Source organism: Anopheles moucheti, chromosome 2 (assembly GCF_943734755.1).
Source record: "Anopheles moucheti chromosome 2, idAnoMoucSN_F20_07, whole genome shotgun sequence".
In the NCBI taxonomy this organism is placed as follows: Eukaryota; Metazoa; Arthropoda; class Insecta; order Diptera; family Culicidae; genus Anopheles; species Anopheles moucheti.
Genome location: NC_069140.1, coordinates 84,100,396 through 84,243,447, shown reverse-complemented (window position 1 = coordinate 84,243,447; position 143,052 = coordinate 84,100,396). Strand labels below are relative to the sequence as shown.

At 44.4% G+C, this 143,052-nt stretch overlaps 9 protein-coding genes across 12 annotated transcripts; 3 read left to right on the top strand and 6 right to left on the bottom strand.

Moving 5' to 3' along the window:
- The first annotated feature begins 24,233 nt into the window (after positions 1-24,233).
- On the top strand, positions 24,234-27,892 carry LOC128298265 (neuroglobin-like). Its single transcript, XM_053034010.1, has 3 exons — positions 24,234-24,436; positions 27,083-27,314; positions 27,505-27,892. The coding sequence occupies exons 1-3, from the start codon at positions 24,234-24,236 to the stop codon at positions 27,727-27,729; spliced, it is 660 nt and encodes a 219-aa protein (XP_052889970.1). The 3' UTR covers positions 27,730-27,892.
- A 6,529-nt stretch (positions 27,893-34,421) lies between these two features.
- LOC128301605 (lysophospholipid acyltransferase 5) lies at positions 34,422-38,163 on the top strand. The gene is made up of 5 exons (XM_053038177.1): positions 34,422-34,859; positions 35,367-35,591; positions 35,663-36,157; positions 36,231-36,535; positions 36,705-38,163. Exons 1-5 carry the CDS (start codon positions 34,778-34,780, stop codon positions 37,053-37,055), a joined length of 1,458 nt encoding a protein of 485 aa, XP_052894137.1. The 5' UTR covers positions 34,422-34,777; the 3' UTR covers positions 37,056-38,163.
- Positions 38,164-38,439: 276 nt separating this feature from the next.
- On the bottom strand, positions 38,440-51,425 carry LOC128304555 (midnolin homolog). 4 transcript variants are annotated; one of them, XM_053041750.1, is made up of 11 exons: positions 51,122-51,425; positions 48,179-49,556; positions 46,461-48,118; positions 45,640-46,397; positions 42,389-42,600; positions 41,621-41,717; positions 40,785-41,128; positions 40,574-40,714; positions 40,226-40,508; positions 39,238-39,719; positions 38,440-39,152 (listed from the first exon to the last, which is right to left on the bottom strand). In XM_053041750.1, exons 2-11 carry the CDS (start codon positions 49,379-49,381, stop codon positions 39,072-39,074), a joined length of 5,259 nt encoding a protein of 1,752 aa, XP_052897710.1. In that variant the 5' UTR covers positions 49,382-49,556; positions 51,122-51,425; the 3' UTR covers positions 38,440-39,071. The 4 variants fall into 4 exon arrangements, with proteins under 4 accessions (XP_052897710.1, XP_052897735.1, XP_052897727.1 ...); XM_053041775.1 differs by lacking the exon at positions 46,461-48,118 and having other exon boundaries at positions 45,640-46,146; positions 48,265-49,556; XM_053041767.1 differs by lacking the exon at positions 51,122-51,425 and having other exon boundaries at positions 45,640-45,733; positions 45,803-48,256.
- A 1,712-nt stretch (positions 51,426-53,137) lies between these two features.
- Positions 53,138-55,071, bottom strand: LOC128310493 (UDP-glucose 4-epimerase). Its single transcript, XM_053047143.1, has 4 exons — positions 54,540-55,071; positions 54,347-54,472; positions 53,736-54,274; positions 53,138-53,588 (listed from the first exon to the last, which is right to left on the bottom strand). Exons 1-4 carry the CDS (start codon positions 54,780-54,782, stop codon positions 53,444-53,446), a joined length of 1,053 nt encoding a protein of 350 aa, XP_052903103.1. The 5' UTR covers positions 54,783-55,071; the 3' UTR covers positions 53,138-53,443.
- A 525-nt stretch (positions 55,072-55,596) lies between these two features.
- Positions 55,597-57,317, bottom strand: LOC128298303 (uncharacterized). The gene is made up of 3 exons (XM_053034047.1): positions 56,824-57,317; positions 56,120-56,763; positions 55,597-56,016 (listed from the first exon to the last, which is right to left on the bottom strand). Exons 1-3 carry the CDS (start codon positions 57,278-57,280, stop codon positions 55,729-55,731), a joined length of 1,389 nt encoding a protein of 462 aa, XP_052890007.1. The 5' UTR covers positions 57,281-57,317; the 3' UTR covers positions 55,597-55,728.
- A 628-nt stretch (positions 57,318-57,945) lies between these two features.
- Positions 57,946-60,013, bottom strand: LOC128298358 (glucose dehydrogenase [FAD, quinone]-like). The gene is made up of 4 exons (XM_053034108.1): positions 59,400-60,013; positions 59,102-59,322; positions 58,216-59,033; positions 57,946-58,146 (listed from the first exon to the last, which is right to left on the bottom strand). Exons 1-4 carry the CDS (start codon positions 60,011-60,013, stop codon positions 57,946-57,948), a joined length of 1,854 nt encoding a protein of 617 aa, XP_052890068.1.
- Positions 60,014-62,110: 2,097 nt separating this feature from the next.
- On the bottom strand, positions 62,111-66,195 carry LOC128299560 (glucose dehydrogenase [FAD, quinone]-like). The gene is made up of 3 exons (XM_053035566.1): positions 65,567-66,195; positions 63,275-63,495; positions 62,111-63,207 (listed from the first exon to the last, which is right to left on the bottom strand). Exons 1-3 carry the CDS (start codon positions 66,193-66,195, stop codon positions 62,111-62,113), a joined length of 1,947 nt encoding a protein of 648 aa, XP_052891526.1.
- Positions 66,196-68,400: 2,205 nt separating this feature from the next.
- Positions 68,401-106,429, bottom strand: LOC128310448 (calpain-11-like). Its single transcript, XM_053047090.1, has 10 exons — positions 106,279-106,429; positions 74,861-74,893; positions 74,311-74,549; positions 74,040-74,242; positions 70,750-70,890; positions 70,532-70,685; positions 69,592-70,473; positions 69,007-69,469; positions 68,884-68,939; positions 68,401-68,815 (listed from the first exon to the last, which is right to left on the bottom strand). The coding sequence occupies exons 1-10, from the start codon at positions 106,334-106,336 to the stop codon at positions 68,789-68,791; spliced, it is 2,256 nt and encodes a 751-aa protein (XP_052903050.1). The 5' UTR covers positions 106,337-106,429; the 3' UTR covers positions 68,401-68,788.
- Positions 72,423-73,700, top strand: LOC128298698 (glycoprotein-N-acetylgalactosamine 3-beta-galactosyltransferase 1-like). Its single transcript, XM_053034469.1, has 3 exons — positions 72,423-72,447; positions 72,529-73,197; positions 73,273-73,700. The coding sequence occupies exons 1-3, from the start codon at positions 72,423-72,425 to the stop codon at positions 73,698-73,700; spliced, it is 1,122 nt and encodes a 373-aa protein (XP_052890429.1).
- Positions 106,430-143,052: the final 36,623 nt, after the last annotated feature.

Sequence of the window (143,052 nt, the reverse complement as noted above, 5' to 3'; positions counted from 1 at the left end):
AAAATCGTGAGCTTTTGCAAAAGATATATATATTCTGTGAACTATTTTGTCTATTCTGGTTCTAAACGTTTTATAACTTGGCAAGGATGTAACATCTTCGTCAGAAGGACTTGTGTTTCTTGGAGCTATTTGTGGATTATTTTCCAGTTTAACTGAAATATAAAGAAGTTGTTAAATCGTGAGCTTTTGCGCAGCAACATCTATTTTTTGTAAAGCTTCTTCATTTAACACACTTGTAAAGACTTGTAAAGATGTATGAAAGATCCAGAAATTGGGAAAGATTCAACATCTTCGTCTATATATTCCATTCCATCCAGATATAGTTCCAACCTCACCACACCACATCTAATGCCATCTCATACATTTGCCGGAAAAACGAAGACAATTCAAAGAATTGCGAAGAATTCGCAACTAAACGTCTTCAAACCGGTGCCTACTTCTTCTTTCGAGCAGCCCATCGAAAAACATTTCTGCAAAACAACCGATATCGAAACATCGTGAACAAACAAACATCGAACCTTGAACGATTTAACATAAGAGGCACATGCACCATCGCGCGGGTTAACCTCTTTTCGAAGAGATTTATCTCAAGCAAACAACATGGCTCACTGATGGCCTACACGACGTGGAGTGCTATCAACACGACGTGGAGAGCCTTCGCTTGTTCCGATTCGAAAAAACATTTATCTAATTTTCGCAAATCGGAACACGACGGGGAAAACACGGCAAAACAGCTTATCCAGCACAGCACAGGGTGACCTGCTATGTCTCTGCAGATTTCACTCTTGCCACGAACTTATCAACGCGTGTACACCACCACCGTACCTTGCGGCCGCAGTAACGATCGATTCTGCTGATCAAACTGTTGGCGCAATCGACACCTCATCTCGCACCCCGTTCTCGATTTACACAGTTGGCCTTTTCCGAGGGCTTCTTCAACCGCTGTTACGTTGGCATTCAAAAGGATGCTCCCTTTGCGCCGTTGCGAAACTATTCAGCGATCCGGTATTGTGCGGCCCGCGATCTGAATTTCGTGAGGTGTGATCGCACGACACGGATGTGGGCGAAGTGGTTCTGTCTCACTAAAAAAAACCAACCTCTCCTTCAGTAGAAGAATCTGTTTACACAGATGGTTTAAAATGGGCCAAGAAATGGCACCTTCAGAGTAGCTTTCCAGCGTTTCTGCTAAATAAATAATGATGTACTCAATAATTTTAAGAGGAGCTATTCAATTCAACTTTTCTTGAGAGAATGTTTGTCTAAAAAATTCAATATCCAACCCAAACTGCCAACTGCCAGCATGCATTATTGCAACAGTATTTGCATTCCAACCGAGAGTGCATGACTGCCAACCGCATGCCACATCTATTCTCTTTCAACTACTCATCTCATCGCTGCATGGGAACATATGACTCGTATCGCGAAACACCCAACCCATCGCCGATGGCCGCCGGATAGGCAACGAGACGACAAGACCTCCCAACGTGCAAAGCAAACAAAAGCTCCACCAGCCTCATGCCACAAAACGCTCGATGTTTTAAGCCGTTGATTACGTGACATCCAAAACCATCACTTAAGAAGCAGCTTAAAGGGCCTGCTGCTGTGGTGTGGTGTGGTTATTATATTCGAGAACTCGTCGTCTTCTGTTCACATTTCTCACCTCATTTACTAGCCAGTCATTTCCTTCAGCGGCGCGTACATCGATCTTCATTACGGGCGCCTCTAACCGTCTTCTAGTCTGTTTAACCAAGTGATCATTGCTTTGCGTCGTACACTGAAGCGCTTCTGATTTTCACACTCGTGTGCCCGTGTTATGGTGTCCTACATTCCTACGCCACCCCCTGGCTTTGCTCGGTTCATTGTTCCCCACGCTCTAGCGCCCCATGCCGCACGCCAGTTCTGGCACCATCGTGGCATCTCGCATCCGATTACAACATAGATCGATTCTCTATGTACCGCTGCGCTTGCCTTTAATACAATTGAATCGCCCACGGAAAACCCTTTCGAAACCGAAACCGATTGTTCAGTTCTGGATTATTCTGCTCGTTTTTTTGTTTTCACCTTCTTGGGGTCCCCTGCAGCCATGTCAGTTGGCTTCCGGTTGCCGGTTGGTTCAATTCAACCTACCTACCCTACCCTACCTTTCAATCAACTGTACATACCGAGGCCAAGATGATCCCCGATCCGCAGGGTGAGCACCTCTTCGAGCTGGGTATTTTTGCACATCTCTTTAGCGTACCCATGGCCTTACCATCCACTGTACTGCCAAAAGCCAAACGGCAAAGGGAAATTTGCGCAACCGCGTAATCAATGAAAGTGAAAGGAACGACCGTACCAAAACGAACGCGGGATGAGCCGTACGATCGGCACCGGCTTCTGGCATTGTTAGTTGGTTGGCAAATTATAGGTCTTAGTTGTTTTTTTTTTTTCAAAAGTCCTAATGAATTGCGAAGCTTCTGCAATGACGAGTCAATTGGTGCATGAAGATGATTTCATCAGATGCAAATCTGGTGCAGTTTGGTTTTCAACGGTCTATGTGGTCTATGTGTCACAACGAGCGGATGGAGCTTAATGTGTACATGATAAAATAAACGAGGAATATTATTTATTGCATAACTGAGATGTACAGATGTTGCATAATATTCGTTGATATTTTGATCTTTTTTTTGGTGATTAGTAAAACCTTTCGCGTGGTGTTCATTCGTAAGTCCAAAAAGTTCATGCTGAATTCATCTGCTATAAATGTAATCGTTCTGTTTATAATGTCTGCTTCAGGTGTTGTCCATTATGAATTTCACTCTAATTTCGACCTAAATTTCAACTCTGATAAAAATTCTTCCACTCTAAATGAGTTCTCGTTGATTTCAACATGTTTTCTCTCCCAAAAATCCCAAACTTTCCAATCAACTATTGGGTCCGATTAAAGAACTTAATTAAAAACTTGTTAAATTCATCTCCAGTCGAAATATATTTAATACATGCTGGACCCAATGTAACAAATTAATTAAAAAGTAGAAACAACCTAAAATCTCCATTTTAACCAAGTTCACTAACAACCATCCTCAACGCAAACGCACCCCACGAACAGTCCTCCTAATGTCCAAAACATTACATTTTCCGAGAAATATCTATTATCGACCATATTGCTTTGGTGCTCCACACCTACACCGCACATTACGAAGGCGTCCACATGCTGATCAGATTCACCGTAACGAAAAAGGGCGAAAAGTTTCACATCGAACGCAACCACACACACATGTATGCCGCCATTGGAGGAGCAAATCAACCGGAGTCCTTTAAGCGAAACTCCCATCAAGTTGCAAGCTCCGCATCAGAAATGTCCCCGGGGACGCCAACCCAATCCCCCCCACCCGGTGGGCAAACGGGAACTATTTAAAATCAGTTCCTTCCCCGTTTCAACCAGGGTGTTCTAATTAACTACTGCCGAAAGTTGTGCCTCTCGACGACCACGACCAAACTCCGCGCGACAATGTGCTCTCCCAAGGCACCCGGCAGCGGTGTTGTTGTTAGAAGATGGTCGCCAGTGTTCGCTTCCTTGGAGTAGTCCCACTGCAATACCATTACGTAATGCGTGAAGTTCCGAAGTACGGTAGTTCTCACCTCACCAACGTATGGTACATGCGAGTGTCATAAATTTTCAGAACCATAAAAGTGGCAACTTTCCTTTGCAAGCTGCACCAGCGATGGCTCACTGCCAGTCCCGCGGGAGTTCATCATTATATTAGAGCGGTGGTAAAATTTTCCAAAAAGTTTCCCTTTCACCGCCACGTTGGAGTGCGCGGATCACAACAACAGCAGATGATGATAATGGGAAGCAGATAATGCACCTTAAGGAAAATGTACTTCAGGGTTGTACACTGGGTCGCTCATTGCTTCGGAAAATGTACCCACTTAATGGGCTTTACTCGTCTGCCGTGTTACCGACCATTGAAGTCGCCGAAACGAAGCTCGAAGAAGAGAGCTTTTGGTCCCAAAAACAAAAGACAACTCCAATATGGTAGAGTCGAGAATAGGGCTCTATCGGAAGCATACGTTTTCTATATTTTATTTCTGCTCTTATCTTGCGCCTAGTATCTCTCAGACACGTGGTAAACAACCGTCTAGCCTTCAACTAAATACGATACGATTGTTGATGTAGTGTTTTCCTTTTGCATTGCTCTGTCCAACAGTCGAATTAAATAATCTTCTACTTCCCAACGGTAGCAAACACCGGGTGTAAGGGAAAGTCGTCAAAACCAAAAACACTGCTGCGTGGAGCTGAAGCAGGTGCGAGCGGTTCTCCAAAAACATAACACGTATGAGGAGAATAAACAACACAACGTTTTCCTGCCCGTTTCAATTGGATCACGAATGCACCCAAATGATCATCCATTTTCCAACGAGTAAAAGTAATCGTTTAAATCACCACTGTGTACTAAATTTTATGACGTCAATAATGTCAAATTGCTAAGTATTTTTTTATTGAGTTGCTTTCGTCTGTTAAATACAATTGCAGATTTGCAATTACCTTGTTTTTATTACCAACAGAAATTGCACCACCTAACCTCAACAATTTACATTTGACATTGCATGGTGAAAATTGATTCTAATTGCACAAAAAAATTAACTTTTGTTTTACCATTCAAAAGCTAAAGTTTGAGGATTAAAAGTATATTTCGAGCCTATTGAATGCCTTGAAGTTGGGACAGCCAGTTGGTGTATTGACAGCGGCGCTGGCGTTCACACGACAAACCCGGTCCAAAATCCCATCAGGACCAATCCTTCGTTCGCAAGACTTTGACTGTACAGTCACTTGTAAATAAAGGCAAAGAAAGTCAAAAATGACAATAGAGAAGAAGACGCAGAATAAAGCTTTAAAGTGCCTATCAATGTTTCCTCATGAAAGCTCTCGGAAAAGGGTACGTTTAAAAATCTGCTCATAAATCCACACCATCCTCTCCGAGCCCATGTATAAATGAGCGTTGAGTAAAACACAGAAAAACACCACTTAGACAAGGAACTAACCTCTGGAATGCTGTACAGCAGCAGCAGCAGCAACGTGTACCGAAACAGATCGAACCACCGTCGTCGTCTCTGTTGCCTCTTCGTCATCAACCAATCGAGCGAAAATCAAACAATTTTCTGTGTGCCTATTCGCGCTCCCGTGTGTGTCTACAGACAGACAAGTAAGCTGCAGTTTGGTTGCAGTTTAGAAAGTGAACGTTTTCACGTTTCCGGTCCAACGGCAAAAAGCCGGTGGGCACAGCACACACCTTCGCACCTTCCAAAAACCACCTCCCGATCGAAAGCCCCCCGCGCGCGTACGATGTCGTGGAAACTCGTACTAACTGAAGCGGAAAAGAGGCAAATTCCCCTCATCGAATTCTTTTGCGATCGCCCTTCGCCACTACCTGTGTCCCTTGTTGGAAAACCGCATGGAAAATAAACACAAAAACGGGCTGTTGTTCGGTGATCGACTTTCGTTTGGTTTTTGTGCTCTTGTGCGCTCTAGCAAAAGCGCGGGAATAATTGATAATGCTTCTGGCAGTGCAAATTATGGTCCAAACGGTGGTTAGTTGGGTTTTATTGCAGTTTGTGATGAGCAAGAAAAAAAACTCAGCCAAAAGGCATGGAATTTCTGTGGCTTCGTCTTCTCCACACACATTGTTCGGTTGAAAGGAACTTTATCGATTCTGAAGGTATATGATCGCTCTTTTGGAGCTTTATAGCCCCGATCAAAACAGAGGAGTCTATCCAGGATGTAGTTCAGGAAGACAATGACGAGTCCCGGTGAGCTACATTTCTGAGAAGAACAGCAGACAACTTGTATGATAACATTAATCAAAGTGTTCCTTACGCTATAAAAAAGTCAATAAAACAGGCACACAGTGCAATGCGGCTGTTTGAAAGTTTGGTTTCATTTTGACACCGCAATAAAACGTGTCTTTTCCTGTCGAGGGGAAAACTCAGTGCTCTCTCTCAATGCTAGCGCTGTATGCGGTTAGCCATGGCCACCAATTAAGATGACAACGGTGACAAGTGTTCCCCCTTGCCTCCCCACTTCTTCCAAACTCCACACCCCGTAATGGGTTTCTTTCGTTCGATAAACATCAATACATTGCATCCGGCCAATACGTCCTTCGGTGTGCGATTCAATTCGCAAACCATTCGCACCTTTTCGTTACGAGCAAAGGGAAAGATTTCCCTCCCGCGTGAGCCAAACAAAACCACAGACGCACAGAAGAGAGAGAAAACACTGAAACCTGTCATCTGTCAACCACAGGCCAGAATCATTAAGCAGCGTCTAACGAACCAATAAAATCCTCCAACTCCTCCTGTGGGTCTTATTGAATTGTGGTTTTGTTGTAGCACGTTTGGCCCACGAAGAGAGAGTCTTTGAAGGCTGTACTCTAGAGGCTCTTATCGATCACAACGTTCCGTATCCGTTGATAACCGGTACAACATTACACACCTTGCCCAATTACGCACCATTACGCGGACGATGAGGCAGTGTTGCTTGTAAAAACAACAATGCTTTTAGCATCCTCCCGCCAAGCTTCTACTGCTCCAAAAGCAGATAACGTGGATCAGTTAGACGGAACCGCCAGGGTCGGGGTGACATTGGATGTGGAGTCACCCGGGGACGTGCCAGACGCGATGGAAACCATATGTCAATCTTATCTGGAAATACATCACCACAAAACACGCTCAGCGCTACATTCGGAACAAGCGATAAATAGGGAAACATTGTCAGAAAGATATTTTCGATGGCCAAATATGTTGTTGGGTATCTCAAGGTGAAAAAAATAACATGACTTGAACCGAACACGATCACCACAGTGTAAGAAGTAATGGATACATTATGATCGATTGAAATGTGCTAAAGTTGTAAAAGTTACAATGTCTAACGGCAAAAAAAAACGGACCAGAATTAATTATCATTACTCGCACGTATGTCGGCTGTAAATATAGACGGTCGTTTGTGTAGAACCCGGTACCGGGAGCTTCTCAAACTTCTCAAGTTCAACTCACTTGCGTCATTTCGAAAACTTTTGGGATGTTGCAAGGTGTGTCCACACAATAGACAAAGCATTCATTTGCCATCAATGAGGAAGATTATGTTGGTATCAATTTGGAAATTCTAATTAGGATGACCTCGCTTAAATGCCTCGAATTTCTAGAGAAACTTTGAGATATTTTCGACTATAGATTAGGGTTGGGTGAATATGATTCAGGTTCACGCATCTGACTTTGACACGAACCATTGAAGATTTGGAGGTCAACTCCAAGAAGTTCATTCAAGGATTTCCATCCTCCACCGTCATCAATTGCCAAGAACTGATCCTAACTGTCATTTCGTTAACGGGCTCTGAGGATTCATGAATCTTTTGCAAGTAGATTCCTCATTTGAATGACTCCTCACTAAAGAAGTACAACACTACTGTTAATGTGTTCCATTTTGGATATTAAGAAGTTTCCCTCGACGATCTTCACCGAAAGAGCTCAAATATTCACAAGTTCTCTGGCGTAATATGTGTATGACAGAGGCGCCTCACGGCGTGGCAAAAAAAAGAAGAAAAATACCGCTTTTCAGAATACCTAATTGATGGTGCCTCGACGTCGCATAATGGACCAGGTTTTGCGCCACCAAATGACGCCATCGATAACTCTCCTACACACCCAAACCTCACACGGTTGGACGTTGGTAGATAAATGAACTAATTAATACTAGTAAAACATACCCGCTGGTGAAGTGTTTGTGTACTCGCTACTGTTTTCGCTGTTATCACGCCGTTCTAGAATGTGGCTATCCACCAGCACATACACGCCAGTACCAGTACGTACGTGCAACGCGTCAACCAGTGTTGCCAGCGTAGCGAATTCCTTGATTCCAACTTGGCAGAACGCGTTTCCACGCGTTACACCAGCTGTTATCTCAGCCTGCGAGTACGAAGATCCTCTGACGCTATCATTCGCCGTTCGAAGAAGTTAAAATGGGTACACGTTTGTTGTGTACAGCAAGCTGTTCCACGTCGACGATGCTTTGCGTCGCAACTCGTCACAGCTTGTCTGTATCTTCAACCACCCCACAACTGCCTACTACTTAAATTGAGGAACCGGTACTGATAACGATAACCCCCACCCCAAACACACACACACAAACTCAACTCAAGCTGCCGACGAGACAAATGCGTTTTTATTGTTCAGAAACCGCCACTGCCACTAGCAATGCAACGAGCACTGGGCCCCCCTTTCAAGACATTCCAAGGAGTTACTGTCGGGAGAAATGATGATGGTCTGTCGTGATACATTTGAAATGCCATAAAACACTGTCGACGTGTTTCGGACATCGCGCGGTAGAATTTCTACCCTTCCACCCCCATAACCTTGCGCACTCGGAGCCGACGGGAACAATTACATCTTATCACGCACACGCGGGTGTTGGTGCCGCGATAGAAACACACACTGTGGCCAGCCAACCAAGTGTTTTATCGTCACGGACATTTTCGGGTCTGGTTTTTTGGTCGACCAGTGTCACTGGGGATTACGGGATCTCCGGCTGATTGATGTGACTCCATAACTACCTATGCGTTTACTCATCGTCTTGTACATAGACAACGCGGGTTCTTGAGGTAGAAGTGAACTCCATCTGACATCAACCATTCGTCACAATCCGAACCCTCCCCAGCGGTAGGATTAGACAGTAAGAAATGAGCTCATATCCGGCAAGGATCAATCGTTATGCATCAGTTAAGGAGCTGACGTGATACAACTGTAGACACGCGACGCGAAATGGGAAGTATTGCCATTCCGGGTTCCGGAGTCAACTCCGGGCTCTCGAAGTGAAACGATTCGTAACAGGCGATATCCGATACTGTGGCAATATTGAGGCCACCCATCATTACTGGGCTCTAGGATCTAAAGAAGATGGAGATAAAATTCCAACATGTCACAGCCACTGATTACACTTCGTTCACTTCGCGTTTCTTTCGCTCGTGCGGTAAAGTAGAGACGACAACAAGAAAGCAAAGAAAAAAACACTCCCATCCTCACGGGGTAAGGCACCTACACCTAACGAGATGCGATGGGTTTCCTTGCCCTTCGCTTCCCGCGCGGCCGGATGCGTGAAGGGGAAAATCAAATCATAGCGACCTTCCCGCGGCGGAAGGTTCGGATCACGGCGGTCGTGATTGACGAAATTATCAGCGATTGCTGCTTTTTTACCTTCGTCCCGAGTGCCGCCTTCTCGTCGCCGTTCGCCGGGAATGATGAAGCGTTTAGCATCTTGCATCTTGCGCTCAGTGCCCCGGGAGGCTTCGATCAGGACTCTTGATTACCCTTCATAAATCGCGTGGCGATTGGAAAATTATGCAAACAATTTAGCGAAATTATGTCAATCCCCGGGACGGGACCGGGGGCGTTCCCGGAAGCAGGATGGAGCTGTATTTTGGGCCTGTTTTGTATTTACGCTCGGCAGAATTTGTAGACCGTTCACAGAATGGGCAGAATGGTTTTAATATGTATGCTCTGCCTGTTTCCAATCTCGTCCAGCGAGGAAGTTGGGGTTCGGTTTTTGGAAATAGCAAATGATAGACGTTGACTTGGCCGTTATCCGTTCCATAAGGCGTGAAAATGGAATAACCTGTTCCGGAACAGCCGGAGCTCACTCTTAGCCTTAACTGCCCAGATTATGGTGTCAATATTGACCCTAATAAAACATTAGCTATAGCAAGAGCACAACAATGGCGAGATGGATGGAACCTGTCCGGCAGATATCGATAAGATAACGTCTCATTTCTGACACGTTTCTATTTGCCTCGGATATTATAAGGTTCTGACCGGCAAATAAAGATTAGGAATAGAATTTATATTTACTTCCAAACCGTTTGCGACACGGGATATATCACGGGGTCGTTATCATCGACATGATGGCCATCGTTATATGGGGACGCAAAATACAATATAAGCAGAATGGCGAACTGAACTGTGTGAAGAAGATACCGCTGCAGATATCCGGCTGCCGGAATTTAAATCTCTTGGGAAAAATCTAGTTTCCTGTGTTGTATGTCCATATCCGTACAGGTAGTTCCTAGCACACCCATTCCAATACCTTTCCCAAAAAGAAATCCCTCTAGGGTGGGGGACCCTTTTACAACTTTGGGTTCTTCTGGTTCAACAGTATTCTTTCACCTTGTCGCACAAATCGCTGCAGAGGATTAAATAAATCGTGTAGCGTTCGTTTAATCGGATATGAGAAATGGAACGAATCGATGACGAAAGCACGGCAATAAAGCTAAACTGTAGGGCGTTTGTCGCATCATCGTATCCGTTCGATGGGTAGTGATTGCGAGCATAGGAGCCCCACACAGCCCGATATCACTGTCATCTATCAGTTCGATTTTTTATTCCTCGTCTCATCGGCATTCCGTCTTCTCATCTGTGACGCGTTTTTTTTTGCCTCTCTCTCTCAAAAGCAACATAAATCGTAAAGATTAGAAACAAGACTCCGCAGCGACAGTTAAGGGAAAAGCTTTCCGGGCCGGTTTATTTGCTCACTCCACCGATAATACCCTTCGAGTCATTGAAATTTTATTTGCGCTTCATCACCAACGTTAATCCTATCCTCCATCCTGCTTCCTTCGAAATGCTACTTGCGATAAATAAATTACACCCAAAATTCCTTGTTCCATCATCCCGCAGGCATCTAATCTCGATGAGTGCACGGGTAAAATGGATTATATTGAAAAACTTTTCAATATTTCGGCTACGATCGCTACCGACGGTCTGGATGAAACAAAAAAAAAGGATGAACAGTGTGTTAAGGGCATGCGGCAACAGAAGGGCAACAAAGTAGGAATTGTGAAATAAATTTCAATTGGCGCTTTAGAAATTTCGCCATCATACACCTTTTGCCTGCCGGGTGTGGGATGTGGTGGGTCACACGTCAAATTAATGTCGCCCCGTTTCCCAACCAGCTTATCGGTGTTTGAAAATCACTTTAACCTTCGTTCGGGAAAACAAGCTTTCGCGTCGTGTGCAAAACAAAATGAAACAACTCATCTCACCATGAGGGCTCCTCTCGCCTCCAAAAAAAAAACAAAGCTCCCAAATCGATCGATTCAGCCCGGAAGAGGAGTTGTTTGCGAAGCACAAGAACGATATTTCATCCGATTCTGGGAAAACCTGCTCTACTGGAACATAAAATGAACATTTCCTTACGGTGTGTGTGTGTTTTTTTTTTTGCCCCCTCAATGTATCCCATTTAATGCCGTGAAAAGGTAGGCAGAGAGTAGCCAATAAAATGATAAGATAGCACAGCGAAACAACATTAGCAACTTTTCACCCAGAGTTTTCACAATTTTCCTGGCGGCATGATAAGGTTGTTGTTAAGTTAGGGTTTCGGGTAGATCTAATACCTTTATTCTTGCTGTGATTAATACTAGAACTCCCGCGCCAACCATTTTAACTGGAACGCTTCACTCTAATCACATTAATTTTTGAGGTTATACAACTCTACCACTCAAGCGTGACTTTACATATTTCTTTTACACTAACTTCAAGAATTATTTAAAAATAATCCAGATCTTGAAGATGGTTTATTAAATGACCATAAACGCTTAAAACGCTTGACAGTTCTAGTGTTCCACTCTTGAAAGTAATGCAATTTTGAACTTTTGAACGTTGGTTTGATATTTTTTTTATTGATTCACCTAGGTCATGGATCGAGAAAGGTATCTTAAAAAAGAAAATTAAATCAATTGAACAGAAAGAGTGGTACTACAACCTCAAAAGGTTTAACCTTGCCATTTTTGGCTTTCTTTGACTATATTTACTCTCAACTAGATAATCAGCACTGCGAAAACAGAAGATTTGTCCGGTTGGGATTTAGTACCGATCCTGTTGTGTTGAACCAGCACTCATTTCACTGATCTAAAGCTAAAATTTCTTTTCATTAATTCAATTTTAAAACAACAAAAACGTGTGTCAATGAGTCGCCCACAGTAGTATTTCTGGAGTAATTTTATCAGAAGCATCAATCATTCAATAGCTATCTATTTATAGGACTAGTAATTTCCATACATGCGCAGAGTTTGTCCGACTATGATGAATAATAGCTAACAAGGCTGCTGAGCTCACTATCGTCAATATTCGGTAGAATAAGTCGACAAAGAATTGAGACACGTGCGCAACGTATCAGGGCATTATGGCACTCATCAAATGTAAACATTTATGTAACCCAAAGTCTAAACCCTAAGGTTTGACCTGTTATAGTAAAGATTATGAAATGATAGACGATTCTTTAAATTCCTGATAACGTAACGTAACTTAATATATATATACTAGAGATCCTAGAGATCCTAGAGATCCTAAAGAACCTAGAGATCCTAGAAATCCTAAAGATCCTAGAGATCCTAGAGATCCTAGAGATCCAAGAGATCCTAGAGAGTTCCTTTCAAGCCATTGTCGGGATTAAAGATGGGAACCGTCATAATCATCAATCAAAAATGGAGTGGACCCTCGCTTCTTTGGTATTCGAAAGATTCTTAAAGATTCTAATACAATACATAAAAGAACTTGAGAAGTGTAGAACCTCAGAAGCGTGCATATTTGTCGATAACCTCCTGGAAATTGGAAGCCACATCAAATGAATAAAAGAACTCTTCATTCGATGGCAACGATCGAGTTTTTTTAAAGCAAATTCTATTTTACACCAACTTCTTTCATCGACCTTCGGCGACAGCCATGTACAGCGAAAGTGTTGTGCGTCATAAAAAGTGTCGAACGAATAACGAAGAAATTGCAGCAGCAAAACAAAAAAAAACCACTCCCAAACAAGCGTCTATTACATATCCCCTGCACTCCATCCGGATCACCTCACTCCAAGCACATGTCAGTTGGCAAATTCCCTCCAGCAATGGTCCCAAATTGTCCTCAGTTCGCGACACGCTTACTTCTCCCCAAAAAAAACTCTCAACCCCGTGAGCCATTTTGACGCCCAAACAAGGAGATGGACACCCACCGGAACGCACTCTCTCCTCCGGGTTTTGGGGTCGCGGGGGGTAATGGGTTTTGGTGTATTTTTCTCCGAGGGCTGTGGGCTCCAATTGCCTCCCAAAAATTCGTTTCCACCTTGCGATAACCGGTGTCGCACACCGGTGAACTCGCAATAAAACTTGACAGCTGTCAGCCCAGCCCGCCGCGTAGGCCGAATCCATCCCTAAAGCTCCTCGGGAGGAGGCAATGGGCCCTGGGTGTGATGAGTCGCTCTTGGTAAACAAATCACGTACACGAGAAATGGAAAGGACGATGAAGACGACATCGACCAACAACAACAACAACAACAGCAACAGAAAAGTCAAGAAAAAGCAAGTAAAAATTTCACATTTGCACAACGGCTGTGCAGAAGATGCGTTGAATTTTATATTCGTTTACATTTTATTTCCATTCCCGGCAGCCATTTAGTTTCACGCTCTCTCTCTCTCTCTCCACGGTTGTAAGACTTCAAGGAAGTCGAAGATTTGCATACCAAGACCAAGTTTTACGAGAGTAGCAAGTACAACACACAAAAAACTGAAAGCTTTATTTGTGTCCCATATTTTGCTGTGTTGTGCCACACTCATCCGGGTGTGTGTCGTGCAACCAGGAATTAAAGCCCTTGAACCTTGAAGGCCCGAAACACGAAAGGGCGCTTCAGGTGTAATGTCTCCAATGCTGCATCCAACGGGGAAAAAAAGGCACGTCAGGAAATTATGTCACATTTGCACCGACAATGTGAGATCCTTCGAAGGTCTCCGTACGCCAAACAAACTACATGACCAACACACACCTCCCTCCCTACCCCTACACTCCAAATGTGTGTTGGTAATGGATCCTTCTCCAGGTTGGTATGGAGATGTTTTAGCACCGGCAATTCACTAGCTTCTTCGTCCCCCGGTATACGTCTATAGTACGCCATAGACCACAAAAGTATTCGATGGTACGGTCTAATAGCTGCTGCTGCTGCTAGAGAGCATGTGCTTGAGTTCGAGGGTAAGTTTTATGCCGTACAGGAAATTTTCTCGCTGCTCAATAATTCAGCGTCTCCATTCTTTGCTTGCCAGTGTCCCTCGAACGGCGTTCCTGGGCGCTGAAGTTACATCCTTCAGGTAGTAGCTGCCCAAAAGCTGGCACGGTAGTTGCGAAGCAGCAGGGCTCCTCGAATGCTTTTGTGATTGCTTGTTTAAAACCTTTTCCAGACGCATTCGCCACCATTGGACGGAAGCCCTCGCACACAAGATTCTACTTGAGCATGGGGCAACTCCAAAACGTTCCAAACACAGCGAATTCGGGGAATGCCTTGCGCTACTCGAAAAATCGATGACCAACTCGTCTTCCACCTCGTCACCAAGCTCAGCTTCCGAGGGAGAAAGGGAAAAACTTTTCGCCTCAACTGCTGCTTGTCTATTCATAACCGATCACACACCCAAGCGGAATTCCTAACGAGGCCCAACTCGCATCAACAATGAAAAGTTTTCACGAGTGTGTTGTCGGTTCAGTGAGAATCGAACAGCTGGGCATGCTGCTGCTGTTGGAGTACGTTCCATATGATGGAGTACAGTTTCTGGTCAGCGAGTCATAGTTGTGCAATTATAAATCATGAGAGCACCTGTGAATGGGGGGGTGAACAAAACACGTCCTTGAGGAAGCTTTTTTCTTCGCCGAGCCTAGAGCAGCCCACAAGAGCTTTACCCCTTATCAGTTCGCTGAACGGAAGCTTTCTTTTGGCGAGTTTTTCCTTTTGCGCAACAGCAAAACAGCGCAACATTCATTACCCCAAACGTGCCCACAATCGAGAATCAGAAGTCGCGTCTCGCGTTGATAACGTGTGCAGTCGAGTTTGGTCTGCTACAGCAGTGAAGGAACTCCAACAAAACCTGAAGTAGTGCACTACGTGCCGCAAAACGGAAGGGCCAGCAGCAGCAGCAGCAGTTTGCCTCGAGGTCATAGCCGAAAGTGTCGATCGAAGGATTGGAAAGAAAGAAAGAAAAAAAGACCCCGCGACCGACCGGGTTCGACACCGAATGGTGTATGGACGACTTAACTCGCACCCCGGTCAGGTTCTCGATCGAAGAGCCGATAAGTCACGTCCGGACCCACGGAGAGCGGCCCAGGTCCGGGCACGTATCACCTTTGATAGATAGACGGCAGAACTGGGGAGGGACGTGGGGCTATTTTCACTCCCAAGTGCTACCAAATCTTCCACCAGACCCGCGGCGGACGACGGGTGCACGGAAATCGGACTACAAAGCGCATGACATTCATATTTCGCTAGTTTGTGCACGTTTCTCCTAAGGTCGATGTATATTTTTCGTCGATGACCCCCAATCGGCCCCCTGTTTCCTTTTGCCATTTTCATCGAAGCCATTTTTTCGTGGCCTGTGGGTGAGAGCAACACACCGATTTGCTCGATGTGTGGAGGAAGCACACGGTACCAATGATGGATAAATATGATTCCTGCACGTTCTCCAAGCCCTTTGGGCGAACACGCAAAATATAGCTGCCCGGGTAGGCAAACTATGCCCCCCGAACAACACTGGGGTTATGGAAGTCGATGGTGGGGTCGCGAGTGGTGGCCGAAACACGGCGAAAATACATGCCCGACAAGAGATTTGGCCACTTTTCTCGACGGCCACCACCACGGCCCCGGTGATATACGTGCCCCCGTACAGTACGCTTTGCCAGCACGAGCGGGAACATCTTGTCTTTAACCGGTGGGGGTGCAAATTTGTACGCCTACGAAAAAAAAAGTCCAAGAACATACTCCATCACCTTGGAGCAATCATGTGCTTGTCGTGAGACTCGGGACTGGGGTTTTGTTTCTCCAGTTCGCTCAAGAGCTGTAACTGACGTCGCGTCCAGCAATCATCCAGCATGAAATTGCTTAACATAATCTCGCTACTACCGGGCCGGGGGAGGACACGACCCCCAGCGGCGAAGATGATACACGTAGGAAAGTGTGATTGACAAGCAGCAAGATTGTGCGGGCTTTACGGCATCGGGTCTTTATCGAGGTACAGAACGTACGTCCACAATCTTCCCAAAACCCGCACGCATTTCGATTCCGCAAGTGTTTCGACAAGTGCTTCACCTACAAAGCCCAACGTAACCAGTTTGCAAAACCATCGGGTTACAATCTGCAAACGAAAGTAGGCCCTACCCTAAGGCGGGAAGGTCGGTGTAATATCTTCAAGAATGGCGAAATTCTCGCAACCTGCGAAACCACCTTTCACAACGGTACAATCCGGGTGGTTCTGATGTGTCGCGTACCCTTTTCGGAGGACTTTCTAAAAGCCATCTTTATATGTGACCCGGTCCCGATTAACTGTTCTGAGTACCTTTCACTTAACGGTTCCATCATCACATCACACATATCGGCATATGATATGATGGAAGCTTACTTTGATCGACTATACCCTACTTGACGCTTTAAATCTGATAATATTATAGACCTGAATGATGAGATAAAGTCCGCAATTAAAGTGCGCGAAAGTCACATCACTGACTTACCTTCACACAGCTTCGCAGGATTCCTTCCGTACCCGGAACTCATTCGCCGGATCTACTACTCACTTGTCACAAGCTATCATCCACCATCACCGTTACCCGAGGCTGTGTTTGCTTCCTATATCACCTGATATGACCGTTGGGTTTAAATATGATATGACGTTACTTCCATCCACTGCCTACTTTGATTGGGAGCGCTTCTTCGCAATCGACTTCCTACCATCCAACCACTAAGTAGCGACCTTTCTGAGGTTATGTCAAGCTTTGCCCACCGATTCACACATACACGCACGCACGGACTAACACACACACACACACTTACACACACGTACACGATCGTTGGTTTTTGCTTTGCCAATTCCTCAAACAACCGGTTTCTCTTTCACTTTACACTTTGCACACAAATCGTCGATAGTCGCCGGTGTCGTGGTGGTTGCAGCAACCTTTTGACATTTTTGCCATCATAGCGAAAACGGAACCACACAACCGACCGACCCGGTATGATGGAGATCTCCTTCAACTTTGAATAAACTACGACGTGGGAAGGTTTGCTAGCGGCTGTTTGGGGGGGAAAAAAGGGAAAGCAAGAAGAAGTATTCAGATGGTGGTGTTGTACTACGTCGTGTCAGACTCGTCGTCTTCATCTTTCTTTCCGAGATTCATTATTGACGAGGAGGGGTTCGGTATCTGACACCGAGAATGTCCTAGAGCGAAGGTGGTTAACCTGTGCCACAGGATATTGCCACCTGTGAAACGGTTCGAAAGGTGGCCCTGGAAGCGGCTACATTATTTATTCTATTGTGCAATTGAGATCCTTTCTCGGTGTGGCTCGAATGGGGAAGTCACCGGCTGTAGACGACTTTCCGCATATATCTTTGATTGTATCGAATTCTTCTCGAAAGTGTGCCTTCTATTTCTGCAAATCAACCATCTGACAAATTCTCAGAATATCCAATTTCATCAGTATGCATGCAGATAAATATTTTGTTTACGAACTCCCCAGACATCACCTCGGAGGTGCTGCGAACAGCAGAGAGGGAATACTTTGAAGACATCTCTACCGGTACGATTGGGATATGGTTCGTGAAGCATCAGAAAGATGCAGAAAACATCCTACCACTAGACAGTACCGCTTCTTTGAAAGTCTTCTACAAGGGTCTTCTCGGTACGCAAATTGTTCGGTTCTCAAGAACAAACCTTTCACCGAACAGTGACGCAACTTTCCACGAAATTACCGTGTACGGTGTACTGGCTTGGGAAAAGGAAAACATGAACGTAACATCATGTACCAGCGAAACATAAACGAAACATCTGCCCAACTTCACCAAAACATCCCGATACCAGTGTACGATCTCTCACCTGCTCCAGAATACAGGCTAATTTAGGAGACCCGCACACACACGGTGTTGTGATTTTTGCCGCACCGTTATATGGGTCTTGTGCCTGGGATAGAACTGGGAACCCTCCCTCCTCCACAGGGAGTCCCCCCCTCCCACAAACACGTGCGCGCGTAAAGAAGGTCATACGCAAACAACGGCAATAGTACGATGCCGTACCCAAACCGAACCAGGCAACGGCCGAACAAGAAAACCGTCCAAAAATTATCGATTACTTCCCGCACATCCACACCGTGGAATATGCCCGGCCGTCGGGTCCGTTACCTTCCTTTCGCTGGCTTCACGTGTTTGAGCAAGAATTATGTGTGGCAACGCGTTACGTTGCGTGGTTTCAACTTCACCGCACGCGGGACAGCAGAACAACCTGCAAAAGCAAAAGCCAATAAATTGGGAATAGATAACGGGTTGCCCGGCAGTTGTGAAGACCGGCCAATGGGGCAAAAAACCACATCGCCGCAGGTTCTTCGTTGACCGTGAATCGGGCGCGTTCGGTGTGCCCCATCATGAGCATGGGAGCACACCGAAATTATCAAGCGCTGGAACAGTAGGTCGAGGCAACACCATTTTGCGGGACTTCAGCGGGGTACCCCCTTATTGGTTGAAGAATTTCCGGACTACCGGAAAGCTTTTGATGGTTCAATGGCTACTGACGTTCTTCAAACTTTCCGTATTCCTTCCTGCATAAGTATCCTTGGAGACATCTCCACAGTTGGAGAGTCCGTGTGCAGTGCAGTGGGCCTTTCTCTTGGCGCCTCCGGTTTTGTGCAACCTACTTTGATGTCCGCGAACAGAAATATGGTTTTACAGGCCTGGAGTCAGTCAGCAGCCACTCGCCGACAGCTTTCCATTCCGATAACCTATCTTTTAAGCATCACTCAAGGAATGCTGCAGAGAAAGCAAGGCCACCTTGCCATTCTCGCCAGTCGGACAGTCGAAGTTTAGCCTTCGCGTGGAAGATTTTTGCTCCTGGCGAACGCTCATTCACCTGCAATCACACCTGACGCATTATTGCTCTCACTCTCTCGCTCACTTACTATCTCGCACACATCAAGCACTCTTCCTTCCATTGTCCGTACATGTTTGTTCTCTTGTGCAGGGTTACACACGCACATAATCACGGCCGGTGTTCGCAATCACCCGCACACAACAAAAGCAACGCATAAAACTGGTTCCTTTGGTTGGAATGTTTGTATTGCTTGCTTTTCACGGATGAGATTAGGATTGCGTTCACGGTGGGAAGGCACACCATTACCGTTGCTCTTTGCTCTTGCAATAAGCAACGGGAGAGATATCAACAAAGAATGCTGGAGAGCAGATCCTGGTAAACAGAAACACAAACAAGACACGGTACGGACAATCGCACAAACACACGCGTACAGGAGGGTCAAACAACTGGGGGCAGGATTTGCTGCATAACGCTGAATCCATTCCCGATTTTGGGCACGTGAATCACAGGATCCAAAAAAAAGCCAGCGTGGAGTTTTTGTACGCTTTGTTTCCGGGACGGCCACCATCCGGAAGCACGCCTGACACGCCTCCACACACTAGCGGGCCAGAAGCACACACACTTTGTTTTGAAATTCACTAACGCGACTCGAAAAATGCACGCTACGCGCTACACTGTTGCACGAAAACCATGTGTCAGAAAGGGGAATAAAATAGCAAAACCTACGCTTAAACCACTTTTGCTGCTCGGTTTGTAGTTTAGTGATTAACCGGGTTTGTTACATTAGCTAGGAAGAAGTTTGCGTAACGTAGAATTTAACACAAAACCACTTGTGCCAAGCGCGGACGCAAAACACGCAGCACGTCCGTTCGCTTCGAGTGCTGGGAGAGAACTTCGGGCACAATGAAGCAGAGCAGAGCAACTCTACCTTCTCCGGTTTATGCGTCCATTTCATTTTTTTCTTCTGTTTCTATGCTGCGCTATGCTACACGCACAGTGGGCTAAAATCACACCGGGTTCTGTATATTTACCGGATTACTTATCCATATAGGGTCTTTTTTTATCGTTTTATTGCTTAATTTAACATGTTGTGCTATTTTAGAAGCATAAAACGCACTCCAGCGCCTTAGTTAACTACTTTTTGATTCAAATATGCTCCAAAAATCGTTTAATTTACTGTGCGAGGGAAGATAAAACGTTCGTATTTTATTTGACGAATGTAAATGTCAAAACCGTCACTTGACTTAACGAAGCCATGTTGCAGGGGTTTTCGACGATGCTATCGGAAAGGTCTCGATAATTTAAAAACAATGTGACCGGATAACTGGATAACACGGATAATAAGTACAGCTCCCTCTTCTTATAAATATTAGAACATTGTTTAATGGGTATGGATTTTCTTTGTGTGTATTTTATGAATTTCTAAGACGGGTTAAGATAATGGATTGGTTTTTGACGCCACTAAACCCGTGAGCGGTTCAGAGAACTCCTGCAAGTAAGTAGATTCACGTCTCTTCACGAGTAGATCTTCACGTTTTATTTCATTTGTCAACGGTGTTGCAGAGGTTATGTCAAATTTCCTATTTGGAACTGTAATTTCCGAGCTGCACGGATGATCAGACATCTGGTAAAATTGAACCAGGATAATCGGTTCTACTGTAAATGAAATTTCATTTACTCAATAACAAATGTTATCGGGCAGCAAGGATAACTTCAGTTTTTCGCCAAGAAGGAGTACCAATACTTCTATGAGATAGGCATAATGAAGCTACCTTCAAGCTAACAACAAAGCATTTGAAGCAAATCTGACAATATATATTTAAAATAATATCTAGAGTTTCACGAAACAAAAACCTCGATTTTCTTTTCTCCAACTTAACATAATACAGTATACGTTAGTATCTTTTCACAGTCCAATGAAGGACGAGAGAAACATGGAAAAGAATTCACCAAATTTCCATCAGTGGGAAATGTCCACAAGTTTCCCACCATTCAACTGCTCGAACGAATATCTCCGCAGCCTACTCGAATTTTCAACTGTTTAAATTATGCCATGAACGTTATCTTATTTTATATTTTTACACCTAAATAAATTTATACACTTAATTAAAGTCCAAAAATATAAGACTCTTAAATGGATGTAAAAATTCAATATAACTAATAGGCGATTTGATAATTCCGCATTTAATTTCAAACGATGGTTGTGAATTACATGGCTTACTTATTTCCTTCCATCGCACACGTTAACCCTTATTTTCACTTGTTTATTTTAGATCGTGTTTAATAAACGACTGTGCGTGTGTGTGTGGGTGATTCTCCACGCTCGAAGATGACCACCATATCATGTGTGCGTGACCGTCACTGTATGTGCGGTGAGAAAAGCTTCAAAAATCAATACTCCCAGTTTTCCACCTAGCGGGAAAAACTCCGCTCGTGAATGAATCGCTACGCGTGGGGAGCAAGGGCCACCCCGCGGCGTTGGGCGGAAGAAGGGCGGGCACGCACACGGTAGCAAAAAGGTAAACGCACGTTCACGGGAGAGCGTGCAGTGAGCGAATCGCGCGAACATGCGCCCTCAGCGTTCGCCTAGGATTTTTCCTCCACCAAAACACATTGAATAACACAAATAAAAAAGTCGCCCCGTGTGTGCGCTGGTTCTGTGGCGTGCTTCTCGTCTGTTCGGCTTTGCTTTGCGGGGTGGTACGTTCGATAAGCGCTGTGTCTGTGTTTCCTTTTCGGAAGAACGATTCGGGGTTGTTTTTTTTTTGTCTTCTGTGTTGCCTTCGGTGTTGTTCCTGCCAGGAACACAAGAGGCACACACATACAAACGGGACGACGACAACGACGCAACGGACGCAGCCAGTAGTGGGTGGTGGTGGTGGTGTTGTGCAAACCGAACCTGCAAGTCAAACCTGGCAGGCAGCAGCCAGCAGCCAGCAGAAGCAAACACACCGCGGTGGCCAATAGAGGCCGTTGTGCCCCCCCCACACACACAACGCACACACACAAACACACAGAGTGGTTGTTGTGCTGCACAGTGAATTGATTTCTGTCCACTGCGATCCATGCCATTGTTGCCTTCCCGAGAAGGTGTTCGAATCGGTTGGTTGGTAAAAAAAAAAACACGAACCCACCTTTGCCTCTCCAGGAGACCCCCAAAGGGCCGTTTTCCGCTAGGGGTGGAAAACAGTTTCGGGTTCCCGATTTTCGGATCAAGAATTCATCAGCAGCATTTTCCAGCGGTGCCGAAGAAAAGCGAAAGCGAAAAGTGTCAGTGTCGTGTGGTTCAGGTGGGTGGAAATTAACAGTGGAGGAGGAAGTAGGTTTCGTAAGGAGTCCCCCCAGGTACCGTTAGTACCTCGGATGCCCGGGACTGGTGGGAAGTTTCAGTGTGAAGTTCTAGTCCCCAGACCCCAGTGTCAATTGCGCCATACTTTTACGTGTTTAGAACAAGAGCATGTATCCCCCGGTATGAAGTTACTGGTCAAGATATCCTACTGAAGAAGGTGACTCCCCACCCCTGTAGTATCAGAGCTAGTCGTCCAACCGAGAACCAGCGAAAAAAAACCGGAGCTACCTCCTTAATCCAGGGCGAGAGCTTTAAGAACGAGTGGGTACACACACGCGGAAAAAGAATCCCTCCAGGATACGACATCAGCTTAAGGTGCTCGCTCGATTGGACGAGTAGAATTACTACCCCCAGGGTAGTACGGGCTCTCTCCCAGGGCTTATCGGGCCGGGGTTTCGGATTCGGAAAGGGATATACAATAGAAGGTTTAACACAGAAAAAAAAACAACAAGGCGGAGAACAAGGCAACCAAGATAAGACCCTCAAGAATGAGCACACCCAGGAGTCCCAGGGAGTCGTGGGGGTTTTGCTGGTGTAGTGTCCTAGAAGAAAAAGAAGAAGCAGAAAAGAAGCAAACGTGTCACTCACTTATGGTCCCGAAGCGAAACGCGTATGTGTGTATGTGTGCGCATAATTATGTGAAGGTGGATGGGGCAGGCAATCAGATAAAGGTAGCCTGTAAGTGTATTACATCAAAACTCGTGCTCCACAAGCGTTTGAAGAGCTTGTCCAAGCCGGAGCCACTCAAGTGGCCGGGGATGTAGTGTTGCATGTTGGTTGTGTGCGTTTCCACATCGGACCTGGTGTTTTTGTGCCGAAGCGAAGTGCGGTGCCCCCCCCTCCCCTTTTCGTTACTGGTCGTGTCCTACAATTTGTTGGTTTTTGCTGTTGTTATTGTAGTGTGTACTCTTTGTACAGTGTATATTGTCTTTTCGAGCAGTTCACCACCAAGGATAATAGTGCTGTAAATATCGGGCACTTTGCTCACCTGCTAAACAGCACCAGCATTTTCATCACGTTAGGCAAACGGTGCCCTAACGTCAACGTGGGGAAGTTGAGAATCGAAGTTGGCCACCTTTTTTTTTTTTTGTTGCCGTCTGTATTAGTGCTTCGCTAGCAAAGTGTTGGCAAACAAGAGAGAGAGAGAAAAAAACGGAAATTCTGCAATGTGCGAGAGCGAGAGAGAGGGAGAGAAAGAACAAGCGAGGATGAGAAGAGTGTAGAGCAAATCTCGGGCTACTGTGCATCCGTTTTTATTCAAGGAGCAAAAGGAAAATTGAAAGGAAAAACCGAACCCAACCGGAAGATGGAATGCGCTCCCGGCTGGCAAGTGTGCAAAACAACGTGGTTAAAACAATAGTGTTGTGTTGTTGTATGTATAGCACCGTTTGTCCCGGGGGCAGGAGGCCACCATTGCAACTAGTGGGAGCCAGCAACTACCCAGATGTAGCTGGTTCCGTTTCCACTGTGGTGTTGCGTTTTTATTACCTTTTCTCTCTCTTTCTCTCTCTCGCTCGCTGAAAACGCAGGAAAAGCCGGCTAAAAAAGTGAAAAAAACAAATCGCTTATAATATCAACAAAAACAGGAAAAAAAGGGTTTTGCAATAAGAGTGGAAGAGAAAACCCTGCAAATTAAAATTTAATTTATAGTTTTTTTTTCACAGGCGCAAGTATAAATCAAAACAAAGGAAAAGGAAAAGTTACTACAAAAAAGAAAGCAAAGTGAAACAAACAAAATAGTGAAACATAAGAGCAAGTGAACTTTAAGGAGTGCTGAAAGTGTAACGATGGTGTCGAGAAGGCGATAGAACTTAACCCCCTGGCAAACGAGTGGTGAAGATCCTTGCAAAACAGTGTGCAAAAGTGAGCTTTTTGGTTTTTGTAGAAACGAGACGAAACAGCAACAAAATCCCCGAGTAGCTTAAAAGCAGGGGGAAGGGGCCCACAACATTAGCACACACACAAAAAACACACACACACACACAGGGCAGCAAACATGGGTTGTGAATTAACGAAGCTGGCCAGCAGTAGCAATGGGGGCAATTCCAAGTCCAACAATATGCCGAGCCTGGACGGTTGTGGGCCACCGCCAGTGGACAGCCGGTTACCGCTGACGGCGAAACAGAAATACACGATGGTGGCCTCGTGGAAGGGCATCAGCCGTGCGATGGAGACGACCGGGATCACCATGTTTATCAAGTAGGTATTGACCGTACTAATTCCCGCACCACACAGCACCATCTCATCTTCCACCAGACAGCATCCCCCCCGTCCGCCCGGGTGTTATTTTCCCCATCTTCGTATCGAAATAGTGCGATCGATTTCTTTTTATCTCCCCCCCGTTTTCCTCCCTGGACATCCCCTTCCCCACTTCCTACTTTCATCATCTTCATCGCTTGTGTAATAAGAGCCACCAATGTCGGGTTTGCGAGCGGAAGCGGACATTCGCCACAAAAAGACCAAGGATCACTAGCGAAGGGGAAAAAGGAGAAGGGAAAAGGGTAGCGGGAAGGGAAAACTCTCGACTCGGCCACTCGCGCGCCATATTAGTTCCGGCCAGCACCTTCTTCTGTGTATCCATCCACATCCATCCGGTACGGTTTCGATGATGTTTTATTTCATCGGTTTTATGTTTCCGTTCGATCCTCGCTTAGTCCCTGCGCCCCATAAACAAGATGGATACTACCGTTGCCACCCACCACCTGTTCCATTGCAAACCCCATGCCCACAGTAGCTCGAGGCCCAATAAATCAAGCTCCGTTTCTAAACGGAACGAACCGCACAGACAGCGGTATTGTTGGCCCGGTGAAAAATTAGCATGTAATCAATAAGCCTGCACAAAGGCAAAGGCAACGAGGGAGGTAGGGAAGGTCCGTTTGAGTCTGGCTGTTGGTAGCGCATCGTTTTATTTATACCGGTACCTACTTACCAACAACAACATCTAGAAAACCCCCGGGGCCCCACTCCAACGTGGGGCCAAAAGGTGTACCCACCGTTACGAGATATGGGGTGCACGGGGGGAGAGTCGGCTAAAAGATTCTCCGAGGACCGACGTCATCGGGTCACCCGTCGCCGGGTGTCATAAACAAAATTGATTTACTATAATTCGACTACCGGGCCATATCCCCATCCCCGCCGTGTGGCCGGAAGGAAAAGCCAGCAGAAAAACCGGACCGTGACCGTTCTTTTTTGTTTTTTGCTGCTGGTCCCCTTTCTTCTTTTCACTCCCATTATATGGTCGGTTTCTGCCTTGTTTTATCTGTATTTTTTATTTCGCCTTTTTTCCGGTCTCTCCTTTTGCATCAGGATTTTTGCCGCTGGCTTTCCGTTCCTAGCTTTCCCGCACTGCCACCGTGGGGTGGCGGTGGCGAAGCGCAGGGCGAACGGACTCTTGTTCGTGCAATTTGTCCCCGATTGGGCGAGTGGGTAGTTAGAGGATGTCTATTTTTACCACTGTAAGGCTCGAAGCCTTGCGGCATGCCGACCGGAAAGATGACGTATGAGAAAACCCAATATTCCCATCCCCCTATCTCACGTTGGGTGACCACCCGTGCCTTGACGATCGTATGCGCGAAGAGGGAGGATTGTTTTTAACGCTTACTTCATACTTTCACAACCGTTTGTTCACAGATCAAATGACCATGAAGAAGAGAAGGTGAGAGAAAAATGAGAGAGAACTTGAGAAAAAAACTTGAAACAGAAAGGAAAAGGTCCTTCGCAAAAAAAAAATCATAACCTCTTTAATTTGGTGCATTTTTTGTTTGCACCAGTTAACACGGGTACAGTTAATGAATGAAGCATCAAAGCAAGAAGGAATGTTTTAAGTATTGTGTCCTCTTTTTGCTGGGAAAAATTGTCGAGATTTATCGATGAGGTGTTTTAAGTATCGGTTGGCGAATGAAACCTTTTCGGCAAACCGGTAGCAAGCGTTCGTGCAGCTGATTGCATACATTTAGGCGTACGAATTGTGCTAAGGGTCAACTCGCTGTTTGATCCGTAACTGAAACCGATCGTTATACCTTTAATTACTTTTAAACGATGGAAATATGTAAATGAAAAATAAAACTAGCATAGGTTCAAATTTAAATTAATTTAATGAATTACATTTAGTTAAAAGTAGTTAAATTTTGTTGCAGATTTTTTAACTTTAGAATTAGTGATCAATCGTAATAAGAGTTGGTTAATAACGTTTTTTTGATTATTCACTCTGCAATGTATTTTTTAAACGATACTGTAAAGGGTTTTACACTTTTCTATTTTTGTTTTTATTTATAATTAAATAATTTAATAATGCATTTAATTTTCCTTTTAATTAAGTTTATACTTATCTGTTTTAATTGTTTACTTTGTTAAGAAGATACTAAGTTATGTTATACACACTGTCCTGTCTACAAGTCTGTTCTAGTATGCATAATTTTCAAATTCTAATCATTTTGAACATTTTTACGCCTAAATGTATGCAACTGGTTTCACAATCTCGTTTAGTGTTTTATTTCCCTTTTTTATAAGGCCCATTACTATGAGCACATGGCAACACGCCTACAGTTATGCAATTCGCAAGACATGCTCGATTTATCTAGAGCATGCTAGCCATTTTACAAAGAATCGGATCGGTTTTTGCGCAAGTTAATTTCCACATTAGGCAACTACCGTCTTTTGGAAGACTTTTTATCATTTTTTTTTTGTTTTTGCTGTCTCACCAAAAACCTTTCAACCTCCGGATATACACGAGGTGGTACGATACGCAACCGAAGCTGATAAAATATTCACAAATCCCGTTTGGCACTTACATTCTCACCGCCGAAAGCTCACACACCACTTCCCCCCATTCTCGTCTGCTTGCAGATTGTTCGAGGAGCATGCGGACCTGTTGAATATGTTCACCAAATTCAAGGAGCTCAAGACGAAAGAGGAGCAAGCAACCTCGGAGGAGCTGCAGGAGCACGCGAACAAGGTGATGAACACGCTGGACGAAGGCATCCGGGGGCTGGACGATTTGGATACGTTCTTCGAGTTCATCCACCAGGTCGGTGCGTCCCATCGGCGCATACCCGGCTTCAAGCAGGAGTATTTTTGGGTAATTGCATTACACAGCACTCACGGGTTCGGCCGAACCCCGTACGGGATGTTAACCGGGTTTCGGATCGATCGCTAATTGAATCGATCGAGCGTTGCCTTTCGTCCCCCATCTAATTTCCGGCGCCCATTAATTTCGTTACCTAATTGTTGACCGACCGGTTTTCGTTTCGTTTCATGCCCCGCCGCAGCGCATCGAGGAACCGTTCCTGTCGGCCGTCTCGACCACGCTGGGTGATCGGTACACGCAGAACGTGGAAGGAATTTACAAGCTCACCATCAAGTTCATCATCGAAACGCTGGTAGCGGGCTATGAAGCAAGTGCCAACAATAATGTCGACAACAACACTACGACCTCCACCAGCAGCAGTACGCCCGCCACGAAGCAACCGGACGAACCGAACCGGGCATCCTGAGCGCCCTGAGCGGCAGGACAACCCGCAGATGCGAAACCATCGCACACATCGCCATCGTCTGTACTAGCAGTAGGAGAAGGAGGCCCGGCATCCGATTGAGTTTCCATTCCTCAATTCCGCAATGTGTGTAGGTCCTTGGTAGAGGACATACGGGCCTGTTACATCTCCCAGCCTACGCGAGAACAACTCCGGGCATTAGGGCGATACCGATGGTAGATCGAGTTTGTGCGCGGTATATGCATTATCGAAATCGTCGTCGTCGTCGTCGTCGTCGTTGTCATCATCATCGTTCTAGGGACAGTGAGCCATTTGTAGACTTATCGTGTCGTGGTAGATACACTCGCGCTGGATAGCAGACCCCCTCCGGATTAGTAAAGCACGTCTCCACGTCCAGATGGGGACAGATTGCGGGGAGTAGGGGCATTTGCGAAGCAGTATTAGTAGGCTGGAGCAAAAATATCATTTTATAGTGAGAATTACCAAAAAACACTCGGAGGACAACAACCGTTGCCTCTTCCTCAGCAAAACGCCCTCTGCCCTCTCAAACCGTTCAAAGACCGGAGCCAGGAGTTTGAGGTATTTACATCCGTTCGAACGGTGGACAAACCGGGAGGGCGAGGGATTGAACACAAACTATTGATGATGCTTGGCGGCAGGTGGGTTTAGCAACCGAGCGGAGAGTATATGAAAATTGCGATAAATTATTCAACCGGAAAGATGAACCGCAGTAGAGTTCAAAACAAGCGAGACGCACCGGTGCAAAACAATCGGTGGGAACTGAGCATCGTTCGTGTTCGAACGTTAGGATGAGTATGAATAATGGAATCATCGTTGGGCATTTCCTAAGAATTGATCGTTTGACCATCAGCCTTAAAGTGAACACAAAAAAACATGTAAAACAAAGAAGAAGAGAGTCACATAATAATGCGTATGATTATTAGTAAAACTAGTATTATAGTGATGCAGTTACACGTGCGTGTCGTGGTGGAGCGATTTGAGAAGCGGATATTTAAGAAAACACTCCCCCCAAAGCACCAAATGTATCGCAAACGGTGTGATACAAATCGTGAGCAAAATCAGTCGTACTCAATAGCGAGATAGTGAAGACTTCTTACAAACAAATCAGTTTGTCAAGTGGATTGCATACTGTCAGGCGTGTATTACTGCCTTCCAAGATTAATAGCAATTTGTTTAGCACATCTCTTGTGGAATTCTGTTAATCGTTATCACACCATCACTTGGTTAGTTTTTGTTTCAAAGAAAGGAAAAACAATCGTAAGTATCGTGCGCTAGAATAGGTTAAACATTGAAAACCACCTATCAAGTAATAGTGTAATCGGTTGCATACATACAGGCGTACTAATAACGCCCAAGGGTCCAATTGAAGTTTGAGTCAGTTTTGTTAAATGTTTCAACAGACAAAATTACACATCTTAAACCAATCTTTTCTTGTAAGTTGGTGAAATGTTGTATTACGAAATGGATCGATTTCGATCAAATTTCCTATTGTCAAGTTAACAATTTAGAAAGAGGTTTAATTTTTTTTTGTTTTGGTTTTTTAATCGTAATTAAATTTCGTCTCTAATGATTACGTATTATATAAATTAAATTGATTCAAACATATTGATGGAATTAATTAAAAGCAGCTGTTTAAACAGTGATTTGACCCTAGCACAACTTATGCGCCTGCATGTATGCAACCAAATGCAAATGTGGTGAGCGTTTGCCTAACGTTTTATCGGAAATCGTTGAGCAAACAGGCTTATAGAAGATTGATTGTGATTCAGTAATTATGACGCTTTAGTTTTGTACATTGCTTTAACAAATTAGCAACATAAGAAACGCTAAACGCTTTTATTTTATTTTTTTTTATCGTTTTTATCAACGCATGATAACAATCGTTAAAAAAGCGGACCGAATGCCGAACAAACGGCTTGCAGATACTTGCTTTCAACTTCCTTCGCTTCACTTTGAGGCGGGTAGTAGGAGGTTCCGGTTTCAATGCAATTTGTTAAAGCACAAAATCCGGTGCAGTGGGGAATATTCCAATCGTTTGTTGAGGTGTTAGTAGCCGTCATTTGCAGTCGGGAAGTAACCAAAACAACAAAACATCCCGTAGTGGGTTTATGAGTGAGTGTAGTTAAATCTTTTGGTTTACATTTACGCCGCGCCTATGTCCAAATTTTGAGCGCTTCAACTAAGATTAATCACCCAGAATCGATCTCTTAGCAAAGAAACCAAAAAATCCCCCCGGGTAAAGCGTACTAGTGTCATACATGTATATGGAATGGCTCGAGCGATAGAAAATTAGTGAAAACAATAATCCCCCGCTCTTCAAGGACGAAACCTTTGTGGCAAAAGCGACAAGCAATCCGTTCGCTAGTAGTCAAATCAATGGAAAAGACATTTTTGTCACGCAAATTGCATACATTTGAGCGAGCTGATTGCGCATCCTATGCGTCGTTAGCGTGATCGCCTTCCAGTGTGCAATGTGCATCGCACAGCTATTAGTTTTCTTAAACAAGTTATGGCGAACAGTTTGTTTATTCGTTTTTTTTTTTATCAAAAAGCGTAAAACCCCTTTGGGGGGTTTTCATCCATCATCAACCATCAACCCTCCTCCCGATCATGCTGTAGGCGGCCACGTAAGTAGTTAAATCGATCAAACCGAAACGGACAAGTAATAGATGTAACTAAAAGAAAAGAAAACAAACAAAAAACATTGGAAAACGATAGAGGCAAAGATATTCATCTGACGCACGTGTCAGCTTTAGTGTGCAGGGAAAGTGAAACATCACGTCGTCCCAACATCAAACAAAATGGTAGGGTTATTCGTTACCCGTAGTGCAAAACAAATAAGAAGAAAAAAAGTACATGATTGTGTTCGAAACCAGTGGCGCTAACTAAAAAAACAGAGGTACGATGTAATAGCAAACAAAAAAAAAAACAACCCGCGATCAAATCAGTAAAAATCGTGCGTAGATCAGTAGCAGAAAGAACAAACAAAGACAGATAAATCAAGCAACACTCACACACACACACACAAGAAATATTGTTCCATTAGCTCCCTTGAAGGCAGAGGAAGCTAGCAGTAGTATAAAGTAACGAATCAAAACAAGAAAATATTATACATAGAAGAAAAAACAAACAAACAGGTAGACACAGTGCTGTAAACTGTAGTGAGAACAATTGCGGGAGGGCGAAAATGTTGAACCATTTTTATACAAAAAAAAGAAACAAACAAACAAAGAAACAAACAAAATCCAATCCAGGCGGATCGACGATCGACGTTTCGTTGGCGCGATCGCGCGTAGAAAAATGGCGGTAAATCATAACGCACACAAGCGCAGGCGAGAGCTGAGGAGGTGGATTGGCGCGCAATGTTTTGCCTGCGGGGCGGTATTGAATGTGAAGATTTCGATGGTTATCATTAATCTCGATCGCGTCCGGTACCGGATTTTGGCTATTGATCGATGATGATGTATGTACAATAAGCAAGAGCACAAACGGCCGGTAACAAAAAATAATAATACAAAATGGCAACAAACGTTCGCGATCGCGCGTATAGCGCGCGTGAACGTCGAAATGGTGGGGACGCACAGTGAGGAGCAAAATTAAAATTGCAAAAGTTTTCCATTTTTATAGCGTGACGAGCTTTGAGACGAGTAACACAAATTGGCAATAATATGAAATCACCACTGTTTGTTTGTTCTTTTCGGTTTTCGTTTCCCGGTTGGTGGATTTTCCATTGGGAATGAAATGATGAACGCGTAAAGCAAAAGAAAAAAAATGGTTCGGGATCGTGAGACGATTACGCATTGTGCGTCATATTAAGCAGAAGAAAACAGAACGAGAGAGAAAGAGAGAGAAATCACACAGACACGAACAAAAAGAAAAAATGAAAAAGTATTGTGTAAAGCAACAGTAGCGTAACTAGCAACAAGCCCTTTTCTGATGACTTTTTCTATCATTTTCAATACCTATACACAATCACTTGCTTTACCAGGAAAATAAATATATGAATGAAACCGAAACTCCCAGACAAATCACACCACCCAATCCACGCACAAACTGGTGAGATCGTCATCGTCGGACCGATAGGATCAACAACAAAAACAAACACACACACACAAACCATATTAAGGCTGAAGTTCACTATCCTTTGCATTGTTTTTTGGGTGCAGGAAGTGATCAACTGCAAACTGGAACCTCAATGTTTTTCAAACGTTTCGATTCATTTTCTACCGAACCCGCACATTGTCGCGAAGGCGTGGCAGTAGGCGATGCGTTCTCTATCGACAGTGTGGCACAAAGAGTGGACAGCGGACAGTGTGTGTTATGTTATATTTTTCTGGACCGTTTTCTGTTTTGGCACTTTTTTACAAAAAAAAACGCTTCGTGAAACCCAACATATAATAATAAGGTCAATTAGATGGCAACAGCCCCGGTATGAAGACGAGCAAACGATCATTCCTTCCCCGATGTGAGCCGTGTGGACTGGCACAACCAAACCAATAACCGTTTTTCCTCGTCTATCCTGCTGTACACGGTACATCACCCTCTCTTTACGTATTTAACTCTCCCGAACTAGAGCTACACGTACAAAAACCTTCCCCACACACATACACACACAAACGATTATCAAGGGAGGGACTTAAACCGATATCGGTGCAGGAGAAGATAGACAACGGGCAACCTTTGGACCACCAACAAAAACAGTATTCCATGGTTTCCTGGCGGCAGCAAAAGCTGACGAAAGAGAGAGAGAGAGAGAGAGAGAGAGAGAGAGAGAGAGAGAGAGAGAGAGAGAGAGAGAGAGAGAGAGAGAGAGCGGTTGCACATTATCCGACGCAAACACGTGGCCGAAACCGATCGCGCAAACCGGTTTTTTGTTTGGTTTTGGTCGCAAAAAACCAACACTTTGACATGAAATATTGGTACCGATTAAAAACACATACACACACACACAAAAGGAAAAATGATATTGTATTGTACAAGAGTATAGTAATAAAAATATTTCGTAAATGTGCTTTAACACCGGGCGTCCGCTTTCTGTTTTTCGTTCGTTTTTTTTTACCTTATCATGCTGAAGGTTTGCATGATTCCTGAAAGATTGAGAAATCTTCACTATTTTAGGATAAATGGCAGGTTAAGATATCTCATTTATCTCAATATACCTGGAAGTTTGAGAATTTTTCAGTGAACAGTAGAGGCGTCATACGTCCTAATTGAGATGGAGTGATGACATTGATGTATCCGCCGTAAAACCCGGAATGTTGGATTGGCTGACAAGTACTCTCGGCTGTGTATGGTTTAAAGACATCCGCCGTACGCCGAGACCGCGAAGCAGTTTTGGCGCCATATAATAGTAATAAGACCATCCAAATTGTGTGCAAAGTATATCCCATAAGTAATAAGCTTCATTGTTTTCGTACATGAGTGTTCATTCACGCTTCTCCACATGAAACAGATAGTGGCATGCAGTACGTTTTGATGCGCGCCCGGGCTTTAGTTGGTTCTGAGCTTTTCAGATCGATTGCAAAGGACTCTCCGTGATTCTCTGTTTGGAGCCTCCAACATAACGCAATGGAGACGCCCAGTCACTCCACGTTCCGCGTGACCTGTCGAAACATAAGCAATCTTTTTGTTTACTTTTAGTTTAGTTTAGGTTTTTTTTTAGTTTTACGGTCTTTAATATTTAATTTTACATCCTTTTACCATAGTAGGAATGAGAACAGTTTTTGAAACACCACATGGTTTGCCTTTTTCATCATAAACATTATTAAACACGTGCCCACCACTGTAGCATCAGCTGTCAACAACGTCAAAATCCACATGGAGTTTGACAGCGTCAAGCCAAGGCCACAGCTTCAAAGTTGTTAATTTACCAGCAAATATGTTGTTTCCTCTCTCCTATCGTTCAAGCGCATTTACAATTTCCTAAAATATACCCAAATAATATTAGCTTTCTTGAATGAATAGTCACGTATGGTTAGTAACAATAAAACGCGGTTTTTCGCGCGAAATAAATTCCCCCTTTGTGCACTGTTTACTTTGTTCGTGACACATCGCTGCGCTACGCGGAAAGTACGCCCATCTGGCCACGGCCTACATTGTTTCGTTTTGAAACATTTCCTGCTGTTTATCACACTACGGACGAGCGCGTTTTATTCGTAAGTTTCTGTTCATCCTTCGTCCGTTTGGTGGCCAATTATTGTCGGTGAGCGGTTCTGCAATTTGCAAAGCTTATTCGTCTCCCGTGGCGACGGAATAAAATTTGCATCGTTAAAAGGCCCCCGCAAAACTACCTGTCGTGAAGGGGACCTGTAGTAATTCGATTAGTTGGTGTGTTTCGTTTTGTACATTTCGGTGCTGCATTCTATGCAATGTATAAAGTTCGAAAAGTTTGCAGTTTGCGTGCATAAAAGAGGTCCACCTTTGAGAGAAGACTAGTGTTTGCTGTGTCGGAGGGAGTTGCTAAGCGTGGCACATAAGGGCACCGATCACAAACAAGGAGGAGGCTTGCTTGTTTTGCATCAGTTACATCCGCCAAACCCATTTCGTCCACGAGCTGGGTTTACACGCTTTACGCGATTGCAGCAGTTGCGTCTTTATGCGGTTGCTCGCACAGCATCATTCGCACACAGCATCTTGTGTGTTTGCGGTGCGATAGCGCGCGTGTGAGCGATCGGTAAACCGGCAGCAGTGTAACCTTTTTCCTGGTGGAAATTGTGTCAGCCAGAACAGGAGGAAGAAGCAGAAAAAGGCAAATAATACACCACGTCGCAATAATCGCACACAAGAAACGGCATTGAAGGCCAACACGGACCGGGGGGATTAGTGAAAAGTTTAATCCAAGGCCTTAAAGGAGCCTTCAGTGATAAAAACGCACGTAAATTATATAATTTTAATGCTTTTGGTGTTTAAACTAGGTGCACATATAGGGCAAGCGTGAACGTGGCATTATAATTCGGCCGAAAAAGCAGCAGCGGTTGCAACCGGGAGCAACGACGACGACGACAACGACGCCATCCGCCTGCGGTCAGCAATGTTCAACCCCGTGGAAGCCCTTGCCAGTGTGAGCGGTGCATCGGTACCCGCAATCCGGCTCATTCTTTCCGTCCTGCTCGGTAAGTGCCGCTCCATGCGTGTATCGAATCGGAGCGCATAACACAACATTGCTGTCCCCCCCCCCCACCTGTGCAAATCATTCGGCTGTTACAAATGCCGCCGGTTACGAAAACCGATTTCGATCAGCAATGATATAACCGTGGTGGATGCAGAAGGCGCGTGCATGCGGGCCCGTTCCGGGGCATTGCAACGTACCCGAATCAAATTCACATGTGCATGCAGAAAGGGTCCTCCTATCTGGCATTTCGCTAAGCCCATTGGGGTATCGATTGAATAATGGGATGCGAGGAGACCCCACGCGGCATAAGCAGGAGGGGGGCGCGGCCAGTTATATTTTTAGCCGTTTTATATTTAACGTCTGCTAACATTTCTTTTTCATTTCTTTCTCTCGTTGTTTTTTTTCTGCGCCTGCACCTCCACTTTCGCACCTTATTCGCTCTCACGCGGGAACGAACGACGGTGGCCTGCGAATCCCTACAATCATGGCCGTGTGTGAACGCCCGCAGCCTACCCGATCGGAACGCTCTATCGACAGCTCAAGGGTGGTTCGACGGTGCGAAATCTCTACATTGCCCTGACCGGTCTATCGATCGTGGTGTTTAACTATGGCACCGACATCTACCACAGCTTACTGGCCGTTGCGGTTAGCTTCCTGTGCAATACCTTCCTCGGCCGGAGCACACTGCTGGTACCGGTGAGCTTCTCCTATCACATGGGATATTTGCTAATTGGTAAGGCAGTGCGAAGGAAAACCCCCCGGGCACACGATCCTCTTCTAAAAGTTTTATGTTTTTCCTTCCAGGTTACTATTACACGACAAGCGATACGTACGACATTAAATGGACCATGCCACACTGTGTGCTGGTGCTGCGTTTGATCGGTCTTGCATTCGATCTGTCCGACAGCAGAACGAAGGAACGGAATGGCAAACCGGACGCGAAATGCATCCCGGCACCGACACTGCTGGAGCTGATTGCATTTACCTACTTTCCCGCCACCGTGCTCGTGGGGCCCCAGTTTAGCTTCCTGCGCTACCAGCGCTTCATCGCCGGTGCGTACGAACCGCACACGCAGAATGCACCCGCGTACGCGATGAAGAAATTTCTCCAGGGTGTGTTCTATCTCGTGGTGAACCAGGTCGGCACCCAGTACGTCTCCGATGCGTACCTCCTGTCGGAGGAGTACGAGCAGGAATCGCTCTTCATGAAGCACATCTATCTGGGCGCCTGGGGACGGATAACGCTGTACAAATACATCTCGATCTGGCTGCTCGCGGAAGGTGCTGCCGTTATTTACGGTGCGTTCGGATAAAGCAGCAAAAGCTTTATTAGCAACCGTATGTTAATCGAGGCGCTTTTTCTTTACCGCAGGTCTTACGTACATTGACGCGAAACCGGGCGAACGGGAGTACTGTTCGGATGAGCTGTCGGGCTGTAGCAACATTAAGGTGGGCGTTTTCGAAAATACCAGCAAGTACGGCCACTACGTCGAATCGTTCAACGTGCAAACCAACACGTGGGTCGCGAATTATGTGTACAAGCGTTTGCGCTTCCTCAACAATCGCATGCTGTCGCATCTCGGTGCGTTGTTCTTCCTTGCGGTCTGGCACGGTTTCCACAGCGGCTACTACATTACATTCCTGCTAGAGTTTATGGTTATCCGGATGGAGAAGGAGGTAAGTCCGAAAAATAAGGAACATTTATCAATTTCTCGAAGATTCATGAGTCATTCCTGGAATTCATTCAATTTTAAGAGCCAACTAATGATTCGTATGACTCTCCAATGGAGAGTCAGAGTACGAATTGCTCTGCCCAAGAGATTCATTAAGCATTACTCCATTGTAGGTTGAGCCGATATTTGCCAAAAGCGATAAGCTGCAGCAACTGCTCCAACAGCAACCTCTCCTGCGGGCACTCGTGTTCGTCGGGCTCAAGTATTACACTATCGTGTGGGCCGGCTGGTGTCTCGTTCCGTTCGTATTTCTGAGCTTCCACAAATGGTGGCACATCTACACGGTAGTGCGCTTCTCCGGCTTTATCCTGTTCATCGGTGGCAACATCTTCCTCGCTCCGCTGTTGCGTGCCGTGCTGCCTCGATCCGCCACGGCAAAGCCAACGACCGTGACTGGTTCCTCTGCATCAACGACTCAAACCGCCGGTGCCGGTGGCCCATCGGAAGCAAAGAAAGACAATTAAACGATTCTCCTCGTCGAACATCGAACGAACATCGATTCGGGGATGAATTCAGACACGCCTAAAACACGTTTGCCTAGCACTAACGTACTTCTACAGCGCGCGCTTCTGTTTGCGCGATCGACGTGAGATCTCGTTTTTAACACGGTGCTGCGTGTGTGTGTGTGTTTTGCGCGTTTGGGTCGCCGGCCCGCTTCCTCCAAGTACTTTAATTCATTCAATTTTTACTACACACAAATGCAATTACGGCGGAACGAAAAGTGTGCTAGACGAAGCGACAACCAAATAACAAAGTATATTCGAAGCCATCCTCTATTGCACGTTACAAAATGCGTAGTAAAACACATTCGCGAGTTATTCGCGACACAGAGATACACACACACACACACACACACTTGCTCTTATTTGGGTGTAACGGCCTTACTGCTAAACTTTATGTGTACCTCGTAGCCGTATAGGGATCACTCCTCGACATACACACACACACACTAGCCTAATATATATATATACGATCATACTGTTGCTCTACCAGATAAAACTAGGTTAATCTCCCGATAAGGCACATTATACTTGATGGCGAACGTTTGTTATGTCGCGAGTAAATTATGACCCGGCAACCGTCGGAGATACTGCTTGAAAGCTCCTCTTACACACACACACGCAAATACTACTATTCCTCTATCCTTACGCTATACACCCCGATTTGCCTCGTTATTATCATCTTCCAGAGTGTGTCGGAGTCAAAGACAAGGGACGTACCAAAACGAAAACGTTTAAAAGCAAATATTTACCCATTTTTCTCCAGAGCGAACTATTTGACCACTTTTCCGGTTTGTTCGCAAACAGAACAGCTCAAGTACTACTACGGTTACAGGATAGTGAGACATGTAGCCACCCCCGAATTGATTTTTGTAGTAGTTGGTGAGGTTAGGTTTTTTTTTTTAAACAGCGATTAAAATACCGTACCGAGATTAGGGGAAGGATAGGCAGGTGTGGAGGTATTTAGTGAAAGGAGTTATTTTTAGATGCGGATACCCTAGAATAAAGCAGTACTAGTCATATTCTTCGTTTCGAGAGACAAGTTGAAACAGAAAATACAAAACATTTAAAAAACGTACAACCGATTCCTGATTTGTGTCTGATGACTAATGACCCCTAGCTAAAGATGCCTCTATATGAATGACTCTTCTCCAAAACTGCATCATTAAGCACAGCACTAGTTCTGTATCATTCTACTATTGTGAATATCCGAAACTCAATTAGAAACTAGAGATCAAAGTAAAGTTTACCTATCCAGGTGTTGAACATGTCACGCGAATGACACCGGACTACCTTGTAAAGGTCCTTAACGGATCGGTTGAAATTATCTTGGTGATTTTACGGTAATTTTCGGATACTGATACCCCTGTCCCGCGCGCAAGGTGAATTATGTTAAAAATGTTATCTTTATATTTAAAGTATGCCATACACTTTACAAGAGTTTGTCGATAATTGTACATAGCGCGACTTGCCACTTTTTAAAGCACAGTTAATTAAAACTACGCTTGAAAATGATAATAAAAAAGGTAATAGAAAATAAGAAAGAATATAACAGCTAAATGAAGCGAAAGAAAATAAACGAACCAAAATGGAAACGTAAAATGCCTGAAATGCCTTTCGGCACGAAAAAAAAGTGCATGAAAAACCATTGTTCAACCATTGTTGGACGCTGTCGGTATGAAGTTGCTAACAGTCGCTACACACACACACTGTATTTATAAGCACACTATTAGACACTAAGCCGTCCGCTGTTGTCTTAATCCTTTAAGGACATTTACAGCAACGGACGCAAGCTTGAAGTATCGTGACGGGTGGCGTAAATGCACGTTCGGCAGAGAGCCAAACACTCGTGGAACTTATGGCGCTTACGATAGGCCGTAAGGTAAATAGAAATTTTGAACTTGATGTCTTTCTCCCGTACAACTTAAAACAACACTCACCAACCAAGCGCCCACAACACAACGGATTGGAGCGCACCTTTTACTGAGTGCCAACCGGGTTCCGATATTGCCTCTCCAAATGTTCTATCTCCGCCCAAATACTGCGCACTTCTTTAAAAAGCTGTTAGGAGAAGAAAAAAACGATCATCAATTACGCGTTTTTTCCCCTTATTCTCTGTCTGCTTAACAGTGCCACCCCATCTTACCATCGAAAGCCAATGTTCGTCTGCGAGCAGTTCGTTCAGGATGACGGTAGCCGCCTTGTTCGAGTCGTTCGTGATCTGCTGATTGACGCGTTTGGCACACTCGACAAACATCATGTACTTTTGGTGGAAGATTTTGTGCAACAGTTCGAACCGGGCGGAACATCCACGGCACAGCTGGAAGCTTTTGTCGTACTGCTGGGATGCCGCCGGCGAGCCGGTCGTCGAGGCGAGTGTCGCCGCGTTGTACATTTGACCCTGCAGCACGATACGCACGGCTATGCCGGGCTGGTGGCAGGCGACACAGCAGTGCTGCTGGTGCACGGTATGCGACGTGTGGCCCAGCTCGGTCACGACGTCGTATGCGGGGAAAACCGCTAACGAGTTAAGAATGTTGCGCGGCCACGGCGTAATCTGGACGAGCCGACGTCGTCGATCTTCTGTTAGACTATCGATCGATTTTACTCGCGACAAAAAGTAGTCATCTGTAAGAAAAGAAAGGGAACCACATTAAGCACTCTAACCTTGGGGTGTAACGCATGGTCTTGACTAGTGTTGAGGGAATCTGATTCAGATTCATAAATCTGAATGAAGGAATCTTTGAAATATTCAAGAATCTCTCCGAAACATGATTTAAAGATGATTTTTATTCCTTTGCATTCTGAAATAAGAATGTTTATACAGATTTGAATTCGGTTGAAATTTTACAACTTATTTCATCTGTACGAAAATTCCTATTTCAGAAACAAAAAACCATGCTTCCCGAGATACATGAATCGTGAGGATTCATATGAATCAGACGAATTATTCGAATCTTGCCGATTTATTCACATTGAATCCTTGAAGATTCACATCGAATCCTAGAGGACTCTTTGAGGATTTATAAATATTTTAAGAATCGACTCCTGATTAGAATGACTCCTCACTAATGATTCATATGAATGACTCTTCTGAATTGAATTAAGTACAACACTAATCTTCACGTTTTTACCTTGCTCCTGGAAAATTTCCTTCAAAAAGTTCGGATCGAGCGCCTGCGATATCAGCGTTTGTATGTACACTTCAAACACATCCTGGTACACCTTCGTTTCGTCCATGGATTTTTCCACCAGCTGATTCTGACCGGACGGCGTAATGCCATCCTCACGAAGCGCACTACTACCGGTCATCTCACTGCGCATAAACTCTACGATCGATTCCATCTGGTTGTGCACCCGGAACTGGACCGGTATGCGAACGTACTTCTTTTTCGACTCTTCATTCAACGCTGAATACTGCAAACAAAGATACATGTCAATCAATAGAAAAATGGTTCTCCTAGAGCGCGGTTAACCCATACCGTTGTTACAAGGCGGTAAAGAATTTTCCCACTCTGATCGTCAAATGGTTCATATTTCTGTAGTAACATTTTGCCATCTACCCGCCATATTGGTGGATAGTCCTGTGCTAGATCGCTTCGTTCTGCAACGAAATCTCCAACCTAAAAAAACATATAAAACATTAACAAGAATGCTTCTTTTCGGAAGTATAAAAACTGTCGAGGGACTAACCTGAAAATTCGAATTGTTGTTCGAGTGAATACTGGCCTGGGAGGTCGTATTGTTAACGATGTTGCTCCCGGTTGTGTTGTACGATTGTTGATGCATATTATACTGTGATGTTTGGGCTGGTTGTCGCTGCGAGTACATCGTCATTTGCGGTTGATGCTGCTCGCTTAAGGGTCTTTGTTGCGACATCGTTTGCGAATGCATTACAACCGTTTGAGGAATTTGTTGCAGCTGGGGCTGAGATTGGGTTGCGTTCTGTTGCTGCATACTATCGCCTGCTGTTGGTGTTGGGCCTTCCTCCTCACTGCCGTACTCGAAATCAGCTATTCCAGCACCTGCAGCCGCAACTAAAAGAAAGACAAACCCCATTTCATTACGCAACTTTACAAGCAAAAGATCTTCTTCCTTACATCATCCATCATAACACTATTCTACTGAGAGAGGTTCTTTTTTTTATCTCTTTTAAAAAAGCTAGTTCAAATTACCATCAACGACAGCGTACGAGTTTAGTTCCACAGCGACAGGACAACATTCGGTGATGGCGTTCAATGGATTAGGATGGTGGTGTTGGTGGTGGGGAAGGTAAGCAATAATGAACAGTACATGGAAAACAGTAGAGTGTGAATGAGAATCGTATTTGAATCGTACAACAACAAAAAGTACCGCGCTACACACACACACGCACACGCAAGCTGGGTTTTTTGTTTGGTCAGCTACTAAAAACAATCTGCGTGACAAAAAATGGCAATGATATTAACATCATACATCCCAACAACCACCGCACGGTTTTACCGGTACTTATATTAAGCGGGATTCGTCCTATCCGAAGGAATACGGACCTGAAAGAATGTTCGAACGTGCCTGCGGCTGATGTTTGTTTGCTGGCTTCTTCGATTTCCTTTTGCCGCTCAATCGCTCCTCGTAGTCTTCCTCGTCCTGCAAAGGTAGCAAAAAAAGGGATTTAGAAAATGGTGTTCAATTAATTTAATTTTATTCTATAAATAATGCTAGTGAGTGAGTTTGAATCTCTGGAAAAAAGAATTAGTGAGCTACTCTATACTGAGATAGAGACTGAGTGACTGAGGATATAATTCTACGCGATGATTAATAACTCACCCCTACTTGCCTATACTCCTATGAATCTTGCCAGTGAGTGAGTGAGTTTCAATCTCTCACAAAGAGTTTTAATGGTTCATTCCCGACTCATTCACAACGACCTACTCTATACTGAGATAAAGACTGAGTGACTGAGGATATAATTCTACGCGATGATTAATAACTCAAACCTACTTGCCTATACTCCTATAATTCTTGCCAGTGAGTTTCAAATTCTCACAAAGAGATTCAACTCATTCACAGTGAGCTACTCTATACTAAATCAAAGAGGGTGTGCGTGACAACTAACTCACTCCTCACTCACTCACTCGTTAAAATCCTTAGTTGAATAAAACTCGTGTGAGTGACTTAGATTGAGAATTAACTCTTCACGGTAACGAGCAAACTCACTCACGTATTATAACTCATAATAGAGAGAGTTAACAACTTTAAACTCACTCACTTAATTCACAATGCTCCGTTGCTACGCTCATCACCCCGCGCCAACATACCTTATTGCATTCCGGTGTCCACGCCGGATCAGAATCGGAATCATCCGCAAACTCTGCCGGTTCTTCTATATCATCCATCGCGCGTGGACCCGCCGCTTGTGTGCTGGTGCGACTGTTTTCCGCAATTATTTCCTGCTGCAGCTGTACTGCTTTCGCCTTTGCCTTCCGGTTGGACATTTCGCGCCGTTGTGGAACAATCAGTGGATCGTCGGCTTTATTTTTGTATCGTAATATATACACCAAACCAATGTTAAATTGTAGTAGAATGAAAGGTTGCAGTATTGATCCTTATTCACCCGCCGAGACACATTCTACGCTTCAGCAACAAACATCCACACGTGGAGATCCTTCATCAGCACAACAATATCGCGCTAACGCGTCATGGTGAACGTCGATTAGCCTCGGGACGACGCTTGTTCGGATCGAACGTAACAGAAGTAGCAACACGCGCAAGGATTGGAAAACTTCGGTTCGGGGAAAAAGGGATATTTACACGGATGGCCGTACCATTTGTTTTGTTTGCGGTTGGGAATGTGGGGGACTGCTGGTTTGGTCTGATGTCACACATCACACATTACTCATGCAGCTTTTACTCATTGGTTTCATGCAACGAATAAAATCAATCTACGCATTTGTTGTTTCTTTTTTTTCCAGTGGGGTTGGGGTTCGCCTCATAACCAAATCCATTCCATTCCTCCCCCGGGGTGCTACCTCTGTTACGCTGGGGGCTTTTACCCTACAATCACAACGCACAAACACACACGGAATGTTTTGTTTGTATCATAAAATCAAAGGCTTTTATATTCTCTTCATAACTTTGTCCGTTTTGACTATCTGCTCTCTCTCTCTCACATACGCCATCGAAACAAAAAAACCACTCTGATTATACTGCCGCAAGACAAGCTTCATTATTGTTTTCCTGTCCCGATATCCCGATTTACATTTCGCATTTATGTTCCAGTGGGAAGGTTGACCCGGAAAGCTGGGCCTTACCTCTGAATATACCAACGTGATTTGACTGATGTGAACTTTGAATGGAGATATAAATACAAAACTAAAACAGATGGGAGCATTTGCAGGGGGAAGAGAGGGAAAACATAACCCAACATTGAGTGCCCCCCTTGTGCCACACACGGTACACACTTTTGCCGGTTCTGGTTCATTAGCTTACTTATGGCTTTACACGTTACTATACTACACACTCAATCAAACATTCGTCCTTCCTGTTGTGATTGCGTCATATGGCCATATTATGGGGTTTAGTTTGCTGGGTTTTTTGTTGTTATTTGTTAGTTTTTGTTTCGCGTCCTGGGTCCGGGTGGTTTGCTTAAATGACACACATATTAGCCATCTGTTTTGGCTAGGCCAGACTAACGTGGTTCACCTTTAACCCAAACCGTATCCGGAGCTAGTAGAATGTACACGGCTAGTGACGAGTTTTCTTTTTTAACGTATTGTCCCTCATTTTGTCTCCCTTTTTCTTTTGTTGTTATTCCTCCTCTTTCTTAGCCTAGTCACCTGTGGCTTATTACTTCCATATTTGACTTCCCACCATCGATAAATAAATACTTTCATTTTCCTTCATGAACCTGGTTCAGTATTGTTGCCATCCTTTGTCACTGGCGGAAAGCAAAACAGACCTAATACAACACGCGCAGTCATTCACGTTTGAAGTACGCTTATGCGAAGCCACGTATCTACTATCACTAAAAACCCTCGCCACTGTGTTCATGTACTAGGCTGCGCTCTATATATGTATGTACAGTGAATGAGTGCTTCAATTCCATCCTTATTATCAAAACCGACCTGTTGTGATCGTGTTGTACAAAAGAACCTAACTGTGTGCAGCAGCAACGTACGAACCTAACGAGACTAGCAGGCAGTGTACCACTCTCCTTGTGTCACTCCATCAACTACCCAAGCAAACACTCACACACTGTCCCCTAAACCAGCTAGAGAGAACCAACAGCTGCACTGCAACAAGGCTTCCAAACGAAAGGTGTGGCCAAAATCGATCTTTCTTCATCCTACACATGTATATCACAGAGATCACGAATCCAATGTCTGAGAGTATTTCTTGTTTGCCAAACAATGTTTTCAATGTTTGCGTGAATCGACTACGATCGACAGCAATTCCACCACACACTCACGACAGGAGGCACTCACGCATCCTTTCCTCACTTAGCGAAAGAGTATTAATTTTTACAACAACCAAACAAAAAAGAACGGATTGTGTTTTTGTATTGTGTGACCCTACTGGTGGAGGATGATCGAGCGTAAAAGCTTTCCCGTGTTAAGTGTGGTGTGCAGCCATTTTAGCGACTTGCAACTCTGGTAGCACCCCGGAGGTTTGAGATGTTGGCGGAAGGATTAGTTGTTAAGCGCGTTGAAACATACCAGCGAGCAGAACGGGAACCGGTCTTCCATATTCCCCCCGTTTCGTTAGCCCTCTTTTACTTCCCCACCCGCAACAACAACAATGGCACAAGGACTCGCCGTGTAACGAAAGGAACAAAAGGATCAACGGAAGGAACAATGGGAACGGATACGTACATCATCATCAACATCCTTCAAATCAAGCCAGACCTTTGCACACCGGAAGGCTAGTGCGATTTACCATCGCTGCCTGCGCATATGGAAATCGTACAGATTGAAGGCAGCTGCCTCTTCTGACTGTTGATGCGGTTGGTGCAAATGTTGCTGCAGGTGTGCATTGTGGTGTTGCAGCTGCTGTTGCTGTTGCTGCTGCTGTTGCTGTTGCAGATGCTGCTGCTGCTGCTGCTGAGCTTGATGAGGATGGTGATGATAGTACGTTTGTTGCATCAGTGCGTGTTGCTGCTGCTGCTGTTGCAGCTGTTGTTGCTGCTGCGTGAGTGCCTGATGGCCAGATAATGATAAAACCCCCACACTCGGGGCGGGTAGAATATGTTGTTGCTGTTGCTGCTGTTGTGTGCCACCTGTAGGGGAGGAAAGCATTAGAGCGCTTTCCGTCGGTGCCGATGCCACAACAGCATGCCCGGAAGGATCTCCCGCGGGAGGAGCAACAATGTTCTGCTGCTGTTGATGTTGTTGCTGAAGGTAGCGCGCTTTCTTCGGTATACTAATGATTGTACTCGGCGGTGGTTCAGGTTGGACGCTGTTCGAGTGCTTTTTGTTTGCCTCGTTTGCGAATTCTTGCTGCCCAACAACACCGGTCTCTTGCAACGGGTGTTGCGTTGTGACCGGATCAAATGATGATACCGGTGCATTACCTTCGTGATTGGTACCGGCCGGTGAGGGTGCGTTGTACTTTCGCTTCCGATTTGCGTTCGACTGCTGCTGCTGCTGAGATGCCGGCTTAGGAGTCTGCAGAGCAGGAATACTGTAATTAGCGGATTGGGTCTCACATTCTACCTCTGGGATACCGTTACTGACATCGTGAGCTTTGCTGCCACCAGCAGCCGCACTGTTGCTCCTGGACGAAACCGAACTCGCTGCGTTCGTCGCTGTACTGTTCTTAACAGCCGCGGGTCCGGAAGGTGTTGTGACGGGTCGGGTCCAGGTCGCTTTCCGACCGGTGCGCATTACCGGCGGTGGTGAACCTTCCCTTTCACCCTGCAGAAACTTCAGATAGCTCGCCATAAAGCCTTTGTTCATGTTGTCCGGAACGTTTAACTTTTTCGGTGCCACCGGCTCCAGATCGTTGCCCGACTCCGTCTCACCGGACGCTTTATTCGATGCTTGGGCGGTGCGCGGACTGCTGCTGCTACCGTTATGCTCTGCAAGAAAGCCAAGTTCTTCCTCTATATTGGGCACGACTACCTTTTCCTGCGCTTGGGACTGTAACGTCGTCCACCGTCGGGACCGTTCGTCTTCGCTCCTTGTGGACCCACCGGCAGCAGCCGGCTCGTGTCCCACGGTCTGCGGTACGTTTAGCAGAGTGACATAAGAGGAGGGGGAAGAAGAAGACGCACTTCCCTCAGATTGCGAAATAACACCACCACCCGCTACTGCAGGACTGTGAGGGACACTGTGAACAGCACCGGGAGTGGTGAGTGGGGTCAACGATGTACTGCCGCTCTGCTGCTGGTGCAGATGGTGCAGCGAGGGATGATGATACGGGTAAGGATGAGGGTGGTGTAGGTGAGAATGGGGAGAGGCTGGAAAGAACGATGCGGAGGACGAGGAGGAAGGCGAACTGGTGGGAACCGAAAAACCGACCGAATGAGAACCCGCAACACCATTCGATACGCTGTAGTGCCATCGCTGTTCCAACGCTTCACCGGCGTCCTGTTCGGACTTGATCGTGACACGATCGTTTCGACTGCTTTCATCCTGCGATAATTCCGCTTCCCGACTGGAAGGTGCGTGCTGTTCCAGCCCATTCACTTTAGCATCTACTTTACCGGCCGTGGTACATCCTTCCATCTTTTTTCGCCGCGATTTCGTTGCCGTACTACTCCGACCAGCTTTCGACGCTTTAGCGGGTTCTTTTGCAGAACTGCCGGTTGTCTCCTCCAGCATTGGACGCTGCAGGCTTTTTACCATCACCATCGGGTCGTGTTTGCTTTCGGTCGGTGAGTCCCACTGACTTTCCGACAGCTGTGGCTGCTGCTGGCCCACGGTCTGGTGCGCCATTGGAAGGGGATGCTGCTGGGTGCGTGTAATTACCGAAGGATACGCTATTTGCTGCTGATGCTGGACATGAGGTTTCGAATGGTCAAGTGCAAAGGACGGTTGCTGATGCTGCTGGTACTGTTGCACGCTGGTCCCACTACTAGCGGGCACTACTGACGTACCGTAGATTGGATTGTAGCCTGGCTGTGTAGTAGAGGGAGACCCCTTACGGGGTGGATTGCTATTGCAAGACGAGGGTGAAGAGTAATCGGAAGAAATACCGGACGAGGTGGAGGATGTGGAACCGGCCACCGGTGAGGAGGATGGTACGCGCGAAAGCGACGACGAGCTGATGGTGGAGATGGTCGCGGCGTTTACGCTCGATGCTGCAGCGGCGGCAGCGGCAGCAGCAGCAGCAGCCATCGCCAGCATGTGATACGGTGCGTGATGATGCACGTGTGGATGGTGGTATGGTTGCTGTTGCTGTTGCTGCTGTGCACCATCTCCACTACCACCGGCCGATTCCCCTATTTGCAAGACTCCATAGCTACCTGAGGTGGAAGTCGAGGAGGAGGACCTATAGTTAAGTGAGGCACTGGTTCTGTTCTGCTGGTATTGTTGCTGCTGCTGAGACTGCGCGCTTGTATTGCTAGGGTTATTATTGCTACTGTTCGTACTACTATTATTGCTACTACTATTACTGCTAGACGAACCCGCCGTGCCATTGACGCGGGCTATTTTAGACTGTTGCTGCTGCTGTTGGAGATTGTTGTCCGTCATCGAGTAGCTGATCGGTGACGATTGGGGTTGCTGGCTAAGGATAACCTGTGAAGACGTTTTCCCCGCCCCGCTGTACGACGGCGAACCGACCGAGGGTGGACGCACTTTGTTCCCGCCAAATTGCAGTATCGTCGGTGGCGAGTGATCCGTCGTCGGTCGTGGCATTGTAAAATGGTTTAAAGAGTGATGCTGAAACAGTTGCTGTTGGTGGTGGTGGTGCTGCTGTTGGTGCTTGAGGCTAGCGTCAGTAATGGAGGTGGCACGAGATGAAGAATAAAGCACACTGGGCTCGGTTTCGCTCGCAAGGGTAGATGACGAAGACGAGGGCAAGGGAGAAGAGACAGCCGAAGCGAACTTGTTGTATTCCGCTAAAACGCCCACACCGCCAACAATGGTGGGCGTACGGGCAGACACTGCTGCCGAGCCTCCTGCTGAGGTTGCCAGGAGCGAAGACGAATCGCGACCAACGCCACCGTCGTTCGGTGGAGGGCATGACTTACTTGAAGCGGTACCGACGCCACCTGCTGCCTGATACGGCGTTGAACCACTTGACGGGTGCGGAGATTCGTACGTACTGTTGCTACTAGCGTGCGATGGGTAATATCCTCCGGTCGCACTGTTGGGTGGTGGTTGTCCGACCGGTTTCGTCACTGCGTTCACCACCGGCGAGGACGAACGTGCTGTCACTGGTGTTGTAGTAGCTGCCGCAATCTTCCCCACCAGCGTGGCTAACTGTTGCTGTTGCTGCAGCTGTTGTTGTGTCTGCTGTTGCGACTGCTGTTGCTGCTGCTGCTGCTGCGAGTGTTGCAGGGTATTGTTGTAGTGAGCGCCAAAGTTTTCGTACTTTACCGGTGCAGTGGTCACACTTATTGGATTACTGTTGGACGATGGACTCGAGGGTAGTACATTTTCGTGCGGCATTATACCGAACGGGCTCGGCAGCTGGTTGTTGTTGCTTTGCCACGTGTTGGCGGTGCTCGCGCCCGTACCGCTTGGTCCATTGTTCAGTGCACTGCTGTGCGAAGCAGCTGCCTGTTGGCCGATGAACGTTAGGAAGTTTTGCTGATGCTGTGCAGCTACTGCCGCTGCTGTTGCCGTCGTTGTTGCGTAGTTATCGCGGAGACTCTCGGTATGCTGCTTGCCAGCGGCCGCTGCCGATGCGGCTGCCGCAGCTGCTGCTATAGCAGCACCGGGTGTTTGTGCCTGTATGAGTACCTGTCGGTGTTGCGTATTTATTGCACTACCGTTTCCGGCCGCAACACTGCCGCTAGCTGTTGTGCTGTAGTGTGCGGGCTTGGGATTACCGGCTGTTGCGGCATGATGGAACAGTGGTGTGAAGACGGCATCGTATCCGGCTACACCGGCCGGCGATAGAAACCCGGATGGGTTAAATGGACCGCTCGTGGTACCGAGAGAGGTTGTGTGTGCGGTTTGAAGCAGGAGCTGCGGCGTGGTCGAAGGTATACCGACCGCGGTGCCGGCCGCATTATGATGCACGGTTAGTGCTGCCGTTCCGCTGGCAGCTGCTGCGGCCGATGCTAGATGATGATGGAACTCCCCACTCGCTGTGCCCGGTAATCGATTGTACGAGTACGACCACGGCCCGACGGGATCCATCGTTACGGGTTAGGGTTCGGTGTGTGTATCCGAAGCTGATACCTATTTGCGGATGGGGTTGCCTTGGGTACTTCGGTCGGTAAGTTTAGTGTTTCTGCTCTTCTTGGTAGGAAACACATCTATGCATCTTTCTTCATCGCGCACATAGTGCGTGTCCACCCGGTACATTCGAAATCTGGAACCAGAAAACCAAACGTAAGTAATGTGCAGGACAATATACGATTTGCAATTTGATAGAATGCCTTTTTTAATTATTATTTCTAGTAAGATAAAGAATATGCTTTTGAGGGCCCTTGATTTAAACTTCAGGGACCATCTTTCATAAGTCAATCCAGATCCTGGCATACGCTGAAGACGTAAAGAAGACAGCGTATAATCTCGGATTGGAGATTGACGAGGCAGGTGATCTCATCTCAGAAGTAATTCAAAATTTCACCTATGTTGGGTTATGGGTCAGCACCGAAAACCACACTGACGAAATCTACAGTCGAAACTCTACTCGAAACACCTGTCGCGACTAGCAAGGACTATGTAGAACTTCTATGTAAGGACTATGTGTATCCGACACCCACAAACGCATTTGAGACATGAACTTTGTCCACAGCTGTCGAAACCCCTTTTAGTAGCGTTTGAGAGGAAGTGGCACAGAAAGGGTTTTTGGTCCCGCTTTTTATTATTTGGCTCAGGGGATTTTATGTGGCAAAACAATGGAGCGGTCACTACGCAGACGAGCTGAACATTGAACTCGTGGTCGTGTCAACGGAATGACACCGGTCGATCCGGCCCTTAAAGTTCTTTAAGGTGCCCAAATAGGGGAAGTCCTAGGGCAAGACTGTGAAGCGGTTTTGGCGCCAGATGAATAAACATACAACCAAACTTCCTTTTGTGCGTGGACTGGTTAGCGTGTATGTTACGTATTCTACAGAATCCTTCCGATCGGGACGGTCCCTGAGGTCACGAAGGGTCTCCAAAAACTGCTCATCAAAGAGATACAATCATCATGTGTGTATTTTAGCTACTGCCGTCCGGTGCATTGGAAGTAGCATTGATTCGGACACACACGAACCAAGCAAGCGGTGACGGTGCAGCACGTACGTGCACATAAACGCACAAGTGGGTCTTCTTTTTGCCCATTCCGCACGCATGTATATCCATTGCATCCGCGAGAATGTTGTAACGCAACAACAAAAAAAAAACGCGCGTTAACACTGTAGCTGTGTGTGTGCGTGTGATTTTCCTTCTCTGTCTCTCTCTCTTGCTCGTCACACACCGAAGCAAAATGCACTAACCGCTGTCATTATCCCTCGATCCACCCTCACACCATCCATGTGGTCGCAGCGTCCCTTCGTGGAGCACGGGGTGGTTTTGACTTTTCGCACATGAAGCGTTCTCAATAGGCGAGAAGAAAAAAAAAACTCTCGTGCGTGACAGTTTTCTTCCTGCCGTTTCCCCCTATTGTTGGAGGACTAGTTGAAAAGCACTAACTTCTTTTAAATAACAGCACCCGTCTAACCTTGTTCGCGGTCACAATCACTGCTTCACAAACGATTAGAAGTAATCCTTGGCCGGAAGTTCCCCTATTGGAGTTGGCTCGGCAGCAGGCACGTACACCATTTGGTTGCAATTGCGTTCCCTTTTTCCCTCCTTCTAGCGAACACCCGCCACAATTACTTCAATTACCAAATGAAAATTGTATCCTTCTTGACGAATGACCACGTTAACACCTTTCCACACACACACCTGCTCCAATGCACCTTCCTTCACACTTTGTCGGGCAGACAGGACACACGGAACAGGACAAAAGCGCACCAGATTCTTCACACCACACTGCTTGCGTAGCGTACTGTTCAAGGAGATCCAGGCGTGAGCGATGGCTTGGATGGGCCCTTTCTTTCCGTGGTTGCTGCGTTCGTTTATCACAGAATGTTTCCCGCACCTGCAATATGCACCGTATTACTGTTTTCGTTTCGCTGTTACGTCCAATTAACGCCTCGCCATTCACATCGCACCGAAACGCGCTTATTTTTTCATTTTTTTGGCATTATTTTTCCCGAAACGAAAATAAAGCCTCCTTCTCAAAATGTCCGCCGCTTTCATCAAGGTAGCTGGAGGCAAGTTGGTTACGATTTGACGTTTGTTCGTTTTGACGTAACGGGCTGTCAAGGGAAAATGTACAGGTGTGCCGGTTGCAGTGAAATGCAGCATCAATTTATTGCAAATAACACAGATTTTTCTATCTTTTAAAAGTCTGTATCGAGAAAATTTAAGAGCTTGATTGGGGTGATGAATGAAAGCCATGGTTAGCATTATACTTTTTTTCAAAATGTTTCTAAAGTCGATATAGCAACCTTGGTATTGAAGTTTTAAAAAATTCTGTGGGATACTTGTGGAACAATACACGTACATAATAGCGATTTTTTACAATTATCTCTAGCTTCAGTACACTAAACTATAATCAAACTCCACAAAAAAGTTATGGGAGACTTCAGCGAGACACGAACAACGAACCATGTTTACTCATTCGCTAGTATGGTGAATTCTGGAGGTTCTGTACTCTGTATGTCTGGTTATCTGTACTCTTTTAAATGGAGCTACAATCAAACGTGCGCCAACTTCGAGAAGCTGCACGTGGTGGAATTTACAACTACAGCATCTAAGGAACACTTTGCCATCGAATTGGTTCGCTCGCTGTGCTTCCGGGGGATTCGCCATGCAACACTCAGTTATACTTCTTCGATCTTAACTTAACTTAACAAAACACTCAAGCACCAGTAGTTGGTGGTGGACATAATCGAGATTGTCTATCCTGCATCCTGGGTATTTATTGCACGCAATCCACTAACACGGATGTTCAGTCTTACGTATGACCGCATGTCTGTTCACGATGAGCTGCGCCTTTGCCTCCTTTCACGTATACCAGGTATTGACCAGTGCCGGAACAACGCTTTAAGATACATCTTCGAGGAAGAAAGCCAACACACACGAGATTTCGCCCAAGGTACAGTTTCCAGTGGGTTTACTTCTTCGGTAACAATCAGCGAAATTTCTTAGAAACCTGTTTCGCTCATTTGTTAAGTTCAGGGCCACGAGAATTGACAAAATACTGACAAATTTGTCAAGTGAAAAAATCAGCTTGTCAACTACGAAAAACCACTATACCGTTGCCGCGCACACCATTGTTTTCAGATTTCCGATACCAGGAGAGCATGTTTTTCGCACCTGCAGCGTAGAATAAATTTGCCCATCACTATTGCATTGGATACTATCAAACCCGTGGGAGCGACCGCTAGTGTAAACTTGCCCATGCCCCCTTGTGTAAACTAGCGATCGGTCTCTTGATTTCTTCAAGTATCTTTTTTCATGTTCTTGTTTTAGTTAGATCAACGATTTCGCGGTAATGATCTCCAACCGTATGGATTTCAAAACAATTTCAGTCTAATAACGATGCAAATACAATACAAACGATGCATACTTCTCTTGCGTAGCCGTGTAACCGGGCCGATATAACTAGTCAAAGAGAAACAAATGTTTTATATAACCAAGGATATTTTCGATATACCAAGGATATTTTCGATAAATTTTTTACCTTTTTTAATTAGATGTTGTGCTATAAATTATCACACAATCGGCACAAATTTTTTGGGGCCCCCAACACGGCGAGGCCCCTAGGCGATCGCCTACTCCGCCTACCGTTTGATCCGCCTCTGCTTCCAACGATTAGACCAGAGAAATATTAAACAACGATGAGTAGTTTTCGATAAATTTTTGCTTATTTTATTCCACTTTTGAAAGCGAAAATCAATTTTACTAGCAAAGCAATTAATGGACCATGCAAAATAAACCATTCCTATGGGGAAGAATGGTGATATATCCGTGCAGCTACATGATCTATATCCGCTCATAAAGATTAGCTACATACAGTTCTAAAAAGCGATACAATTGAAAGGGAAATGCAACTTAAAAAGCATAAGGAATTAGTTTGCGATAGTGGCAAATGCAACGAAACCTTTGGTGCAATTAGTGACAGGTCAACACCTTGGTCCCGTGTTCTACATCCCCCATCTATCCGGCAAACCCATTGGGATTAGATTTCTGCCAGTTCCAGGTGTCCTCGCACATCTCATCCAGTCCCCGTTTGGCTGTCCATCCGAGCTCTTTGGCGGCAAGCGATACGTCCGCATAGCTTGCCGCAACGTCACCGGCACGTCTAGAGGTATAAGGTAGAGGAATTCGTGTGTGTAGTGTTATACAGGATTACACAAATGTACAAGAGTGCTTTTGCGAGTGGGACAGACGAAATGGGTGGGCGGTGAAAGATGTTGGTTAACGAGAGTAAGGAAGGAACGGTTATTACCTATCTACAATCTCATACTTGACCTCCCTTCCGGATGCTTTCGAGAAGGCTTTAACTACTTCCAACACCGAGTACCCGCGCCCCGTACCAAGATTATACACACAGAAACCACTGATCGTACCGCCAGCCAGCTTATCGATTGCTTTCACGTGCCCTTCGGCCAGATCGACGATGTGGATGTAATCGCGCACACCGGTACCATCCGGCGTATCGTAGTTGTTACCAAACACGCGCAAACACTCACGCCGTCCGACGGCCACCTGCGAGATGTATGGCATCAGATTGTTCGGTTCACCGTTCGGGTCCTCTCCGATCCGGCCGGATTTGTGGGCCCCGACCGGGTTGAAGTAGCGCAGCGAGACGACCGTCCAGCGTGGATCCGATTCGCACAGGTCCTTCATGATTTCCTCCGTGAAGTATTTGCTTTTACCGTACGGGTTGGTGCAGCTACCGGTCGGGTGGCTTTCCGTCAACGGGAGCTTCTGTGGCTCACCGTACACGGTGGCGCTCGAGCTGTACACTATCTTAAACACGCCAGCCTTGACAGGAATGGTAGGAAAAGAAAGCATTAGCATTTACACATTAAGCCCGTTTCATAAGCCTCGCCATACCTCTGCCATCACTTCCAGCAGAATGCTCGTCCCGGTAATGTTGTTTTGATAGTACTTCAAAGGAATTCGACACGACTCACCGACGGCCTTCAGTGCAGCAAAATGCACGACACAATCAATTTTGTGCTGTAAAAAATAATGACCCATTAGCACCAGCACAAAAAGATGACAGCTGTGCAAACAGAGTCCAAACCTTATTGAAAACACTCCGTAGCTCATCACGGTTCCGAATGTCCACGTCATAGAACGTTACGCTAGCACCCGTAATTTCCTGCACCCGTTTCAACGATTCTGGCAGCTTCGATGCGGTTCCACCACCGTATGCATTGCACAGGTTATCCACGCAAATGACCGCGTGGCCTGCGTTCAATAGTTCCAGCACGGTGTGCGATCCGACAAAGCCGGCACCTCCGGTGACGAGTATGTTTAGCGGCATTATTTGTATTCCTTAATTCCCGAATAGCACCAAATGCGTTGTATTGCCTGTCACACGATTGCCACGCAAATGCTAACTACGATCCAACGCTCCCGGACGCGACAGCTCATCTAACAATCGGTGCTGCTGGCTGAGAATGACCTGCTTTATGCGACACACACGCATCTCCTTACCCGCGACTGATTACATGGCGTTTGTCTGGATGTCTTATCAAACCTGTGGCTTTCAGTGTATGAGCTGACTGGTCTGTTGATGATAAATTGTTTTCACTGCATTCAGCCACTCGTGGAAAAAAGCAGCAGCAACGGGTTGCAAACGAGGCTTCGAAGCGTACGGAAACAACCAAATGTAAACAAACAACGTTTGAACTGACGTACACGGGTTTGGCATTGCACTAACACCACCAAACAAAATGTTTAAATGCCCGCTTTTGGGGAGTTGAATTGAAAAGTTACCGCATGAATAATTTAGAGCAATAACGTGAAAAAGGATCAGGTTTTTTTAAACTTTTAGTTTAAGAAATCATATCTCTAATATTGAAGATAATTACCTTACCGTTTGGTCTTATCTACCGTAGTTGTATAACCCCTCTGTCAATCCTTATCAATAGTCTATTAACAGTATCATTCAAGTGCTTGAAGTCGAAGAGGAGGAATGAGTCCCGCCTAATTTCAATGCTCATCTGTGCATTTTGATCAAACATTTTAGTACAAAGGCTCACTTTTACTAAACAAATCTCATACTGAAACGTATTTTATTTGATATTCTAAAGTATCCATTCAAAAGTGAACTTGTAGTTATGTTCGTTGTGAAACATATCCATCGGTTGTCTTACTGTTCTTGCTTATAGACTATATTGTACCCGCGATAGCCACTATCAGAAAGCCCACGCATCGATCATTGTATCTCTAGAAGTATTGCACACAAACAGCACCCTTTCGCTTATCTAATGCTTCGGCGTCATACTTTCAATAACCTTTAAACGCTCTCTTAGCTTGTCCAGCAGCGCATCTATCGAAAGGTGATTGAGTTGCGTCAACGCTGGATTGACGATACCGATACGGGTCGTATATTCGCGCTGTACCTTCCTGGGCACAAATATCCCTTTCCACCAGCGTTCCAGGAAGGGGGATGTGAGACCAAACGGCAGTAGTCGTAGATTTCGGGACATTTTCAACCGAAAGTCTTTCCCAAGATACTCCATTTTGAACGGTGAACACGCGGTGGCGGGATCCTAGTGTGTGATCGCAAAAGAAGGTAAACAGTTACAAACGGAAAGAAAGGCTAAACCATGGCCCATGGTCAATTGCGGGCTGGTGGCAGCACAAGTTCATTACCTCGACACTGTTATACGCGGTGGACAGCGTATAGTTTACAAAACACAGCACGCTGTCGGGTAGGTTCGGTGGGCAGGTATATGTGGCCGAATCTGGTATCTGCTGTGGTTGAAGCGATAGGCCTAGCTTTTGAAATGTTTGACTTGTGCCTAATTTTAAACAAATTTCAATCGTATCCGCAAGAACCTTGATTATAGTTGCTGGATCGTTTAACTCCGTGGCCGACTCCTGGTATATGACGGAGGGATTAAATCCAATCCAGGAATGAGGTGTCTGTTCCTTCACCACAATGTTCACCTTAGCGTTTGGTTGTATGCCCTGTTTGATCGTTTCCGACTTGGAAAGTGTCTCAATGAACAGTTCCGTCGCCAGCAGACAACATGGCTGCTTGGTGGGGAGTGCGGCGCTATGCGGTGGATTGCTATTAAACGTGTAGATCGGAGCTATGATTGGACTTTTCAGAGCTATCTCAAGAGGAATTTCGTTGAGGAGCGTATCCAGCTCGTCAGAGGCAAGAATATCCGCACGAGAGAGTAGTCGATAGTCCTCCATACATCTTCCGGCTATGATCAGTTCTTCTTTGGCAAAGATGTACTGTGTTTCAAAGTTGATGCTTACCTCAACTCCCAATGCGGTTGAAGATGCTGCAATTGTACAATCGGTATTACACATAACGGTCTCCACACATCCCCTTCGCATCTTACCCTTATTGTAGATAATTCTCTGCGGTCTAGCATCAGTTAGCATCTTCAGATTGGGATCGACGGCATACAGTTGTTGAACGGGCGGTATAAAACTGGAAGTTTGATTCGTAAACGCAATGCCCGGTTTAGAACCGTGCAGAAACGGATCGATAAATTCGTAGCCCAGATAGTGAGCACTTTCGGCGAAGAGGTAAGATGCCTCCAACCACAACTTCGACGGTTCGGATGGTTCGAGTACATCGTTACACCGGCTTCCCTTAAGCACTAGCACCGTTTTATTGGTATCCCGCGCGGAAAGGTACCGTCCAACGCTTTCCGCCACGTGATCCCCACCCAGTATGATGTACGTAAAGTGGCTATCTAGAATAATCTTGGACGCTGCACCTGAAGCAGCCGAACTATGGCAGAGTTCGACCAGACACACTGCTAACATCACTAGTAATCCTGCTCTCCCCATCGCGGTAGGATGCGCTTGCCTGCACTGCCTGCTAGGAACTAATGGTACCAGCCCGTGGTGACTTCAATAAGATGTACGCACGCTATGTACAGCGGCATAGTGTGTAAAGTTTACGCAAACGAATGTTGTTGGAACTGCGCGCGTCAAATTTAAAACACGCTGCAACGGTGTCCCATTGCCAGCGCTACAACGTCACGCATGGAGTTCGTTTTGTGCAACATGATCATGAACCTCTCGCCATTGGTCCGTAACATTGGAATGCGACACACGCTCAGCATAGCTTCACCGTGGATCAATAATTTTGCCTAAGCCTACACTTTCGTACAAGGAAAAAAATGGTCTCACTTCCATTGCCGTAATGATCTTCATTAGACGAACATTTTCCATCAGTCATCGTTTATCTGGCCGTTTCGATTCTACGCTCCCGCCTGGGCATATATGGGGTGAGGTAACGGATAATTAATTTCATTCATCTCCGGCGCAACATTTTTCACGGTGGGGAGCGCATCCAAAACTGAGGTCGCGACGGATTGATGGTTGTCTTTGGTAATCGCTTCGACGTTGTCTGTAAGTGTCGATTTTCTCCCCGAACAATTCCAATGCCGTTAATCGTACGTCACAAAAACGCATTTTGAAATCGCGCTTCCGAGGAGACCTACGATCAGCTAATGCAATCGATGGTCCTCCTTGATTAGTTCGGCAGCTTTTTCGCCGATAAGAAAACTGTGCGCACTGGTGTGTCCGGTTGGTGCTTCCGGAATAATGCCTACATCGGCCACTCGCAGTCTTTTGATACCATACACGCGCAGCCGGCTATCAACGACGGCTTCCGGGTCTTCTGGAGGTCCCATTTTACAGGTGGCCACCTGGAAAGACACTCAACTCAATTAACAGTTTGCTCACTGCTTGCTACCTCGATTTGTACGCAGATCTACCTGATGCTGAAATGTCGCCGTCAGATGTCGTACGTGACATCTCCAGTAGTCGATCGTATTGAACGGCATATACTGACATCCGGGCACCTTGCGGGAGTACAGTTCCACGCCCAATTTGCGTAGCGGTGCTTGCGTGTTGATGCGAATCACCTCCTTAATGGCGTACACGATCGCATCCACATCACGATCATCCTCAAAGTATTGATACTGGAACATTGGATGGTTGAATGGGTTCGATGACTTCAGCTCAACGCGTCCCACAGCCCTTGGTTTGAGCAACATTGGGAGAAACATATAGTTCCGCGTGTTTGCCAACGGTCGGAAGTATTCGTTGTACATCCGATCGGTAAGATAGTACGCGTTTCGCGATCCGGGCGAAGTGTCAAAGCTAAATGAGGTGAATGCCTGCATCACCTCCACATCCGGATAGTCCGGATCGGGATCTTCGGCGAACGGTGATTTGACGTACAGCAGACTCTCGACCGAGTTCGTTGTGAGCGGTCCAGAACCGTTGCGGAAGCGCAGGAACTCGGCCGCGTTAGCGAGCTGGTCGAAACTAACAAGATTATCGGTAGGTTCGCGAACGATGAACACTGGCCCAAAGACACCGCCATGTTCGTACACCTTGCGACCGACCGGTAGATCGTGCAGAAGCTTGATACCATGCTGTCGAAGATGCTTTGCGGGTCCTACACCCGAAAGCATCAGAAGCTTGGGACTCTCGAAGGCTCCCGCAGAGAGAATCACTTCCCGATCGGCGTCTACCTCGTGATACTGCCTCTCATGCAGAAGACGCACTCCTGTGGCTGTGTTGGTATCTGTAAGGAAGAGGAAACATCTCGTGACACCACCGTCCTCCTTGCAGTGAACATCAGATGTGTTTTACCAGGATCGATCAGAACCTTGGTGACCCAGGCACGCGTAATGATGTGAAGGTTTGGTCGGTCCACAATGTCCCGCAGGTAGCTGTTACCTCCCGTAGCACGCCGTCCGTTACGCGTGTGGGCTTGCAGGAATGACACCCCCAAATTATCTCCGGCATTATAGTCGAGATAGCGATAGCCAGCCGCCTCAGCACTCGCCACAAAAGCCCGCGCGATGTCCGATCTGCACAATGGGAGAAACAGACAGTTCGCCCATGTCACTTGGGTTTCACCATTTAGCACACCACCGCATATACTCACCTGAACGGACAGTCTTCTACGGACAGTCGACCATCGGTACCGTGGAACCCATTTTCACCAAAGTCACGAATGTTGGCCGTTTCGATGCGCTTAAACAGCGGCAACACATCGTTCCAACTCCAACCCTCATTACCCGCACGGGCCCAACCGTCGTAATCGCGTCGATTACCGCGCGTGAAGATCACATTGTTAATGATGGACGATCCACCAATACCCCGCCCGTGGGCCCAACTGCAACGACCTCCCCGCAGTCCAAGGCATCCATACTGCTGCTTTTCCGTCGCATAAACAAAGTTGTAATCGGTTGCGGCTAGTATGGGTCCCACCAGGGGGGAATCCGTGATGAGCGGGATCTCACCCTTGCCGATGTCGAGCAACAGCACCGTCACGGTCGGATCTTCCGAGAGTCGATTGGCCAACACGCATCCTGCGGGACCCGCCCCGACTATGATGAAGTCGTACGAGTCGAGCAGCGTGTGCCGTCCATAATTGATCTCCTTAGCGTCGTAAATAAGGCTGGTAATGTTGCTGAAACTGAGTAACGCCGAGGACGGTTGAAGCACATCTCCAAGAATCAGGAGCAACGATATCACAGCACCACACGAACGGAACATTCTGACTGGCCCGGCGGTATCACTTTCCAAACACACACAGCACGTTGCGTCACAATCCGTACCGCATCGTTTGACGGTTAGCTACGATCTGATCGCACATTGGCAGCTGGAACCAGCGCCACCGTAGTCCTCGCAGGGCTACCGCATACCACCGAACGCGACTCGATTGTGGCGGGGCGGTACAGAGTCGTTACGCATTTCTGGCGCTTACCTTGCCACTACATTTGGCGCCTGACACGAACCATATGCGCGGGGGGATGATGCATCGATGGGCATACAGACACAATCGCCGTGCAGAGGCGTTCGGGTTTTGCGTGCTTACGTTTCTCTGCGCCGGAATGGAAAAGTACCAATCGAGTTGGCCTTGCTTGCCGTAAAGACCGTTAATCGATCGCGCTAGTGACTGAATCGTCTGCAAACGGCGATTTCGGCGAGGTGTTGATAATTGCAGTGTGCATAAATGAATAAATCTGATTAGTTGATGATTTTGTTCGCTAAGGTTAGACGTTTTATTTACAGCACATTGTTATGCATATTTGTCCTTATCAGTAGACTCCTGTACCCTTCATAATATGCAAACCTGGTCAGCAAAGCAGCATATGCACAAATTTGGAACAGTTGCAGTTTAAACTTAATGTTACCGATTATAATATGTAAATATCAGTTTAAACGAACTCGTAATTATTTTTCACTCCTTTGTACGGTGGAAATTAGTAAAGTCTTTTCCTGAGTTACGCGAATACTGGGTGGGATAGATCGCGTATCTCAAATTTCCTTTATAATATCGTTTATATTTAGTATTCAGGGATCGATTTTTCTTTTCGCGTTACGAAGCACATATATAATTGATATTATCACATTTCTATCAAAGTTTATGTTTATAAAATTAAAATTATTTGCTTTTGAGAAATATCTAAATTCTTAGTTTGCCAAATAAAACAAAATCAATTCCATGTACAGTCTTTTCCCGACTTACGCGAAACTCGAGTTCCGTGAATTCGAGATACGCGAATCTCTAAATTTTGACAGTTATGTGTCAAATTTCAAATTTCCTATAAAATGCGTCACATTATAACATTATTAACATTAATTTTGGAAACAAATTACTATAATTGACGAAAGAAACGTAAAAATATCAATTATTAATGTGCTTCCTTACGTTAAAAGCAGAAATCGACCCCTGAATACAAAATATAAATTATATTTTAAAGGGAATCCGAGTTACGCGAATTTTTCTGGCACGCATTATTGGCGTAACTTGAGAAATGACTGTAATTAACAAAATTACAATTATCCTATATTATTGCACCTTCAAATACTAGAATGCTTTAAATGATGTTTGGTGAATGATGAATGATTTAACAAATAAAAATAACTAAAATAAACAAAAACCACTTAAGAGATAATTGAGAGTATTGTTCTGCAACGATCTGCAGCTGGCTCATAGGTGGATCGGGGTAAGCATGTAGTAGATTAGTCAAACCGTGTTGACGCCTGTTGCCAAAGCGTGGCGCACCAGCAAACACCGGTGTATGAAGAATGTCGTCAAGTGGTCCGCCGTTGGGCATGGCTGTGGCCGAGCATAATGCCGTACCCGGCTGCCCCCCACCCGGCCCGGTCAATTTAATGCTTCGCTTCATTTATCCGCCCTGGCCACACATTCGAAAACGGCATTTGGGAGGTGGTGATGATGTTTTTTGCTGTACATTACCACCACGCTAGTCTCCTAGTGTGGTACACACGCAGATCGTAACATATTTTTTGGCATTACGAAACCGACGGCCCAGCAAACGCAGCAACGGGAGCAAACCACTACGAGGTAACGTTGGTATCGGGATCGGGTTTGTTTGGTTGTATCGTACCATCGAGAAATGTGTGCCGAATTATTTTTTTTTTCGCCGAGGCAGATTTATTTTGCAATCCGGCACGGGGTCACACGTTTATCGGGATGTGGAATAATATGTTTTACAGTGCGCTTCGACAGATGACCTTTACCACCGGTGGATGCATTTATTAATGGTGGTTGAAGACTCCGCTTCCTTAACAGGCGAACACCAGCCAGACGAAAGGTCGCCAAGGATGACATCCTTTTTTTCTTTACTTGAATGGCCACTCGAAGGGTGACCAGAGGAATGATTGCGCCGGCAGTGACGAATGCTTTTCCCTACTGCTGTAGTCTCCTTTGCGGGCCGCATCCCGCACCAGATCGGCTGCCTTCTCGCCGATCACGAACGCTATGGCGGATGTGTGGGCGGTGGGCGGGAACGGTACCACGCCAATGTCGACGACACGCAGTCTCCGCATGCCGTACACCCGCAGCTCATGGTCGACGACCGCCTCGGGATCGCTCGGTGGACCCATCTTGCAGGTCGCGACCTGATGATGGAAGGTAGCCGTCAAGGTCATGACGTGACAGCGCCAGTACTCATGTGTCCCGAAGGGATACTGCTCACATCCCGGCACCTGTTTCCGGTACAGCTCAACACCGATGCGCCGGAAGGGTTCCTGAGCGGTGACTCGAATCGCTTCCTGCATTCCATACACAAGAGCCTCAATGTCGCGGTCATCTTCAAAGTAGCGATACTGGAACACGGGATGATGGAAGGGGTTTGTGGACTTTAGACGCAGCTTGCCACGTGTGTAAGGTTTCAGCAACATGGGTAGGTACTGGAACGAACGCAGATTCATGATCGGCCGGAAGTACCCATCGAAGGTGGCGTTCGTTAAGCGGAAGGCACGCGGCGTACCGGTACCGGTGTCGTAGTCAATCGACGAAAATGCCTGCATCACCTCCACATCTGGCAGTCCCGGATCGGGACTTTCCGCCACCGGGGACTTCACGTACATCAAGCTCTCCACCGAGTTGGTGGTGAATACACCGCGCCCTTTCAGGTACTGGATGAAGTTGCTAAGGTTGATGTTGCCATCCAGGGTGATGTAGTCATCGATCGGTTCGCGCACTATAAATACCGGCCCAAACACGCCCGGATGTTCGTACAGCAGCTCACCCACGGGCAAATCTTGCAGCACGGGAACACCGAACGACTGCAAATGTTCCGCCGGCCCAATACCGGACAGCATCAGTAGCTTGGCGCTTTCGAACGCACCGGCCGACAGTATTACCTCCCGGCGTGCCTTTACCGATTGTGTCTTACCATCGCGCACGTAAACAACGCCCGTGGCTTCTTTGGACGCTGCGAAGAAAATGGACGCGATAATTGCTGCAGTGTTCCGATTTTACAGGGCCGCCTTGATGCTTACCCTTGTTGAGCAGCACCTTCGTCACCCAGGCACGGGTCAGGATGTGCAGGTTGGGACGCTTCCGGGCGGGATACAGGTAGGCACTGCCGCTGGTAACACGGCGCCCTTGCAGCGTGTTGGCCTGAAGGAAACACACCCCAATTTGGTCGCCGGCATTGTAGTCACGGTACGGGTAACCTGCCTGTTGTGCACTTTCGATGAAAGTGGTGGCTATTTTTGATCTGTTGAAGGAATGGGAAGGACGGTGCGGTAAAGTGCAGTAGTTGGAGTGAATTTGAATTTGAATTATAACGGTTACAGTGTGTGGTGAATCGCATTGCATACCTTTCAGGCGCAAAACAGGCAAATCGAACAAATTTATCATTTTTACATACGGAAATTATGTTTTGAAATTAGCGCTTTGTTTAATGAATCTTTTGAGAAGAGTAGTTCATATACATCTTCTTTAAGGAATCATTCCAATCAAGAATCGAGAGATTTCGATTCAGGTTCAATTTAGTTCATTCTTCCAAGAGATTAATTAACCCACAAGATTCATGTATTCTTATCCGAAAACATGATGTAATGATAAATTAAGTACAGGCAGTCCCCGGGAAAAATTCGCGTTACCCAAATTTCCGCGTAAGTCGAATCCCTGGTGCAATTTTGTTTATACTTCAAAGTCACAGAGTCGACTTCCTTCTTGGCACTTAATTTATTCGCCGAATCAGGCGATTTTAAGAAAGATTACATTAAAGTAAGTTAGAAAGACATGTTATATATGACAAAGAATAGGATTTTAGACCAATCTTTCACCTGTTTGCTTAGATTTTGTGCTATAAACTAGCCTATCTGTTAAACTTCCAAAAACCGCGTATCTCCGAATCCGCGTATAAGAGGAACCGCGTATCTCGGGGACTGCCTGTATAAGCTAGTAAAAGTATTCTTCGTCTTTATCGGCACAATATCCTTAAGAGGTCTTTCTGACTTTCTTTAACTTTATTAATGCGGACCCGAATAGTCAGTCCTGCGTACAGAAGTATCAGTATAAGCACCTCAATTACCCACATTTCATACAAAAAATCCAAAATCGTAACTCAAATCAAAATCATTATTAATCAAATTTATAAATCGGAATGAGATATACCCAACCCTACTTAAGATAGTAAGTGAGCTTATTTATTTTATTGTCTCTTTTTTCGCAGAAAGCTTGATCAAGGGCATTTCAATTAAAAACGCATGCAATTACAATTAAAAAAAGACTTTAAACGTACAAAACCAACAAAATTGATACATTAGCCTTGGTATGTTTAGCAAACAAACGAACTTGTCGCTCAAAAATTTTAAACGAAATTGCATAACATACTTTTAACAATGGGCAATGTCTTGTATTCCCAAGGAATACATTAAAAACAAATGAAAATTGAACTGAGCTGAAGCGACTTTTTGGCGGGAAATAAAAGGCAACACCGGCAAGCAAAGAACACGTTACTGTATCGCACATGCTTTGCAGATATGAAAAAAAACGCGTAAATTGGGTGAAGCGAGTTAAATGGAAAGTGAAAGGACGCAAGTAGAGAGAGAGAGTAAATGATTTTTGCGTAGTTTTTGTTTTAAATGTGACGGGTCAGTAACAGATGATGCGAACAGAACACAATGATGAAATGTGTGTCAAAAGAAATCTATAAAGGATAAATAAAGTGAAACTGGTTATGAAACACATGATGAAACAGGAATCCGATAAGTCGATTTATCGAACGATCCGATTTTTATTGGAATTTAACGAAAAATTGGATAATATTTCAATCAAAACAGGAACCATTTTCATCCACGATTTGATGCAAGTTTCTGTTAAGCATAGCGCCTCGAGATATATTACCTTGGACCGCCGTGTGCTCTGACTCCTGAAGGTTATTACAGTTTATAGGTTTAGATTTAAGATAAGCTTCAAATATTGATTGTAAAGCCCCCAGGGGCATACAATTTCGTGCAATAAACAAGATCAATGAGCACACACACGAACCGGTTCAATTGCACCATGCGTTGCACTTCGGGTGACGGTCAATCAAACAGTAAACACCTCCACAAATTGACTTTGCGAAAGCGGCGGTGGCTTACCGGATGGTCAGCTCGGTCATAGACGAGCGTTCGTGCGCCAGTGTTGCCTTTTTAATGAGCGTCGTAAACATACGCACCCTGCTCTATTCGTGGCGCGCTGGTGGCTGCCTATGCTATTAACCCATCAAAGTATGATACCCGTCCCGAAAGTTCAATGCCTTCTGGGCGTCTGTCGGACAGTATGCCGTTACCCACCTGAAAGGACAATCTTCCACCGACAGTGGACCGTCCCGACCGTGATATCCGTTCCGATCGAAGTCCCGAATGTTGGCCCGTTCCGAGCGGATGTGGTACGGTAACATCTCGTCCCAACTCCAGCCGGGATTGCCGGCCGCGGCCCACGCATCGTAATCTCGCCGATTGCCCCGGGTGTAGATCATGTAGTTGATGATGGACGACCCGCCAACACCACGTCCGTGCGGCCAGCTACACTTCCGATCCCACAGCCCGAGACAGCCACGCGTTTGTGGTTCAGATTCGTAGGCGAAATTGTAATCCGTGGACTGCAGATTTGGAGCTCCCAACGGAACGGCAGACACCAGAGGTATCTCTGCTCGGCCAGCCTCAATCAGCAGTACCGTCACGGCGGGATCTTCGGTGAGTCTGGCCGCAAGGACGCTTCCTGCTGGACCGGCACCGACTATAATGTAGTCGTAGCGTTTCCGAAGCTTTGGTTCTCCATAGTCAATACCTAGCCATTGGGTAAAGTCGATGAAGTTCCCGGCCGTAAGATTCCCCGTATCTGGCTGGGAGTGTTTGTGAGTGAAGCCGTATGCTGGTGTTGCGACCAGCAGAAATGCTAAAAGGGCTTGGATCACACTCATTGTTGGAGTTCTTTTATTGGAAGAATCTTGAAGATCACCACCGAGAATTCACACTTAAACACTTAAATACGAGAGACTCTTAACACTCCACTTTAACACTACTGAATCATAATTTCACTACACAAACATTAAAACTGGTCCATCCACTTCACGGTAATAATGGATACAAAGAACCAGGAGATTTTTCCTGCACACCGACAGCTTCGAAAATAAAACTTGTAACGGCCACCGTTACATTACGTAAGGAAACCGATCTGGCATCACGAGTTAGACGACTTTTCCACCGTCCGAACGGTTCTGGCCGGTCCTGGTGGTAAACATTACGATTACCGCGATTACCAAACTCCACAAATAAAACCGCCGCAGGTTTCGATCACCGATTTCTCGCGTACGCACTTGGTCACCGCCCAACGCTGGCGGAGAGTAATCTGTAACTGTGCGAGCTTTTGCCACCCTGTACTGCATGTGCCGCATGCTGGAGCTGGTTTCGGCGAGTTCACAGTGGGGGATGAGCCGTGCATCGGTGAGTTGCATACAAGTGCAAGAACTGCATGTGCACACTGTGTTTGTCGTGCAATATTTCATGCTACAATGCGCTTGGGAGGTATTAATGACTGATGTTTTATTCATGCTGGTACTGTCGATGTGGAACGCCTGATTGGGCAGTTATGTAAAATCGCACTGTTTCTCTTCTGAAGGGTATTTTTGTTAAAAGGAATGGATTCTATTAATTCTGCAATATGTTTGATTAACACGAATGGGACTTTGTTTTGTCCCTTGTTGACTCTGTCGACAGTTTCATCTCTCTCTCTCTCTGTTCTTGGTATAACGACCTACTAGATCAAGCCTGCCAATTCTGGCCTACTAGACTTAGTTTTACCACGTAGCTGGAAAGTCAGTCCTTGCTACGGGGGATTGGTCCGAATGGGATTTTCGACCGGTTCTGTCGTGTGAAAACCTTCGCCGCTACCAATACAAATTCATAATCTCTCAATAAAAAGTTTCACCTTCTTTTATTTTTGTTTGTCGCTATTTGTTATTGTTTCAATAGACACTAATTTTAGACAAAGTGTCTAAGTAGAAATTTTTCGAACATCTTTATATCGTGCCGTTTTAAATAACATATGACTTTGAAAAATTATCAAATATTGCATGGAATTTGAATATTTTGTCTCGTGATTTATAAATGAGCGAATTAGTATGCAAAAATGGTTCCCACATTTTAACGTGAATTGGAAAACCCTGTATTTAGCAGGAATGCCTCCTCAAACTGATCCGTTTACACCGCCTCTTAGCGTACAGCGAGGCGGAACAGAGCGCGAGAGAACTGCCCGAGCTCTAACTCACAACCTCAAAGCTCCAAGCACGTGTTTGATTGGGGTGACGCTGTTAAGGGTTTGTCGTCCTGAAGGGTACACTTCAGAAAAAAATGCCATGTAATAAACATTCCGTGAGGCGTAAAGGTGCCTTAAGCAACATTGATGTTAATAACGCTTATCAGCTTACTCTTATGGTTCGTATTGCTTTATTATCAACCCCTCGAAAGGTTGTAAAAGGCAACATAAATAGCTTCCCTAAAAAGAAAGGTGTCGAAGTGTGATCGAAATAAAGGAAAACTCCCAGGAATTCGACCAGGGTTTGATACTAAGCATAGAGCATATGTGTGCTAAATAACATTAGTAACAAATTATTAGCATCATTAAAGCTTACTAACTCGCGCTTATCATTCTTTAATATGTACTAATCCATTATCTTCTTCGAAAGGTGATAAATAGCGTTGTAAAGTCGGCATTAAAAGAAAGGATTTCAGGGCTTGCGATTGGCGCATATCAGCTCTTGTGATATTGAACTAGATTCCTCCTTACTAAGTAAATTGGTTCCTTTTATTCCATTCTTAAGATTTGTTGAAAAATTTAGGATATTTTTTTCTGTAAAGATGAAGACACGCAAAACGTTGGGTACTTTTCTTTTAGATCTTTTAGATCTCCACGGACAGTAGGCGAGTGAGTTTTCATATTGATTGTCAGCGTCGCACGATGAGCGCGTGGCAGTGATGCCAAACTTAACAATGCGAAGCTTTTTACCTTTGAGACGTATTATTCTCAACAAGATTACCGTGAATTAAAGTGAATAAAACACACAACAAAGTAACGATTTCATCATGTAACGAGTTTCATAAATATTCATTTATTTAATTATCAGTCTATTTAACTTAATATTGCATTGTATGTTGGATGATTGTTGATTCGTTTTGGCCGCGCTGCTCACTTACATTTGCTTACTTGTTTAAATTTTTTCTATTTGCTCTCTTATTCGTCCATTATACTATCATCTGTTTCGAGTGTGGAAGTTATTGCGTGTTGTAAAAAGGGATGTTTTTTTGATGTTGTTGATAATTTTACCCTCATATAAACACACACGCGGTCGTTGTTGTTTTTTTCCTGCGTCAATAATCATGTACAAAACAATAAACAATTGGTTACAATCCTCGGATGCGTCCTTCCAGGTGCGTGTCTCTTTGGTGATGAAGATGCTTTATAAAGGTTGACGGTTTTTTCCCAGTTCCCCTTCGCCTCTTCCATTGATTAGAACCTCACGAGTAGATGGTCATAAGAATCATCTGCGGAGATGGAAAACGAAGAATATTAGATTAATAAAATAATGCGAGCAATAATAAACACTCATTACCTCTTCCAGCGACAGGGGGCTCGCTTTCGCTTTGGCATCCAAGCTGTGGTAGCGTTCTGTGGAATTAAATAAAATATATATTGCCAATTTGTGCATAAGCATAAACGCAAGCGATAAACGTACCGTGAGCCAAATGTAATCGTGCCATCGATAGAAGGTATCCCTCCAGCGTTATCTGACGGCTGCGTGTGAATCGGCTAACAAGTGCTTCCAGCACTTTATTACTAGCGGTAGCTCCACCGGCCCACAGCAATCCTCGCAGACAGTACGAAGATACCTTCGACGCCCAGATGCCTCGGCTGAGCGTCGCCGTACCGGACGACGAGGGACCGCAGCGTCGAAAAGCTGCCTTCCAGAACCGCATCAGCCCGATCAAGGCGGGCACGTGCTCGATCGAGAGACGCCCACCGAGCGCTGGGTCCCGCAACGCCAACATACCGCGGCAAAGTTCCAGCGAGGGTCCACAGTTGATGCCGCCCAGTCCGCGGAATCCTCGATTGTTACCGCCGTGGGCTTTCAGGATGGCTTGCAGCTGGGTGGCATCTATTTCGTGTGGATAGCGTGCGCGAAGTTTGTAGAGAATTCGCTGGAAGAAGTAAGAGGATTTGTGTGAGTAAAATGCTATAAGTATTTGCCTAAAGTTATGCAATTCGCACTACAAAATAGGCTTTCAAGATGTAGAGCGCAGGAGTCTTCAATGGCACTTACAGCATCAATCGTACGCTCGTCACAGAACTCAGCCGCTATGTTGTGTATCACCAGATTCTCCTCATTCACCTCCCACACGTCCGTGTGCTGATCGGCGAAGATGCGCAACAGAAAGCGACCCTCCCGATGCTGGGCCGCATGCGGCATCACGACAAAGTCACCGGCCGGCAGCGCAAAGAACGTTGCGATCTCGCGCAGATTCGACAGCGGGGCAAAGTCGAGCGGCATCTGCTCACTCACGTACTGCGGCGTGACACGCTGCATCCCGGGCGGCACCTCGTAGATGGTGAATCCAATCTCCTCATCCTCGTAATTCCGGCTCCGGTAGCACTCGTACTTCTGGGCGACGGCCACAACGACGTGTGCTTTGGAGGGATGACCCGGTGGTACGCGGATGCGGAACTGCGGATTGGTGGCGGTCGTCTCGATGAACTTGTGCGGTCCACCCGCATTGAACCCGGCGCGCCACTGCCGTACGGCAAGGGCTGCCCGCCAGGGGGCGCGCGTGTGCAGGCCGGGCTCGAGTGCCCAATCGTCCGGGCCGATGTGGGCCAACCAGATGACGACGAAGCGCGTGAGAAACTCGTTCACCGACATCCAGAACTCGCAGTCGTTCGAAGAGCGCGATGAGAGCAGTTCGCGATCGCGTTCGTTCAGTGCGTTCCACTCCCAGCTGCGTTCGGACCAAGCGCCACACCAGACACCGCCCCATTCGCCACCGATCCAGGGACTGCGCAGCCGTATCAGGCTTGTGTCACCACCCGACGAGCTGCTGCCGTGTGTGACGGAGTCGTTCGAGTTAGCTCGCACTCGCGCAAGTCCGGTGACACAGTACGGGTGTTCGGTGAGCAGCCCCGATCGACGCCTTTTGGTTTCCTTTTCCTTTAGACAAACGATGTAATGAATTAAACGTTATATGGTCTACTCCTCTGCTACTTACCAGTCCACTAATGGCGATCAAGAGTGTTGATCTCGGTACAGCTCCACCTAATAATGGTCCACTGGGAGGTACACTCTGTACTACTGCTCCGGTAAGATCCTGCAAGGCTCGTCCCACCGTACCATACTTCAAGAATGTATATCCTCCATACAATCTGGAATATCAAGCAAGTGGCATAAGTTTTCTAATAAATCCTTGAAGTTCTGGGCAAAACTTACTTGGCGTAGGCTTTCTCCAACAGTGCCGCCCAAAAGATGTCTGGCTGAGCGCAATGCATGTGTGCTGGGCGATCTCCACGTGTTGGTAGTCGATCGTCAACTCGCACCTCAATCCATTTCCCCCACTGCCAGAAGCGAAATCTGTTCCGAATAACGCAATTGAAAGGATGAAGTTTTAAAATTCTAGAAACTAACCAATTATTTGATCAACCTAATATTGTGTGTACTCAAACAACACACCATCTTTATGGCGTATACATATTGACTTATATAAGAAATGGCTAATATAAGTGTCGTGTGTTTGTTTTTCCCCACTTTCAATCATAATGTAATCAAAACGGCTTTCAATAATTTCTTCGTGAAATTACAATTTCCTGTACCATTCCCAACCTCCAGTACTATTACGGCGACGATCTCAAGTATCAATCACCCCCCCCAAACACGCGACAAATGTTGAAGGTGACAAATTGGATGCTGGGTAAACAACTCGGCCCGCGGTGGATGCTACCTCCTGCAGTTGGCTGCCGATTACTTAATCGCCAACTGTGTCTGTTTGGACACTGTTTGTGTACTGCGCAAACATAAACCCATCTTCACCAATTCGCGGTGACATTGAAGCATCCACAGTGCGCGTATGTTGCATCCAAAATCGAACCGAAATCGCCGGACAGGTTTGTTGGCCTAATGACCCGACGTGCGAGAGCTATCTCGACTACAATAAAAAACAAGAACCATAGACGGGTTCAGGATTCTATCGAAATGTGAACTCATCAACGACAATTAAACTTCAAACGCGGATCTAACGGCGCGAACTTGATGAGATTGTAAAATATTCCAAGGCTAACCAGTATTTCCATAGTACGATCCTCCTGTCGGGAGCGTACCCCGTTGCGTTCTCTGTGACATCTTCTGCACTACGGTTGTAGACGAGTTGTAGATGCCTACCAGATGTGTGGTATCACGCCGATAACGTAGCCACGTTCCACCACCCCAAGACATCTTCACATCACGATTAGCAAGCTCAGCGGTAACACGAGAAGATGTGAGCCTCCCGTACGGTTTGACTTGTGTGTTGACCTCTTCACTTTCGCTGCGACGCTGCGCGCAGTTTATGAAGCGCGTTCGTGACTTGTCGCGGGATAAAGCGCCGTCCGGATAGAAGGAGCCGGATTGAGCTTTGTATCATTCGTGCCCGGTGCCGTGTGTCGTGCAGTTCGTCCCGCAGTGTGCTCGGTCGAAGGAATTAATTAATCAAATACGGCGTCGTGTGAAGGAAGACGATGTTTCCTATCGTTGCGTTAGGCTCTATCGGTCAAGGAGTCAATCGTCATTAAATGGGCAATCGATTCTTCATTCATTTCTTTGTGTGGAGCTCGATCGGAGCACGATGGTGATTAATTTGTAAAAGAAACAGTGATCAAGAGTGCTTTGGCCGAGGTGTTGTTTAAAAGTTAATTTAATTAAAAGTTCTAATTGTGGTTCTCGTGTGAAGTTGCATTAATATTCTGCTCTAATGTGGAAAGCATTTTTTAAAATTGATGTTGAGTGAGTCATTGTGATAAGATCATGAGAAATTGTGAAACAACTGTAAAGAAAACAGTAACTAAAGGCAGCTTTGAAGGAGCTTTACTTAAACATTACAGTTTTTTGTTTAGTGTAATAAATACCGCAAGATGATGTTGAAAGTAATGTTAAAAAGTAAGTTCAGTGAATGATCATAAATGATCATCGTAATGGTGTAGTAGTAGAAGCTTCTACTAAAGCCCATATTATTTGCAGAACTCTTTTTCATAGCTCCACGATACTCTCACTTTCTGTTTGGCATTCTCTGTGGATGGATTCTATCACGAGTGGCGTACCTTTGGTCAACAACCGGCAGCACATATCTTGAAACTACCGGTTGGATTGCGGGCCCCAATCGGTTATTAAACCTCCAATCGCCCGTTATCAACATGACCGAAAGTGTGCGCGTACTGTGCTGGGTAATGACCACGCCTGCCAATCATAAGGATAAAGTCATCCACATTAAGGCTACCTGGGGCGCACGGTGCAATAAGCTGCTGATCATGAGCTCCGTGGAGGATGCCACGATTGGCAGCATTGCGTTGCCCGTTGAGGAAGGTCGGGAGAACCTTTGGAACAAGACGCGGGAAGCATTCCGCTACATTTACGAACATCATCTGGAGGAGTACGATTGGTTCTTCAAGGCGGATGACGACACGTACGTGGTGGTGGAAAACCTGCGCTATTTTCTCTATCCGTACTCTCCGCAGCTGCCCATCTACTTCGGTAGCAAATTTCGCTATCCGGAATACGTGAAGCAGGGTTATTTTTCTGGTGGTGCTGGTTACGTGCTCAGCAGGGAAGCGGTAAGACGCTTTTACGAACAGTCCCTGCAGGACGAGGAACACTGCTCTGCTGCTCTGCAGACTGAAGATCTTGAGATGGGTAAGATCTCTCGGGGTGTTTTCCATATTCCTTAACCGTCCTCCAACATCTCTATCCCCTTCTTTCTACACGCAGGAAAATGTATGGAGAGTGTGAATGTGACGGCAGGCGATTCTCGCGACGATTTCGGTCGGAAGCGATTCTTACCCTTAGATCCCGTCTTACACCTGACCGACTCTTGGGCAGAATTTCCTGACTTTTGGTACTACAACTACTCGTACTACGAACCACTCTATGGGAAGAAGTGCTGCTCGGATCTTGCCATCAGCTTCCACTACATATCGGGCAAAACTATGCACATGATGGACTATCTGATCTACGATCTGCATGCGTGGGGTTCACACTATCGTTCTCCGCCACTGGCTAAACTGAAAACACCGGAGGAAGCAATGGCCATTGCAGGACCGTATCCGTTGAGTACTTTTCGTCCAGATATGGAGACGAGCACGCATGAACTATCCAAGGAAACGTCACAAACAGCATCCTCCTCTATTAAACCATAGTTGAAGCTACCAGGTGCATTCTCTTAACTAGTCAATATTATGTTTTTTTTCTTTATCTAGAAATACTCTTTAAAATACTCTTATTTCTTAACAATTTGATAAACAAACAATCGAAATAAAATTATATTTACACAAAGGAATGGGAATTGCTGCTACCGTACGATCAGTGTCGCTCTCGCGAGAAACGCTTCGCACGTACACCGCGTTGCATACATTCAGGGGTATTCGATCGCAACGAAGCGTTTCGATGGGAAAAACACACCCCCCCATCAAGCAAATGCGTTAATACTTGACGTTTAGGGTTGGGATGACATTTTGTTGCATAAATTTAACACCTACTTGAACATTCCACAGTATCCGTTGGCGGTGTCGAAGGTTTGTTCCGGTGGGACGACACGCTCCAGAAGTCGCGGCAGCTGCGACAGACAACCGAGCGCTGCCAGCAAGCTGGGATCACCGGGACCGACGGGTTCTGGAAGCTCCCGTGCGGTTAGGGGTGTTCCCGGTGGTGCAATGCGAAACTGTGGTCTTGCACACATATCCTGAGGAGATGAAGACACATAATAGAGTCCGTCCGTCGATGAAATTCAACTGCGAAAGCAAAGCTTACGTGAGGTCGCATCCAGACGATTTGCTTCTTCTTCGACAGTGTTCGGGGTGTTGGTGGGAACTCGAGATCCTCGTGCAAACCCCCCGGGCCGCGGGTAAGCACCCCGTTCATGTGACGTCCGTTGGGCAGCGTGCCGTTCCCATTCGCCGTGATGACCTCGGCCGACCGGGGTCGGGACAGTGTTGACTGATGATCCGGCATGCCTCCATTGGTCCAGCCCCGTAGTTTCGGTCCACCGTCTAGGCAGGAAAAGCGCATAAGCGACCGTTAAACAGTGTCAATTAATCCATTTCACGCAAAACGATAAAGACCCCCCGAACAAACGGCGCTCAGTGAGAGTGAGTAACGCGTGGTGCGCCAAAAATGTCGGCCAATACCGAATAAGTGGCCGAATGAATAAAGAAAAGTGTTGCAGTGAAGAAGGAAAGTTATTTGAACAACCGTGGATGGTGCTCACACGGTGCCACGACCAGTCAATCAATCACTCGAACAGGTGGTAGGCGCGGACGGGGCCTGGAGGGCGTCCGGTCCGACGAGTGGAGCTACTTACTTGTGTAATACTTATCCGTGGCAGTGAACTCACCTGTGAACGAAAGGGGACAAGAAAAAACAAAAAAAAAACAAGAGAACACATGAGTATGGCGAGATTTTGCGTTTATGAGATCGTTTACGATCGGAGAAAAGTCAATTGAGGCTAGTGAGATGTGGTGGCGATGTTTGGTAGAAATTATCGCTTTCCCATACTTGCTGTGGGGGAAAAGGTGGGTACGGGGTAACAGGAAGCAGGAAACAGGAAATGAAAAGCGCAAGCACAAAGCATTCTTTTGACATCGCACAACACTCGCTCTCGATTCGGGGCGTTTCGTGTAAGTGCTGCTACCGATTTTACCGCGCCAGCGATCGGTTAAACACACCTTAGGGACGACCGGCGGCACTACTGGCCAATGGCCTAGAAAATAGGGGGTACATTACTTTCTCTGGCTGCGAATTCGTTTTCCAAGCAGAGAATTAACTACTTCTTCGTGCGCGGTGGGTCAGTGTCAACGCGGTTTTCTTCAAGTGTCCCGATAAAATTGGGCCAAACGAGTTTGCGAATAGAAAATGGGCGGGCAATTTAATAATGTAGATGGTTTTTGGGACAAGAAAGTAAGAAGGTTTTAAAAATTGTCGTATGAAATGTTTAAAAAGTGACATTTTAACCTTTAATTGCATACATTTAGGCGTTACTAAACAAAATGTCAGCATTTAGCTTTTTTTTTGTTTTTATTAAATGTTTTTAATAAAAATATCGAACTGTGCAAAACTGATATCGAATACTTCTTAAATATCACTCTTATATGGACGAAATATAATGATCGTTTCGATTAAGAAAGCGCAATGATCCACAAACAGCAAGACGTCGTGGGTGACGGCCCAACTAACAACTGTCACAACTGTGATTTGACATGAATTATGCAGCAAAATTAGTCACACGATAAGCGTATGCACATGTTCGCGTCCGTGTCTTCGGGTCGCTCCGTTAGAGTAAAGTTAGGAGGTTAACAACGCTCGCCAAAACCAACGCGAGTTGGCAAGTGGAGATGTCTAAGGGAGTACACCGCAGACCGCACTGCTTCGTGCTTGTACGCTGGGGTGTCTTGAGGAGTTTTCTTCGTACTGTTTAAGGTAGCGTTCGCCACCAAACAAGCGCATGACTAAACTCTCGGCATGGGAAAATGTCAATTCCCGGTCGCCACGAACCCGGCGGAAACCCGCATCCAAGACCATGTCTCGACCCGATGCTTGGGAGCCATAAAGCGGGCATGAATCATCACCGGGTTTGCGGTGTGGCAGCAGAAGGGGAATGGAGGAAAGGAAACTGCATACAACCTCACCTCACCTTCACCCGAAATGGGGCCCACAGTGGAAGTTTTCCAAAACAGCTGCACGCCGTGGTGCAGATCGCAACAGCCCCGCCAACAGTGGTCAGCGAGCGTTTATATGGCTCGTTTAGCCAAAAGACCGCAGCGATGGTAATGGTACCAAAGCTCACCGCTCGTGAGCAATAAAAGTGTATCAATTTCTGCTCATTAGCCCTGCGGGACAACACCAAAGACGAAGATGATCCGTCCGTTTGGCACTCCGGGCGCACCGGGCACAAGATGTAGGACAAGCTGTTACGGCTGCGATTTACCTGACCAATCGAGATCGGACCGATCGGGGTCCCACCGTTGTCGCACTGCCGATGGATGGAAAGCCGACCACCATCAACGGGAGGGAAACAAATTGGCGATGTTTATCGAACCCCCGTGCGGACGTGGACGTCTTCTTCTTTTGCTTCTTGCATTTTTCCACCTCATTGCACCGCGACCGGGGCGATTTGCAAATTAAATCAAAGCGAAGAAAGCTGAGCGTGACAGGAAGCGTGATCACGCAGCGAACTTCGTTAGGTGAAATTTATGTACCAGTAATCATAAAAGACTTAATAAAGAAATTGTTGTTGTTAGTTTTTTTTAGAGGAAAAATGAAGACGTTAATAAGGGCATTGAAACAAAAGAGAATGCACAACGAATGCAGGTATGTTTAGTTAAAAGAAACAGTTCGAAAAAAGGTTCTAATAATCCAATCGCCCTTCTTTCAGGTTAACATACAAAAGCAACGACTGACGTTTACGTACAAGAAAACTTATTAGTGTCACCCTGCACTTTTTCGAAAAAGACGTCATAGAAAAATTCGTATTTAATTGGGTTCAAAAATAATAACATTCAACATTTGACCATGAATTAAAAGGAAAAATGTTTGGTTATGATGAGGAACTCAATAAGGAACTCAACAGCATTCTTATCTCCGGTACAGATTATCATCTCAGTGTTCTATTTTGTTCCTTAAATTCCCTACTAAAGTTTTATAAACTATATGTTATTTAAATCTTTTCGTAAGCATGAGTTCCAAATTCACACTAAAATAATATCTTCTGACCAATTTAAGCGATTTCTGGATGTGTCGCGATAGATCTTCAAGATGGTGATGAGATAACGGAAAGAATTTGAACATTTTTTGACGAGCGAGTTCACCGGAGATCACAGTAGCAAACTTGAATGTTCCATAAATAATGAAACAATTAATTGATTATTAACTGATATTGTCAACCATTTGGACGACACTATGTCTACCATTTATTTCCAAGTGATAAATTCAAAAAAATAATATAAAAATATAGAAAAGGTACGATACGATCTCTGTTCGAATTTAGTACCTAGTAATCCTTTTCTGTGAATGAATGTGGTTCTCTCTATGAAGGGTTCTCTCGAGTACTCGTTGCTATCCATGGATAACCTTTTGACATCTATGTATAGTCAATGGTTACTACGATGAATTATTGCTTACGTTGCATTGTGGCTTTTGAAATTAAACATTAAATTGTGATAAGTTGCAAGAAAAACAGGAATTTATTTTTAAAAAAGTAATTTTCCCACTTATTGTTAAAAGCAATTGATGAGAAAGGTATGCTTATTCGTTCAGATCATGAATTATAACCCACAATTGGGGACATAGAAAGCGATGAAAGATTATAAACTTGACACAAAACAGAGTAGAACTCTCCACACGCTTTTGAAATCTTCTCCTAATCCCAAATCACCATTTTCCGGTAGCCAAAGGTCCATGACATCCGGACCATACACCTTACCCCATCACCGGGTTGGAGGTAACCTGCCACCGGCCTAATGCCCTCCAGTAACTCATGTGATGACACCCGACCGCAACCGATGCGATTACAAAATGTCAGCGAGTAATTGATTTACGGTAACGCTTACACCCGACGATGGAGGAAAATTTCGCCCGAGATCAAACCAAATGCGCCCAAGGTACCGTCTCTACCGCCGGTTAAACTGCCGGCCGATTCTAATCGTACCGCCGTAAAATCGTAAGCCCTTTCCGTCACGCCCAATGTACAGGGTGAGGGGTTTTAAACAGGGGTCGGAAAAATTAGCATCGAACCATCGGAACGGAACGATGGCGGATCTAAGCGAAAGATCCGTCGCTCGCACGTTTTGTCACCGGCATGGGGTTGGGCATTTGGTTTGATGAACCAAATAAAAACAAACGACTTAAACGATGGCTAATTAAATGTCCCCATACAGAGGACTGCTATTTGTGTGTGGCATTTTTGTTGTTTAAGAAGGAAGTGCTGATTACATTCGTTTTCCTCTCACACCGGCTCATTGTAATGCGCAAAAAAACGTCACAGCGGAAAAGCATTCCCAATGCAGACGGATGGGAGGGAATGTGTGTTGCTTCATGCGAATTATTATTATAAAATCGATTAGTCGAAGAGAAAAGCTCCACTCCCCGTACGGGTAATGCTTGGCGAGGTCATTAAACGGGCACCCCAAGCCACGGTTCGCCCAAGCGCTTTCGTTCGAAACCGATTACGCTCTGATTGATGAATGGGAGAGAAAAAATTCCTTTCCCGTCGCTTCCTGGCAGCAGGCAAATCAGTGGGTTGCATTATTTATGCACTCATGGGTCCCAAAAGAAAATGGACACCGGTTGGACCTCCCAGCGGGCAACAATGTAACGACACCAACGGTTGCCTTGCAGCTCAACTGCACCCGAGTGATCGATGAACGTACCCGGGCAATGGAACGGAAGCCGTATCGGTTTGCAGCGAGATCGTGGCATGGGTGAGTCAGCTCGGTTTCGTAACCGTGGTGTCCCAGGTTACGTACGAAAGGATACATTCAATATGGGTGTGTTCCTATTATTAGATCAGTGTCAGTGGTTGTACATGGTTGTGCGCTCAAACCCGCAAGGGACACGAGACATGAGGCATGATTTCAAAAAAACCGAACAGGCACAATGTGGAAGGTGCTAGAAATGGGTACAATTTTCCAATAAAACTCAAACTTATTACCATGCACTGTCATAGCTCAGTTTTTGAACTTTGCCTAGAAAACAAAACGAAACCAATGCGACCCATTGCATTGGGTGAGTGTAAACAGGTTCTGGCTTCTGCGTGATACGTTTCATTTCTTTATTTTTGCTCGGTTCTATTCGGCCCAACCCAAAGCCATACCAGGGGGAGAGCAAGAACCACAAACACACACACACACACCCCGGTTAGCCACCAGTAATCGAATTGATTTCAATTCCCCCATCCAACCCGTAAGCCCTTCTGATGCAGCCCTTCGCCACCAGCCGGCAGCACGTGGAAGAATCCGGCTTCAATTCCGTTTTACCCATGTTTTAGCGCCATTTACCCCCCCACGGGGGTGATCGTTTCCAACGACCAGTTGGAGGTGGATGATGGAGATGGTGAAGACGCAGACTTTGACCTCCGCGAGCAAGGTTCGCTGCGTTGCTGGCGAGGTTCTACCGGGTGCGGGCGGGGGTTCGTTTTTTGTCCGCTCGTTGAAGTCATCACACGCTCACGAGGTGGCGGCGGATCGCAAGGTGAAGTTATGCAACCGTCAGCTCGTTATCTAGCCAATGGTATCGACACAGCGCGGTTACCCTTACGATGCAACTTCCACTGCACTGCGGGAACGCTTCCCTAACTTTTCTCCGGTGCTTTACGAGCTTATCGGAGCTTGTTATCGGGCGGGCACTTGTACAAATGACATCGACACTTCGACGTTCATTAAATGTTCCTCCCTCTCTGCCCATCAGTTGGGGAAGGGAAAGAAAGGCAAAGAACGAAACAAAATTGTACTAAGCAGATAAATCTAACAGGAGCAACCGAATCGGATGAAAAAGAAACACGCGAGGTTCGTCGCTTGTGCTACAGTTGAAGTTTTTCTTTCGTTTTGTCTCTCCCGGTTTTGCTGCACCTTATGGGAATCACTACGGAGCGTGATGGAGGTAACGATGGGGATTAACGAGCCAAGCGAACGAACGAGTTCTGAATGAAAATTCTAAAAAAACGAACCACACACTCAGGCGGGAAGGAGGGAAAGAAAAGGGAAAACTCGCCAGGCCTCCTCCCAGTGGCTCGAGCTTTAATCATTACCGTTCCCCCTTTCTGGAGCAGGTTCCAGCGATGCCGGTGACGCTCGGGTTAATATATCTCCTTAATGCCCATAACCCTGCCTTGAACCCCGCGCACCGGATTCGCCTTATTCGGCAGACCTCTTTTGCAACAGAGCAAACTGGGCTCGAGAGATCGCAAGGCGTGTACGATCGTGGAGACAGTGCCACGGTGCGTGCTGGGATGCATAAATGTTCCGCTTTGCTGGCTGCTGCTGCTGCTGCCATAATTGGGATGTTTCTTTGTTCTCGCTCCGAAGCTGAACTGTTGCAGAATTATCGTATACTCCCGTTTTGTGTCAATCTGCGCCGAGAGGGCATTAAAATTAAATAAATGTTTTGCGAACGATTATTAGCAATGGCAGCCATAATTAAGCCTTCGATTAACATAAATTGGGTTGCTCAATCGCTTACCTAATGCAGAGTTGTAATGATTATAAACAACCAAAAGTTTTTTTTTTCTTTTTGGGAAAAACTCGACCACAACCTGTAAGTAGCTCCAGCTTTCCCAATTTATCTACCAAAAATAAAAAGAGAAATAAAGAAAAAACGAATAAAAATGCAACCATCCTCGAACCCTGCTGTTATGCAAACATAGAAATTAATCTAACGCAACAACAACATCTCATCGCCCAAAGGTCGTCTTTTGTGGCACATGGGAACGCGCGGTTAACGGGGAGATGGTTTTTTTGCGGCGTGATGCAACTGCCGGGCTAAAATAATAGCAATCAAGATCCAATTATCTGATTATCGATGACGATCGAGCCGGGCACGGTGAAACGGCATCGCTGGGGGTGGAGGGTTTCTTATAGCAAAATATTCACCCTGTTAATGTTTCAAGATTTTCCATTTCGTTTCGGTTGTTTGAATGGTGTTGTTTTTTTTCACTCACTTCACGAAAGAAAATTCACTCACCAGGGGAGTCAAAAACAACACTTTGATTTTTTGTTTGATGCTGTTTTTCCACCCATTTGAACCGTAATGGTGCGCAAATAATTCGCACTCGCATGGTGATACGCACATGAACACGAGCGTTGAAGCTTTCTTTTATTGCAGGAAGATTCGTTCGCTTTTCGATCATCAAAAAGTGAATAAAAAAGAGAAGCCCCGGAGAAAATGACGCTGCGAAAAGCGAAGCAAAAAAAAAAACGGAAGCTTCAACTCCGATGGAATCACTTTCCACCCGGTGGTGTGTGAACTATTGAACTCGAAAGTGACGGACCGGCGTGGTGAGGAGTTCGGCGAAGAAATTCGAAGCGAATGAACCGAAAACCGTGCCGTTTAGGTATTGAGGTTTATTGTGCATGGTTAAGAAGATTGGGTGCGTTGTTTTCCAGCAGGCCCGTTTGTTGTTGTTATGTCCCGGAAAAGGCCTACAAAGTCGTTCAGGTTTGAATTAACCTCGATCGGCCATGTTTTCGCCAGAGTCTTTGCCGGGTTGGAAGGTGTATGATAGCTTCGCTGGACGGTACGCATTCTTGAGATTTACAATTAATTAATCTTTCAGCGCAAAGTCTAGAAATGCATAATGTAAGAGATTTACAGGGTTTTCGGAGATTATACTGACAAGTACAGCGAGATGTTGTTTTGTTTGGGCATATAATCAACTCATTTAGCAAGTTGTTGAATTGAACAGAAGATGGTGTGCTAAATTCGGTAGAAGCAGTGGAGGATCAATCCCCTTGGAGGCCCAGGGCGGAATTTTTAATGGGTACCTTGAATTTTGCTACGGCATTATTGGTGTTAGGGAGATGTACTTCAAACATGATTTAACAACACCAACAAAGTCTCGGAAAGAAAGCTCCCTTGCGTACATCTCAGAGTTCTGTTGCGTAGCCCTGTAAACGGGCCTGGTAAGCTAGTCTCTATATATAAACATTTGTATGCGCTAAGGAGAGCCATAACGCCACTACTTCGATCACATTTTCTATGATTCACGTACATTTACGATTCCTGATTAGTCCAACGCCTTCTACGATTTTTCGCCCAAGGTACCGTTTTCAATCGGTTTACTTCTTCGGTAACAATCAGAGAAATTTCTTAGAAACCTATTTCGCTCATGTTGATTTTTTACGCGATGAACAACACAATTGTTTTTGGATTTCCAATACCAGGAAAGCATGTTTTTCAAGAGGTGACACCTGCAGTGTGGAATTAATTTGCCCATCACTATTGCATTGCATACTATCAAACCCGTCAGAGCGATCACGTTAGTGTAAGGAAGATGGATGAAACGGAAAGCATCCTTCATCTCACTTAAACTTCCCGTCGGCTGGTACGAAATTCCATACAAACCAGCTATTTTCAGATTGATGATACCAGGAAAGCATCCACGGAAAAGGTAGCACTTAGTACGGCAATTTTGGTCGAAAACCGCCGAAAGGCATGCAATGTATAAACACTAACTTTCCCGTTGGTCGTGAAAAATTTCTTCGAAAACTACTAGTTTCCGAATGTATAGTACCAGGAGAGCATCCACGAAAGAGGTAGCTCCTGGTATTGCGCCGTAAACATTGCATATAACTATATAAACATTGCATATCTTCCGGCGTTTATTTGTTGTATAAACATTGCATACCTTACGGCGTTAATATGGTGTATAAACATTGCATACCTTACGGCGTTTATATAGTGTATAAACATTGCATACCTTTCGGCGCAGTACCAGGAGCTACCTCTTCCGTGGATGCTCTCCTGGTACTATACATTCGGAAACTAGTAGTTTTCGAAGAAATTTTTCTCGATTAACGGGAAAATTAGTGTTTAAACATTGCATACCTTTCGGCGGTTTTCGACCAAAGTTGCAATCCCAAGTTGTTGCATGTAAGATGTTGCATGCCAGATGTTGCGCAACATATGTTGCGCAACATATGTTGCGCGACATATGTTGCAAGCCAGATGTTGTACAACATATGTTGCGCAACATGTGTTGTGCAACATGTGTCGTGCAACATCCTGGTACTCGGCTGGTACCAGGTGTTACCTCTTGAAAAACATGCTCTCCTGGTATCGAAAATCTGAAAACAGCTAGTTTATATGCAAAGTTGGTGTGTAAACATTGCATACCTTTCGGCGGTTTTTGAGCAAAATTGCTGTACTAGGAGCTACCTCTTCCGTGGATGCTCTCCAGGTATTATACGTTCGGAAACTGGTAGTTTTCGAAGAAATTTTTCTCCACTAACTGGAAAATTTGTGTTCTTGGTCCTGGTGCAATTTCGTTTATACTTGAAAGTCACAAACTCGATTTTCTTTTCTGGATTTAATTCATCACATAGAAACAAATGTTTTTATATAACCAAGGAAGATATTTTTGATCAATTTTTTACCTATTTAATTAAATTTTGTGCTATGAATAACCTCTGCTGTTAAATTTTCAAAAATCGCACAATCGACACACATTTTTTGGGGCCCCCAACACGGCGAGGCCCTAGGCGACCGCCTACTCCGCCTACCGTTTAATCCGCCGCTGGGTAGAAGTATTGATCAATCATCGAATGATTATGCTGGCAACACTGCTGCTAGCAAACTGTACAGCAAACTTCAACTTTGCATCTGTCAAATCCTTAGCAACACCGTTGCTAACAACAACTTTCCATGGTTGCTGATTAACTCTGCCGAGGTTGACAACGTCATCTACTTATTCATTCATTAGCACCGCATCACCCGATTTTGGGTGATGCCCTATGGACATCGCCTTGACACGACGTTGAAAGAGTTAACTTGCTGAACGATTCAATTCAATTAATATAATCGTCGCTACCCCTGCGTTATGCATTCAACCGCGAGCAAGGTTCAATCATGATAATGGATTTTTTTTTTTGTAAAAAAACGTGTTTGATCATAATTTATATCAATGCAAAATGTAAATGGGGTCTATAGTTACTCATAATTTTCATAAGTTTTTTCGAGTTTTTAGAGGTCGATCACGGAGATATATGGCCATAGATATAACTAGTGTTATACTTGAATCGTTTGATGAGAGTCATTCATATGAATTTGTAATGAGAAATCATTCAAATCAGGAATCAACTCTCAAAAGATTTATGAATCCTCAGAGCAATCCCTTGAAGGCCTTAAGCAGAATGCAGTTGGACCCATTTTTTTATTATCCGATTCATTTATTCAGTTCAAATAATCATTCAGATCTCAACACCTCTATCTGCTTCCAGGAGCTACATTCTCGCGTCCGTTGTGGGACTAAATATAGCAAAAAAACTTATTGAGATAAATTAACATTGAGAAACAAAAGGCATTGACAGAAGGTTGTATTAATCTGATTTACAATAAATCACAAGTTTGCGCTCCGTACTAGAGATGCTATAACAGTGCTTTAGAGGTACATGGTTGTAATTATGTAGAAGCACACAGGTATGCGATTTTTAAGTTCATCCCCCGTGAACCATCTGCTACATCTGTCCGGACGGTCGGGAAAGAATGTTTTCTTTTGATACTGGAATCCCGATCGGAAATAGAAGCAAGCGAAAGGGAAAAGGGTGGAAAGCGATGAAAAATGATGAAACTGATTTTCACTTCATTTTCCCACACGCCCTTTCTTTTACCCCGAGTCACACGGCGGGCTTTACCTTCCGCCTTACCACCAAAGCCCATCAGAACGGGCTGGCGGGGTTTTGTTGCTTAATTAAAAATCTAAAAACACAACAAAAAAACCCCGAACATCTTAAACATCGGTTTATTCTCGTCATTAACCGGTGGCATATGAAAACCGCTGGCTTCCGTCTGTAAAACGCGCTGCTTTACAGTTACGCCAAGCTAGCTGGCGAACGATCACGATCGCGCTGTATGATTGCATTTTAATTATTTAGTTTAAACACTAAGCGCTCATCGCTAAGCGTTGGTGATTACATTGATGATAATTTATATTTAAAATGCATTCAATTATGTTCAATACATTGCATTACGCGCTGAAACGGTTCCATTAAATAATTACGCGCAAGCGCGATTGAGATCGAAATAAAAACATAACTTGCGTCGGACAATAAAAATTCCATTCTACTCGTTGTTTTTTTTGTCTGTTTTGTTTGCCGACACGCAACCCACTCGAGTGGTTAAATAACCACTGATAAGCGGACAAGAAAATCAGAGTGTGGATGGGGGATGTATTTGATCGCTTCCTCTTTCTCGCTCTCTTTTAAAACTCCGAGAAGGTCATTCGGAAGGAAAAGGACCCCAATTGGCCCGTTCGACCCACCCATTCTTTTTGCCGCGTTCCTTTCTTGTGGTATCGTTGAAATTTCCGCTAAATTTGTTCCATTTAGCTTCCACGAGCTGGCAACCAAATGCCACACGCAACCGTGGTACGTTGCGTGTGCGTTCTGGAGTGCGTCGTGGAGTTTATCTGGCCCGATCCGGGCCAGAAGCTTATTAGGCGTATGGCAGTACTGCTACCGGAGAGGCTCCCTTCAAGTAGTATCATCCCACCCGAACGGAATCGAACGGAGCGGATTTTGAAATTCCATTTCCATTTCTGGCACGCACCCGGGTGGGGGGAAGTTGCGAACGATCAGCAGCAATCAAGGGTGCGGCTCAAGCGAAGAACGCAGAGAAATATTGCGTGCCACTCATGTGTGTGTGTATTGTGAAATTTATTCTTTATTTTTTGTTTGTGCTCCCGCTTCCGGATTACGGGGGTGGGTGCAATTGCAGCGAGCAGCAAACGGCAATGAAAGAGCGCCGGCTAATTTGGCTAAAACGCTTTTCAAAGCGCAAACCCCGCAAACGGACCCACAAATGGTAGACAATGCAATGCCGGGATAACTTGTCAAGCTGCAAAATGTCATTATTGACGGGAGATGGTTTGTGGCTTGCGAAACGGGACCGGTACCGAGCACTTGGGGTGCTGTGTCATATACGTGTGCCCACCTGCAACGGGGCTCAGCTTACAAAACAACAGTCTAATATATCAAATTTAGACCGGGGAACCGTGTGGACAGGTCCGGTAAGTGTGTGTGTTCGTAATTAGATAGCAATTGGATCTGCCACGGCGCTCGGCGAGGTGGAACGCTCAACACGCGCGGAAAAGGCTGCTTCAAGCGTGGAACCATCACGGGTGTCAGATTCTACCAAAACAAACATAACGCTGCACGGGAAGGTAGCGGCCGAACCTTGATTGGGGCGAGGGTTTTCGTTACAGCCGGAGGAGATTGTTGCGAAACTGTTGTGCAGTTGTGCAAATACACTCCTTCGCTTTTTATGCTGTTCGCTTCTTCTGTCTGCTGGGAAGAGACAGTTTTAGTGGGTTGGATGTAATAGAAACTGTTTTTAGATTAAGTTCTTTCGCAAGAAATCTCTTATATTGTTTTACGGGACTTACTCGATCAAGTTTTCTCTTTTTAGATTATTTTCAAGTTGAAGTGGAATTTTTAGAGGTAGGGGTGGAATTTCGACTAAATGTAAAGCATTAATGATTATAATATAAATGTTCTTTTTTATTAATTCACGATTTAACGAGAAAAATCTTTAAAAATACAAAAAAATATTATACCAATTATAATAATATACCAACCTCCAAGAAGTAAAAAGGTATATCAAGGATATGCGTTTAAACTAGTTTTAAGTAACAAAAATATTTAAAGGTAGTAGTAACGATGAGTACAATTTTTCAAACAACTTTGCGTAATTGCATGAAAACTACATGAAATTTAATTTATTTTTGTTCTTTACACGTTGTATACGTTGTTAATATGCTTCTTTTTAATATGTTTCAAAATTAATTTAAAAAAACATCTTACAATTATGTTGCACACTGTACAATTTACACAAGATAACTAATCAGTCTCTAAAGCAATGATAATACCTTATTACCATTTTATTTTCATACTTAATACCTATTGATTTATGTTTGAGGGTAGTTTTGCCCACAAATTTTCATTACTTTAGCAGACATTCACGTTTAATTGAAAAGTCTACATTAATTGATGTATCCCACATGTTCTAGGGAGAAAAAACGACCTCATCTAATGAGCGAAAAAGCGCTCAAACCTTGCTAATGTTCTACGTAATGATGTTCAGCAGCAACAAATAGGTGGAATGGTGAAGAAAAAACTCGTTTTTCCTCAACACCCCACGCACACCCCCTGTTACACACACACGCGCTACATTCTTGGGGCTCGTGTGCCCGGCCAAACAGCGAGCATCTCCTTTCACTTTCCCCACCCGTTGTTTGCCGCCTACCCCGGAAAGGGGGCGTGCGCATCGAATCATAGAATATGATGCCTTAGAATAAAAGCGTTTGAATCGGGAAATCGAGACGGTAATAACAAAGGGACGACGAGAGAACGAGAAAGAGAGCGAGCAAAAAAAAGCAGCAGCAGCAGCAGCATCAACAGCCTAACAGCCTAAAGTCATTGATCAAAAGCCAGGAATCGGGATCTCTTGTTCAACACGGCACGAAAGGTCGTATTTTAAATAGCAAACGATGTGTGAAAAGTGGCTGCGTACCGCAACAGTGAGCCCCTTTTTTTTGCAAATGGCATGGGGTCAGGTGCGAAAAACGCCAAAGCATACGGCATGGATTGAACAAAACAGCAACAAAAAAAAATAAACATAAAAAAACGGCATCAGTCGCACTTAAATTTATGATCGGAGGTGTGCGCAAATACGAAAACACGAACGCCGGCCGCGAAATGGATCTTAACCATGCGATAAGTGCAGTTCCTGGCGGGCACCAGTTTGTGATTGAGTTGTGCGCCCGCTGGAGCTCGTGTGGTTCATTAATATTGTACAGCGTGTGTGTGAGTATGGAACGCGTACGATTTCCCACGCTAGTCCATTTGATTTGATGGTTTGTTGTGGTGTTTCTCTAATTTTGTTGCATTTTTAAAGTGAAGCAAATTCAAAAGACTTGAGCTGTGAACGAAAGACTTGTATGCCTCGTCAGCAAGCGACGAACCTTCGTTTGAAGTATTTGGATGGAATTGAATCACAATGTGGAAACAACTGGAAGCTCAGCTGGAAATTATGTTAACAGCCGTGTTTCAATGTCAAACTAGTGGAAGAAAGAAGCAAACATGTGCTCCCCTGTGTACGTGCAGCCACGTGCAAGCAACCATCAATCAAAGAGGGGCTAAACAAACTGCCTCCAGCTTTCCGCACGCTTTCCGCTGCTTATCGTCTGACAAATCGCAAACAACACACACTCCAAAATCCGAGCAATACAAAGGAAGGAAGTTATCATTCCGCATGATGAAATGGATGAAAAGGCGAAAACAACATGCGCAAACGCATCAGCGCCTGCGCTCGTTTTGCCGCGATCCATTGCATTGTTACCATCAGTTGCCGTGCTGATATGCTGATAAGTGAGTGCAGTGGTGAACCAAAAAAAAATAAAAACAAGCTGCCCTTTTTTCCCTGTTGCTCCAGACCCCATTAGGGCCGGAATCAAAATAAACAATCGCTAATGACAGTGACACTGGCACGAGAAAACGAAGCAACGAGCTCGGTGGAGAGCGGAGTGCAGTTGCATGCACTCGTGGGCAGAACCATTGTCAAGGAAGCGGGACACACGGTGCTCACAGCTGCGTTTCATTAGCACTTGACCCAGTTGAAGGTGATGTTGGGCCGTGGTGGTGGCACGACCCAACGACCCCTTCCGGTGACGGCTGGAAGATGTCGTATGATGTTGCAGCGCGCTCGCTGGTTCAACACAGAAAACGCCTCCGATAACGAATGGCGTGTGAAAATGTGTTCCCATTGTTTTTTTTTGGGGGGGGCGGGAGGAAGGTATTTGTATCCGGATCAGTGTCTCTTCCTGAACTAGCCGTCAAGAAGGGGTACGAAAACAACGAAAACTCCACCGTGCACGCGCGTGCCACCGTAAATGAGCATTACCGGCGATGGCCCAATTCTGTCCATTTTCGGCCGAGATTGGGCCCCGAAATTGTTGAGTAGGTCAAACATTTTTAATGCGGATTAATAACCCGCCCAAAACGCGGGGGGGTCTTTAAGTCACCGAACTTGTGCCCGAGTTGTTATTATGTAAGTGGCCGTTTTTTTGTTGTTTCCAACCATTTCTCAAGGGGATGATTTACAGTGTGACCTCCCATCCGAAATTATTATGAATTCATTCTTAGCCCTCCCCCTCTAGCGGGGCACCTGGCCAAGCGATCAGCCTCATTTGTTAATTCCATTCAGGCAGTTCCTGGAGCGTTTTCTTTCCGACCCGTGTGGGAGATTCCGTTGGTCTTGTATTTTTTGGGAAGGATTGTTTTCCTGATTATTGTTTTATCACACAAACCACTCCCCCCTTCTGAAACCCCCCCCCCCCCCCCCCCCCAAAAAAAACGAGAGCGATCATACCACTTCTCATCTGATTGTGAGATGGCACCACGGAAAGCGTTTCGTTTGACAAGAATGATAAATTATGGAGTTCCCCCCAGCCAAAAACACCACAAAAAAAAAACTGGGACCACCAGTTAAATTGGTGAAGTTGAGATTTAAAGGGGGGATTTTGCTTTTTTTTTCTTCATAAGTCATAATTAGGTTAAGCGACAGGGAATTATTTATCTTACAGAAGAAGACATCGATAGCGCTGCCTGCCCGATGGCGCGGGCAAGATAATGATGGTTTTATTAGCGAAAGGTAGTTAAAAGACGATGATTTAAGACGGATACTCCACATTTAAAACTCCACTCATTAAGGAACGTACCTTCGCACCTTGACCCTTTGCGACGTTTTTAATTGCGCAAAGCGTAAACATCCCTCGCAAAAAGGCAGGCTCATCGCACCAAAATGGATGCGCCCACCAGCCATTCCGCTAAATCGATCGGACTCGATCGCAAATGACACAATAGTACCGCCATCTTGTGCGCACATTATAAACTGCTGCACTTTATGCTGGCGGTTGTTTGCAGCAGACCCGAATGCACTGTCCTCCCACTACGGCGGATGGAGCTGGGGGTTGCTTCCAGTTCGAATCCCACGGAAGAACGGGCGCGATCGCGCATGGTGCAATGGCACAGCAATTGGTACCAGCGGCAACCTGGCAGGATGTAAAGGAACCGCAACGTTCGAACGGGGCCATGAAAAATCGACACTAATTGTGCGAGCGCACACTTTTGTCATACAATTATGAGATATTTTTACTCCCTTAGCATGGGCATAAACTTTAAATCGCAATTCCCTCTTTCTCTTCTTCCCCCATTCCTTGGGGTTTAAACACAGGTTTGCTTTTATCCGCACGATTCCGGAAGGTGTGAAGTGAGGGCGGATTTTTTTTCGTTGTTGTTGAGCGTTCGCAACTTTTTACAGCGAAGCAAAACTGTTAAATTGTGCGATCATTTTGTGGCCTGAATGGAACGCAACGCAAGGGAAGAAGGGTCATTTGTCACCATAAAGTTAAAAGCTGGCGGAAATTAAGGTATGTTATTAGCGTGCGTTTTTAGGGCTCTACGCCGGTTTTGGTGTCGCGTAGTGTCACAAAATGTCACATCGGTCACAGTGCATTTGATGAGCGCGGGTAATGATGGCTAATAAATTGATATTTTATTTGTACGGACAAGGCACGATCACCCGATATGGTTCCGAGCGGTGCATTCGAAGGTGGAATCGGAAATGGGGTTTTAGCTTGGGTTTGTTTCACACGTTACGTTTATTGCTTTTTGATGATGGTTTGGAAAAGGAAACTCTCCTTTCCCTTTTTTTATCTTTCTATCTTTTTTTAAAGCATACTTTAGTTATTTTCTACGTGATTTTTTATGTTGCTTTAAAACTCAGGATTATTCCAATAGGAAGATCATAACGTGAACCCTGTATTGAGGACATAATGTTGAAGTTAAAAGTGCCTATATTTATATTTAGCTTTGTATAACTGGTGAATTGTGAAATTAATTGTCATTTATTCAGCTTGTTTTGGAGAACTGTAATGATGATAGTTTGAAAAGACATCTCGAAGAATTATGGCGTCCATCAACCATGCTATTGATAGCCGACTATTCGCTATATTGAGAACAAAACTTGAGGCAAACAGATATGGCGAATGATCATTTATCATTCGTAAGTTAATGGAATGTAATATATGCCAATACTCTCGTCTGAAGATCTCACGAAGTTTAGTTAGCTACATATATAAGAACTCGACTCGAAAGGTGGCCCAGTGGCATGATGGTAGCGACGTCGGTCTTCACACGAACAGTCCGGTCCAAAATCAAATTCGGACCAATCTTCCGTAGTAAGGACTAACTATTCGGTAAAATAAGTGTAGTCCATAAGCCAGACCTAGAGGCATGACCTAGAGGGTCGTTACGCCAAGAAGAGAGAGAACAGAGATACAAACTCGACATCTCACAGACTGTTAGTTGACAATCCTGCGTCGGGAGTTTAGTATCCGATAAGGACCCGTTCAAGTTGACGGAGAAGCTTAAAGTTCGTAGACAATGTCGTTGGTAGACTTGTAAACAGACCTTCCCCTTTGTTAGGGGAAGTAATTCTCATTCCTGAATGAACCAATGAACAAGCACAATTCTTGAATTTGAGGCAAAGGCAATCCACAAGAGTTGGACCAAGTTGCAATGGATCTCTGCAATGTTACTGTTACTGAAGTACTTTTGAGTCGCTGAGATATTCTAGATCCTCCAGGGTTTTTCAGGATCCAGATAAGGCCAGTACCAGTCAATGGGTCGCTTCAAGACATTACAAGACATTATATCCTAGATTTCTACATGAGTGACTTCCATATATCGTGATTTTGGCGACATCAACAGACCAATCAAGATTTAGGACTGCTAGAGCTCAATTTGGGCGATAGACTCAGAGGAAATTCGACTTCTCGGATGCACAATATATCCAAATATATTAAAAACAATCTCCGGCAAATATCTCTGCCTATTTAGTGGATCGGTGTTCAGAACGAATGATGAAAGAGGGCGCCACCGTAAGAGGGGATAAAAAGGGCTGCATTTCGAGGATCGAGCCCTATTCCTGTTGCAGACCGGTAAAAAGGCAGTAATAAATTTTGAACGTGTCTCACCGTAATCGAAGCTGTTCAAGATTTTTCCGACAATATCCGAAAGTTTGGAACAATCTCACTCAAAGTTTGTTTTATTCAACTCCAGAAATAGACATGGCAATTTAAAATCGCTGCTTAATGTACACTTCAACTATTTTCCATTTGTACCATGTATTTATGTCTTTAATTTGCTTTTACAAAACTTACAAAAAAGAAAAAATATTGTCACACACATCTTTGGCATTTTTTTCTTTCTTCATATCTCTAAATCTCATCGTAACATTAGCTTACGTGAGCAAAAATCAGGAACATGGCACTTTTCACCGTCACAAAGCAAAGTGCTTGATGTGCCGCCAACACCTATTACTCGTGTGACGTTCCACACGCCATCGGGAGACTTTCTTTCCCCTTTGTAGCCCACCGCATAAGGTGAGACCAAATTACACACAAATAAATAACCGAGTGTGTAGTACGCGTCTCGGAAAGGAAGCAACCACCGATAACAGCCAGCACAACTAGACGAAAGGACGGGAATAGGGGTGGAGAGCAAAGACAGAAAAACAAAAAAAAAAAACAAATATCAACACAAGGCACCAGGTCGAGTAATCTGTCGAGTGCATAAATCAGTGATGGAGTTGTGGAGTCGCTTTCGGGCCGGGGATATCTAGCCCTGCTGGCCACGAAACGGTGGCGATCCGTCTCCGACACTGAAGTGTGCTGGTTGGTCTGAAGCCGTTTGGTGAGTCTAGAAATTCGCGAATGTATCATTTACACCTACTCGCTCGTTACCCGATCGAGAGACCCGATCGCCTTTCCCTGGCGATCCGCCGATGCGGGCGGCCGGTGAGGGCATTGTGGACAAGTGGAGGACGATGTGGGTGAGCGATCGCTGTTGACAATGTGTGGTGTTGTTCTGGGACCCCGTCACCGATCACCATGGCTACACGGTTCCACTCGAGCTCATCACAAATCCCCCCCATGCCTGCTTGCCCGAGGTTGGTCGAGAGATGTTGAGTTCCCATCTAATTTCCACCGTGGTCTCTGTGGCTTCCACATATAGACCGCCAGCCGTGGCCGTGTAGGCTGTGACGAGTGACAGACGGACTTCTGGAGCCACTCGAAACAAAAAAATTAAAGCTAAGCACTCAAGCGAAGCTAGAAAGAGAGCAACGACTCTGGCTAGCGGCTGAAGACGATCTTCAGGCCGGGGGTGTACCAAAAAAGGACAGGATAGAAGCGACGCCGTTACCGCGGACGCCGTACTTGGACAACGTTTGATTATTTATCTGGATATACCGAAGTCAATGTACGATAATATCGCGCCGGTTCGAGCGTTTTATGTAGCTTGTTTTCAATTTCGTTTTTGGTTGGAGAAAGACATTAAAGTTTGACCACCCCCCAGCCGTTGGAACGTAAAAAGTAATAACCGCGAGAAGAGTTGTTGGTGGCAGAAAAGAAAATAAGAAAGAAACCATTCTCTAAACGTACGATGCTGCTTCTTTGTCGGCAGCAAACAAACAAACAAACAACCAAACAAAAGAAGCAAGATGGAAAGTGATCCTTACGAAAAAGCTTTTCACCGAATTTGGAAGGACAAGGTTAGATTTTGTAGAAGAGAAAACAACACACACACACTCGCAAACATAAGCTTTTGTCTAGTCAATAAGCAAATAATTTTGCAATTTATAACCATCTCTAAGGTAAAGCTTTCAATGCTTTTTTTCTTTACTAGACGTACATTTTGATAAGCCGCTTTTGGACGACATTAAGTTTCGGTGGTATAAAAGCACATGTCCACAGAAGCAGTGTGAAGTCCGTTTAATGTTCCGGGCGCCTTCCCGGGCGCCTGGGGAGAAAACCGAATTCGTTTTCATATTGCGTAAAGTGATCGTAAATTTAGCTTAATGCATTTATTTAGCTATCAAACACGTACGACCGGACGAAAACGAAACGAAAACCGGACAAACGTATGTTTTGGAGTTCAAGGTGACTGCAAGGCCACTTCAAGGGGAATTTATTTTTAGTGTGGAGATTTTCAGTTTGTTTAATTCATTTAAATTGTTCATAGTTTTCTCGGCTGTTCGGATGACTCAACAGAATGTTTTATTTACGAGTATTTGTATAAAAACTTTTAGAGTTCCTTTAGCACAATTATAGCAGTGGATCCAGCCTTCAGAACAATGATCTTTGATAGTAAAATTCTCTTTACTGCATCATCGTTCTGGCATGCAAATTAACTATCGTAAACTATTTAGCTAATAACGCGTTATGATGAGCATTCTTTACAGTAATTATAGACTTTCATCAAGTTGAAAAATTATTCCATTCTTTTCGTGTGCTTCAAATATACTACCCGCTGCGCGTGTTTATTCATGAATTATTCAAATATTCTCATTATAATCAGCTACGCGCTCGGTAGAAAACCAAAATGATTTATTGCCGAACATGGGCTACACCTTCAATAAAGTTTAAAGTACAACATCCCAAAACAACAACGTGCTTGCAACCATTTCCAGCACCTCCCGAAAGGACAATGCGCACAGAAAGAATGTACTTTTTTTAATCACCCCACATACACACACACACATGGTGCGATGAAATGGTGGCCCCGTGAGATATCGAGATATCGCGCCGATATGATAAGCAGCGAAAGAAAATACAGCCACCCGTGTGTGATGAGTTTTGCAAAGAAAGGAAAATTAAACATCTTTTCCCTCTTTGCTCCGTTCGCCACCTACATCTTCCTATTGCACCCCGGAAGGGAAGATAAGGGACGAGCTAGATAGATGAGGGGGAAAAGCTTGCCAATGCCGGTCTCGCCTTATCGTGCCGTGATGTTGTGGCCCTGATTGTGGCATGAATATTCAGCGGGCGATAAATAACCGTTGTTCTGTGTTGTGTTGTGTGTAAAAAGGGGAGAAGAAAACGAAAAAAAAAACCACCGAGAGGCTAAGCCGCGCACTAATATGGCATAATTTTGTTGCCCTTTTCCTCACTGGGCGCCCTTGTACATAAGGCTGTGGCAGCGCGAATTGTGCACCGGTGCGGTGGCAGGCGAAGGAAAGCGTTTGCGCCGCACGTTTAAGGGATGGCTTTGGCACAAAATCGAGGAAATGGCGAGAAAACCCTCACACAGGGGACCTGAAATAAAACGTAGCAAATTAGTGGCGGGTATCACGGCGGGTGGCAAACGAACACACTAGACGGGGGGCTGCTACCCGGGGGGAAAAAAAGGGAAGCGCAACGAACGAACGGCGCAACACAGTGAGAGGCAAGAAAATGGGCCAACAACCCGATGCGCATCCCGCCAGCGTTTCGCTCCCTTCTAGATGGGCCAATGCCCATTGCACGGCCCGGTATGTGTGCATTGCACTTGCACTACATACCGACGGGGCGAGCGGAGAGTGTAAATCGCAACCGAAGAGAGTGGAATCGAGCACAAAAGCGCATTGTTCTAGCACGGTGTTCCACCACCATCACCTGTCCCGTGTCTATCTTCGCGAGAAGACACCGGTGTGCCATTTTCACTCTTCATTGAGTTTCCCGGCCGGCGGTGCAGCGCTTTCCATCACATGCACGCGCAACTGTTCCAGGTGGCCGCCATGGATGCAAGAAGAAAGCTGACCTCCTATCGGCAGCACTTTACCTAGCGCTGTCTACACGTTCCGCCACAGCAAACCCAGCGGCTGTTTGATTGACAATCGCGTCACACAGCCCCTTTAGGGCCGCGCGCAAACACGAAGCCGAAGACATCGACCGCTTTTACACGAGATCGACTTACGAACGGGGTACAGGTGAAAATCATCTACGAACAGCGCCCGGCGAGAAGGGGTTCGTCACTTTTTCGTGGCGTTGATGTCTTTTGTTTGTTTGCTTGCTAATTTGCTAATCTGGCCAATCGCTTCATCTTGCGGGGAGCTTAAGGAAGAGCTTAAAAACCTCTCGTTATGGCGTTAAGCGTTTTTCCTACCCTGCACGCGTCTCATTAGCCCGGTGATGTCTCACCCGGATCAAATCACCAACTCGAACGGAAATGGTGCCAAATAGGCGATTCGCATCGTTTGCTCGGTGACAAATTTGTGCCATCCTGCTGGGTGTTGGAAGTTTGGATTTGGTTTGTGGTTTTTTTTTTCTCTCTCTATCGCGCACGCATGCACGCAATACTTCTGCCACAAATTGGCATCCAATGGTGACTGCCGGGGAAGGTGATTATTATTTATCAATTAGCGTTCCAAGGTGTGCGCCGTTCCTTTCCACGCGTGACCTGACCTAGAGTCGGAGCCGCGCTCCGAAAAAAAAGGAAAGAAATACGGTGGCTTAAATGAGCCATTCAAGGTAAAGGTGTTCGGCTTCATTTCGTTCGGCCACCTTTATCCGCCACACATGCGCAAACCGTGCGCATGGAGAAAGGAATCGAGCGACATGAGGATGCAGTACTAAATCTATTAATTATCGGATTTTCCTAACCTCCCCGTTTTGGGGAGCTTTGAGAGAAAGATGCCAGCAGGGGAAAAACGCGAGCCATTCATACCGTCCAGGAGGGGGTCCAAGGGTGTTAGCCTTTGTGCGTTGGTTCGGCAGGTTGGTAGAGACCGTTTGTGTAAATCGTACAGTATAAATTCCCTTTCCCTACGCCATCCCGGACGGACGGATCTTCAGAACCCAACGCCCTGCGGTGGGAGATTCTTCATTATACTTCACCTATATACATCCTCCAGCCCAGCGATTCATCCGGGTGCCCTTTTACGAATGAAATTTTCTCCCAATTTAGTCGCACCCAACCGCTCGCTTTGGGGGATTCGAGGTGAAGGGAATTATTTATGAGTTACACAACGCAAACCACGCAAGTGGGCCAAATGAGGCGCACTGTAAAAGCTACCATTCTCATTCCACCCGTGCCGAGAGCTTAGCTCCCAGACAGATGCAAAGCTGGGCGGCTGATCGTCTTGTGAACGGAAAATTGGCCTCGAAAGTATGACCCACTTTGCTACCCAGCCCCGGGTGTGCGGACGATCTTCGGCGACAGTCACCCCACAAACCGTCCGATGGGGAACGTTGTTTAGAATCATTAACCAGAATAATCTGCTGGAATGGAGGCTGAAAGCGTACGACGGGGCAACCTGCCCGCGCGGGACGGGGTGTATTGCTTCACTGGTGGGACAAATTATCTCCGAGACCGATTGCCATTTCGAAAGCACGTTCAAATAAGTTAAGCATTATTATTCCAAACCGTTCGGCTCTCGTTATCTGGCAAACGTTCCATATTGTTATGTGGAGTGCGTTAGGTAATAGTTTTTAAGCTTCAGGCCGTGAACGATGGTTACGACTTTTGGAATGGTTTAATTTGTATAAATAAACGAAAAAGATTGTGTATTTTGTCTAAATAGGTGAAGAATTACTGAAAACTTGTATCGAAGAAAATGACCAATTGAAGCTTTTTCTTCTTGATCTGGTGACAACATTATTAACGTATTATTCCACTTTGTGGGATGGACTGACTCTGTGGAGAGACTTGTCATTTGATTTACTTTTCCTTTTTAATAGTTCTCTTTTATGCTTCCTTTTAATTTTTTGTTTCGATTTTTTATTGTGTTTATTTTTGTTTCATTCTTACATCTTTTTTCACTTCTTTGCTTAGGTTTTCTTCTTTTCACATTGCCTTTTTCTATCATGGGTTCCATTATATTAAATTACTAGTTTCTATCGTGTTGTAGACTGTTTGTATCAGCTTGACTTAATTTTCCTACTGTTTTTGTTGCTTTGTTTATTCTATTGCTCCAATTAGATAATATGCTATTAATTTTTGTTTACTAAAACGGGGGCAGTATTCGTGTCTACTGCTTTTCATTTAAAAGTTTTATTTTTTAATTATAATCGAAGTTTATTTTTATAGTTTTCTTTTCATGTTTGCACTGTTTTTCCATTATTTGGGTGTCCTATTTTTTCGTAATATATTTTAGATATTCAAAAATCTTGTATTTTTATTAGAACAGTGTTTTACTCGACTATGCTTTTACCAACCAATAATTGGTGTAGTCAATTTCTGCTTCTAATTGTGTATTATTTGTTTCTTACTTTAACTTCTTTGATCTTTTGATTTTTTATCAAATTATATTCATATCTTTGTAATATAGTTTGAACAAACCTACATGTTTTTTGGATTGTTGTTTTTTCTTCTTTTTTGACTTTCATTGTTTGTTGTATTATTTTTTTATCCCTCCCATCTTACTTTCTTCTTTTTTTGTTATTTACTTTTAGATTTGATGTGATTTTTCTCTAAATTCCTATTTTTGTTATTCTTCATTGGGAAAATTTCCATAATATAGTCACATTCAGTGTACGATACGATTTTCCCTGTTTGAAGTTCTTTCAAACTAATGTTGTTTAAAATAAACTCTTTTTAATACAGTTTAAAAACAGAGCATCAAAAATTAAACTCTAGAATAACATTTCCAGCCCATATCAGTAACATTTGCATCAGTAGTACTACCAACAATAAAACTCCTTAAATACACAATGTCAGCAACGCTTGAAAACCAAAGCTAATCTCCCCGAAACGCTTTGCCAATGCTTTCTCGACCTGAATTGTCGACCGGAAAATGCGCATCGAAGCACCATTAACCGCTGCCCATTTTGGGGGGATTGCTCAGCCCCGGCTTCAAATTTTCACACGCTAAGCAGCACCGATTGTTAGCCACCATCGAACCACCGCTGATTGATCGCGTACGACCCCACGGCCATGACAGCGACACCACCGTCATCATGAAACTGCGGCGTGAAAAAGGTCACTCACCATTTGGGGTCGTCATCTCATCGCTTCCCCGAAAAACGATCTTCCCGGTGGTGAAAACTGGATCAAAAGGGGCCCTGCCCGATCGATCGAGCAGGCCAGCGAGCGATGCTGTGCGTTAGACGCGTCGGACGAGCATCCCGCGCGGCAACGGTCGTCAACCTGCTGCCACTTTCCGCCTTCGGGCGAGGTCACAACTTTCCACTTTCGTTTACCATTCCCGCGGGGCACGAACGGGGACGGTGGTGGTGGTGGTTTTCACCGCCACGATTAAGATGCAGCCCCGGCCCGGCATGTGCACGCGCGACGGAAAGGCAACACTGAGCGATCACGCGATTTACGGGATGATAACCGGACGACATCCGGACAGGCTGTGTGGCGGCGTGTAGAAAAATGGATCCATACTTATGCTCGATGTAAATGGCCGACACGATAACGGATGGAACCGGGACGCTGTCGCAGAGGCACGATTTGAGCAGAGTGAGTTTTAGTGTCCATAAAATAAATTCTCATTTAAAAGTTAAAGCCTGCGAACAAATTCCCCAAAACCGAGAGCAAGCAAGAAAGGATTCAATTTAGCATAAGCTTCGAAAATACGAGATTTACCTTTTAACCTACCCTTTTGCATGATATGCTTACAAACGCTACAAAGCTTGTTTTATGTCGTGGTGTTACATTTCTTTTCTTTCCCGCTCCCATCACATGCTAATTTGCATACATTAGACATATGTGGTTCCTTCCGTTTGCATGCACCGTCAAGCAGGCCACCCTTTTGCTGCTAAGCCCGGGGATCACCTATGCTACACCGGTCCATGGCACAGCATAATTAGCATATTTTCTCCTCATCAACAACCCGATCGTAGGGTGCTTTTAGCGGTGATTTAGAAATAGAAAACGATCGACATTGCGACTCGTTGATCTGCATTGTAAACGGGGTGAAATAAAAACGAAACGAAAATGTGACGTTGTTGTGCCCCGTGTCTGGCCTTGAGGATGCGCACGCTGGCACGACCTGGTGGTGGGTCATGTTGTTTGTTTGTTAGCCCCCCGCGCGGAAAATTGCCCCCGTTGCAAGCCACAAAACACGGAATTGATCACGAAATTGACCGACAACACACGACGCGCATACGTTGCAGACGCGTTTAGCTTCAAATCGCATCTCAATTCCGGTGTCCAGAAACTGCTTCCCATGCGACAATTAAGATCCCCGGTCGAGCGGTGCAAACTGCGCGTCTGCTGCTGCTTTCTTGTCACAATCGCGCACGAAAGCCAGATCGAACCGACGATCGACGATTCGAGCGGGAATGTGAAAAGCGATAATTACCCAACCGATTACACGATTCCCCGGCACGGTCACTGGCGTCATCGGCAAAATTCAATCAAATGCGGCCACTCGCCACTCGGACCGTGCGGTAGATCTCACGGGTGCATCGGTGGTCATTTACGGCTCGCGGTTTATGCCTTTCGCGATCGTAAAACCCTTCGTTTTTTATGAGTGTGAGCCCTAGCGCCCAGGGAAGATGCACAGCATTCGCGTACCGGTGCTGATTGTTTAGGGCGAAGATACATTCCGCATGAGGTGCCGTGGCCAAAGTGCCAGGTTGCATCGTGGGACAGGAAGGAATTTATCGATGGAATGTCACGATGGGAGAAAGATGATTAAAATTTAAATGTTGAAGAGATAGTGATTAGTTTATTGATAATTTTTATTACGGAAATTTGATTTAAATGATTAGGTATAACGGATAAGAGGAGTTTTGTTTTTACAGTAAGCAAAAACATTATAAAATATTACTAATTAAATTAACCATATGCAGGCTAAGGCACTGAATGCACAGTGATGGTCAGTGATGTAAAACCACCATGTATTTTGACATTTGATGCTCTATTTCCAGTTGTGATTAGAATATCTATGAGCGTGTTGATCATTTTCAAAAGCAATTCAATGTTTAACTTAAAAATAAGTAATTTAAAATTATTGTAATCTTTGTTTTTGCTTATAACTGTAGTTATAGAGTCTATAGGATAAACGGATCATTCAGAGTAATTCACGCACCTCGAATTTCCTTTAACAATTCGTTTATATTTTATAATAAAAGATCGAATGCTTATTTTCACATTATGGTGCATATTGAAAATAAAAATTTAGACGTTTAATTCGACAAACAGAATTACATTACTTCAATTATTTTTAAAATTAAAAAGTTGACGGAGTTGAAGTTGAAACTCGTATCTGGAATCCACCTGTTTTGTAAATTTTAGCGAATAAACTAAACCAAACTAGTAAGAAAGCCCTGCGAGTGACTTTAAAGTATCGCAAACTTCCCTTCCAAGAATACAATTTCCTAATTGTGCTCACAATGTACTTATCAAAACATTATAATATTAATATTTGATCGGTTAGCCGTAAGATCATCTCTATTAAATCTTATTTGAATTAAAATTTTTGACGATTTGATATTTTTTGCAGGGTTTTCCAAACATTTGCGGTTTGAGCAGAACAGTTAAAAATTGTCCCTTACTTCATCAATATAAAAAATCTATAAACAAACTACAAAATACCCAATAGTATTAATGCAATGGCCATCACTGTACATGACATAATTTATCACAAAATCAAGCTAGTGGTGTTCTAACTTACAGAAAACCAGCTCAATGTCAAATGGCACAAAACCATTCCTGTATGCAAAGACCATTGGGGGAAGATAAATAACTCGACAATAAATAAGACAAATCAATGAACATTCCTGAACTCCTCTTACGCTACACCGAATTGACGATTTCCTCATTTTTGCGCTCCATTTTTAGCTCACCCGCCAAAAATCGCATCGCACTTCCCTTTTGCTTGGTTGCTCTACGCTCTTGGAAATCCCACGGAACGGTTCGGCCTAACAATGCTTAAGAAATATGACAAATTTGCGTGTAATTATGATGCGGTATTTAGAGGTTTTTTTTTTTGTTGGAGGAGGAACTGCGCGAGCGTGCGCGCCCGCGGTTTTGTGGTTGCGGTTGCGATGCCGATGTCGTCGCACTAATTTCCCAAACGCCTCGGGCGGTCGGACACATGGTGCGCGCACCCAGCCAGCGTGACAATGACCTTCGTATTTTGGTTTTGTTTTGTTCGATCACATACGAATGCGGGATGGAGAAAAAAAGTGTAGCACAAAATAAAGCCCCAATCCTGCTCGGGCAAATCGGTAGGAATGTCGTGCTGTCCCGATCCGTTGATTGGGAAGTTCCACCAAAATGGGAAACGTTTCCTTGTTGGGACGGTTGCCGCCCATCACATTGCAAGAGGCCAAAAACGTCATACAGCTTGGGAGGAGCTCGGGAGAGCAGAATAAGAACATAATTGATCCACCTAGGTGTATTCTAATTTTATTCTCAGTAACCATGGTGGCAATTAATTTTGCATTTCATGAGTGATTTCAACAGCGCTACAAACCGGGAACGCCGACCAGACGGCTTGCGGCGAGCCCATTTCGTCTCCAAATTTGATTTGCTGTGTTTGTGTGTGTGTGTGTCTGAATGAATGTTTTATTCGCTTCAAATTGTATTGTTCTGTCACATACGGGGATGCATCGATCGAGACGAGAAGAGAACGTCGATTGAATTCATAATATCGCTTACCACGCACATTCGTGGAAGATCGTTTTTTTGTTCTTTGTACTACTCGCATACTACGCGGATGGAACCGAAATTCAACCAGGCCAGGGCTTGTCATGCGTCCCATTGAATTACGTTTGATTAATTGATTTCCACCAAACCGAATCGTATGCTGTGTATTAGCCTGTGTGAAGGTGAACGCAAGGAGAACGCTCATCATAATCGGAAAGCAAATCGGGTGATTAAAATTAATATTATTGGCGGGGCTTGATATTCAGGAGTGATTTACTGGGAGCTTCTGAATTGTATTGATTCAAAGACAAATAAAAAATGCTATTCTAATATATCATATTGATTTGCATGTTTTACTCGATTGTCAACAGTTCAAGGATGGGGTTTGTCTTGAGTGTTCTAGCCTGGTAATAGGGAACTAGCTTTGAAGAAAACTAACGCTGTAATTAGATGAAAGAAAATTCTCTCAATCGATTTAGGTTTTATACCGTAAAATTGGCACAAAATACCATCTGATTGTGTAATAACGACACCGGACACGCCTAATAACTCCAGTGAAGATCAGTAATTGCATACCTTCAGGCGATAAAGATCAAAGACTCGAATTACCGCAATGTGTTATTGGAGCTGCGAAGGAATAGTTTTATAACACAGCACATTAAATTAATATATTACTCGAATATCCTAGTCCAACGCCTAATAAGTCCAACGAGAGAAGCGATTGCATACCTACAGGCGCCAAACATCAATGTCGCTACATACAAAACCGTAATGCCCCAATGTTACAATGTTGTTTCGATGGAATAGACTTACAACACAACACACTAAATTAAGCCATTTATCGCACGCTCTGGAAACGTCAAGATAACATCCCACCAGGAAGCATCACGCCAGCACAAGCGGTGGAAACGAAAGTATGCATATTCGAACAACGGCGAAACCCTTTTCTCCCGCATCGCCATTGAATCCGTTTTGGTCTGGCGATGAAGGAACGAAGCACTGCTGGAGCTGCTGTTGATTGCGCAAGTCGCACTGAAAGGCAGTCGGCCGGCTCGCGCCCCATTTCGAGAGCAGGGAGGAGAAATCGGCGTACATGGCTTCTAATATTGATCGATTTTTTCCCACTCCCCCCCCGCCTTAATCTATCGTAGATGAAGATCGATCAGCTGCTACCAGCCACCCGGGGAACGAATGCCCCAGTACATACCATTAGCCGCTCAGCATAGGCCCCCTTCGGCGGGACGGTGGACGAATAATTATAGAAATTATCTCCGGGTGATGGCGAAACGGGCAGAACAGAACCACCCTACGGATCGCATTACCCGTGATGCTAATCGGAGGTTTCATTTTGTTCCCGCAAACACGCAAATGTGGTGCGACACATTGGTCGACCCCCGGTAAGCCGATCGGTTTGCTGGAGGTTTAATAACGAAGCTTAACAAAAAAACTAAAACATCACACACACGGAAAACGATATATTTACGAGCACAATCATCTACTCAACCCGGGTGGTTCGCGTCACAAGAGCGCGAATCGAATGATGGATGAGTATGGAAATGGATCCGTCGTTGAGATGACCAGCTGATCGGTACGGAAGGGGCAACATCTCTCTTCTACTCCCCTCGAATGCGCGTAGCAAAATAAACTGAGTCATCACACAAGGGATGGGCTTGTTTGTTTTTTTTTTAGAGAGACCAGGACCTGACTGAAGGAATGTCAGTAAAATGAGCCCTCGCGGGCCAAGGTTAACCAGCCCGACAACGATGATGATGATGATGGTATGTGTACGATAAAATATTCCGTCTAATATTTTGTGAAGCCAAACCACGAGACCGTGAACGGGTGGACCATGCTGAGCCGTCGTAAAAATCTTAATTTTATTTCTTCACACGTGGTTCCATCGGTGGAAAGAAACGTTTATCTTGAGCGAAGCGAGAAAGGAAAAAAAAAACATTTCATGCAAGCTGAACTCACCAACCGATCCGTCCGAAACAACAACAAAAAAATTATCACAACTCGAATCATCACCTCAATCATCGTGACGAAGCTGAAGGAAACCGAAAGGAACGAAAAACGAAGCTACAAATCCAAACATAAACATAAAAACAGCTAAGTGACATCAAGCCTAATCCGACTGCAAAAAAAAAACAAGACAAAAATACCGAGCATTCAAACAATGTGTGCTGCTGTTGTGTGTTTGTGTGTTTTTTTGTAGCTTTCATTAGTTTTGGTTGCGCTGCTTCTGCGCTATTTTCGCGTGCTTATAAAATATTTAAATGATCCTCATTTGTAAAACTATCCTTCCGTCCCTGGCACGCAGTGCTGAAACAGCAGCTGTCTGTTTTACTAGTTTATAGCACAGCATGTTTTGGTTGGCCGCCAGGACGCGAGGTGCATTATGTTAACAATGTTTGATCTGTTCGATTCGTATACTATCTACACACAAAAGCGGTTTATGTTGGAGGGGTGTTATAAGCTAGTCGAGATGATGGACGGGAGGCTTAACTAATTGTTAACAGTCCACTTCAACGTATAAGAATTTTCTAAATCTGATACAGAGTCATGATTTCACGATTCCAACTCTCTATTACGAAGATTCGTGAATCTCATCGTGCTTATCTTAAAACAAACTTATCTTCGATAGATGAATCATTAAAGATTCGTAAATTTTTAGATATTCAAGCAACTTTACAGATCCAGAGAATTGACTCAATGATTCAAATATTTTTTAAATAAAAATTTGTACGAAAGAATTTTCAATCCTCTTTTATCTTACTACATTAGCGGCTCAACGATCTCAACTGGTCTGGCATTTCTGACCCTCTTTGATTTTGTTTACACGTAGCAGGATAATCAATCCTTCAGTATGGCAATCTTCATACGGTTGTAGGTAAAACCAATCTAAATTCTTCCGAAAGAAATCAACTCAATCGATCGTGTCTGCATAAGCTTAGTATTGTTGTTTAAGCCATAATAATCGAAAGCTGATTGAAAGGTCTAGAAGAGGTTTACATAACGTAGTTTGCTGTGTAACAAGACCCACGACGATTGATGCCAATCAGTTGTTGATGTCTGGTGGAGAAAATTGTTACATGTACCGAATCATGTCTAGATCTAAAGTCAAACTGCCCTTATGCTCCCATATCACTTCATATAATAGTGTATTTTCTTTAAAAAAAGTCTTAAGATGTACATCGTCTATTTTCTAAGGTTTTTATGTGAAAGAAAGCGCATCGAACTTCACAGTCCGATTGATGAAATTTGAGTGCATAAATGCTCCGGATTCAAGAATCGAGTGGAATTGGTCAAATAAAAATATTCCAAAGCACATGTGACCATTAAATTGTGTTTTGCTATCCTGTATACGATCGCAAGATCACTTAACGCTTTAGGTATTACTTTTCAAACTACCAACCCTCGTTATGTTATTGAGGAAAATTAATTTAACCATAACATAAATAATCACCCACCACTTTTCGTATTTAAATCCGTGCCATGTGTAATAGAAAAAACACTCTCTTTGCCATATCGAATGCATAAGCTTCCAATAATGCCCGCTAGCAAATAATATATGATATAATGTTCTACTTACTGATGTGTCCATTGCCGGGGTGTGGTATATGTCCATTCGCTCTATAGCCGGCAGGCATCTTGCAGGCAAGCACTCCTCGCTCACTCACAGACAAATCGAAAAACAAAACGCAAAACCGGCACGGGCGGCGATATGATTACACTTTATGTTATTTTTACACCTCCACCATCGGCGCAGCGGGAAAACAGAAAAGAAAATCACGCGAAAATTGCGCCCCTCGCTCTTGATCAAAGCAAATACGTCGATGTATCTGCGGAACCACTATCGGCGCACCACCAACACATACGGCATGCTAATTTTTCCCCTTACGCTCGCCGGTCGGTGCGCACTAACACGAACGTCGCACATCAGTACACTTTGCGCTCCACTTCTAGATGCGGCCGGATCCGGAACATCCGGAACACCATGTTCGGCACTGATTTTTCACTGCACAACACACAAAAACACTTACACACACCGTGCACTAAACCACCGTTCTCGACCGGGCCGGTGGAACTTACCGGCTGGTACGGTGCACCGAATGCATCGAAAACACAGGCACACTTGGATCTGGAGCACACTCGCTGTCCCGAGGACGATAATTGGAGTACGGGATGGAGGTGATGAGGGGAGAGGTGTGGAATAGAAGGGGGAATGAGGAAATCGATTTCTAATGCAAGTGTACTGTTGCCAGTTTCACGACATGCTGGAAATGTTTCGTAATGGGGATGATACGCGAATGCATCTTGCAGCTGCCTCACCACACCTGAGTCAATTAATGTAATGATTGAGGGCGATAGGGTAAGCGGGGGATGTTGGGGTTTGGTGTGAGTTTTGTGGGATTGTTTGGGAGCACTCTATCACACCTAACAAATGGCTATTATTTCGTTCCCCGATCGTGTTCTAGCTGTAGGGAAATAAAGCAATATTTCAAACAGTAATGAGTATCCTGGTCACGGCACCAAACTTTATAGCACGAATACAATCTTTATCATTGGTGTTTTGCGTAGTACTTTAAGTTTTTCTTTTTTTATGCCATACATGTGGGATTATAGTGAAATGTAGCTGAACGAAAAATGTTAAATAGGTTCCTGCTATAATTTTTATAGCAAACGGCAGTCGAAGGATACATGGAACTAATAAAGAAATCATTCCTACATACAAAGCTATTTTAGATTTTGATTCAGATTTTATTAGTTTTGAAATATTTTAGGGTTGGGCAAATGATTTCCCAACCTTTTCTTCTTCCTTCCTTTGTCTATGCGATCATTTAACTTCCTTACACGGCGCGGCATAACGAACGCTACCGAGGACTGGTTCACCAACGAAGCCCATCAATCAATCAACCTAACGAACGACCAGAATTCGTTACTATTTCGTAACGTGCGGGCCCGTATCATAAATTTCTCGCTACGAAACCATCGAAACAGTATCATCCCACGGAGGAAATTGCGACGCGCACACACGAAAACGGCTGTAAAACATCGTCCATTAATGAATGGGAAGACGCTTTCGATCGGCATGTCGAAACCGATGATAAGCAAATGAACCATTCCGGCACGCGCGTGTGTGTGTCTGTTTTGTTGTTTGTTTGTTTTGGAGGTGGTGGTGGGTGGGTTGAGATGATGTGTGTTTTCATAAAACCCCGCACCGATCTGCAAACATAGCACGATCGCGTTCGCGTGACTTTCCTATTACGGGAAGGACGCTTTCGGTTTTTCTCATCAACATCAGAGGGGAACCAAAAAAAAAAACCATTTCCGAAGATGATGATACCCGGCCCGAAAATTGGCCACATTGCGCAACACATGATTGTGCCGTGGATCAGACCCGGGCAGCATTAGCATTAGCTCTTTTGTTTTAAATTTATGTTGTTTCCGTTGCACACATACGCGCGCAGGCCTACACGCGTGAAAGTGTAATGTATACGCGAAACGAGCGTTCACATAAACATTCAACGGTCAGTTTTTCGGTGGAGAACTCATGCATCCCTTTTTTTTACTTCTTCTACGCCTTTGCCTTTACCGCCTGTGTCCAGCGGCCTTTGTTTCTCACCCTTACGATTTTTTGTTTAACGTTAAGTATTTTTTTGTCTTGCCTGTTGGGTAATTATTCAACACGCCTGTTAAAATTGATTGCAATTATTTTTCCCAATACCGTGATACCCGGCCCATCCTTCTCAGCCACGGAAAAAAAGGGTGAGATAAGAAGCATCGCCATTAACGCGCGAACATTCATGGTTACAGCACTAATGTCGGGTTATGGGGCAGTTAACATGTAAACGTTTATGTTTTTTTTGTTATATTATTATTTTTTGAATATTTTCACAACCGCAGGTATTAGGTGAATGGTGAATTTTCCAGCCCTCGAAAGGAATTACACGATCGTAAACGACTCCATCTGGTGTCGTAAAAGACAGCGCAAAACCCTCTCGGAATGTCGGAAGGAAATGAATACCAATTTGAAAACTGTCATCCGCGCCATCATGCAGACGTTATTATCATTACAAATTCGAAGCGTTTCATGCTCGGTTTATGGTTCACGACTCGCAACCATTGATCGTTAAAAATCACACTCGCCCCAAAACCTAACGGAAATGTGGGTTTCCATTCCCTGGTGTTCCAAATATTTCCACGCCAAAGTGACACTTGCTTGAAGACAGGTGTTTTAACCCTAGCGTGGCAGTCGCCGAGTCACCGGGCAGGGTAGAGCGGACTGAAAATTATTTGAATTTGCAAGCAAACCCATTCAACCCCGTGTACGCTTCATCGTTCCGGGAGGAGGAGAATAAAAAAAAAACAAGGGTCGGATTTTTATGTACTTTCTAGGTCACGAGATCTTGGCATTGAGGTGTGAGATTTTGATTAGCATTTCCCATTCGCCAGTGGGGTGCGTCCCGGCGGTGTTGGGAGCGTGGTGTCATGTCAGATCTGACTTACTTTTTTCTTTACCATCTGCAGTTTCATTCAGCCTGACAGCGACCCACGGTTCGTGTGCGGTTGATTACGGAGAGAAATGGAGAACGAAACCGTGCGGGTACCCGCGGTGCGAAATCCACGACCGATGGATGGTTATTCTATGCATCTAGTAGCCCACCTGCCCAAAACTATTTCCACGCAGATTGAAATGAAGAAAGCAACAAAAAAACAGCAACCACACCAAAGCAAGTTCTTAACGTTTTGCAAGAAAACGCACACGGAAGCACGCACAACGGCACACACAATAGTGGGTGCCATAATTTAAAAACATGAGCATGAGGAAAGGAAGCGCATAAAAAACCACACAAGTGGATGGAAGGCAAATAAAAAAAACACACAACAACCAAAAAAAAACGGTAAAGTTTCAAAATTCTTTCCTCGCTACACCGCTACACGGAATCGGAAGCAGAATGAAAAATGAATTTAAAATCAAGCAGAAGATGAATAAAGCAACGCTTCTCGATAACGCCAAATATAGAGTAGCCACACACAGCACACAGCCCCATGATGAGAGATGAAAAATGAATGAACGGAAAACCGGAGCCTAGACTCGATCACAGTCATTGCCTCATTGATCATTTCTGTTCGTGTCGATCGATAATTGCCGAGTTTTATCCGTGGAAAAATTGATCATCCCCCTGATCGCCTTTTTTTTTTGTTGCTTCCCTAAACGCACCCGTTTACATCATCCATCATGAGCAAGCTCCGAATACAAGGTCCGAAAAACAGGTGGAGGAGACAAATTTCAGGTGGAACTCGGGAAACAAAATTAACCGATCAAAGCTAACCCTAACCACATCACGGCTCCATCCATCTATCTGAGAACAAGAGAGAGAGAGAGAGAGAGAGGGAAAAAATACAACAAGCGACACCATTCTATTCCGCATTTGAATCGGTTTTAGCAACGCCTATTCGGGCACAACAATTGGGTGTCGCCCGAGCGGGTAATGCACGGCCAGGCTTTGGGGGGTGTGGAATTCCACCCCCGAATGCCCTGTGGCTGTGTGTCTGAGTGTATTTTAATGTGTTGTGTTCGCTGCTGTTGTTTAGCGCTATTGATTTGGTTTTGTTGCTGCGGTGTTACGGTGTTCCTTGTTGTACTGAATGTTGGACCTCGTTGGGGCGAAATGCCTGATTCATTTGGTTCATCCAAATCCGCTCCCCGTAGCGGTTCATCAATTTTCAACACTTACACATGATTAATGAACCGTTTCCCCCCCTGCTGTACTTTGCAAACTCTGCAGCTTTTCCCAGCTTAGTGGAAAGAACAGAATAAAAGGCAAAAAGTAAAGCAAAGCTAGAGAATGAAATAGACGATAAGCTTTGTCTTTCATTGCGTGCGTTACAATGCAGCTTTGAGGCGAGATTTTTCTCAATTTTCCGGTTGGTTTGGCAAGAATGGCCGTATGGATACAACCGGTGGCGTGGGTGAAAGAAGGAAATTGGGCCCGGTGTGTCTAATTTCTTATGCATGCTTGCATGATACAATCGATTGATCGGTGAAGACATTTCAGGCGATCGAGCAATGACTTGTCGGTGGGAAAATCTAATCATTACCTTTGACAACTATAGCTTAACCCCCGTCAGAGCGAGAACCAGAACAGGAAAAGAGACAGACACACACTGTCATGCTCTTGCAGCCAAATTAACCACCTTCACCTACGAAAGACTTCAATCGAGCGGCAGGCGGGAAAACTTCCTTCCTCGAAAAGGAAACGCGTCGAAAAAGGAAAATCAAGCACCGCGGAATAGGGAACGGGTTTGTACCGCATCCCGTTCGTGTGCGGTTGTGTGATCAGCCGGAAAAACTGTACCACGTTTGTACCGCGCGGAGCGCAACAGAACTCCCAAATCGGTCACGCGGAGCAACAAATTCCGGGCCAGCGTACGGAAGGCAAAAGCGCTTTCTCGCGTTTCACGGTCGCAGATAAATGGGGTTGAAGATGTCCCTGTTTTTTTATTGTTCGCCGGTGTTGCAAAAACGATCATGCTTAAGAAAACAGAGCTCCCTCTCTCTCTCACTCTTCCACATTTTATTCCAGATGCCATAAAAACAATTCGAACAGACAAACGAGATTGATTTTCTTATCGGGAAATGAAGGTGCAAGTGCATCGAATGCGATGCATCAGTACGCTCTGTTTTCGTCTAATTGTTTCTATCATTCTGTTGATTTAATCAATCTAAATGGAACTGATTAATAGCAATCCGATGTTATTACCTTTGAGAAGGGATTACATTAGGCATTACACTAAAACTATCAAGCGTTTTAAGCGTCGTTTTTAATTACGTTTGAATATTTCTACTACAAAATAGAAATGTAATAGTTTTGCATTAACTACGATATAATTGTTCAAATGATGCATTCCAATTCAAATAATTGGTCAGGTAAGTCAGGTATTTCTTAGTCGTCTTCCGTTGAAAGATCGCAAAACATCCTCAATAAGTATGTGTTGAAAAATATCTGGCGGTCGATGTCCTTCTTGATTCTAGATTCTAGAAAATGCCTCTAATTGTCATAAATTACACTTCATGATTTTGTTTAGTTTATTTTCCAAAAAAACGAATAAAATATTTTAAATTAATGATCAAAACTGTACACCAAATGGTCGGTGTGTAATGGGCGTTTTTAGTGTTGGGTGAATTTAATTTAGATTTATAACTCTTAATGAATTTTTCAAATGAATTAAAATTTCTTAACCTTTTTCCCTGAGAATAAAGCATTCTAAAGAATCTGAATCCTAAAGAAACCTCCACATAGATTCATGAGTTCTCTCTTGAGGATTGAGAATTTCTGAATCTAATCTTGAGGATTCATCATCTTGAGAACTCATGGAACTTTGAGGATTCATGAATCTATTTTGAGTCGACTCTTGTTCCTACTTGATCACTAAAGATACACATGAATTGACTCTGCTTAAAAGATTCGTAGACATTACTCTTCTATTTGATTGTTTCACTTCACTTTGAAGTATTCTTACTGTACAGTAGACCCGACCTGTGTACACTCTGTTACTGAGTGGATCAATCAGTCAGCATAAATGAAATCCTTGTTTATTCCAAGACAGCTATTATTTTAGGCTTCATGCCAGGTACTTTATGTAAAAAAAAATGCGGAATAAAATCTCGGTGCAAAACTGTATCACAATTCCAGCCAATGAAGTGTACAGTGTGTATAAATCCTGATCGCACCATTAGATGTCAATGAGTGAATAAGAAACAAACCTTTTTACCAAAGCTCCTCATATTTAATGATTACAATTAGTAGATAACAAATTAAAACTGACATCAAAACCATTTAGTTCACCCTTTCCTAACATTCAGCAATGAAAGAATAACATTACGACTCGGTCGAACACCGAAGTGCAAACGAATTAAATATTCATGAAGAAGCAAAAAAAAAGCATACATTGTTCTTCAAATTTTCGTCCACCCGATTCGATCATGAGCACTTCCTTATGTGTACCCTGTTTTTTTTTCTTGTTGGTTCGTCTCCGTTCAACGACATAGCGGTTCATTTGGTTTGCCACCGAAAGCACCGTTCTGTCCCACAACCCCAAGTTGTCCCCCTGCTGCCACCCTCTGGTATGTCGGAACCGAAATAATAAAAAATAAACAGTCGATGCTTTGTCCAAACCGTAACTCCAATGGGACAAAACAATAAAACATAATCATTGCGCACTACAAGCATAACTCTCTCTCTCTCCACCAGCACCAGCCAGCAATTTACGTTACGATGGTGGTGGCGATGAAGAAAGATTAAAAGTTTGTAACCACCGCACCGAAGGGTGCAACATAGAAGCATATCCTCTTCCCAAGGGTTGCCCCGTATTGCTAGAATCACGGTCTCACCTGCTCGTGGACATATGTTTTATGTGTTGCTGTGGGTGTTTGAGAGGGGGACAAGCCCTTTTTTCTATCCCTCGTCCCGGCCTCCGGTCTTCAAATGTCTGTTGCCGTGTGTTTTGTTTTAATGCGTCAATACATCCGTGCCGACTGGCCGTGGCCGGTGCCTGGCCTGAACGCCGAACGGCGCTTAACGTATGCGGGCTTGTTTTATACGCCCCCCGACGATGTTTTCTTGATGGTGCGATTTTTTTGTAGTAGTTGTTGCTGTTTTGTTCACTCCACTGCCACTGTATCGATCCCAGCGTGGCAGCTCTATCTATTTAACATTCCGCCTGTCCGGCCCGCGGTTTGCTGTTCGCGTTTTTCATTCTGAGGCCCTTCCTGATGCGGATCGAACTCGTTCGTTCGCTCGCTCGCTCGCTCTCTGGCTGCGGTCGATCGATCCCGAGAATGAAGGCAAAAAGGGCTAAATTGCCGGCGATCGTTGCAATAACAAAAATGTACACACAAATCTATCCCGCAACCATCCAGCCAAGTCCACGCATCTCAAACACACTCACTCACACACACACGCACACAGCGATTGCGGTGGACATAAGGAGGGGTGCATTCTTACCACACCTGGTGGTGGTGATGGGTGGAATAAGGGATGAGCAGAGCGCAAGAGCCGTTTTTAAATGGTGCCGAGCTTTATCCCAAATTTATGTTTTTTATGCACCACGGTACGGAGTGTCCCATGTCAGCGAGACCTTATGGGACGATTCACGGGTACGGGTGTGCGGTTCGGGTTTATCTTCATGTGTATTTTCACTTAGCTGCAATAACTTACGGCTAACGACACTGTCGGAACAGTGTGTGCTGTTTGAGTGCTGTTGCTATGATCGCTTTCGATTGTACTTTGCGCCCAGTACGATATGCACCAACAGGTTGTCACTATAAATAAAGGTACTTGTTACCTTTGCACTCGATTTATTTTCCTTAACATCCTTAATCTTTGTTGGCTTGAAGTTTAGTTAATTCTCTGCTGTGTTTTTCTTTTTTTCATTAATTTCATTCGCTCACTCACTTTTGGATCAGGACCTACTCGCATCCAACAAGAACTCCTCACCACAGCACAACTGTCAGCTGATCGGGCAGGGCAGAAAGATCAATCAATTTCTCTAACCACTCTGTTGTTTTTTTTTGTTTGTTTGTTCCCTCCACGTTTTGTCTTCACTTTTATCACGCAATTCACCTTTCTTCACAGTTTCGCCTGCACGAATCGAAAGCGGGTGGGTTTGTTTGGAGTCTTTACCGCGCGAGAGTCAACAGGGTACTGGGCACTGGCTTTCGATGAGGCTGGCAGTCCGGGAATTCATCTTCCACCGTCAAATGCTCCGGTGAGACTAACGCGCATAAAGCTTCTCTTCCGTGCGTGGAGCGGGAAGAGAACGAGAGCTGGAGCCGAAATAAAGCGCTTAGATTAGTGAAGGTTTAGGTGGATGCGTGACGGAAAGAGAGAGAGAGAGGGAGAGAGAGAGGTTATGGAGATCGCGATTTTTACGATGCTAGATGGGAAAATTGTTTGTGATCAGATGATAAAAAGGTGATGCTGCACTGTGATGAATAATGATTTTATTACGCTTGTGAAGACGAAAAGGGTTGCATTTTTTATTTGTTCATTTTGCAGTAAATAGTTTACGCAAATCGGTTGGTATTTTCGTTAAATTTGTATGCAAACAGTGCATCGCTTAACACTACAGCCGTCAGTGTGCTTGAAAACGTGATAAAGAATTTACTTATATATTGTAAAATAAAATTCTAAATAAAAAAAAGTAGTTATCAACATTGCAAATTTTTAGGCACAGTATTGTTTAATTTTTAGAATCTTTATTTTTTATCGTTTTAATTGTTTGCGAATGGAGCTCGTATTCTTACTATTGGTATTTCATAACCAGGCAAAATATCACACCAGCAGCAACGGATATAATTCATAATATAAGAAAATAATAAAACACTTGTTTAAGTAGAACTTATTAGAAACTTAATCAGTTTTTAAATAACAATTGTTTCCCTTAATTTTTTATATACTGGTAGGTTGTGTCAAAAATGTGACTCCTGCGTATACAAAAAATGTTTTATTTTGTCGTTTTTATTTAATATATTTATTTGTTTTTTTTTTTTTTAAATTAGATGAATGATTTTTAATTTCATAAATTAATTACTGGGAATTTTAAAAATTTTAAATTGACTGACAACAGCCCACAATTATACCACGCTTAATGTTATTTTACGAACTGTAAGCGCACAATCATAGCTGGTACCATTTTACTGCATAAAAGCTTGCCTACAATACGCACACACGCTGAAAGCTTCACGCATCGCAAAAAAGCTTCCGGGGGAAAAGCTTTCCAAAAGGGGTAGTTTTATGTTTTACCGCAAAAGCGTGTAGCATAATAGAAAATATGCTGGAACGAGAACCAGCAAAACGAGGAAAATGGCGATAAAGAAAACATAACGAGCCTTCGAATGTATGAGTGTGTGTGTGTGTGTTTACGAGTAAAACATCGTTCATCATTATTATCTCGAGGCAATATGTTTCGCTAAGTGTCGTAATGGGTGCTTGGTTATTATCGACAGTAAACAATTACGTTGCTTCTATGGAACACTTACAATTTGCCCCGCCCCGGTTTGTTAAATGAAGCGTTTTACATTAACAATACACATTCTTACGCAATCAGTTAACCATGATTAATTGCGAAATAAATCCTCCCAATTGAAATCTCGCTACAGAGCAGTAGGCTGTTGTTAACCGTTTCAAATTATGTGTTTCATTTTCAATTAAGAACAGCTTACTGAATTAATTACGCAGTGCAAAACGGTTAAACAAATAGAATTTCTTCCAAATGCCGCTCCACAAATCCACTTCGATTATGGCATCAAACATACTTCTAGCATAAAACATAACACTCCACCGAAACCGCCCACGGTTTTACGGGCTGCATAGAGTACTTTAATTAAAGTATAAATCGTGCTATCGATGCACTTGTCGACTGCACTCCAATAAATAGCGTGCAATTAAACGCTTCATTAGCGACCACCGTAGTACGCGCAAATGTGTGTGTTTTTTGGGGGTGGGGGGCGGTTTGGTCGCACGGCCAAACGTGCCAATTACCTATGCCGTTCGCATACGCCTGTGCATAAACGAAAACATACAACAAAAGCCCTGCCTCTTAATGGGGCACATTTCGGGCGTACGAACAATGTTTTTTGGCTGGTTTTCTTTATAATCTTCCCACAACCAGTGCGTCGCGCGGAAACAAAACATTGTCCCTGGTGTTGTGTTTTTGCGGTACTAACTCTCGACAAAACTGCACTGGGCAGTGAAAATGGCGCCGAGGCTTGTGGGTTTATTTTCGGTCTGGAAAATGTACTAATGGATGTTCCCTGCACACGGTGACAATGAAATAAAAATATGTCCACCATTTTTGTGGTTTCTTTCTGGTTGTGGGGGAGGTTTATTTTTTCTCTCCTTTACCTACTTAACCACACTCACACAACGTCAGCTTTGTGGTGACATTTCCAACGCGCACTTTTACCTACCGTTCACCGTGCTCGGGGTTGAAATCGATCGCGATGCGTACCAACCACGCGTAAAAATGTTATCAGAACCACAGCAAAACAAAAAATACTCCACGATTGAAATCAACCACAGCCCCAACCATGGCACAATTAAGCATTGTCACAACACGGTCAGGAGGATTAAGAAGCAAACCACGCGAACGCTACGCAGGATGCAAAAATTAAGCACTTTTATTAGTGCTGTCAGTGAACGGGAAGCAATAAAAGCCCCCAAATGTATGCAATTTTGCGTTGTGCGTTTCGGTGGTCATTCTTTTTAACGTCGTATCTTTGTCTCTTTTGTGGAAAAATAACACAGCAAAAAATGCTCACATACAAGCTTTTAAAAGCACCTCGTAAATCAAGCACTTTATAAATGTACCGCTGCGACGAAACATCAAATTAGATCAATAATCCTTCCGTAACGATACCGTGAAAAACGCGAGGATTTACGGACACAACTTTTAAACCATAATATTCAGCCATTCATCCCAGGCGGTTATGCTCAAAATCAACCCGTATCTTATCTACCCACCCCCTCAGGGGAAGGTTCCAATTTAAATGACCCCGGAGGATAACGTTTCGATATCGCACATGCACACGGCACCAGTGCTGGCCGGATCACCAAAGGATCGGCTTTACGGCGCGGTGCTGCTTGGGAATGAATCGGCTAACCATTAGTTAAGACCGGCGGGAATGACATGAACCGCAACATAGCCATGGTTTCGAGGGCGATGGAATGCGCGCGTGTTTCACCGTGTACGGCCATGTGTTGCTTGGATCGGTTAATACGACGCTGGTTAGCGTAGTGCGTACGCGACCCGACCGGTGGTTGATGTTATGCCCGAACGGGTATGAACGATGGTGCTCATTAATTTAAGGCATTTCACCACATCGTGATGAAACTTCTATCTAAATTTATTACGAAAAGTTTGTAGTTGAATAAGCGACTTAATTACATGGCACTAATATTTCCGTTTTGCAAAGGGGATTATTAACTTGAGCAAAACTGAAATAAGTTTACAGTATTGCATAATGTTAGGCGCAACCCAAGTATCGTAAAGTTTATCGATTTAGCTTTAAAACCACCTCTAGATTTATGCAATTCTCTTATTGTAAACACCTTTATAAGAAATTGCTTACAGCTTGTTTAACTCGTGTAATAAGATTATCAATTGGGTATGTTTGGGTTCAGCATGCAGTGCACGGTCATGAATAAATGGCAGGATAAGATAGAATTTCTGTAGTTCTTATCTCAGTCCACACAAAGGTATTCCAATCATTCCAATGAGAAATTGGCTGTCCTTCGTGGGGATCGATTCCGGGATTTGTTCATTAAGCTATTGCGCATAACCTCATCCAGCATCTCGCCTCCAAACGAATGATTTGCACCCCTTCGTGTGAAGTTGTTCAAGATGTTTTGCCTAATTTCCCAATTTGCTATTCACACAATGAGCCTTGAATTTTCGGAGAAATATTTGTTCCCATTCCCAGAATTCCGAGAAGAGCGCTCTTTTAGTTGTGAGTTACTCGCTTGCATGTTCCGTGTTCCGATGGTGTAGGTGGAATATAAGCTAATTAAATTATGCGCTTTTTGGTGCGCTGTTTGTATTATGTTTCAAAAGAAAAACCATAATACAGCATACGAAAGGTGTGGATAAAAGTGGGCGTGAATGTAAACAGAAGAAAACCTTTTTATTCTTCGGAAAAAAACAATCATAAATAACAACAACTTCTTCGGGCATGGTTTATTTTACATTTTCGTGCTTCTTTTCTCGATGCTGAATTCAGCACAAAGCAAGATAAACTCTATTCCCTATCACTGACACGCTAAACCCGGGACCGCCCGCACTGTTTTCCTTTATTCCGAGATCGAATGGAAATTTTTCGCCCAAAAATTCTACCGACCCGAAGCAGCGTGATAAACGAGGAACTGCCAATCAGACACCGCCCGCCAGATAAGTGTTTGCGTTTCTGCTGGAAAAGCGATGGAAAAACAAACGGAAAATCAACAATAAAAATAAAAAGAAGCGAAGCCATATCGGACCGGCGGATAGCTCTGGAAAGTGGCGATCATTAATGAAGACATTTGCAGCGATAAATGAAAATTCTCTCTTTTGTTGATGTTGGTTGGTACGGTACGACTCCTCGCTTAACGATGGTTGTCAAAGTGAAATCAGTATTTAATTACCTTGTTTTCGAGGGGTGGGGTCGACCGTGTGCCTTGCAGAATAGGCCATTTGCAAAAGGGCCTCTGGCAATGAGAATTGGCAACTAGCGCGAATCCTCACAAAGCGTAAGAGGCAAATTGGCTCTGTTGTGCGTCAAGAGTTTCTGCAAAATGTTCAAGTCTGCGTTATCGTCTGTCGCACTGTTCTTATCCTGACCGTGTGAGGGTGTACTTGCCTGAAGGTGAAAACTTTCACTTCCTCCTTGGGATTCTGTTCTGTAGGATTCTGTAGGGGCATTCTGTTTGATATCAACGATATCAGTTACTTAAAATAGACGATTAAAATGATGAATCGATTCGAACTATTCTAGCAGGCGTGACACCGTCCTGCCAGTTTGACTCCCTGCCAGCTCAATATACTTTTTCCAGGAATTCTTAAATTCCCTTTACAGGTACCCTGAGCTTTTTAAGGATCCGTGTTTTTCTCACCCGTTCTAGTTAGTAACAGATGACGGTTATCAATCCCTTCAGGTTTTAAAAGTCAATAAATCGTTACCTCCCTTTAATGGTCGGTGAAGGGACTCATCGAGACATTTCCTTCAGCAGCGCTACCTAGACTGTCTTTAAGTAGCTTGGTCCCATCCGACCGACCGGTCGTGCGGATCGGTTGCTACCGGAAGAAATTGTGGGTGTAAAACGATGCTTTTGATGAGTTTGAAAGCAATTAAAATTGATGTAAATAACGTTTTTGGTACGACGAAGTTTGTGTCCAATTCTCGATAAGGTGTTGCGTGGGAGCAAAAGATGGTAATCATTTGTCTCGTTCGTTGCTGTGATGTGTTTCACGACCGGTAAGCCCCGGGTGTTGGGAAATTTTGCCAAAATAATGTGGCTTTCTTTGTAAAATAATCAACATAAATTGTTATTATTATGCTCAACCATCGAATGTAGATTTTGAATTTGCGGTTCATAACAGATTGATGAAAGACGTGATGAAATTGCACAATGTTAAAACAATTGTCTCTATCAACACATCGCTCCACTGTGCAGTGTCTAGTTGTCACTCCACTTGTTTGTGCTGTTGGTTGCATACATTTAGGCGCATAACATTTGCAATGCACAAAGAGACTCCGTTTGAACCACAATCTACGCCTATCGATTTTAGTGCAATGAATAACAAAAATCATATTTATATTAAGTTAGTTTGAACAACTACTTTTAATAAAAGAACTCTACTTGTTTCTAGCATAATATTGCTAATTATTCAATTATAAATATTATTCAATAATTATGATATTATTAGTCTGGTAAAGTATAATTTTTCTGTGAAAATAGATAACGATTGCTCAAATGTTTGGCGTTTTAATTACCAAATTTTGCATATGGCTTTTGATTTTGCTACATGCAATCATTATAAGCTCACAAATAGTGACAAAAGCTCCGTTTTAACAAATTTGTCACCATTTTGTCAGCAGCTCTCGTGGCCCTGCACCTAATCATGAAACAACCACGATCTGATTTTAATGCACCCAACAAACGATGCGCCACCATTCAGCTAATGCGTTAAAAATACTCTCTTCTAGAAGCTTAAAGTTGTCTTCGCGCTGTACCATTTTGAAAGTAGTTCTTTCCACGCCTTTTCAGCAATTTCGTTAAATAATCATCATCTTCCGTCGTGATGAACGGTTCGACGTAAACCACCGAAATTAGTGCTTTATTACCGCCAGCTCATCAACTGCTTAGCGCGATGAAGAGTTGATAGTAAGGAGCAGTCGTACCACCGACAGACTTGGCCGAGGAAAAAAAGAATACCACCCGACGGTCACATTAAATTGTGCAAAATTTAATAACCCCAAAACGGGAAGGATCTTGTTAGGTGGGAGCGCAACGGCGTGGCAGACACGGAATTATTGCTCACTTGGCGTGCGAAAAGGACGATAATCTCGCTTAAATTAATCCCTATCGAGATGGGACGAGCATTCCACCGAACCTCAACCCAATCTGACGCCATTTTCTTATTTTTATTCGGAAACGCGAACGAAAAATCATCATCTTCCTGTCTGGTGGCAAGCGAAATGGTTGCGTATTTATTAGCCATTACCATACATAAAGTTGTCGCACTAAAAACCGAGCCCGTATGGATGGGATTTTGGCGGTGTTGTCCAGACGGAAGTACGGCATAACCAAACAAAAACGAAGCTATATTTTGTTCACCCTTTCCATGATTCCATGCTTAGCCTTGCATCCTTATTTGCCCAACGCACATTAGAACGGTTGTCTTCGAGTTTTGGGACTCTTTTTTTCTCGTATTTTGTTTGGATGTGTATTAAGTGTCCTTCTCTCGGGGGCATTCTTCTCCCGTCTTCCATCTTTATTTTTTTTTGGAGATGGTAGCCATGTAGCCGCATGCATTCGCTGTCGTCGACGATAATCTGATATGATAAATCTTTTTTATGAATCTCTTCCGTCTCCCCCGGGGTCATAAGCGGCCTACCGACCATACGGACACGGCTGTGTTCACTATTTGCTGCCGCTAGTCGGTGGCCGGACCGTTCGATCAACAGGGGAGGGCGACACTGTCTTTGCCCAACCGCTCCGACCTTATTTTCGACTAGCAACAGAGGAAAAAACCGGAGAAATCCCCCCCACGTTGCGATTATTCCCGACGGCGCAGTAATGATTTTCCAAATTGTACTTTTATTGTTCACCAATCATGGCGTTCGCCACGGTCTTCCGCTTCCCACACACTAAATAGGGCAGAACCGTACACATATGACACGAGGAAGCACTTCAACCAGCATGTATAAACACACAGACACGTGGCATCACGTCATCGTACAAGGGAGGGGACAACCGAGCGAAATAAATCGTACACTAAGATGCCTATTACCAAACTTTAATGTTAGAGTAAATTTGGGGACGTTGGTTTAGTTTTCCGTTTGGGTATCTGGCAGCTCAGCTCGGCTTAATATTGCCTGAGGGAATCAGAAACTCGCTTTTAATTCAACGGTTTCCGTCAGTGCAATGCAAGTGAAAGTACACTTTTAGTACACAATTACCATCTGCTTATAATAATTCCAATGTCATGTCACTTCAATTCTATTAATTCCATATCAATTAGTCGTCCATCAGTCCGTAGTTAGCAATACATAGGGTGAAAGATTAAGAGCTACCTCAGTTGATTTACGGCAGCTATGGCAAGAACAGCGAATGAACTTCGATCTTTGGCTCGTTTATACTGCCTACTTGTTTTCTTGGTTTCTTGTCAATAAATCGACTATTTCGAGTAGACTGAGTCAACATCAATCAGAAACATCTACACAGACCAATGTCTGCTATATTTACAATAACTTTTTGCAAGTTGAACCCCGAAACAACGGCTGAAGATTGTGACATAAGAGGTCGGTTGTAATCATAAATAAATGTTTCATGCTGAAGTTTGCATACATGCAGGGGCAATAATGTTCCCATTGGTTTACTTCAAAACTTTCGCTTTTCACAGTAAGTACAATTGATTTGACATTTTTTTTCCGTTTGGTTGATACCCGTTTGTGTTTCACAATACGTGGCACAGCAACAGTAGGCATCAGTAGCCATCTGCGAAGTGCTCGCGATGGCGATCACGAGAGAAAATCGAAAAGGTGGGAATGGCCACAAAGGACGAATGCCATAGAAAAACACTGGTCAAACAGAGGGACAATAACCATGGCGCCGCACGAAGAAGGAAAAAATCGTCCCTAATTTCCCGTGGTGTTGGCGGAAAAGATTGATGAATGTTAATAACGCCAGCAAGCGTGGCCATGTCTATGAGGTCGATTGTCTTCAATGTGTTGTTTTTTTTTTGTTTGTTTTGTATTTGTTGCTGTGTAGTGCTGGAGTGGAAGATTTGAGGTCGATTGCCTACAGCATTCCATCTTCCTTCCCGCACCACTTCCCCGTTCACCATGCCCTGTTGTGAAATCTAATAGAAAGACGGATGAGTATGTTCGGAACACGAACGAAGCTAAAAAGCTAGCTCCAATTTCTTTTTCCAGCTTTTTGCTTCGGTTTTTTTTCTCCCCACTGGCACAAAATCTACTACTACTACAACATTTGAAAAGGGATCAAACAAATAGAGGAAAAAAAAGGAATGTACAACCTAACATCGCCATCTTTCCGTGGGATTCGTTGAGAATGCTTTCAATTTCCTTTTTCCTGTGCAAATATTTTCTTCCTGTCAGAAGCGTTCCCCTCGCGGCCAGCACGACGGCTAGAAGAAGGCGCATGGTTGAACGATTAAGTGCGATTTTATTGCGATCTACGCGACAAACGAGATCCTTCGGGGTGTGTGGGTGTGTGTGTATGAGTGAGTGTGTTTATTCTGGCATGTCCACGCAAAACCCGTATCCGTCTGGCTGGAGTCCCCCTTTTTTTTTCGGGGACGAGAAGTCTCCGTTCATCATTAGCCCCTTTTTGTCGTTTGTCGATCTGACAGGCAAAATGGGAGTTACTTACTTACTAGGTAGGGTTGACGATTTCTTTCCCCCGCAATTCGTCACTGTTGCGGCCTCGGAACGGGAAGTCCACCGAGCGTAACCGGCGAATGATGGCCTGTTGTTTGGATGATAAATGAGAAAACATGCTGAAGAATGAATACTTTGAGGAGCGTTTAAAGAAAACAGGAATAACAAGGAACTCCAGGAGACAGTTAAGCATTCCGCAGGAAAAGCGGCCTACCCACACACTCACGGTTTGCCCCTTTCGCACGGCATTTATCTCATCAGTAATTGTCGTTGTGGTTGAATTAAAACCAATCACCCAAACCTGGCGTCGGTTTTTGTGGCGTTGTTTGGGTGGCCGTTTACCGGTTTGTAACCGTTTGCTGCCGATATAAATAATACCTCTTTTCCAAGTACGTTCATAAATCTTCTCCCCTCTAATGGTAAGCTCGCATACTTAGATTCCCTAAAAGCACATCAACGCAAGCACAAGCACACACAGGAAGGAGAGAAAAAAGCTTGCCTCCTTCGATGGCTGTCAAAACAACCCCAGGGGGGATGGGGACTTTTCCACAAAAACCAACCTCCCCCCAAAAAACCGGAACAACTTTCCAATGCGTATGAAGTAGAACTGCCAGATTTCTTCGGATGTGTGTGCGTGTGTGTGAAAAGATGGGGAGTCATGTGAGCATAATATATTTGCATTCATTGAGCAGCGTTGTTTTCTTCGTTGTCGAATCGTTTACCCGGGTATCAACTTTGCATTGCCGCTTAGCGGATGGCAAACTTATCACGCTCACGCAAGAGAAAGCATTGGCAGAAAAGGGGCATTCTAAGAGTTACAGAAAATATGCGATCTCATAAAGCATAAGATTTGGTTCCTTCAGCATTCTTCATCTGGGGGCCCCACAGGGACCCTCCCAGCACAAGGGGGAAAAACACTGCCGATGATGGTTGATAAATTAGTGGCGTGCTCTTTATGGGCGCAAAAGTTCTTCACCTTGGGTGTTGTGTGCTCCGTGCTCCGTGGAAATGGAAATGTAATGGAGCTTTGAGTGTGTCGATTCTGCCGAACTGGGGTAGAATGAGGGGGGAAATATTTCTGCTGACTACATATGTGGGAGTGGCACCTTTTTCTTTGGGGCAGAGATGCCGAATGTGAGATCTTTTCGGTCAAGGTTATAAATTACTTTCACAGCGTGAGGTGAGCTGCCTGCCAAACTTGCTGGTTTCGGTATGGGCTAGTGATAGTTGTTTAAATTAGCTGGTACTGTTGACGGTCTGTTGATTTATATGGAGGATATTACTGAAGCGTGAGTTATGATGGAACTATTGCACTGAATTCGTGAAACTGGAAAGGTAAATAGGTAGAAATGCAGGATGATTTCTATTACAATACGCTGACCAATGATGACTACACGCTCAGTTATATTTAAGATCTATTAAAGATGTCCACTTCCGCATAATGGATGGTAACGCCATGTGGAACAGGAAATAGTCATCCCAAAATCCTTACTGCAAATAGCCTTGAGAGCTATTAACCTTCATCTGACATGGAACGAATGATTATTGTCATTGTATGTAACCTGGAAAACCTTGAGTCAGATTCCAAAAACGCTCATTCCACATTGTTTCTTTCCGTGCTCTTACATCTTCTCTGGAATTTGCCGCCTGATGAAGATGCAGTAAGTGGTTGACGGTGTGTTTCGGATATCATTTTAATAAACTCCATCTCCCTTACACGTGCGTGTGTCCATAATTGGTCCAAATAACAAGGAGATGAGTCAGAAGCTGTTCGGGAAACGAATTTTTCATGTTATTGCATACCTTTAGGAGTTACGCACAGTATAAGTCGATGATCATTTTTTGGTTGTGCATTGCATACTTTAAGGCGGATTGATTTAACAGTTACAAAATAAACTTGTGATGAGATACTGCAGCAGTTCATGGCAACAAAGTACAAAATATCTTGAAGATAAAATAACTTTGAAAAATGGTTATTGAAAAAATATTCCAAAAAACCCTTGAAAATAGACTTTACTAGTAAAAATAAACGAAATATTAAAAGTTGTATATCCATACGTCCGAATCGAAAAACAAAATTTATTGAATAACAATTTCTTAATGTACAACTTAATTTTCCAAAAGTTCATTTTCTAGTATTGTTGTGCAATAATATACTTTGTTAGCAGAACAATTTAACAATTTAAGCTAACGATACCTTACCCTTAACTATATTTTAGATTTCAAATCACTAGTAGTGAGGCTAAAATTACGAAGTTTATATTATTTTAGTTTTTTTTCACTGTTTTTCTATGGTCTAAACACAACAATAAAACCCTATCCTTGACAAAATCAATCAAGAAAACTAACGATACGAAATCTTTGTCAGATTACTTCTTTACATATTTATATTTCGCTTTAGATATCTATCTAATTTCCCTAGTTTCTTAGAGATATATTTCACCTTTCTTTTGAAGAAAAACAACGTTGTCCCTGTGTCCTTTACTCAAATAAAACATGCAATAAGCTCTTCGTTCAGTCCATTTTTTCTTTCCCAAAACATCTCGAAGAGCGTAGCTTAATGGCGATTTTCTTCACCACGCAGAAAAGGCGTAAGAAATGACCCATATAAACAAGAGCCGACTGCGTGTTCCTTAACCTCCTCCTGTTTTCTAGTTTTTGCTGTTCCGGCCGCATGTTCTACATAACATGCGCTACGCCTCGGTCGTTTTCAATCGAAATCCGACAAACAACTTCCCATCAGTCAATCGCACCGCAAATATCTCCCACGTCCCACGGGGACTCTACGAATGTGAGCAGGTGTGATTGAAATGGTACGCATTAATCAATTTCGCGCTGTGTGTGCCCGATCACGCACGCACGATATACGCAATCTGCACGTGTTCGATACCGAATAAATGAAGGTGGTTTGTGTCACCGTTTGGGTCGACAGGAGTGAAAATCATTTTCATAGCGAAATAAAAACATTTGTTGCAGCGTAAATATCACACAACTGCATGGCGGTGATCCTCAAAATGCGTATATTCCCGACGGGACCTTAACGGGAGGAAATATTGTTTCCCCTGTTTTATTCACTTGATTGCTTGAAATCTGTTATCGTTGCGCATAATGCAGGACCTGCAAAGGATTCAAAATACATGTAATTTATACGTGGGTGTAATACACTAACAGTGGTGGACAAAACAGTAGGATCATTTCTCAACTTTATCTTCAAACTATTACATTGGTTAATGAAAAGAGGAATAATCATGCGATTGTCATAAGGGAAAAAGTCATCATTATTGATCATTTTTAATAATTGTCATTGTTGCAAACTTTCGGATTTACTGGTCTTTTAATCGTTTGCAACAGGAATAGGGCTCGATCCTCGAAATGCAACCCTTTTTAATTGCATTGATGGTGGCTCCCTCTCTCGTTATTCGTTCTGAACTCCAATCCTCTGGATGAGCAGATTATGTCAAGAACTTTGACAGTCATCGTAATTGCAAAAGTATGGGAACCTTACATTTACTTCATTCTTGCCTGAAAATATGAAGAAACTAGTCAAGAAACTAAAATTGTTAGGTCCTTGCTTAGAAAGGTACAGGGTTTACAACAGGCAAGATACGACGAGCCCAACTTACAGGACATCGTGAACGAATGAAATAAATCGGGAGTTTGATAAGTGAAACACCAAAAACTCAACAGAATCAGCCAGCCTGGATATCGCCAAGGCTATGTACCTATAGACTCGTTCTTGAATTCAGCTATACAATAATACAATGTTATACGAAATGGTAGATAAATGATATACATAATAGGAATTTTTTACTATGAATATTAATTAAACTTACCTATCCATTAAATTCATTAAATTTAAAGTGCAAAAAATGATCCTCATTATTCAACTCTTGAACCCGCCGAATGTGTAAACCGAAGGCCGATGTTTCATTGAATAAATTATGCACGCGATGCCATATCCAGTTTTACAGATTCAGTAAAGTTATTTGTGCTTCACAATCAAACTCTCCGTTTAGCTTATTTGTTTGCGCGATTCAGTGAGTTGGACTCACTATATTCTACGTTATTGTAAAACCCTGTAACTGTACTGAGTATTGATTTTATAAAAATCTAATGCTCTAATGGTTTCTATAACTGTTTGAATGAAATTATCATTTAATCAACACTCTACGCGAGGATATAAATAGTTTAGCAATTCACGAGTAAACATAAATCGGCAGTCTTATTATTCTGTCCACCCCTGTAACTTTGACATATTTATTAACACACGCTCTCGCACCGAAAACAATCCCATCGAATGGAGTGGAATGGCCAAACTTTCGAGGAAAAAATACCCATTTCATAACCGAACATCCAATTTCACCTTCCCCGCCTTCGCTAGCGTGCTGTTTAATTTCGTGCCTTTCGAAAATAATTGACTGTTTTGGGGGCTTTGTGCCGTTGCGCGTGAAAAGAATCAAAAGCCCATTCAACACAAACAAGGATCTGCTTGATAGAAATAAATTTCCTACAAAAGCCTCACTTCTTCCGATGATAATTGTATTGTGAGCTTTATTAATATGTTTGTGGATGCGTTGGGCAGCATGGACAAAGGCACTCGGACCACCGAGCGAAACACCCTTTACGCTCCCCCATCGTGTCCCCCGCCGGCACGGTTCTCGTTTCGGGAAAAATGGACGCTGTGAAAATGGACACCAGGTCCCTCCAGACGCCCGCCGTTGCCACGTGGTGGAAACGGATTTAAAGTGTCGGCTCAAATGGCTTCGACTTTTCGTCACCAAACGTTTTGTGTGCCGTAATCGGGAGACGGTGCCTTTCTTGGATTTACTACGACTGTCTACGACCGTACTGTGATCCAAATATCGCCGCCATTGGAATGTTCATTTATCTCCATTTAGTTGTCCGTCAGGCCAAACGGAACACTGGTGGTCGTGGTGGTAGTGGCGAGCAGGATTGGATTACTGCGAGCGAAAGGATCACACGTTTGGCGGCAGCCGTCAGCCTTGAACCATACGGGGAACACTCGTTGGTCAGTGATGAATGGCGTCGATTTTGGATTGTCTTTTTTTTTTTTGTTTGGTTGGATTGGTAAGCCGGAGAGGTTTTCCATTTTTCAGCGTGTTTTCATTGTGAAAAGGGCTTAACCATAAAGGCAAACACATGGGACAGCCAGACAGCGCCATCTGTCTGTCGCTTATCGTCGCACCAGCACCAATACGACCCGAACACGGTACGTTTTTCATCCCTTTTTGTTGTTGTCGACGATAGTTTACTTTTATTATGGTTTTATTTTCCCATCCTCATCGTTTCGTCTCATCGTTTCCGGCTGTTGTGGCAGCAATAATCGAACATGGAACTTTTTCCCAGCCGGATTTCCTTACTGCACGCGGGCAAAACGCACAAGCAAAACGCCCGCTCGTTGCCAAGCTGGGGGTGGGTCGGTACGTGCCAACACAAAGAACCGGCAGGATGAGAGCAAGGAAATTAAAGTACGGGGAGTAAAACCGAACGAAGAAATCGTAACGATTCGCCGGGCACGTCCTACCGATGACCCCGTTAATGATGTAACGATGATAACTCATTTCTTAACGCATCACGCACGGACGAATGAGGTCTCGAATTTCTTTGCCCCTTGAACCAACATACTCAGACACAGCGTAAAAGGAGGGGTTGAACTTCAAGGAGCCCTTTATCATGCGGTTGCTTGGATGGGTGCAGGTCGTTGTGGATCAAGTAGCCTCACCGGATCGTCCTGGTGAACAATGGGGGTTCGGTGTGTGGAACGATGGAGGGAGTAGGATGTTTGTGGTAGGGCCAATTGTTGGCGAACTTCCAAATACCGACAAACGTACGGCTTGAGTGTGTTACTTGGCCCTTAGTGGCACCGATGCGTGGAGAAGAGTACAGTGCGTGTCGTTGCTGTATGTGGGCGAGTGAAACTGAGGCTTTTCTTCGTGAGGAACGGCCAAGCCGTATTGCTATGAAATTTAAGCTTAATAAGAGCAAAAATTGAAGCACTTTTTTACTATTTAATGACGGTATGAATAGATTAAATAGCCATTGTCTGGATGTTATGAGCCATTCAACGAAGGCTTTCGAAATTTCAAGGGTCGCTTAGAGTCAACGATGTCTTTAAAAATAATCGCATGAATAATGATAGCATACTTTTAGGCGTTTTATGTGCACAAATGAAATACAGGAGACTAACGCTGTGGGGAATGTTTCACTTTTTTAAATTTACAGTAACACTGTATTTCCTTTTTCAATCAACTACTGTATGCTGTCGATGGAAAAGCAATACAAAATGGTGGAATTGGTTTATCCCATCAAAGGAAATTGATGCTTTTTCATTCATTTCCATGAATTTAGTAATGAAAATAATGAACTTCGAAACTCTTTTGGTTGTAAATTTTAGGTTTTTTTTTTAAATTTATATCAAACGATGATGAATTGAAAAGCTTAAAGCATGATCATCAAAATAACGTCATCGATTTTATAAATTATCTAACATAATATTAGCAATCAATGAAATTATTAAAGCATGGTTTAATTTGCGATTCGACCACCAATTCAAACCTAACAGCAAAATGAGTGCGCCAAAATGTATGCAATCAAAAATTCTCGAACGTCTTGGCAGGCGCATTCTACTGTTTTATCCCAAACAAAATAGTCTTAAAAGTGATATAATTTTAATAGGGAAAAATTAAAATATTCAAATCAAGTATACAACACCATCGACTGTATCGTAAAGCTCCCAAGCTTCGGTCCAGCTTGATCGATGGAAAAGTCAAGTGCTATAACAAAACCATTAGACAGTGTTCAACAATCGTTTCGATTCGGTTCGTGCTCGGCATGTACAATCCATTCTGAGGCCGCACCCCCCCTTTACAAGCGACACATTGTAAGCCTAGTAACAATCGCTCTGGTGTGTTTTTTGTTGTTACTATCCGTTAACTACAACTCACCAGTAGTTGAACCAATTTGGCAAACTCACTCTCAGGCCAATTTTCTTTCTAGTGTTCTTTTTTTTCCCCCAACGTCACACGGTCCTGAACTAACTGTCGATTGGCTTACGGTGGTTTTTTTTTGCTTTCACATCATCCTATGGACCAAGCAAAAAAAAACTTCACACTCCGAAACACACGGATGACAGATGACTACAGAGAGTTCGTGCGTGTGTACAACGGAAAGGATAATGTTCGGAGGTGCAAAGGGGTCACGGTGGAACACAGTCGATCGGCCACTAAGTACCGCTCGGGGGCTTTGAGCATCACGTCACAGCTGAGTCTCTCCGAGGATTCAGCGTGCGTAGATTGGGTGTGGAAGCAAAAAAAAAGCCCCCCACCGGTGGATGTGGAAAATAAACAAACCGGAAGAAATCGTTCGATGGCGCTAAGCGAAACATAAACGAAAAGCTCACCACATACGAACATGCCAAAAAAAAAAACGACGAAGAAGGAAACCTTCCATCCACCTCGGGTTTTATGGCTGTTGTGTATGCAGGGGCTTCCTATTTTTAGGCAGGTCCCTGATGGACGGATGTCCTCCCTCGTGCAGTGGGGATGGTAAGGTAGAAATATGAGGAGTCGGAAGGTGCCGATTTGCAAAAGCATGATTGATGACGAGCGGACCGATGTTTCGCAGTTGGTCGATAATTTTTTTCTCTCTTCCTGATTGAAGTTTTTTTTTTATTTCTTTCCTTTCTTTTCTGTCTCTACCTCACACGGTTGATGAGCTGTTTTGCACTACAGTTCGAGGAATCGTCTGTTTTTGCCTACGCGGAAGCGGAACTTTTCACATCGATTGGCGCACGCTGACGTCGTCATTGTCGGCCTAGTTATCTCTCGGTTTTTGGGGTGGGCAAAGTTTTTGTTGCAACGCTATCGAATTTCTTAAAGCAACGGAAAGGAAACCACTCACATCTAAAATGCGAAAATCGATGCAAAAGCTTCCGTTTCGCCGTCGCATCTTTTTAGGCGCCTAAATGTAGATAATCCGATTGACACGGTGGGTTGTTTTAGGCTTTGTGGAGATTATTTCAGCAATAGCTTTGTTTTTTTAATGCTTTTTACGTTTGAAATCTACTGCTTTTTACCAATTAAAAATCGTTTACGAATAATGCATACAATTTTTACATTTTGTTAAGCAAATTGCATACCTTTAGGCACATGCACTAAGAAAATGTCACAGAATTTAGCAGAATTTAAAGCTACACCACGTTTGGTAGTTAGTCACAAGACGGTAACACACTGATAAGCTTATTTTCATCCGTATCGAATGCCCCAGTCCGATATCGAAACCAAAATCAGCACAATGCATGCATCCGATCCGATTTCCATCATTTCCCACCTCCGTGAATCGTCACTTTGTGTCCCTTTATTTTCCAGTCCTTCGTTACAGCTTTTTTTTTTGGCTTAAGGACATGATCCCGGCTCATTGCCTTTCACGTTGGATCAATCCATCAATCAATCCGGATGAAATCACACTAGCTACGTTGCTACCGTTGGCTTAGCGATCGTTGTCAACCGGCCTTCCGGGAGGCGCTGCTGGCTCGGGTTTGTTTTGCTGGGTGCAACTTTTGCGCCCCATTTCTCAACACGGGCTGACACAATTCACAACCGAATGCGTTCCCGTTCGATGAGCTTTTATTATGCCGCTGTGAGAGTGTATGCTGCTGCTGCTGCAGCGCTCCTTTTTTGCTGCTGTTTTGTTTCATTTCACTTTATTTACACTTTCAACGCTACCTGGCAAAGTTGACTGGTGACTGGTCTGCCGACCGTCCCAAAACATGGGACAGATGAAACTTTACCGTCACCGTCGGGATGACATAACGAGGAACTTTGTTTTGCGAAATCGAATACGAGCGTGGAATGTGGCGTGGCGAAAAGTTAGTGCGCGAGTGTCAAAAGTTCTGATCTGCATACTGACATTCCAGCATTTTCCATGGGAAGTTTTTCTTTCCCTCTCCCTCCAGTTGAGTCCTTTTTACGGTGTAAAACCCCACAATGGGTATGCGAAAACATCGTCGAACTAGTTTATCTCCTGGTTTTTAGTACCCTCCCCATTAGCTTTACCACTACAAACCCCTTACATTTTCCAACTTCCCAAGGAAAGCTGTTCGGAAAATGGTCAATCATTGTCAACTCTATTGAAATTCGATTTAGGGCCCCGCTTTTTCCAGTTGGGAAATTAAATATTAATTTAGCTACGGATCGATGTTTCCCGGATGTCAGATGGAATTTCCCGGAAATTCAAGCGGATCAACAAGAATTGGAGATTTCTATAGCTAAAGTCATTATCTAATCAACGACACTAAACGGCTTTACAGTCGCTGGAGAGCCCGGCAGATGGCCATTCCATCACCGCACTGGGAATCGATTTATATTCTGCGAATAGTGCGTCGACTTTAATCCTTCCACTTTAATCCACCCTCTGCTCTGGGGACAATAGTAGGAAGGACACTTTTTGCAGCACTAACTGAAGCTGAAAGCCTTCAGTAAAACGCAAAACTAAACAACCGAAATCGAAAAAAATGGGAATAAAACATAACCTCACTAATGTTCGATTTCTTTCGAAATCCCATTGGATCAGTGTTTGGTTTGGTTAGATCGCACGTCAAGCAAAGCATGTGTTGTGTATTGTGCACAGGAAAAACAAAACGCCATTGGAAAAACTATTTGAATTATAGTGCCGGTGGTAGAATAAATCATATATACAATCGCAATCGGTAACATCAAACCGAAAAAAAAACCATGGCCACGGATAATCCTTCAGGAACAAAAAATATGCTCAAATTCAAACCACACTGACACCCGTTGTTATAAAAAGAAAATAACTCCTTTATCAGTAACGCTTTTTCGATTTATTGTTCATCCTTTGTGTGTGTGTATTTAACTGCAGTAGAGCAATCACTTCCTCCCTTTTTTTCCTGCTTCCTAGAAGGTGCAATTTTGCGAAATTTGGTGGTAAGAGTAAGAGTAACCGGGGACACTAGGTATGGCACCCCATATTCCTAGTTTAGATCTTGTTTTGTTAAAGTGAAATATGGTTGGTATGCAAATGAAATGATTTGCAACTTTAGTATACTTTAAAACTATACAATTATCACTTCGTTCATAGTCTAGCGTTGTTTTTTACTCGTATCATTGTTTTCGTTCGGAACCATTTGCAGATCCATTTCCTTACCCGCAATAAGAACGCCTTTCCATTTTTTTGTATTAACGTATACCCTACACCCTAGAAGTTTGGTTAAGAGTTAGTACTCCTGTTGTAAAGATAAATACTTTTAATTGAAGATGAAGGAATTATGTTTCAGGGGGAAAACGGATAACTTTACGATTAGCTTAACGCGCACTGCACTCACTAAACTCATTCACAATGCCCTTTCCCGCGAAGCTCAATAACAGTCCACGACTTACGCTCCCACTGCTGAAAGCGCAACACTAAACAGGGCTCTCAATTTAGTGTGGCCCTTTTACGGGGAGGGAAATTCTATCGGGACAGCATTTCGACGATGGAACGAGTCATCAGTGGGAAGTACAGTCCTAACCTACTCAAACAGACCGTGCTGCTCATACATGAGACAAAGCACCTGTGCTAACATGATGTTAATAGGTTTGTGTTTGTTACACAAATTGCATACCTTCAGGCGTTTCAACATATACGGTTACCGCTAACATCACGCCTAACGCTATGCAATGCGCAACACACAACAAAGTTAGTAACGGTTTGCTCACACACCTTTGCCACTCTAATAACGAATGCTTTCCCTTCAACTGGTTATCTTCTGCTTTAGTTTTTCTATTTCTAATTCTTTTGGAACGGAGTTGTGGACTTAACGGTTATTCTGGCACGCTTTCCTAAACGGCTGCAATGCTTTTCTCGCTTTGGTTTTCTTTGGTAGCTGATTTGATTATGTTTTGATTTTAGGTTTTGCTAACCTCAATCGCTTTTGAGACGGTTGGAAACTAATTCTATGCATTTTTGATATTTTTGTTTGTTTGTTTTCACTTATTTTTCTCAAACGCTTCGTTACGTGTTACATTAAAATAACTCACACACGTTCCTTGTTTACTCCAGGGCCAGTTTTGTGTTCGTATGTACATAAAACGCGATTTCCACTCCAGTTAAATGATTCTGATGCTGTATCTGCTGCACTCTTCGTACGCCGATCCACGGTACGGGTGGTGCCGTTGTCGAAGCGAGGGAAAAGATCTGAAAATATAAAAATAAGCAACACATCAGACAAATGTCGTCAATTAAGCACGTTATAGGCCCCGTGTTTCATCGGCTTAGTACGGACGATGCACGTGGCTGCGCGTACTGGTGAAAGTGGTGCAGAAGGTTCCAATTAGTGTCAATAAGTCCATTGAAAATTAATTTGTACACCGTTCGTGTGGGACTCGGTGTGGTAATTGATGCAAACAGGATGTTATTCGACCCATTAATCGAGACGATCGTACGGAACAGGTGAAAAGTAGCGCATCTCATTACTGCAACAAAAGCCATACAGAGGATGGTACAACACTTTCGTACTATTTTTAGTTAAACCATACTTACTTGTAATTTTCAATCAGTTGTAGAATAAGATTTTTTGCTATCAATTCAAAATAAATTTGTCTTGTTAGGTGTGTCGCTAGTTTCGTACCGTACTGTATGTCATTTGTACCTCTATAAAGCGGCATCCGGCCTGGTCAAATTTATGGCATAAATTAATCATTCATTTCCGGCGCGCATTGCATTAATGAGGCGAGAAAAGTGGAACCACATTTCCATTCTTGCTTGAGACCCCGAAACACACCGTCAACACCGTCCCAGAACCATTGCCTTAAAAATTAAGTTGCTTCGCCTTTGTGCAGGGTATGATTTACCTACAGCGCGAGAATTTATCCGTGACACTTGCCGCACCTCGCAGCGTAGGGAACAAAATATCCGGAACGGTTGCCGCGAAAACCAATTCATGCTAATTTATGTTGGACCGTGTCCTGACCTGAGACAACTTTGGCGCTGCAAACCGAAACGCTGTGTGTTGCGACGTGCGGTTGGCGTACGTGAAGTGAATGAATTATTTTCGGCAACTGAATTCAATTTAACATACAAACACACACACGCAATGCAACTCCAGAGTCAACTTGGATGCTGCAGAATGGCTGCTGTTTGGGAACAAAAGTGGAAGTTATTTCGTACGAAGTTTGCTTCGAAAGCAACACAACCATTGAAAGACATTGCAATTGATTATGGTGGAAGGGTAAATGGAATGCATGACATCATTGTTTCACAGGTAGCGCAAGAATAATAGAAGTAAAATTGAATCCAAAAGAAACGTTATAAGAAGGTGCTAGCAGACCGCACTAACGTGAGTGTTTTGCAATGAAGGTTTGCATATATTTAGGGGCAATACATGCATTTACTCGAAAAGTCTTTTTTGTGAGTTTTGAACGCGAGAGAACGAATCTCTGACGTTTCAAAAATCATCAAGAATGAAAAAGTTAAAGAAAGAAAAGCTTAAAATTAGTGCTTTGTAGACTAGACTCGTTTTAACTTTGAACAAACGAGTTTTCGCACGGAGATGGTTTTAAAAAAGGGATCTCCTTTGTTTGGCTGTTTTAAATTTAAATTCATTCCTGATTTAGTTATTCCCCAAGTAAAAAGTGAAAGCACAGCACGGAAAAATTATCTAAAGCAATCTTTCCAACGAGAATTTTAAACGCCATCACAAAGTTAGGCGCCTAAAGTTATGCAATTTGCACATCAAAGTTCAGGTTTTTGACAATACAACTATCGATAGGGGAAAATCCATTTAATCAAGATATTCCTGTGTGCGTGTGACACAGAAACCTCTTTTGGAAACCAATTACTCAAATCAAAACAACTATTCACCTCAGCGCAATCACTGCGTGGAACAGTTTCCCGAGCGGAATGTGGAAGTATTCCATCTTGAGTGAAGCACCCTCATCATCAACCATCCCTTACATACTGTCAAGATGCTTAAAAAGATAATGCATTTAATTTCACAATTCCACATCTGTCAACCGCAGCCCCAACCGGATTGGCTCAGTAGCGGTGCGTTGACGGCAGGGGTAGCCATTATGATTTGAATCGGTTTCCTCCGGTCGCACACGGTCGCAGAGCGATGACGGCATGCGGGCGGTTAGTTCATTATAAATGTTTAAAACAAGTTTAAGTTGGTTCGGAAGTTATTACTTCCTGTGCGTTGGTGGTGAAACGCGCACCGAGAAGGCACCACAAAACGAACGAACTTTATCCACGCGCCAATGTTTTCGATGTATGGGTGGGGAGGGCGTCCTATTACATCGCAAGACATCGGCGTACATCCTTGGGACAGATCATGCCAGACAACTGTCCGCGTGCCTAAGGGCGCTGCTGCATCGAACTGGAAGCACGAGGCGAAAGCATGCGATCGAACCATGCGGCATCCTGTTTGAACGTATTGTTACTTCCAACTTGTCCCTTTTCGTGTTGTTGTTTTCGTTCGTCCTACAATGATGCATGGACGTTATCGTGATGGTAGGATATTTAATATTCCCTTCACACGTTTACTCACGTGGCGTTCGGCTTCCAGCGATGGCCTTGTGTAAGATACAGGGATACAAAAAAGAAGGATCAATGGCGGATCATCAGCGCATCATCTATACGGTGCTCTCGATTATGCATGCTGGCGCGCTAGGAACAATTTAATAAATGATACCCGTTTCGAACTGGAGCAACTTTTTCGTTTCCCGTGTACCCGTTCCGAACCGGGCTTGACGCAAGGTCGATAGAGAGCTAAAGAAAAGCAGAAAAAACCGAGACGTGCTCGCCTACGGATATCTTTTTCTTAGGCGAGGTTCTTCAGGAATGTTTTCTCTTCCCATTCTGCTGCTTCCCACATCACCATTTCGGCCAGGAGGTTGATTAAATCAAAGCCGTACGGTACGTACTAATAAGTACGAAGCGTCCCCAACAGCAGTTCGACAGCTTAATCCCAGCTGACCGAAGGGGTGGATGATTTCGGGGTAGGCCCCAATTATCCATTTATCGGTTCCATCGCTATTGGAATGCGCTGCGAATGAAGTTAAGATTCCAAGAGCTGAAAGTGTACAGAAAAAATCCCTAACCCTACGTTTGGCCGGTTCTCTGATTTCATTTACTCTGGCGGCACGTGATTTACCGCATGTCACTGGGAAGGTGATAATGGGGCCTTTTTTTTGCAGATTATAGACACCAGGATACACCGTCGGGGTGGACGGTTTTCGGTCATATTTAACGTTCGTTATGAACCTATTCCGCATAATTCCTTGCAGGCATTGTCGGCTGCTTTACAACGTGACCTGGTGGTGGTGGTGGTGATGGTCGTCGATCGGCAAACTTTCTCCCAATGTAATCTGCAATGTATTCGCCGGAAGTTCTGTCGGATGTGCTCATTATCGCTGGGAATTGATCGAAACCGAACAACACACCGACGGAGCACAGCTTAACGAAATGCAATCAAAGCAACACTATCTTTAGGTTTTTCTTTCCGGGAATGTACAGTTGGTTCGTGTTTCTTACTCACCATTCTCGGAACGTTGTGCAGCAACGGAACTACTCAAGACGAATTACCCGGTCCACTCGGGCAAAAATTATCTAACTTTCGATTGGAAGTTAAACTTGGCAGGACATTCGCACATCACATGGCGATAACTACAACCCACATCAGGGCAGCAAAGATTACGATTTTGCTTACGGATGGACCGAATTCTGCCGCGTTCATGGTGACCACCAGTTTGGAATGTGGCGCCCCTACTTCGTCCATTGCAATGCCCAATGTCTACTAACGTTACGTCAACGGTCCGAACGTTTGGAATGCAATCAGAGATAACGCCACACCTACATACATCATCAGCAGCGGACAGCATCACCACAAGTCGTCAGCCGCCCGGAGTCACCCGGAGATCAGTTTGAAGATTCCTGATCAAAGAGGACAATTTGCAACTGACAGACAGCTTTTTGCGAAATTGTGATATGCCCCGGGAGTTCGCAACAGTAGGCTTTGACTTTGTGGTTTGCTCCACCGTTCGGCAAAGTTGTAAGTGTTGTCTGTGTGTGTGTGTGTGGTGCCCTAAATTCCGGTGCGCATTGGAAGCACTCGAAGCTGTTTGTGTGTGTTGCAAGGTTTTTGCGGTAAGAGTGGGCTTGGCTCGATTAGAGAAGTTTTATCGGAAAGCAATTGCTCGGTTGTTGCCCATAATGTGGGTGTTGTTCTCGATTATGCTGAATGGGAAATGTACTGAGCAGTTTTTCTTTTTCTTCCAGAGCTCCACTCAGTTGTTGTTGTTGTCAACGGAAGCTTCTGTGGGATAAATGTGTTGCTGAGATAGTTTGGATCCTTGGTAATAAGCTGCTATAGCTGGGAATGTGAATAATCCCAACTTATGTCCCATTCCAAGAGTAGTTCTCAACCCAGAAGAAATGGTAACATAAAATCACGAGTGTGCAATTATTTACAACCATAAGCCCAACTCTTTCTTTTTGCTATTCCCCGTAATGTTTCGTTTCCTGCAGTCGTAAAACTAGAACCTTCAAGGACTGTCAACATAAAACAATTATTTTTCGTAAAAATTTCAACCTCCAGCATACAATAGCATACATTTCCGGGCTGTAATTTGGTGTGACCAACTGGCACTTAACTGCCACAGATTATCCTCAACTGCAGGTCACGAGGGCTCGTGTGCATGGCCACGTTCTACGAAGCGAATACCAAACGGGAGAATAAAAAATAGACAATAACTGGCTCACAACAAAAATCCTTAACGGTCTTAATGGGTAGAAACGAATAAACGAGGGTAAAACAGGGTTTCCGTTTAATTGTTGTTTTCCTTTCTCCGAACGGTGCAACAGTCGAAAGAAGATGGGTTAACAGGTTATGGAACGATGTCCCTTTTTTGACCCGTCGAAAAGTACGAAGAGTTAAAAAAACAGCAACAAAAAATCTAACCCTCACAGCACGTTCTGGCGCGATCAGGTCGTGGCAAGGTAGAACTGAGAGTGGAAAATAACCACATTAAGATCTAGCCACAAGGGAACCATTAAAGGAACAGGTAGCTTTTTAGGAGGGTACAGAAGATAGGGACAAAAACTAGGGCCTCGGACAAGAGTAAACCACGTATGCAGGTAGTTGCGTTGTCGGAGGTAAAACGTTGTGAAGTTGGTATAAAAACTGGTCCATCTTTCCGACCAAGCACTCAGTATTGATTCACGTCTCAAGCATTAAACACACGTCGCGTACTGTCCAAAAATCATCTTCAACCATGAAGCCCATCCCGGTCGTGAACTTCTGTTTGCTAGCAATTCTGTTGGTGACCACAACCCTCGGTGCTCCTGCCAATACCCGCAAAGCAGCGGACAGCTCGTCGGAGTCTGTCGAATCGAACGAATCCAACTCCAAGGAAACGGCCGTTGTTGAAACAAACAATGCCGCTGAAGTGACGGAAGACACCAATACTGCTCAGGAGGAGTTGACGGTTCCCAACAATGTGGTGAAAAACGCGCTAACTACGCCGGAACCGTCAAAAACCGTCGATCGTGTGGAGCAAACAGCAACCGTTGCTAAGCCATCCGATGCGGTCGAAGAACCGAAATCTACAAACGTTGGGGTGGTGCCTGAGCAGACGAGAACCGAAGTGAAGGAAGATGTTCCACAAACCACCACCGAGACGAGAGTCGCAACGGTAGAAGAACCCACCAAGAAAGAATTGGAATTGGACGAAGTCAAGGTGGAGCGTCCGGTAGAGCAAGAAACGGCTGTTGTCGCGGAACTCCCGAAAACTTCCAACGAAGTTGAAGTTACGAACGTAACCCAAAAAGTGAACGATCAAACTACACTCGAAGTGACCGTTACGCTGGCCGCAAATAAGGATGTTCAGGTGCGTGCGGACAACAGCGAATCCGTTCCGGTTACGACCGAAACCGAACTTGTCGCTGCAACAACAGTTCCCGATGTATAGACGAGACGGTTTTGCTTCTAAACAACAAAAGAAAAAAACATTATTGTACAGAGATAAAAAATAAAGCTTATAACATGTAAAACATCACGTCAAGTTTTAAAAGCTTCTTCATAATCGATTATACTTAATTCTAACACAACGGCTCTTTAAGTTTGTGCTTAATAGTTTTATCGATCGGTAGGAGCAAAACGTTTTCATCAGGCTTCGTTTGTTTTCAATCACAAGGGGGTTGGAAAATGTTTACCCTCCAGCAGTGGACAATCAATTGGCCGGCAGTGGCTGGCAATCACACGGTACCTACAGTTTCCAGGAATTGTTTTCTGTTTGGAGTAGGACGTGCTGCAGACGAGTGAAGGGGCAGCTATAGCAGAATGGTATTTGATGATCACTTCTACGGAATGGGAAGCATTGTTCGAACTCAACTATAAGCTGCAAAGTGATTTCATTGCGGATTATTTGTCTAATCACTACATTTAAATTTCTGGTTTTTCGGCAAGGTGGCCAATAGGGCAATGTTGTAGGTATATAAATAACAGGGAGCTTCTCTAATAGAAATAACTTTAGCAGTTACAATAATGCATATTAACTTGCTTTGAATCAGTTTCAGAACGAATCTCTTAACCGAATAAATGAATCTCCATTTGAAAGATTCAAGATTCCAAGGAACTTGTTCGCCGGTACGCACGACTCGCATTTTAACTTTGTCCGAGGTTTGAGAGTTACGGTATAGAACTATGGAGGTTAAAATCGTACAGAACCCAAGAAAAAGTCGTTAAAATTTAAATCCCGGATGCTTGGAGGCCAGAAAGTTGTGTCCAAAAATTCGGTAAAATTAATCAGGTTTGCACCAAAATTCTAAACTAAAACCAGGTCCTACTGGAACACCTAATGCTCAGCCCCGTAGAGGGTTCGAAGACTGAAGGCAACAACTTACTCCGAAAAGTAAGAATTAAAGAATGCCTCTTTGGAATTGGCCTTGTTTTTCAAAGTTTATCAAGGGGAATGTCCGCGTATGGAGACTAACTATGAGGCTAAAATGGACAACAACATCAGAACAGAATATAAACATTGTGCAAAAAAATAATGACGATTACTTGAAGATTAAGGTACATATTCACAGTAGTGAGACTATTAAACTGAACAACGGAACTAAAACCGCCGTAGAAATAGTAGAGCTATGATTGATTTAATGGCGTAGTAGTAATACCAAATTCTAACCGGATTGGTGCTCGATACACAGGAGTTGACTACTCAACTTCAGTTAAACAAGAACTAACAAAATCCAATAACAGCATGGCAAGTCCTTCGTGGTTGCAGTGCCACAAAAAAAAGAAGACATTTAACTAAAATGTCAGTAAAAGAGCTAACTTTTCTTAAGTTAGCTAACTAACTAAGGAGATGAGCTAATGCTAACAACCTCAAGAGGTCTAAGCCATGTTCTAGCTGAATGATCAGTCCAGTCGGATGGGATTTTGGGCCGGTCCTGTCGTGTGATAACTGGCGCTTGTACCTATAAACCACAGAGCCACTCCACAAAGATAAAGTGCCTGTGATTTGGGAGTAACTAGTCGAACTGCCAATTGCATGAAGTATGCATCGCTCTCGAACTCCTAATACAACGAAACAATATTGAGAGAACTCACACTGCACAGCGATCTCGGTACTCCTAAACCTCAAAAAATGTCCTGCTCAATCTCCCTTCCTCTAGCGAATATTTATTATAACCGAACTTTAAGGTATATAGATATACGGCCTGGCCGTTCTTCCGTTAAATAAAAAAAAAACTTTAAGGTATATAAGTAAATCATATCATGTTTCCTCCATCAAAATCATAAGCCAATCCAAAACATTATAATTTTTTTTTTTGGGTAACATTTTCCACCTGCCGTAAACTAACACATTAGTGGTACATTGATGCACCTTTCAAGCACAGCCACAGACATTGTATTAAGTTACGTGACTTCCTAGAAAGCGGGATCCTAAATACACCTCAACCCAAAACTGAACGTAAGCGTGTGTAGTCTTCCAAAAGCAAACACCCAAAATGGTGCGCGCCATAATCTCGTGCCGTGTAGCATTGTATGAAGATGTTCCAACGCCCCATCGGTGGCGCCTTCGATGTCAAGTGCGTACCATCGTCTGCGGACGAATGTTTGCAGCTTCGGTGAACATTCCGCTGTTTACATACAGTGCCTTCTTCACACACAAAAAACCCCCGTCTTAAACCCGTCAAAAACTCTTTCGCTTTGACCCGAAAATCGACACCGGGTTGCGACGGGTTGCGTTGGGTTTCTGTGCCCACGCACAACCACTCGCACCAATCGTGGCGTCGGCGACGACTGTGAAGTGAATTGGAAAAGTTGCCGTCTAATATTTGCGGTATGACATAACCTTGGCAACGGCCGGGAACGCCGTAAACGGATGCATGATGAAATCTAAGAACCACTTCACACTTCGTTCGTAATGCTTCCGATCATCAGCCCTCCTTTGGCCGCGCTTTCACACGAATGCCCGTTTCGATGACGATGTGGCGCTACGAGTCGTTCGGGCGGGATGATGTTGGGAATTGGGAGATCCCTGTGGATGTCGCGATCCGTATCGTACAGGAGGTCGACTCAATCAAGTCAGTCGCGAATGTGGGGAAACGGAAAATGAAAATGAGAATGATGGGAATGTAATAAAACCGCTCGCGGGTACGTTTGGGGACCAGCAG

Excerpts from the sequence above, each read along its gene's own strand:
- LOC128298265 (XM_053034010.1), top strand. The coding sequence starts at position 24,234 with ATGGGTTGTGAATTAACGAAGCTGGCCAGCAGTAGCAATGGGGGCAAT. Across the intron at positions 24,437-27,082 it reads GGGATCACCATGTTTATCAA|ATTGTTCGAGGAGCATGCGG; the intron begins GTAGGTATTGAC and ends GTCTGCTTGCAG. Across the intron at positions 27,315-27,504 it reads TCAAGCAGGAGTATTTTTGG|CGCATCGAGGAACCGTTCCT; the intron begins GTAATTGCATTA and ends GCCCCGCCGCAG.
- LOC128301605 (XM_053038177.1), top strand. The coding sequence starts at position 34,778 with ATGTTCAACCCCGTGGAAGCCCTTGCCAGTGTGAGCGGTGCATCGGTA. Across the intron at positions 36,158-36,230 it reads AGGTGCTGCCGTTATTTACG|GTCTTACGTACATTGACGCG; the intron begins GTGCGTTCGGAT and ends TCTTTACCGCAG. Across the intron at positions 36,536-36,704 it reads TTATCCGGATGGAGAAGGAG|GTTGAGCCGATATTTGCCAA; the intron begins GTAAGTCCGAAA and ends ACTCCATTGTAG.
- LOC128304555 (XM_053041750.1), bottom strand. The coding sequence starts at position 49,381 with ATGGATCCCGTCGGGCCGTGGTCGTACTCGTACAATCGATTACCGGGC. Across the intron at positions 40,715-40,784 it reads ACAACAATTCGAATTTTCAG|GTTGGAGATTTCGTTGCAGA; the intron begins GTTAGTCCCTCG and ends ATGTTTTTTTAG. Across the intron at positions 40,509-40,573 it reads TTTACCGCCTTGTAACAACG|TATTCAGCGTTGAATGAAGA; the intron begins GTATGGGTTAAC and ends CTTTGTTTGCAG.
- LOC128310493 (XM_053047143.1), bottom strand. The coding sequence starts at position 54,782 with ATGCCGCTAAACATACTCGTCACCGGAGGTGCCGGCTTTGTCGGATCG. Across the intron at positions 54,473-54,539 it reads TACGGAGTGTTTTCAATAAG|CACAAAATTGATTGTGTCGT; the intron begins GTTTGGACTCTG and ends TATTTTTTACAG. Across the intron at positions 54,275-54,346 it reads TGCTGGAAGTGATGGCAGAG|GCTGGCGTGTTTAAGATAGT; the intron begins GTATGGCGAGGC and ends ATTCCTGTCAAG.
- LOC128298303 (XM_053034047.1), bottom strand. The coding sequence starts at position 57,280 with ATGGGGAGAGCAGGATTACTAGTGATGTTAGCAGTGTGTCTGGTCGAA. Across the intron at positions 56,764-56,823 it reads GAGAATTATCTACAATAAGG|CATCTTCAACCGCATTGGGA; the intron begins GTAAGATGCGAA and ends GTACAATTGCAG. Across the intron at positions 56,017-56,119 it reads CCGCGTATAACAGTGTCGAG|GATCCCGCCACCGCGTGTTC; the intron begins GTAATGAACTTG and ends ATCACACACTAG.
- LOC128298358 (XM_053034108.1), bottom strand. The coding sequence starts at position 60,013 with ATGTTCCGTTCGTGTGGTGCTGTGATATCGTTGCTCCTGATTCTTGGA. Across the intron at positions 59,034-59,101 it reads CAAGGTTCTGATCGATCCTG|ATACCAACACAGCCACAGGA; the intron begins GTAAAACACATC and ends TCTTCCTTACAG. Across the intron at positions 58,147-58,215 it reads CGGCGACATTTCAGCATCAG|GTGGCCACCTGTAAAATGGG; the intron begins GTAGATCTGCGT and ends GTGTCTTTCCAG.
- LOC128299560 (XM_053035566.1), bottom strand. The coding sequence starts at position 66,195 with ATGAGTGTGATCCAAGCCCTTTTAGCATTTCTGCTGGTCGCAACACCA. Across the intron at positions 63,496-65,566 it reads GTGGAAGATTGTCCTTTCAG|ATCAAAAATAGCCACCACTT; the intron begins GTGGGTAACGGC and ends TTCCTTCAACAG. Across the intron at positions 63,208-63,274 it reads GAAGGTGCTGCTCAACAAGG|CGTCCAAAGAAGCCACGGGC; the intron begins GTAAGCATCAAG and ends TTTTCTTCGCAG.
- LOC128298698 (XM_053034469.1), top strand. The coding sequence starts at position 72,423 with ATGATGTTGAAAGTAATGTTAAAAA. Across the intron at positions 72,448-72,528 it reads GTTGAAAGTAATGTTAAAAA|AACTCTTTTTCATAGCTCCA; the intron begins GTAAGTTCAGTG and ends TATTATTTGCAG. Across the intron at positions 73,198-73,272 it reads GACTGAAGATCTTGAGATGG|GAAAATGTATGGAGAGTGTG; the intron begins GTAAGATCTCTC and ends TTCTACACGCAG.
- LOC128310448 (XM_053047090.1), bottom strand. The coding sequence starts at position 106,336 with ATGCCTGCCGGCTATAGAGCGAATGGACATATACCACACCCCGGCAAT. Across the intron at positions 74,243-74,310 it reads TCGTCTGGATGCGACCTCAC|GATATGTGTGCAAGACCACA; the intron begins GTAAGCTTTGCT and ends TCATCTCCTCAG. Across the intron at positions 68,940-69,006 it reads ACGATTACATTTGGCTCACG|AACGCTACCACAGCTTGGAT; the intron begins GTACGTTTATCG and ends TTAATTCCACAG.